At 41.9% G+C, this 144,179-nt stretch overlaps 2 long non-coding RNA genes across 2 annotated transcripts; one reads left to right on the top strand and one right to left on the bottom strand.

Annotated features, from left to right (window-relative positions):
* Positions 1 to 34,529: 34,529 nt before the first annotated feature.
* LOC113944109 lies at positions 34,530 to 103,508 on the top strand. The gene is made up of 3 exons (XR_003526584.1): positions 34,530 to 35,623; positions 82,096 to 82,188; positions 103,487 to 103,508. It is a non-coding gene; the product is annotated as an uncharacterized LOC113944109 (long non-coding RNA).
* Positions 103,509 to 111,454: 7,946 nt separating this feature from the next.
* LOC113944115 lies at positions 111,455 to 120,438 on the bottom strand. The gene is made up of 3 exons (XR_003526586.1): positions 120,331 to 120,438; positions 118,805 to 118,973; positions 111,455 to 111,525 (listed from the first exon to the last, which is right to left on the bottom strand). It is a non-coding gene; the product is annotated as an uncharacterized LOC113944115 (long non-coding RNA).
* Between the last annotated feature and the right edge of the window lie 23,741 nt (positions 120,439 to 144,179).

Here is a 144,179-nt window from a genome sequence, read left to right as displayed (position 1 = left end):
GCCTTTAGTACATGCAGTCTGAGGACATCATTTCTCTAGTGTCACTGGACGAGTATCTTTCTCTAGATTTAAGTACAACAAGGTCTTTAGCTTCATCTATGCCTCTGACATCAAGGCACATTAATCATCTCCTTATAGAAAACACACAGATATGATTTATGCATTTGGTAAAATTTTATCAATTTACAGCAATCAAATTAATTAGCTAAATTAATTCCTGATAATTTATTTACATTGCCTGGGAATATTTCTTCCATGAATAGCTCCGTTAATTGCAATGTTATGTTTCAGAAAAACCCCGAAGTAACATTGTTCAGTTGTAGATCATGTTTAGGCTGTAACCTCAAATCACATTGGCTTTGGCCAATGCTGAAATCTTGGAAACTGTTATCTCACAGGTGATTCACTCCCTAAGGATTTCAGTCAGCTCAGGAGGTCAGTGCTCCCCTTGAAAAGCCAGCCCTACAGCACACTAGGACTGACTCAAGTAGGGACAAGAAAAGTACAGACATAATCCAGCCTGGTAGATGAAAGTTAACCCTTGAAGTCCTACTGGAGCCTCAAGCTTGGCTCCCCATTGGTATTTTTGTGAAGAAATTACTTCATATCTTATTGGCAACAACTTAATAACTTAAGTAAAAATAAATTAGTTTGCTAGTATTTCTTCTACAAGAAGGTTTATGGAATGCCAACTCCCATTGAGTGAAAAAGATGTAATGTCAGTGTGCTGGTCTCAGCTTTATAAAATGTTCCCCCTCTCCTCTTCCTCTCCTCCCTCCTTCTCACTCGCATACTTATTTTCCTCGAGTGCTTCATGGAGGCTTTTATAAATAACTGGACATACTCATTCTAACAAGCATTTTGGCCAGTCAGATTCATTTCTGTGTAACCCCTTGCAGTGCTATTCAATAATGCGAATAATTACCATAGCAACTGCAGCATGTGGTACATATGGTGCCTCTGAGAAACAAAGCATTTTCTTTCTTTCTTTCTTTTCTTCCCCTTAAAAAAAGGAGCCACATACATTAGTTTTTAATACAAAATGATGTCTTACAGTGTTTATTAGAGGGGAAAAAAGGTTTACAAATGAAGAGCCATTTCTCACTCTGCTTAGAAGCTCGGATAATCAATTCTTCATACACTACCGTCCTTTAATCTCTCATTTCCTCACATTATCAATGCCTACCTTTTTGCAAAATGCAGACAATAGATCCTTAGACAACAAAGTACCCTGATTACCTCTTCCTGCGCTCTTACTGGCTGCATGCTCCAACAGACAGACAACACAAAGTGAAGGGTGTTGACTCACGGAAGGACTGGATTAAATTTGAAGAGTTGCAATAGCAGCCCTTCAGTCCTGCCTTGCATCTCTGCTGGAGGCTTCCTCCCCTGTGACAGGAACAGCTGAACTGTAGAAATGAAGCTGTACCCTAAGTGCTGCAGTATCCTGCTCATGTCCTCAACACACTGGTAATATCTTGATACCAACACTGAGCTGTAAAACTGAGCATTGCAGGAGTTTTTTCACATCCAGTTCCACAGACAGCAGCACCACTCAGGAATGGGACCGAGGACCACTTGGAACCAGTAACTGCATCGGTCTTGTGTTTGTGAGTCAAGGTCCTAAAATGTTTTGCCAAGAAGAAGGTGTGGTAGTTTTTGGGCCTGACTGGTTGTCTCTAAAGGTATTATCTTGTTTCATACAGCTAGAATAATATGTGCATGGCATGGAGGTTGAGTTTTATGAGTGTGAAAGAACAGTGCATTCTAGGAGATCAGTTTCTGAAGCCAACAGCTTCAAAAATGAAATTACAATGCAGTCACCCTGTTCCACAAAAGAGCTCTGACGCAGAGAAATTTTTTAGCGTGGAGTAGAAACTGAAGCACAGGAAGGCCAATAGACTGAAGAGGGATAGTGGTCTAGTTGAGTCAGCCTGCAAGTGATGTATCCCTAGCAGGGCTTTTCTCAGCCTGCAAGCAGTGTGATCATGCTGAATTCAGAGGGGCTGAGCAAATACTATCTTGTGTTAGCAGTCACAAACCAACTCATATCCCTCTTACCATCATCCTGTAGCAGGATCGTGCCCAAAACACATCAAGATCTTAACTGAACTCTCCTGGCACAGCAGGCTGGAAGGCTTACTGCCTAAAGCTAGCAGATGACACAGGACTCATTAGGGGACAAGGAAAAAGCTCAAATCCTTAGAACTTCTATACCTGCCTTTGTTTCCAGTTAAACCTTTCCCTCAGTCTCTCTTTGTTGTCACCCTTCCCAAAGAACCAATATCAGAAAAAGGTTTCCTGAATGTGCAGACACTTTCTAGGCTCAAGCTTAGGAGATTGAAAAGATGTGACATGCTTGCCTCCCTGTCTCTGCCCCACCTTTCCCTGCTGACACATCTCCCTCTGAACTGTGCAGAGCCTGGTTCTGCAGGGGGATGAAGGGGTGTGGGAAGCGGTGGGAATGCTGCAAACAAAACGCTTTCCTGGGTGCCCTTCCTATCTGAAAGAATGACTTGTACATGAAGGATCCCCCTTCCTTAGCTGACATTCTCCTGGGACAGTCCCAGACGATTGGAATTTTAGATTCCCTTTGACAACAGCAGCTGTAAGTATCTGTAAATCTGGTATGAAAGAGAGATCAGTTGTCCCTAGCTGTTGCACACATGTTGCACACAGAAATGGCCACCTCAGGTATGTAAATGTGAGCCTGGGTTTGCCTGTTTCCAAGCCTAGTGGAAAGGCTCAAGCAGGTGACCAATAGTGCACATTTGCTCTGCAGTCTTCCACCACAAACCCAGCTGGAGAAAGCACAGCCCTAGAAGTGCTGATCACCAAACAACATTTGGAAGAGAAATAAACATTTATTTTCAAAACTGAAATATTTGTTACCATGTTATCCTTGATGCAATAAGGCTGCAAAAATGACAAACATGAGCTCACCGTTTAATAATGCCTTCAATAAACACAAAACAACCCCTTAGTCTTTTTGTGAATATATTATTTCACCAAAACAAATCTTGGAGTGGGATAACATGACGTCTGAATACAACTTCTTCTCATAATCCCCCCCTCCAGATTTAGAGGAATCTATTTTGAGCTGTTCTGCCATCACCCAGCAGCATTTTTTCAGACAAAAAGCCACTAGAGAGCGCCTCTTCCCCAGCGATGGAGCGAGCACTGTAAACCTGTTTGTGTGAGAGACTATTTTGCTGAGAAGTGGAGAATTCGGTGACATGGGGACGTATTATGCGCCATTCGTTTCCTTGTAATTTAAGTCTCGGTAACAAAAGCATAATGTATAGTCTGGTTTACTGGGTTGATTTACAACACTTTAAGTAAAAAGACGATTTCCTTTTCTTTTCGTGCTGACATCAGCAGATACAAAGTGTGTGTCTCGTAACATGACATTGTTGTAGACAGAGTAATGCAGAAAAAAACCCCAAGAGGTTATGGTAGCTCAGGAGCAGAGAAGCAGGCCCAGAACCACAACACAGTACTTTGCACTCTCATTTGCCACAAGAAAAGCCACCAGCAACACCTCGCCAAAGGAGACTGGTGGGGAAGTGGGGCTCCTACTCTTTGCTGCAGCTCTGTGGTTTGTCACCTTCTCACAGAGGCTGATATCTCTGATCAGGTAGGGGGAGCTTGCCTTACCTTGTGCAAAACACTGTCCTTAGACCACCTTCTTTTTGAAACCCAAATTTTCATTCTGTTGTCTGCACATGGGAGAAAGGAGATAAATCACATCCAAATTAATTGTTCATTTAATAGGACCATGTTACAGCACCATGCTCATACCAGGTATACTCATGAATTCCCTTTACTCCCTCTCCTTTTCCACATGTAAAAAAATTGGATACAAAGACCTCAGTGTGCTGCTGCCTAGATTTAAAAACACCAACTGGCACTTTTCACTCCTCATCTTAATCTAAAAGGCTAGAGAGAACCTATCATTGTAATACATCTTCATACACCTCATTGTTTGCCCTGGAGTCCTTAATCCAAGCCTCTGTAGGTATCTCGTGGATTTGGGTTTGCTGGTTTAAAAACAAGCAAACAAACAACAACAAAATCCCAACAACCAAAACACCAAAACGAAACACAGAAGTAAACCCTCGCTTTCACAGCCAGGACAGCAGCATTCTTTCAGCCTTGATCTGAGTGCTCCATTTCTGCCCAAAGGAGAAAAGTAAAGAGGTATATATGAGGTATTAAGGGAACAAGAAATCTCACAAGAATGAGATTCCCCTGACTTCTGTGCACCTTGTGGTTCAGAGTTGGTGAGAAAAAATGTGACAGGGACACCAAGACTACTGTTTTTCAGAGTATTTCATAGCTGATACAGAGGCATCTCCCTGTGATCTCTTTAAACTTATACTCACCTGCAAAAAAACAATACAAGGCCACAGAGAAGTGGCAGGGACATGAGAGCCTGCTCTGGTCCTTTTAAACTGTCTGTGGGACTTAAAGGAGCTAGAGAGACTACTTTATTTTCATTTGAGAGAGCAGGGGAGAGAAAAAGGTGGATGCAACAATTCATGCTGAAGGAGGCAGCAGAGATAGACAAAATGTCACTGCATCTAACCTAAGATGTCACTGCATCTAGCCTGTAAGCCCTGCAGTTCTGGAGGGAGACATCAGCAAGAGACTAACCTGTTTCTGAGACGTGGCATATGAGAACAACAGTCATGAGAGAGGCTCCACTTTTCTCTGTGACATCCATGGAGCCCTGTGAGGAAGGAGTTGCCATCTGCCAGGTGCTCGCTGCTTTGCAATGAAGGAGGAATGATTGATGCCATGACAATACTGGAAAACTCTAGAAACAGGATGGGTAAAGTGGGGCAATGGCAATACTTACAGTAGGCCAAATGCCAGCCTCTATATTAAGCCTGGAGATTCCCTTGGCCTGTTCAGGTGCTAGCACTTGCCTATTTTTACCTCAGAATTGTCACTTCTGCCTACAGACACAAGGAAGAGCTCCTTTAGGTGCCTTACAGCCATGACTTCATTCTCAAGCAGATTTCTAGATCAAGAGGTGACCTACTCCGTGGGTTTGTGTTCAACAGAATGAGACCTGAAGGAAATGTAAACATTCTGGACAGCAAAGAAATGAAACAATGAACTTATGTCTTCACAAGCAGTGCATCTGACACTCAGCAGAATGCACAGGTGCAAACCCCAACAAGCCCTCAAACCTCTAGAGTGGTTCTTGCCTGAATTTTATGCTCCATGTAGTCCAGAACTGGTCTAAGAGTACCAGGAAGGGAAATACCAGCAAAAGCAATGTACTACCACAGCTCTGCTACCAAGTCCTCTTAGAGATTTATTTCAATAAGAACATCCTACAGGGTAGATATCTCAGCTGGATAAGAGTGACTCCTTCAGAGAGGCTGATGGGAGATAGCACAGAAAGGAGACAACTGTCCAGTGTTTAGGTCTGACACTGCTCCCAGGTGTGTTATGTGAAAGCCAGCTCTAGACTGAGCTCTAGACTGAAGAGTTCCCATTCTGTAGGTTTGGTATTAGAAGGGCCTCTAAAAAAGAAATTCTGTATTTCTGTCCTTATGTACAAAATTAATGGATTAGGCAAAACAAAAAGAAGCAAGTAGTAAAGAGAATAGAATCCTTCACTGAATAGTAGTCATTTGTAAACAGTAGTAGCTCTGATAATGATATCATCTATGTAATGCAGACCACAGGAGGGCATGTTATCTGCTGGACAAACCTGGGCAGTGTGGATGCAGAGGCTTAGGAGAAAACTTGGAGGCTATCAAGACAGTCTGTATAGGAGACAGTCTGCAACAACAATATTACAGGCTGAAATAACCCCTAGGAAAGATATGTTAAGAGGACATGAGTGCAGAAGTCTTCCAGCCCATTGGCTTACTTCAGGTAGTAAAGCAAATGTATAGGCATATCTAAAAATGGTAAATGAGCTTCCCTGCTTCTGTTTTATCAGTTACTTTGATGATTCAGCAGTTGGTTAGTCTGAAAGCATGGTTGGTTAGTCTGAAAGAGTCCCCCTGCACTGAGCACCTGGATCTGACACTTTATTGCCACTACCTCAGCCTGAGGTAGTCATGAGAGAGGCGGAACACATGTAGGAACACATGTTGTAGCAAATACCTGGATTTCAAGTAAGTTTTTTATCTTAAGATGAGTGATCAGGGCCATTACAAAGCAGCTGGGTTGTCTGGTTCATGTTTTGGTCAGCTCATTGGGACCTACCCACAGCATCTTCCCAGCAGGCAGGAACAGCCACACAGCTCAGAGCTCTGTGACTGGACTCAGCCACTCACACCTCCCCTGTGCTGGAGAGAAGCGCAAATCTGCTGTAAGCAGGTGCAAATTTCACTGAAACCAACATTGTGCTCTTGACACTCAGCGTCTCTGGCAACCCCAGTTATGGTCTACTGAAGTTCTTATCCCCATAGTTTTTGTGAGATTGGCTGTCTGTCTACATCAACCATGGGAAAGATTCCAGCTCGAATACCTGCCTGATAGCTAGTGAGAAAACTGGGACTGTGACGGCTTAGCTTAAAAGATTGCAAGCACTGGTTTACAGCTAAGATGTTTACCATGAGCAGACAAATATAGTTTATTGCAATAAACTCTCCAGCTTATTCAGGTAGCTCTTAAAACTTCAATAAATTCTCAGGTACATTTGTTTTCACACTGAAATAAGAAAAAAAAAACCAAGCCTTCTACAACTCCTCTGGGAGCTACTTATGAGATGTCATGCAAGTTACAGACTCCCTGAGCACTGGAGGTAAAGTATGATCTTACCAAACAGACCAGAAAATACATTCTGAAATTCTTTTGAGTTACAATCATGAGAAACCCCTGTAAAAATAAAACTTTTTATCACTCCCAGTGTACATAAATTCTAATGAATTCCCTGCTGAAAAATTTGGTTAAAGGTAGAGGTGGCTTAAGGATATGTTTGCTCTCTCTTAAAATAGCACTATTAAAATACCAGTATACATATATCCTAATGCTTTAGATTAAAAAAAAGAAAAAGTAAAGAAAGGAATACCAGGGTGCACATGAAGTCCCAGAAGTATCCTATACTGTTCTTACAAGCATGTATTTGGCAGCTACAGCCATGCTTTCAATATGTGTTGGCATTACTAAACTCTTACATCCCAGCTAAAATCCAAATCATAACTTGATACCCACTAATGGTATGTGATTATGTTTCCCAGGCTTGATTAGGTGACTTACAGAACTAACATAGACTGACCAAATAAAATATTCTGTATTTCAACATTTGTACGTTATCAGACACACTATTATTTGTACAGCTCAAGTTATGCAATTCAACTCATATCAGTTAGTATCATGCTTCACAGTGGGAAGGAACAGTTAATTCTAACCTTTATAACTGACTCCATCTGAAACCTTGGTGTTTTTTCATGAATTCACTGGAAAATAACTTAAAATAATGAATCAATGTGAGAATTTCACAACTGTTTGTTAATAGGAAAACTCCAGAATTTTTTGAATCAATTCTTTATTAAGAAGGATTCCTTTCTGACTCCATAGAAGCCTTCTAAAACTCAGCAAGGGAAGCTATAGAAGTGTTTGTTAAAGTTGTTAAAGTTACTGGGGCTCCAGGCTTATTTTTGGCTAAGAGAGCTGTTCAGTTTCTGGGTAGAGCAGTTATTGTATGGATTTCCTCACAACCATCAGCTCTACAAAACTGAGCCTGGGATCAGAGAGTCATGCTGGATTCCTTTGGTTCTGTTTAGTGTCCAGGCAAGCAAGAAAAGCTCTACAGCTCCAGTGACAGCCTCAGTAAAGCAAGGGAGATGCATTGCCTTCAGTTTATGAAGTAGGTTTGCACAGGTGCTAAAATGACAATGAACTAGCAAGAATATTTTGCTTCTCACACAGAGGAAGGAATTGGAGGCAATCCTCTTTCCCGGCTGCTCCCATGCTGCAGTGCTAATGGGGCTCTCAAGCAATACAAAATATTTTTGCCAGAAAAGGCAGTGAATGTAAACAATGAACAGATCGTTAGAGCAGGACTACAGCTTTACCCAACCACTTTGGAGAATCAGGTGAATATAAAGTTTCATATGACACCGGATACTTTTCATGCACTTTGTGCTTTTAGAGCTTCTAAATTATACATTTCTATTAACATTACTTTAAAGGGCAATATATTCTCAGTCTTATCAATTCAGAAAAGTTTGCATGGAAATAATTTAAACTCTGCTAGAATAAATAGTTCAAGCTTTCCCTTTTTATTACATTCTAAGAATATCCTCATGTAAGTGACAATTGTAATGCCCCTGTAAGGTGACATTTTTAACATACAAATCTGTAACAGTCTTTGCAATGATTTTAAGGTGGTGTATAATTGAATTATGCACCCTGTGTTTTTTCATCACCTGAAAAAAAATAGGCTGAATGGAGGTGTTCCTTGTTACAGATTTTAAATTTATTTTTTCAATTGTGTTACCTAACACAGGTGTAGTTTTCTAGAAAACTACTGAAGCTATATGGTATAAATTGTGAAGTAAATGAGTAAATAGATAAGAGTAGGTCTTGACCTGAACATAAGAGATCAGAGGCATAAGGAGGAGTGCATGGATGCTCTAGTTTAGCAGAGATATACCTCTCCCTACAGATGGCTTTGGAAAACTTGCAGTATCATTTTAAGAACAATGGATAGTTGCATCTAGGTTTTTGATCTTTGAATATCTTGAAAATCAAAAAATACTTAGATTAACACTTAGGCTAGCTTTGTTTCATCCTGGAAAAGGTAAGAAGGGGAATCAGAGAGGAAAGTTCAGGCTGCCCATAATCCTGAGTGGGAATGGCTGTGAATTTCCTTTTCCTCTCATCAGCCTCTGTTTAGCAGTTCAACTGGACATGATTTCCTACCTGGTGTTGGTACTTGGTGTTTCAGCCCTATTTTCGCCACCATCTTTTCTTTCTCAACACAAACACTGAACTGAGAGAATGACATCAAGTTTCCCAACCAAGTTTTTAGAGAATCTCATGTCTGTTTGTTGTGCATGACAGGGCCGATGAACAATGACCAGAAACCCAGAACTGTTTAGCACTGAAAACTCAAAAGTGTTGCTGAAATTGGTTCATCACTGGTGAACCATATTTCAGACCAGAATTAGACCTCAGCCCTTCCTAATGCTCAGCTTACTTTTTGTTGACTATGCTCTCCATTTTATTTTCTTGGCAGTAGCAGTTGTATCATTTAGATAACATACATAAAACATACTGACACAAAAGCATGGTAAAACTATTTGGTCTTTGTTTTGTTTTCAGAAGGTGTGACTTTATTGTCAGCAGCTTTACAGTAACACTGGAGAAACACTGATGAGTCCTGATAGCACTGGAGTACATACAAGGATAAAGTGTGACTAGTGTTTGACACCATGAAAACCAAGATGTTTCACATAACCCTGAGCCAGTTCATGCAGATCTGAGGCAAAGTAAACAATTTCTGAGCTTAAGCTCACTCTGTTTCCGATTTCTGAGAAATTTCATCAGCTGAATTTTTTTCCCTAATGAAAACACAAAATAATTTGAAAACTACAGCCTCCTCCCTATTTCTTCAGCCTATATGCTGCATTATAACTACTTCAGAGTATTCACAGAGCTAGATCTGTAGCCCAGGAGTTCTGTTTAGCAGGTACTTGTGCTATGTTCCCTTAAACCTTCTACTCTGGGTGCAGGTTCTTCCTCACCTTCCCACAGCTGCAGTCAGAGACATCCTAGGGGTTCTTCTGGCTCCAAGGCACGGGACAACCACGTGAGCATCACCTATTAGTGGGTCAGCAGAAAGGAGAATGACCCACTCACAACTTCCATGTTCTCCTGTGGCTTTCTCTGTGTTGAATGGGGACTCAAAAATGAGATAAATTCTACAGCCACAGCCTAACATGTGGTCCCAGTCAGATCCTGACTGAGGTCCAACTAAGTCCTCCAGCCAGGAGGACTGTGTCAGCATATCAACAGCAAGATTCTATTTTTAAGGGACAGAATAGTTCAACATCATTATTCTTCTTCTTCTCATAAAACAGGAATGGCAATAGCACTTTTTTCCCTTGACTCTTTTGGACCCTGATTCAGAATGCATTTAGACAGATATAGGAAGCTAAACACAAAATGTCCCTAAGTGCTTAGAAAGTGCTCAGACATTTGAGTGCCTCCATGGAGAAGGTTCAGACCTCATTGATAAGAGCTATCTCTCACTCTTGGGTAAAAAATACCTGTCAGAATAACACTACCTTAATGACAAACACGAGATGGAGAAATCTGGGCCTTAGCTTGTATGAGTACACTATTTTCAGTTGCTATCTGGAACCTTTCAGGATCACTTTGAGCACGAAAAAGGAAAAAAAGAAAAATTACTTAGCTGGATGAATTCTGCCCAGTTCGACAGCTAAGTCTGGACTGACTCCATTGATTTGGTGAAGTAATCTTCTCTTTATACCACTTTAATAGAGAAATTTTGGCCTGGAATCATCTCTGAAAATATATACTTTTCCAAGTTAAAAGAACAAAAAATATTTGGGAGGGCAGGGAGTTTAAAAGTAAACAAAACAAAACAAAAAGAGAGGAAAGAAGAGAACATTTAGGGTAAGAGAAAGCGGGAAAAGGATGAAAGAACACAGAGACTTTTGAAAAGACTTGCAATTGGATTAAAATGATGATAAATGGAGGTGCAGCACAGGGGTCAGGCTCCTCTCGATAACAGGATCTGAGTACTCTCAAACAGTTGGTGTCTGTCAGTTATATGGGAGCCCCCTCGGTCTCTTGTGACTCGAGTTTTTCATCGTGTGTTTCTGACAGGATAAAGCAGAGCAGCTAAACAGGATAATTCTCACATTCTGCTGGGTGAGTCATTTCCCTCATGCTTTTGAAAGCCTTGCAGGCAAAGGGGAGCCGTGCTGACAAAGCAGAGGAAGTGCACTTTTTCGGATTTCACAGGGCACCTGGTTCAGATGTGTGGCGGTGACAGAGAACACCTGCAGCACAGTCCGGCGGCAGCCTGGCAAACACGGCCGGCTGCCTCGGATGGGGCCGTGCACAGCGCCTGGGACAGAGGGCTTTGAGCCTTGTTTCTGAGTTAGTTATTTAAGCCTTCTGGGCAGTGGGATGAAATCTTCAGCCAGTGCACTTTTCTCTCTCATTAGACGGCAGGAGGCAATGACTGAATTAATGAAGCTCTCAAATGCAGAAACAATCTCTCCAGTGAAGAGCCCTGTGGTGTGAAAGAGTGTGCGTATAGCTTATTGCTATTTGGCAAGGCTGAGCTCCACTGGAGCGTCACAGCATTAACAGTGTTCCTGAATGCCAGTCTAGCATTGTGGAGGTAAAAGGGCTGCCATTGAGAGCCATCTGAGCGGCTGGTGAGGCTGTGGAACCTGGTGATTAGCAGACTAATTACCCCCTGTGGCTCACAACTAATTAATCAACAATTAAAATAGTAATTTCCAAGAACAGACTCAGATGTATCAGGAGAAAAAGGTTGGGATACTTAGTCTATAGCCACTTTGGGCCAACTTGAATTCAGCTATTCCAGAAGCCAGGAATGATATCTCTGAACTGTTGAGTGTCTTAGAACCTGCTCAGGACCCAGAGCTCTCCAAAACTTCTGTCCAAAAAACACGTTTGGCCAATGACCTCTCACAGCCTCCTCTTTCTTCCCTCCACCGGTCATCCCTCTCACCAGGATGTGCATCCCATTTCCCTGCCACGGGAAATAATGCCAGGCATTAAAGGCAGAAGTTTACAGCCCTCCACTTGGTGTCAAACACGCACCTGGCCCCCGGGCTGATGAACTGACAGCAATTGCAGCAGCTGAGCACTGAGCAGATCAGAGTGCAGATGTGCCCAGTCCAAATTGAACTCCACCAGCCCCTTTATGCAAAGCTGTCCAGCTTCACCTATGCCAAATGAGGGAGAAAACAGAAGGCAAAATAAGGTTTCACTCAAACCATGGCTCAGCTGCACTCACACCATGTCCCCAGAGCTACAGCACCAGGATGGGAGGTCATCTGCGTGGGCTCCAGGGCAGACAGGCTGGGTGAAAGCACCTGCCAGTGTCACATCCCCCAGTGGACCCCACCTACTGGCAGACAGCACACGGCAGGAGGCCCAGCCTTATGTTCCCCACTCGTTTTAATAGCTTTAACTCAGCCCATGACTCGTGCTCCAGCTCTGCACACAGTAGCCAGCCCTGCAGTCCAGGTCATCTCTTCTTCACCGTTTGTTCCCAACACTCCCATCCTTTGTCTAATCCTTGTATCTGCCTCTGCTATTGCTTTAGCAGATCTGTGTAAAAAGGCAGGCCAGCTAAAACACTGTCCTCTCCTGACTCCTGCTTTAAAATGCCCCCTGCTGAAATGCCTGCAGAACATTTGATAACAGCCAGACCATGCACAAGAGGACACTTTTATCTTTTAAGCTAATGAAGGATGTTTCATTGTTTAACCTGCCTCTGTCTGGCCAGAGGCTTCTGCTCAGCCTCACGTATTCCTATGTACAGCTAATCAGGTCTGCAGTGAAAGAACTCTCTTTATTACTTGTGTTCAGCACTTAGCACGACAAAGTCCTGAACACATGCTGAGGCTGCAGTACAGAATAGTAGGATAATTCACCTATTTTTCAGATCAGCTGGACTTAATGAAAATCCCAGGATATTTAGAGAGTTGGCTGAAGATGTCTCTGGGCACTGAGATCCCCAAAAGGAAAGTTGAGGCTTCAGAAAACTGCAAAATATCAAAAAGACTGCCTGTGTCTTAAGGAGGGGGAGGGGAGAAGAAGGGAAAAAGAAACGAAAAAAAAAAAGAGAGGAAAAAAGGAGGACTCAAGAAGAAATAACAGAGCTAAAATCCAATTTCTGGGAAAAAAATGTTGGTACAAATAAACAAATTACTCATATAACTAGAAGGAAACAAGAGATGAGCAATAGCCAACATGGATTTGTCACAAATACACTGTGTCAAACCAGTCTAATTTTTTCTATGTCAGGGGAATATCTTTAGGGGAAAAAGAGAAAACATCACGTATCTTGACTTCAGTAAGGTTTTTGACACTGACATGTTACTTTAAAAAAGAAGATAAGGAAATGTGGGCCAGACAAAAGTACTCTAAGGGTCAGACAGTGCAGACTTAGCTGGAAAATCATTCACTGTCAAGACAAAAAGATGGACCTAGTGAGGTTCCACAGGGTTGATTTAATGTTCTCACTGGGGCTCAGATGATGGATTAGCGAGGACAGCCACCAAATCGACAAACAATGCAGAGATCAAGCGGCAACAATCAACTGTACTTGTACAGAACAAGGTTGGGGAGCAGGCCTGTAAAAAGCATCACAAGCTGAACATGAGTTGACAGCGCTGTAACATTCTTCATAGAGGGAAAAAATAAAAAAAGAAAGGAAAAAAGGGGACAGATCATCCTGTACAAACAAGACCACAATATGCATATCATATGAAATAATGTTTCCAAAGTATAAATAAGGTCTCCACTGGAGCAATACCCATGTAAAAGAGATACAGACCACCTGGGAGACAAAAGCAGGTTGACAAGAAAAGACAGCATAAAGACTACAAAAACTGTTGTTGTTCGGTGTGGTGATGATAACAAGGAGAGGAACTGTGCTAAGTCCTGAAATGCAGAAAGAACAGCTTCAGAGGCAGGAATGAGTTTGCTCTCCCACCAATGATGGGCAGGATGAGTTGTAATAGACTGAAATTACCACAAACAGTAGGTTAATCATTAAAAACTCTTAACAGGAGTGCACCAAAAAACTAGATTTCCTAAGGAGGCTATCAAATGATCATCATTGCAGTGTTTTAAAAATGTTAGACAAAATATCTTCAAAGAACAACATAGGTTAGGGTGTAAATGCCTTAGGGTAGGGAGCTGGACTATATATTCATGCTGAAAAAAAAAAAGTGCCAAATTGGATCAACTTCACCCCAAAGTTCAAAAGCACAAGAATTCTTGTGCTTCCTAATGTGTAATGTAGCTGTGGAGGATTTGGGCCTTGCACAGGTCCTCCTCTTCCTGCACAGTGTAAAATGAAGGCCAACATTACTACACTACCTTCCACTTTATTTCCACAAGAACAAATCCTTGTATTTACAGTCAGTGTTGTGTTAGACAGTAAGACATGAAGGTCAGAATTGTTTCTGGGTTAGAATAACAAAACCACAATTCAGCTGCCTTTTGGATACTTCATTTTAGCCCATGTTTCTCCTGAAAGAGGAGCATGCATACAGCTGTGCACCAAATTGAACTCCTTTTCCCTGCTCCTGCTAACACAGCATCTTATTACATTCCTCTGGTGTAGCAGCAGTTCTAAGGTGCTATTGAAAGGAACAGGACAGACTCTCAACCTGTGATGTATGAGTGTAGCTCTAAGTGTAACTTACATAATCAGTACACTTGTTTCATGCCTAGAGTCAAATCATTGCAAGATGTGGTCTTTTCAGATCTTAAAACTAGGACTAAGCTCAGTTAACACTTGGCTAGGAGACTTTAAAAGAAAATCTAAGGTCTGGGGGAAGTATTTGACAAAGCTTTGAACCAGCTCCTCAGCATGATGCTTGAGGTTACTCTAAAACAAAATGGGCCATATGTCATACGTAACAGCCTAGTGGTTACAAATCTGCAGAAAGAAAAGGAGAGGAGAGGAGAAAGGAGAAAGAAGAAAGGAGAAAAGGAGTGAAAGATGAGGGGAAAAAGAAAAGCAGCTGCTACAAAACAAAAGAAGCTCCTACAAGAAAACATTGGCTATGAAGCACACAAAAGTAAAAGCCCATATTTTTGATTTTGAAAATTAAAATGAAATATTCCAACATTTTCTTTTTCTTTTTCCTGCAGAATTTCTGTTCTCTTAAAAAACCCAATAGTTAACACCTCAGCATTTTGTCCTAAGCAGGAATAAAAGAAGTCCTGAAATGCTGAAGTTTTCCACAGGACAGAAACTCCAAATGTTGCTCATTTCTATTTCCTTTTTTTCTTTTCTCTTCCATCAATTACATAACTCTGTCATTTCACAGACGAGGGGGTCTGTGGAGATGCCTTACGCTGGGAAGGCTGTCAAGAAGTTCCCAGCTGTCTGCTCTGTCACTCTCCCAGGGATTCCTACTCTGACAGCAGGTACTGTTGACCTGCTTGTGAACTAACTCCTGGCAGTGACTTGGGTTTTCCTTAATAGTTTGAGCTACAATTTACAGCAGTTCTCAAGCTGCTTCACAAACAGGCAGAGCAGCAGTGGGGGCAGGAAAGCCCAAGGCAAGGTAAAGATAGACCCTGTGTAGAGTGGGGAAGAGTCTCTCTTCGAACTTAGGTCCCTACTCCAAAACCTTGCCACTGAGCATTGCTACTCCCACTGCAGCAGTCCAGGCCCATCTTGCCTAGGGTGCAAACTTCATTTCCCTGGAGTCAGCATGCTACCTGTCATTTGAAATAGATGCTGTTTCCATGGAGGCTCCTGGCTTCTGAAGGTTGACTTCAGAGCTGGAGGACCAGCAGGTGGGGGAACACACACAGAGCTGCAGTCCTACAGGCTGCCATGGTTTCTGGGGGAGTTTAGGGTTTTTTCAATCAAAAAATATAGAAGGGTTTTCTCACTGGTCTTCTTTTGACTTACTTATATAATCCCATGTGTGTCAGGTCTCCATTGGTACAGAGACCTGGGCTGCCTGCACTTGGTGTGCTATGAAGCCTGCCACACCTTGTGACCAACACTGATACGTTTTTTCTGGGCAATTACAGACATTAAAATGGGGGGAAGAGGAGGGGAAGAAAGTCATACACATTTTCATGCATTAATCTTCTATATCCACTTCCCAGTTGGCTACAGAGAAAAGGAAGAGACTTAGGAGAAGAGACAGCTTAGCAATGAAACTATCAGTTTAATTCATAGGGAATGTCCAGATTTTATCAAGTTGTCACCATAGACCAGTGGACTCCTTCCTTGACCAAAATTGCCTCCATCTGCAGTCCCAGAGGTGACAAACATGGCATGTGCTACATCCCTGCCTCCCTCACATCAGCTGTGTGTAAGGGAGGCACCAGCTTACTGCTGAACCTACCAATGAAGGAGGTGGACAGTCTATTGCTGCAGCAATCTGCATATCTCCAAATGGGACCTCAAAATACGCCCTACACATCATCAGCTAGAGCACCTTTTCTATTTCTGGAAATACACTGGGATTTTTTGCTTTCATAGCCTAGCTTTGCTTAGAAATCTCCCCATCCAACCATTTCCAGGAATCATGTATTTTTGAAATTTATGTATTAGAGAAAAAGAACTTTGGTTTTCTTTAAAAAAAAAAAAAAAGTATCAGAAACAGAATGTGCAGTGCAGAGTTTCTGAAGAAACTGTACTGGGGGAAGATGCTGTGTCATGGGGTCTGAGCTGCCACAGGTCTCACTAAAGCTCCAGGGCTGGAGCCAATAAGCTGAGGGAGAGAAACACTTAATGTCCCTTTGTTTAGAGCTCTCTGACAGTCAGTGCTCAAAGGCTATGAAGGCAGGGAAATCCAAGGGTTCATCAGAGGCCTGAAATAAAAGAGATTAGTGCAGAACAAAAGCAGGCAACCAAAGTACAGCCAAAACTCAAGGACTGCCAGGTGAACTATGATATATCTTGTTCTGGTTTGTGCACCCTTCAGTGGTGGAACATGACTCTCATCTCCATGCCATGTGCCTGTGTCTCACTCATTCCAGTTTAAACTCTGCTCTGTTGGTTTAACAACCAACAGCAGACTGTTTTGCGTACAGGAGCTGGTGTGAACACGCATGGGCACATCTCCTGTTCTCCTGTGGAGCTCTAAGGAGCTAACATCTTCAACGGATGCAGCAGTTGGTTCTGTAAATGTGGATCTTTACAAGCAGAAGACATTCAGCTGAAATTCAGGTTAGTAGAATCACAGAGTCATCTACTTTGGAAAAGACCCTTATGATCTAACCATTAACCTAACACTGCCAACTCTACCACTAAACCATGTCCCTAAATACACACCTTTGAAATCCCTACAGGGACAGCGAGTCCTCCACTTCCCTGGGCAGCCTGTTCCAATGATTGACAACCTTTTTGGTGAAGGAATTTCTTCTAATATCCTATCTAAACCACACCTGGTGAACTTGAGGGTATTTCCTCTTGCTGCTTGTTACTTTGGAGAAAAACCCTTGCTACAACCTCCTTTCAGGTAGGTACAGAGTGTTATAAGGTCTCCTCTGAGCCTCCTTTTCACCAGCAAAAGTTCTCAGTTCCTTCAGCCGCTCTTCATCAGACTTGTGCTGCAGACCCTTCACCAGTTTCACTGCTCTTTGGACACACTCCAGCACACCCATGTCTTTCTTGCAGTGAGAGGCCCAGAACTGAACACTGTACTTAAGGTGTGAGTTGCTGCCTCACCAGTGCCAAGTACAAGGAGATGATCACTTCCCTGATGGGCTGAAATCTTCAGCACCTGCATGGTTGAATTTGGGATTCCAGTTTGAATCTGTCGTTAAATGCATTCAGTCTTTATGACACTCCCACAAACAAAGATCAGAGGTTTTAGTTCTGTCAGAGCCAGACAACTAACACTACAGAAAAGCAAAAGTATCCAACTGCTTTTCAACAGTGAAATACTTCGAAGAGGACAGCTCTGCAATGAGATCACCTTGTGCTGGGGTGAAGATGACCATACTAACAAAACTAGATATTTTCAGGAGCTGGACCAGGCTGACAGTCTGCTTATCCAGTGAAAGAAAGCTTTGTTGCATCTCCTCTTGAGAAACCTGAGTGCTGATAAACATTACAGCAAGAGTGCCATACACATTACCAAACAGACAGGAGCCAATTAAGTATTCGCTGTGGATATGTGGTCATCAGCACTGGAAGGCTTCCCAGAAACACGGTGTTTCCCACAGCCCCTTCATGGATGAGAGGGAGGCTGTCCATCATGTAGTGATCAGCATTTTATTATTGCTGTGCTGATTAGTTGGGATTCAGCCCAAGGAGGAGATGCCCTGGAGTGGTGTGCTCTAATTGATTTAACCAGCACAGCACAAAGCCTGGTGAGTACTTCTTTTTTCATAGAGAGGCAAAGTCTTGCAGGAAAGGTAAAGATGAGCCAATAATCAGTCAGCTTGGGATAGACCCTCGAGCCAGGAGTACAGAAGAAGGAAACACACATTCCTCTGGTGGCAGGGTAAATGTGGTCAAGCTGCAACCAGCTTGGTGAAGTGAGGCAAGAACTCATTATCAGTCAGAACCCTGGACGGTTTTCACTGAGCTGGAAACTTGTAACACTCACATATTCACAAAATTGCTGTAGTGCTGTGTCAGCACAAGAGTGCAGAGAGAAGGCACAGCACTCTGAAAGTGCAGCTTTCAGAGAGAAGGACAAGGATTGAGGACAGGCTGAATAGTCCAGCTGAGAGGAAAGGGCTTGCTCCAAAAGTGAGTTTTCTGGCCATGCATGAAGGTGAGACCAACAGCCTCACTACAAGCATCAGCATCCCATCTGCTCATCCCAACCTCTCAAATAAAGACTCAACTGGAGGGGAAAGGAGATCTTAGAAGGGAAAAACATGTTCATAATAGGCAAGGCACAAAATCAACCAAAATCCCTTCCATGAGATTCCTTCCTTTCCTCAGCAGAGGGGGAGTCCTGGCAGACATCTCCTGACAGTAAGATGGAAAGGTAAGCTAAGAAAAGCCATGCTGGGCTACAGGGCGTTTCAAAGCCTAGTATTGGGACTGAGAGGAGGACTCATCTCTTTCCAAGTGGATCTCAAGTTTTCCAAGAATTAAGTTACATCACATCCCATTTTCACTTTGACAGAAGTTATATATCAAATCAGAATAATTCATCTAAGCCTTGCAGATAATTTCTTCATCAAGATGCTTTATTAAAAAAGCAATTTCAAAAAATCCTGACCTTTTATAGGTCACTTCTCTTTTCCTAACCAATCAGATATCATTGTTCCCTCAGGTCCTAATCAATTATCAGCCCATTTATTTCGCTTGATATGAAGACTGTGCCCAATTAATTCAGAGATGCATTAAAGTGAAAGCTTTTACAATTGAAATGAATGTTTTTTACTTTCTGTCATGTTCTGCTCTGGGAAATTACATTTGAAAAATGTTAAAGGAATTGTCAATAATGCATTGCCGAAAGGTCAGAGTGGTCAGGCATTAATACAAGGGGTGTTTTTATTTCTTTATTATTGGAATGTGTTTCCTTTTTTATCAGGTAAAAGAGAAGATGTGTACAGCTACCACATCTGTGGTAAAGCTGAAGTTTCATTGAAATGAATTGTGATTTGATACCTTCTCATCTACAAGCATTTCCCGTCTCCAGTCTTCTGTCTTAATTAATGAAAACTTAAATAGGCTTTCCATTTGACATGCATCAGGTAGACTGAACCTGATATTAGTTAAACAGCTCATTAGAAAGATTGGTCTAAGTAGAGATCTCTGATTCTACAGCAAAAATCTTCATCCTTTTGAAAATACCTCAGGGAGGTGAGACGGACAGGTTGTATTTTTAAAATGGTATATAATGTACCAGCTGCATCCATGTTCCTGCTTATATATTTCTTTCCTTCAGCTTGGTTTAGTGGGATAAGTTTTGCCTCCCTTCCTGTTGCTGAGAAGTAGTACAGCAAGGTTTTTGGGGTACCCTCTCTGTGTGTATGAAGTATTTGGAAACCTTTGTCCACTCTACCTTTGTAAGAGCCCTGGGTAAAGAGACTCCGCATAATTCCTAGCAGGAATGGTCTCTTGCAGGCACAAGAAACTTATCTTTCCTGCAGCCCTTGAAGGTGGGGGGGAAATTCCCTCTGTTTTATAGAGGTGATGTTTAAACATAGAGGAGCTAAGTCTAGGATCTGCAGAGGGACCTTGGCATCCCTGGTGAACCAGCAGCACTCTACCTGACAGCCAGGTGGCTGCCTAATGAAAAAGAACACACAGCACAATGTGGTCTTTGGCAAAGGACATTTTGCATTTTAGGGAAGATCTGGGAATATTGATGAATGCTGAATACCTCCAGTACTCACATTTCTCTGCAAATCTAGGGCTAGACATGCCCGGCTTCGTGTCAGCTGGGAAAAAAATTACCATCTCCTTAGTATAATTCCAAGGCTTCAATGTCATGGAAACCCTCTCTATGGGCTGCCTTGGGACTTCAGAAAGTGAGGTTGTGCCAACACACCATTTCTCTTTCCTTGTTCTGCTGGGGAGTGTTACAACAGAAATGAGCAGTGAGCAGTTTCCCCGAGCCCTGCGCAGCTCCTTATCTCACTGTCCATGAGCACCCACCTTCCACCTCTCCCAGAGCAGGCATCGAGCTTTACCACTCAATACAGGCTAATCCCACACCAGTCTGTTGCACATTGAATGTGTCTGGAGAGATGGGTTTGGCGGTTGCTCTGGGATTAGGTTGAAATAATTTAGAAGTGCTTTACAGAGCAGAACTGTACTTAATACTCCTGCTGTCGTACTCCCTGCTAGAACAAGTAAGCAAAAGTATGGTTTCAAGTGTGGGAAAGGAAGGGAAAAGCTGGTGGCAGGTTGAATATGTGCCTTCCACCTCAAATGCCAACAGCTGAAAAATGGATTGCTTTAAAATCGTGAGTTTGCACGTGTAAAATGGCTTTGCTGATGCAGGAAAAAGTGTCCTATTCTTCCTCTGGTGTCTCAGTTGGGAATTGCTGCAGGAAGCCTGCCATGTGGAGGAAGAGGGCTAAAACTCAGCTCCCCAGTGTTACCCATTTGTCTTTTACAATGTGGCTGCAATTATGGTGTTTTCATTGTTTCAACAATCTGTACAGCATAAGCCAGAGTTCCCATTGGTTTTAAGAAGTCCCTGGTCAACAAAAACACAGTTTAAAAAATCTGGGTAGGAGGCTAGGAAACATAGGCTTTAAGTTCGTGGGAAAGCTTCTGTTGCTTTCTTCAGTTTCCTGCACTTCAGTGACACCACTCACAACCAAAAATCATCCTCACAATGGGATACAAGTTTCTATGCATAAAATGGAAGCAGTTCAAAATCATGAAAGTTCTTGAGTTTACAACCAGTTTACCATTTCTCACAGAAGATCAGACCTTCCTCTAAGTTTTTTTAATTTCAGCATTCTCCTTTTTCCTTTTCTGTAGCTTTTTAGTGTTTGTGAAAAGAGAAATACACCAACCAATCAACTGTGAAAACACAACTCACACGCAATTACTTCATTTTCTGCTGGAGCTTGCAGAGAGCCTGAAACATCGACTCTGAGATGTGTGATTGGCTCTTCTCATTTCAAATGAAGTTCAAATTTGAACTGTAGTACCTTCCAGTCCATCACTGATAGCTCCTTCACAGCCCTTGGCATGTAAGAATGGGGAAAGAGTGCAGCACTGTGAAGATCTGAATTACGGTTAGGTCCTAAACCACACGAGGCAGCACTGGAGATGCATGATTGGCTTTTGTGAGGAAGAGCTCAACTCTTAAAAGTCTGAAAAATATTGCTTCAAGATACCAAGCATCCTCAGTGCCCACTGAGCTCCAAGTAATTAGGTAATGGAGCTTATTTTCAGTCTTTATGCTGTGCTCTTCTTAAACCTTTAAGCCAAAATACATCATCACTCATTCTGAGCTGCTTCCCGTCCTATGAAGCTGAACCAGCACTTACTACTAAACCTGTCTCTGGTTTCAAATTCATTGCTCGATATCACACCCAAGGAATGGGGCCAGTAGGTTTTTAGGGATTTATTTGCAAGTCCAGATTAGTACAGATTCATTTGCCACAACCATCTGTACTATTTTAAAAGAGTGTACTTATTCCTTTAACTACCTTCATTTGATTTTATTTCTTAAGCATCAAACAAAATAACTGGAACTTTGTGGAAATATGGATTCAATCAGTGATCATTGGCTATTTTTTCCTGCCTCAGTTATGAAAGGAGATGAGGTGTTTAAATAACTAGATTTCACATGTGGAAGGAATAAGTCTGAAGGAAATAGCATAGGATTCCTTCCAAGCTTGAAAAGCTTGAATTACAAATTATTCCAGGACCCAGGAGAGGAGCAGAGCAGAGCAGAAAACAAGATTTCAGAAGATTCTTTGTCAAGTTAGTTTCTCAATCAGACTTGAAAGGCACCTTGAGGACCCAATTTTTTCCTTATGTTACATCCCTCCACTGGTGTAGAAGCTTAAGGGCTCCAGTTGGTACCTTTTTCAATAGCTGTTTATATGATGTGTTGAAGTATTTATCTTGCAATAATGCATGTTAATGTCAATTCTGCAAGAGAAATGAGCAAATAGATGAACTGCTTCCCCCAAAGAGCTTTCTTGTAAGCATGTATCTTGTAGGTACATACTAGTCACATATTACCAACCTACGGACTCAAAGGGAATCTTTAAAAAAATACCCTCATAAGGTTTGATATGTGGGTATTATTAAACTGTTCAGATATCAGATAGGTGGGAATTCACATCCTCCTTTAAACCCTGTCAATAAAGCAGGAGTGGTTATCTCCATCCATTCTCTTACCATGCCAGGTTTCTTGTCCTAAACAGGCAGTTTCTTCAGGCAGGCCAGTAAGACTAAGTGATATGAGTATTTAGGTTACTAGCCCAGGTACTGTAATCAACAGTGTGTCACTGGGTGCTGTTCCTCCTCTGAATGCCCACAAATCTAGAGAGAAATCTCTGCCTAGAAGCTATCTTTAATCTGGCATCAAAACAGGGGAAGACAACTTCCCTTTCTGGTGCAATGCAGTTCCCATGTCAATTGGTGCCAAAGTATTCTGCAGAGAAATAGCACTAAAAGGAAAACCAGCAGCCAAGTTCTTATATCATGTTTTAAATTTAATTTTTTAATTTCTTTTTTAATAATTGACCTGTCAAGATAATTACTGCAGATCATGAGACAATGTCTCTAGCACATTTAGGAAAAATGAAAATGTTTGGAGGGTGATACACATTTTCAAAGGGTTTGCTGCCTGGAGTGGAATACAATTTCACTACCATTGTGGAGACAAGCATCAGGGAAGAGGGGCAGGATGGGCACTTGAGGGTGGGGTGGACACTGTGGTCTTTTGTAATTTTAATTTTTGTTAGGCTTTTGAGAATTAAAAATCCAGTGGCACATGAGCTTGCCCTGTAAAGGCTACTATTGAAATTAATGGGAGTGGATTTTTCTTGGAGACGACTGCAATCCAACAGACTTTCTCAGCGACAGGCTGAGGATAATGCCACGTCTTGCATTATTCAGTGTACAGTTTGCATAGTCTGTAACTACAAAGCCCGGTCCACTTTGTTTGACTTTTATGCTTATGTCCAGTGGGGCTTGTTTACACTCAGCTTCCCCCCCCCTAACTTTTCTCCTCCAAATACTCTCCAGGGACTATGAGCTGGAGCATCTCTGCAGGCTGTTACACAGCACCACGCTGCAAATTCAACCCATTAATATGACAGCACATCTGATCCCAACACTACTGTCCACCACTGCCAGCACTCCTATGGGAGCAGCTGCTTTTAAACAACAGACACCAGTGTCTCATGCTTTGATATTCAAAGGCTTAGTGGACCATGCTCTGTGCACTAGAAAGAGAAATATAAGCTGAATCTGCCAGAGAAGAATTCTGCTGCACAGTTTAGCTTTCTTAGTTATTTTAATGCAGCACTGATCAGATAATAAAATCCTTAATATTGAATATGAGCTTCTGAAGTCACAAATGTCATCAGTTTGAAGTGGAAGCACACACCATCCATTCTGGTATAAAAGAAGCCTAAATCACGGCTCCTTTGAAATCAATATAAAAGCACTTCTTAGACTGAGCAGGCTAGAAAATTGTCATAATTATCACAAAACACAGAATTTCACTTTCCATAAGGAGGAGGCAAGGTTATTTTGGGGTAGGAGGGTATGGAGGATGGGGAATGGGACATGACACACACAGCCAGATGTCTCAGTTGTACACAAGACTCTCACTTTCCATTTTTTAGCACACTTCTAGGTATAGCAATTGATAAGGGAACTGTGAGAAAGCAACCTAAGCATCACTGCTTAAAAGATCTGCCTGAGTCTGCATATAGCCTGAAATGCCAGTTTTGAATTGCTCCTTTCCAATCCGATTTGGACTCCAAACAGAACACTTTAAGTAGCAGTATTACTAAGTACTCCATTGCTCAAAAGCTTTTGAAAAGAAGAGGAAGTCCCTGTGTGAAGATAAAGTACTAGGAGTCGGTGTCCAGTAATGGAGCTGAGAGATAGAGGACCACTTTCATTCTTTTCACAAGTTTAGATTTTAAATACTTGGACAATACACTCCTGGGTCCTGACTAGACCTACAGCTTCGACCTATCCTTCTATATTTTATAGCTGACCTTGCATTTAATAAGAGACAAATCACCCTGTTTTATTTTTTAGTAGTTAAGACTGCTTGACTGATTTACTCTCACAGTATGTCAAGGACTCCAGTATTGGAGAGGTTACAACTGATTCTCCCAGATAACCTGAGGCTACATGGCTAGGCAAGAACAAATAGTAGAGGAATAGGAGTATGACAAAATTGCAGCAGGCCACAGTTTAAAATAAAGGAGAAATATTTCAAAGTTGTTCTTAACCTCGGCTACATAACCCCAAGGATAAGAAAGCCCTCATGGCCAGTGCTGTAAGACCAATCAGATGCAGAAAATAGAGTTTCAGCTATTCTAAGCTGTTTTCATTGCACTTCTTTTAGTTTAACATATCTATCCAAACCCCAGCTACCATACTGTGTAGAACTGGTTTCTGCTGTGGGGCAGGCTCTACTGTTTTATTGCTGCCAGTACCTCAGGGGATCCTCATGTCTGCAACAGAACCTGAATTTCACTGCAGAAGGGAAAGGGAATTGATCTGCTCTGAGTCACAATTACAGATTCAGCTTCAGAGCACTTTGAAAGCCGCCACAAGGCATTCCCAGCAGGAATTAGTGTCCAGCTGGGACCAAGCAACAGTGCTTGTCTGACTTTAGAAGCCATTAAAATATAGAAACACCACTTGACACTGGAAGAAAATGCCTTTTTTCCCCTTCCCTATCTTACCTCTGCTTCTTAAATCATCACTTAGCATTATTTAAAAAGGGCTCCTTAAGAAGCTTCCATTCTGGTTTTTAGAAAGTACTAAATGAGAGATCAAGGCCAAATACGATCAGAAATCAGCTTCAGTGACAAGTGCTGATGTTGAAACAGAGCACTTCACACCTGAAAACTGTTGGCTGCTCAGGCAGAAGGGAAAAGATGAGGCAAGAAGCTGAAGCAGGGGTAAAAAATACATATGTTACTGCATGACTTCAGCTCTGTGTTCAGTTTACCATTCACCATCCACAAGGCTTGAGGTGGGATTAAACAGAAGGGAGTATGAACAGAAGCCCAGTACTGCCTTGTATTTCTCCTGCTTTGGGCTTGTTTCCTTTCCCCAAAGCTCAAAGGCTTCCCTGGCCATTCATTCTGGAAAGAGGTTTTTTGGCCTGCAAGTTTCTAACTGCTCCTTGACTTAGAGTAGACCTGCAGGAATCATTGCTGTCCCAGCAAGGGGCTGTAGCTGCCTAGGTCTGCAGAAGTGCTGGTGCACTAGGGCTGATATAAACAGCAGAGCTTCTCAGCATCCATGTGCTTCACCAAGGCAAGTCCCGTCTGCTCTAAGTGCCCGAGTCACTCTATGCCACCATACCTGAGCTTATCTCCATCTAAGGCCCCATGTACCTCTCTGGATTGGACTATTCCCAAACCCACTGAAGAATACATGAGATGACAGGCATGGCTGAGCCCTTCTACAAGCTCCACTATCTGCCTGTGGTTTAGCACCACAACATCTCTTGGAAAGCAACTGAGCACAGCCCACTGCCTCAGCCACAGACCTGCACTGTGAGAGCTCTCATATGAGCCAACATGTGAAGGAACAGACAAATGAAAAGGCCTGAAATGCTTTGCTTGTAGGGATTAATCAAAGATATCCAGTACCTTTAATGGTGGACATTAGCTCTCCCTGAGGTCACTGCATGAGAAAGAACCAGAGACAGAAGAAAACAGATGTGTCCTTTCTTGAAGTCACCCTGAAGTCTGGAGTAAGGTTGAGAATGTGGATTCTGCCTTTCTACCTGGTTTTCATTGTAAGACTTTCCTCTGGGTATATTGGAAAGAATACATTCCTCACCAAGTAAGCTCAAAGCAGCTGCCTCCAAGTACCTATGTGCAACAGCTTGCAAGAAAGAAGAAAAGCTTCCTGACTTCATGCAAGGCTTTCCAAACCTGACACTAGTTTAAAAACCAACCATCACACAGGAGAACAGGGAGATGTTGTCAACTCCATTATTCACAACTGCAGATAAGCACTGACGACAAAATATTTTCCCAAGTGATATTGTAACCTGGGGCAACATAAGTGTTTCAGTTCCTCCTTTCCACCTGGATACATCCTTCTTGGCATGTTTGCTACTGCATTGTATTGCATGGTAAGAAATTCAGATTCCAAGAGCAGGGATATATCAGTCCCCTGACTCTAAGAAACACATGAGTCAGACAGTTCCTATTTAGTATGCAAGGGAGAAGCATAAACGCCTTTTATGGTTAAACACAAATGATGAAATGCTATCTTTGTTGAGGAGAGAAATCTATAATTTATTTCTCCTATCTCTGCCTTACCATATTTACAGTAAATTTCTACTTTCAGAAGCAGGTACATTCATCTACAGTTTCCTAGTGGTCACAGGAAGATTTTCATTCCCTCCTGGAAAGTATCCAGTCCTTTTTCTCTCTAAGGAAAGGGCAATCCCTCCCTCCCACCTCAGGAAGAGTGGAGTGCTGGAAAGCTGCCATACAAGACTGTCGCATCAGTTTAATTTTTCTGGTAACAGTGAAGAGGGTCAGTACCCAATTCTGCAGACAGTGCCATGCATACTAAAGCTACTGATTTTCCAGCCCTACTCCTTCAACAAAATGATAAAGAGCTGTAGTGCTAGAACTGCCAGTAGCACACTGCAGCCAGAGGGTTGCCAGGGAGCCAAATGTAGCAGGCACACCCCACCTTGCTTGGAAAGAGTCAGGCTTACAGCTTCTGCACTGAACAGGAAAGGGAACACACGAGCCCTGAGACTCTACCACACAGACATACAGTCTGTGTGAGAATACAGCACCTCATTTTATCCCTTCCTGCCCTCCCCTAATTTTTCTTTTTGGCCTACACAGGTGTGTGAAGGATAAGTCCAAAACAAAAAGGTCCTCTTGGGATGGAAGCCGAGGAAGCCATGGTTTATCTTTCCCACCTGTACTTCCCCATCATATCCTCTGTGCAGCAATATTGCCTTCCCCATCTAAGACAGATCAACTGAGCTGTTTGCATAAGAAAGTCCTGAGTCACCTCAGCCAAAACTAGCCAGGTGAGCTAAGACATCCTAAATGACAGGCTTTCACTAATCCTCTTCATTTTGAGTGAAATGTGAGAGGCAGCACTCATAAGAGCAGCTTCACCAGTAGATTACACAGGAAGATATCTTCCACAGAGAGATGGTGACAGGTAGCCAGCCAACTTGTGTGTCAACACTAGTGCAGATAGAAAAGGATGTACCACAGATGGGAAAACCTGGTTTCAGACAGTCTCAGAGCTCATTAAATCACTGAGTCTAGTGGCTAAGCACTTCTAAAGATCTAAAACAAACCAAAGAGAAAGACACAGACACAGGACACCCTTATGTCTTTAAGAGTTGAGGCCTAGAATACATATTTACCTCTTGTCTTAGGCAGAAGGTGCCCATTTCAGTAGCACTGTCATCACAGCATTTTCCCTGTGGTATTCCTGCCCCCGAAACTCTTCCAAATCTGTTTTAATGCTACAGAAAGACTTGTGCATGGTTTTCCTTCCACCAGAATCCTTGTTTACAGCCTGCAGGTATAAGCAGGCCTGCTGAGAACAAGGAGAAAAGAATTACAGTGTGTTTTATGAAACAATATCATGTATGTAGCACTGCGGAGGTAGGCACTTCAGGAATCTGGACAATGTGAACACCAGATCCTTAAACTTACTCCCAAGACTGAGGCAGAGATGTAGGTATGTAAAGCTGTGTTCCTAAAGTAGTAATATTGGATATTATTGGCATGAAAAAGAGCAGAGCAGATTTAAATATCTAGTTGCTCCTCCTCTCAACATTACAGATGCTTAAAAAATACATTATCTCATCAAGCTTGACTGAGCCTGGTCTATTGCTTCATATAAGATTATATCTTTACTACATATTGGAATATCATTGTATACTACACATTGGAATACCATTGTATACTACACATTGGATATTATAATGTAGAGTTCTATATTCTATAGGTCATACTTGTGAAACAAGCCCCAATGGCTGGCAAAGTTTTGGCTGAAAAGTGTTACTAGCTAATGTTGTCAAGGATGATGTCTCCAAACAACATAACTGTGACAAAAGTCTGTAGTGTAATCCTGATATGAGCCCCTCAGGCACCAAACTCAGCTGAAACTTCATAAGAGAAAAAATGAGCAAAAAGAAGGGTGAGGCTTCATGAAAATCTTGTGTTTTATTACAAAGATCCAAACTAACACAACTACAACTCCTTTGTAGTTGAAACTGTCCACAGACTTCTAAAGATATATATACACCTCTAAAACAAGCAACATGCAATCTGGTCCACTAGGGCTGCCAGTCTTACTGCCATTCAGAAGCACTAATGTCCACTAACCTGGTCTACCAGAGTACTGAAGTAATTCCAAAATATTAGCATATCTACTGGAATGTTGAGTTGCTAGAAAGTCCCCTCATCTCCCATGTACCTCTACTTGTAACTTTCTAGAATATCTATATTTCTCAAAGAACTTGTAGGATTTATGAATATGTTTAGGTTGCAGTAACTCCCCTTACATGATCTTAAATGGGAAAGTCAAACTACTCTATATCTCTACTCCAGCCAGCCAACACTAACACTGTTCTCAAATGAGTTAGTTTGAAATGGTAAGAAAGGATTTGAACCTCACGCACATTTTTGTTCTATCACCTAAGGACATTGACAGGTTTAACCTGAATTCCCCCTCCCCCCAAAAAAGGAAAAAACTCCAAATCCCTAGGTATGTTTGAGCCAATCTCAGTGGAAAACATCTGGTCACTTCTTAAAAAAAAAAAAAAAAAGGAAGGGATCATTAATGATAGATGAGAAATAGGAGAGAAAAACAATTATATTTTTGTAACACCACTCTATAAATTAATGGTATGCTTCAGTGTGGAACTCTATTCATTTCTGGTCACACATCCTGGGCAGAAACTGCAGTGACAGTGAAAAGCAAAAGCACACGTGTTCTGCTCTGTTTCCCAACACACCTTCATCTGCTTTCACATATTTTGCTCCTCCATGTCCTTTTGACTCTTCAGCCAGGTCCTTTGTTATGTGAAAGGTCTTTTCTTGACTGGTATTTTCTACTCCTTGAAATTCCCTTCTTAAAATGGAACACCAACTAATAAATTGTTGGTATCTCTATGGACACTGAGCTACTGTGGGATTTTTTTACTTAATAGCTTACATGGTCTTACATTATTAAATAAATTCCCAGTAGGAATGTTTCATGCTAATTAGGGTCACCCATCCTCTTGGATGAACTAGCAGGAACAACTGCTCCACACCCTGTGAAAGTGCTGCTCTAAACCCGTGTCCTTTTGCCATACCCAAAGCAGTTCATGTATGTTTGCTGCAATTCTCCTGTTGTTACTACTTCATTGACTTATTTCTCCAAGATCTCCCCTAGCAGCATAGATGTAGTATCTATTTATTGAGGAAAAAAGCTGTTTGCACAAACCCGTTAGTCCACCTCTAATCACACTGGGGGAGATTTCTATCTACATAGACTGTCACATGCACCTCAGTAAAGTTTTACCTCATCAGTTTACTCAGAGTAATTCCTTTCTTTAAAGTTACAGGACTCCCCTCACACCTTTGTGACCTAAGCTGTCCTTTGGGTATAGTTCATAGCTGGGAATTACAGTATCTTATTGGTTTTTGGCATTGCATCATATTTCAAGCTGTCTATTGAATAATGTGTATGCTATCAAGGTCCTCTTCTCATACTAAGCAGGAGTGTCTAGGGCTGTCAATCTTACTGCCATTCATAAGTATAACATCCACTAAAAATAAATAGAAAAAAAGTGGTGTGACAATGAAAAGCTGTAATGTGAAGACATTGAAGAAAAAGGCTTTTGTCAAATCTGACTAGCATGGAATGTGTCATATAACACTACCCAAACTGTTTGACAAGAACAAATTATCGCAAGATTCCCTATCAAAATAAGCCAAATCCATTAAAATATACAAATAAATCCCAGCTATGAGAGCAGTGTCCTGTATTACAGGAAACAATGTTTATTAGATTACACTATTGAATTAAAAAACAGTAAATGTCCTTATCAATAATTAATCAAGAGCTCCCTATTTTTTCCTAATTGACAAATTATAAAAATCTTTAAGTGAAATTAACTTCAAAACTGATGGTGTAATTCCATAGGGTTACTATCATATTGAATAAAACAGAGATGTAAAAGATGAAAAAAACCTGACACCAACAAAATGTAGATTAACTGCAGAAACAGACAAAAGGCCACAGCAGCAGATCAAAGAGAGAGCAGCTTGGCAACGTATGATGGAGCATTACCATAATGAATTTTGTGAGTAAGCAGTGTCCTTTAAGATAATTCTTTTGATCTCTTAAGAAGGTATTAACTATAATCAAGAAAGGGTTTACTTAGCAAAAAATAAAAAATAAATTAAAGGAGGAATAGACTTATCTAGGATTTAATTTTAACCCATTTCCAGCACCTCCATCATGATGTTTCACAGATTTCTATCAGGCTTACCCCGATTATCTAGGCTGGGCTTCTGAATTCCAGCCAAAAGAACTTCCTGCAGCAATTCCTGACTTGCACACTCTAAGAGCAATTTCCTCCTATTTCCTTTCAGGATTAAGAGTGAAAGTGAGAGATTAGTCAGGTATTTAAATTTAGCTAGATTCCAGCTCAGTTTCCTGGACTAGAAGGAAACCCAGGTCATCAAATATCTGAGTAGAAATCCAGTTCAAGGCTTCCCTGTAACAAATGTGAAGTTGAACCCTCCCAGCCCAAGGACAGATGGAGAGGGTTGAGGGTGCTCTTATGCAGTTAAGGTGGGATGGTAAGGCCAGACAGAAAAATCCCGAAAATCTGGGTTTGCTGTCCCCACTGCTGCTGGCTGCAGTGTAGCCGGGGCAACAACCACTGCTGCCCTTAGGGACTATTCTGCCATCCCAGTTTCTCTCCATCCCACAGTTAAGAGGCATCCTCACACACACACACACACACACACACACACACACACACACACACATTTTGTCTCAGCAAAAGCAGGAGCCATCAGCAGTTAGAGCCGTAGCTTTTCTGGGGACTGCAAACTAGCAACACCGTGGGATTACAGTTGCCATGGGCAACTGGCTGGCTGTGTCTCTTCCTCAACCCAACCTCTTCTGGGCTGTGCTGGGCTCGCAGTGAGCAGACAGAACTGAAGTACCTCCACAGAAAGCCTAAAAGACTGAAGAGAACCTGCCTTGTTCTGTTCAGGTTTTGATCCAAACTAGACTAGCAAGTGTACAGGAATCATGGAGCAGACTGCTGCCCTCCTAGGCATCCAGCTGCCTGCTGGTGCCATCCGCCAGGCCAGGCCACGCACCAGCAGATCAAAAGGAGCTGTAACTGTCATTACAGCTGACATAATGAAGACATGGTGCTAATAATTGTTTGGAGCAGGAGTCTGCTCTTTTGAGAAATTTTCCCGAATGCTGTTAAAGGGGCCCTGCTTGTTTTCAAACGAGCAAGTGAAATCTAAGGCGCTCAGATCTGCTAACAATTATCTTCAGAGCTGCTCTTGCCGCTGCCTTTCCCCACTCTGTCCATCACACGCTGCCTCGGAGCAGGAGGTGCACGGCAGGTTGAGTGCTCTGTGGGGCGGGAAGCCATTACGCCTTATTAACTTTGAGTGACTAAGTCTTTTGTGCAGGAGCTGAATATAATTAAAACACATTTTCATTGCTAAGCTGTTCGAATGAGGATCTGGGCTTGGGCTTCTCTGTTTGCTCTACCTGACTAGTGAGTTTGTGAAAAATAGCAAGGCTGAAGTTAAGAAAAATCTAAAATTATTTCTTGATGAAACGATAATAACAACACCACCAAAAATTAGAAGGCAACATAACAGTGACTACAGGTTATTTAAGCCACACAGATATCTGATGTGAAAGGCAGGTATCTCTCATTTCAGAAAAACAGAGAATTACTCAAAGTGTGGGAACTACTGTTTACACAGGCTCAGGCAAGTCTCTTTCCATACTTAATATGGCTGTTGACTTTGGAAGATTCCATTTTCCAGCCTTGACTTAAGCTACAGAAACTACCAGAGCCATCTTAAATTATTTAAAAGACACTTCAGCAAGCTGGATATCCCTTCCACCCTAGTGGGAATTCCTGCAAGGAACTGATCAGGCTGAAATATGCCAAAAACCAATGTTTGGCATAAGTGAGTAACTGTGGCTGCTGCTGCTACAGTAATTTAAGAAAGGCAGCAGCTGGGAAAGGCTGTTTCTCATGGTAACCCTTTCCATGTGTGTCCTCCACCCAGATGTAAAGTCAAAGACCCTCCTCTCAGAGGAGCAGCTTTGAAGTTCTTAAGTGATATTTAACTCCAACAACATAACCCTTTATCGTTGCTATAAAGCAGCCAGTAAAATAAGACACCACACCCCAAAGACTCTAGGACTTCGAAGAGAATAGTCAATGCAGAGGAAGGAGACACAACCTTGCTTTGCTCAGGAATCCTAAGAATTGTGCAACATTTTAACAGCACTGTTTGATGTCGGAGAATGCAAAGCCACTCAGAGAGATTTTTATCTCCTCAGCTCAAACAACAGTGGTAATAGAGACTCCACCATCTGAGTGTGCCTATGACCTGATTTTTGGCTGCTTCTCTGAGATACTTTTGAATTCATATGCTTTTAATTTCTGAAAGAAAAAGTGTTTGGGAAAGGAAGCGAGCATGAAAAATATATCTGCAGTCTGGGAGCTACAGTTAATAGAAAGGAATTGTCTGTTTCTTATTTATGTATATAAACACACAAAGTGATGATGAAGGACTCTAGATTCTCTGAGAGTTTTTCAGAGTATAATGCAAAAAGCAGCCCCCATAATCTAACATAGAGCTTGTCACATACAGATTGATGCTATTCACCCGTGGAGGTGAAGCAACGGGGTATGTCACATGCTCTTTCCCCACTCCTAACGAGCCATTCCCAGAACCTTGTGGTACTGGCATGAGGAGGAGCTCCAGAGACTCTTCATCCAGCCCTTACATTTACATAAATGAAAAACATTTTGATCACACAATTTAATGGTAGAGTTGCATCTATTTGACACTGTAAGAATTATTTCGTGATAGAGCAGGATCAAGTATCTAATACCTTTGTATTTCTTGAATGAAAGCTGAGGGAGAAAGGGAGCACATTTGTTTGAACAAAATGCCTTATTTTTAGTGGTAGTTCCACTTCCATCCGAATCCTCTTCTGTTATTCTACAAATATTCACACTAGCTACTTTATTCCTTAAAAAAATGCTCAAAATGCTCTAGCATTGCTTATAACTCTATGTATGTGGATATATCATATTCATATGAAATATTTGTGGAGGAATTGTTCAAGCAACAAGCTGAAAAAGGGGCCTGAAAGCTCAGGGGAATGCCATAAACTTGGGCCATCAAACACAAGATAGAGTAAAACAGTCTGCTTTCAAAGCAGAGCAGCAAACAATTAATGAGAAACGTATTGGATGACAACCCTTATCAGCCACTTCTGAAATAATTGCAAGTATGTTTACAAAACTCAGAGCATATTCAATGACAATTTTAAAAGTGAGTATGAAACTCAATTCATTAAATAGGTTAATTATTTCAAATAATTCAACCACTTCCTGTAAATCACAATCTGTAGAAAGCAGCTCTGGCTGAGAAGGCATTTCTGTTCAGCATGGCTTGTCACCATGGCCCTTCTCATGCCTTCTGGTTTATGTAAATTGCGATGGCTCCAGTTCTTTTCTCCATACAGTTACTCATTGCTTTGTGAAGGATATATAATGGTGTTAAAATGGAGTGTTTAAACCCAAAGCAAAGCATCAAACAAAAGCTCCTCCCCATTTTGTCAGTATTGTGAACATATAGGGTTTGTGTGGATCAGCTTTACTCGTGAAGGATCCCCCCAAATAAGAATGCTGTTTGGACCGTACCTGAGTCTGCCACACAGCACGAAGGCCTCTTCCCACTGTATCACCAGCCACCCAGTACCAACAACCTCTTCAGTGGCACATCAGAAGGGCAGTACCCATCTCCTTGGCAGGCACCAGATGCCATTTCCTCAGCAGGCACTGGTAGTCATGTCCTCAGGGGGCACTGGTGGCCATCTCCTCAGCAGGCACTGGCAGTCATGTCCTCAGGGGGCACTGGTCGCCATTTCCTGAGAAGGATATTCCATCCATTTCCTCAGACGGTCACTGTCATTCATTTCTTCAGCAAGGAAGCACCCACCAGCTTTGCAGGCACCTGAGGCCATCTCCTCAGCAGGGCACTGTCGGCCGTTTCCTCAGGGACGAAGCACTCAGACCTCAGCAGGCATTGACAGCTATTTACTCAGTTGGCACTGGCACCTGTCTCCTCTGCATAGCATGGGCTGCTATCTCCTCAGCAAAACGCAGGCACTAATCTCCTCAGGTGGAACCTACTCCTCCTCTCTGTGGTGCCAGGAACTTCCCAAGAGCCCCTCTGTGGATGGGCAGGGGTGCTTACCTGGTGCCCTGCTGGTGATGGGGTACACAGATGCCCAGCTGCAAGTGAACTGTGTGCCTGTGGCCTGCAGCGAGGGATGCAGCATCTTGGGAGAAAGGGTGGCAGGATCAGGCACATGGCAGGCAGTGCAACTGGCACAGCAAAAAGTGGGGAATCGTGATGTTTCCTCACGTCTCTGCTGCCCACAGAGGCTGCAGGATGGCAGCAGGACCACACGCAGGGGCAATCACAGTGGCCATTCCCACATGAGGGGAGCAGATCCCTGGTTTGGAAGGCCCCAAGGAGCAGATGAGGCAGTAGGAAGTAAAGATGAGCAGAGACCAGAGCACTCAGAACCATTGTGTGAGGTATGCCTGTGAGGGTTGATCTTGTGGGCTTGGCCTCGGCCTCAGTGACACTGCTATGGCGTTGAAAGGGAGTGAATGCACTGACTGATTTGAACCCGCTCCCATCCCTGCTCTCTGCATGACAATGATGACACACGACAGGGGTAATCCTAGGATCCATGATGAGTGTGCTGTGAGAGACTTCCACACAACAGCACTTCACACAAAGAGGGAATGCCTGCTGAAAGCCTGCAGCAGAGTGGGAGGCCTGGTACTTGTCCTCCACACCCTCATGCTGTGGGCAGACAGGTGAAACGGGTCAGGTGCTGCTGCTTCCTTGAGTCTTTGGTGGCTGGGATGCATCACTCTGAGGAATCATCAGAGGAATGGAAAAGGATAAATCTGAAGGTGATCAGAGGTCTGCAAGCCATGTTAAGTCTGCTCACCTTGCTTCCTTCTCAGACCTTGGGCTTGTCTTATCTCCTAAGTACAAGAGAAATCACAGACTCAGTGGGTTATCCTAAACACAACAGTGGAAATAGTTTTGGGAAAGGGTCCTTTGGATGCACAGACCTGAGAAAAATGTAGTTCAACATATGCTGAATCACAGACTATTTGCCATTGCTTCTCGCAGTGAATGAGTTTTCAGGATCAGTCCCTGTGTCCCTTGTTACCTCACTGGCCTCTCAGGTACAGACAGCTATAGCACACTTCAAAATTTGTGGATTTTACCAGTTCACGTTCATGCCCAGGAATCTTCATGCACTGAACTTTTTTCCTACAGATTTGGGAAAGAGCATTGTAACAAAAACTATCTGCACTTACCAGACAAACCTGCCTAGGTAAATTAATCAATATATACCCCTACTTATTTGAAAACTCTCTACTGATCGTCTTTGTAACTTGAATGATTTGAACATTGAGAGAGTTAAAGGAATGAAAATCATGGTAAGGATGAAAACTTGAAGCATTTCTATTCATGCCACTTAATTTTTGAGTACTTTTACTTACATTAATATTATTGAAATATAATTAATTTCAATTTATTGTTTAAAAGCTATCACGAGCATCTTACAACAGCCAGCTAAAAGCCAGCATCCAGCAAACTGCTCACTGCCAGTGCTCTTCTTCTGCAGTGCTGTCTTTTGTTAATTCAGGCAACAGAGTTTTGCCTTTTCATAGTCCATGGCAATTTCTCATTGTTTTGCACTAACTTAGGGTGTTGCATACTGAAATGCAGTATTCTTAGGATAATTTAAATGGAAAATATAACTAAAACCACACCTTAAAGCCTCCTGTGCATCTTCAGATTTGTATTGTCTGGCACTCTCTGTCTTCTACATTCCTTTATTCCCCAAATCCAATCCACATCCCTAAATTACTTGACAGCGTGCCCCAAAATATCTAGCAAGACTTACATATAAGGTGGGTGTTTGTGGCATTTATTAGTTAACAAGAAAAAATTTACTGCTAAATTGTTTCTGGTGATATGTATTAGATTGCTGCTACGTGGTATTTGCTGTGTGTTCATATGCCATATAATCTGTGTTCTTTACTACCTGTAAAAGATTAATCATAAAGGCAAGCTGTAACTTCATCACAATCAAGGTAAGAAAACTGCTTTTATGGTTGCCTGGGTTTTATTACCCACAGATTTTATAGTAACTATTAGATCTAAAATATAAAACTTGTTCATGTTCAAAAAGTTTAAATGCAGTCAGGAAAAACTTTGCGACCAGGAGAATACACACAGTAAATGCAAGAGGGAACATTATGGAGTAGACAGGAGTATATTGGCAATATTACTCAACACAGAAGACAGGGCTGAGAGTGTATTTCTCATGACTGACTTTTTCACACCGTGGGTACTGGAAGATAAGTTTTGGGTTTGCGTTTCAGGTTCATTTGTTTAATTCATTATGCAGATATTACCACTGCAGCCGACTATTTCTCAGCAAAGAACTGTACCTTGTCCAAAAGCCTTTCAGACACATTAATTAACCCATTGCTTTGCCAACAGGATCTAATAATTAGTAGACTTCTGGGTAAAGGAACTGAAATCAGAGATGCTGTTAAAAAAAAAATAGTAGAGGAAGGCCTCCTACACTTTTTGTCATATACACAGATATTTAAATAATAGTTTGTCTTATGCTCTTTGCAATATGAATAGTATTAATCCTATTTTTGTTTGAGATGAGATGGATTGGAGGTGAATTTCAGAAATACTGTGCAGAGGGGGGTCTCAGCCAATAACCAAAAGAAGGGAACTGATGAACAATTGTTTTATCATTGTGTTACTAGGCTATTGGCATCAGACAAAATGCACAGTGATGTGGCTTTGTGTTCTTTCTTATGATATAACACAAGGATCTAAAAAAATGTTTGCTTTCTTTAAGGAGTATCCCTACCTCTAACCACAGCCTCTTCATATGTTAAAATTTTAGGTATTTTCATCCCATGAAAATTATATAATTACTGAAGTTACCAAAATCATCACAGTATAAAAGCCACTAGACTGGAAGTTCAACGGTCAGCAAGTGAAGGGCTTTATCCTCAATTTGTTTAAAACTATTTGCCATTTATTTTTTCCATAAAAATGCTGACTTATAGTGCTAAAGATTCAGTACAGATGCAATGATAAACATCCTGCAATACTTTGTACAAAAGTACAGAAACAAGAGCTGCCAGTCCTGATATTCCTGATGTAAAAGGCAGGTTGAAGTTAGCTTATTCTTAAAAATCTATACAACTTTTCTCACTCTCATTGTACAGAAGAACAAAGCACATTTTAAAAATCATGCATATGTCCCTTGTAAACTTGTATTAAATGTCCCTTCTCTGGTTTTTAGGTGTTGGTCATATCTCTTTTAATGTCACCATGCCACTTTTTTTTTTTCCTTCACTAAGCTTTCAAGAAAAATGAGGTAAGAACAGAATCTTTCAAACAGATACAGCATTTTGGAATTTTTCAAGCTGTCTTCCCTAAAAAAAGGAGAACAGTATATAGAGAGAGGAGTGTGTCCAGAAATATCTTTGAAGGTGAATATGGAAAATCACTTTAATAATCCCTCCAATATCTGTCCTTTCTTTGCCTACCAAGTGTTTCTGTATTCAGTTGATTCCACCTCCCCATGATGAGCTGGATGTTCCTATCTCTCCATGGTTATCACTAAGAGATTTGATTCTGGGCAGGTAGACAGAAATGCATCATGGCAGCAGCATCTTCAGACTATGCACGGTACAGGGTTTCTGTGTAAACATCAGTTTTTCCAGATTGCTACTGCCTGAAAGCTTTAGAAGCTATGCTCGCAACTTGTTCCTACTCTAATAAATTTTGTGAATGTTTATGATTGCAACAGCTCTGCTAGGGCAGGCCAGGACCAAGGCCTGACAACTTGAGTAATGCTGAAGTGTTGGTAACTGTTCACCTTAAGGCTGACACCTTCTTACATCCTTGGGCCAGCCCAGAGTGTACACTCATACTGCCTAAAAAATCTTTCTAAGCACTGGAGGTAACTATGCCACTGCTGAAAAATAGGTGCTAAGTAGCCTGCATTAAGACTGTCAAACTGGCAATCCTGCTCCATCTGGATCCTGAATGATTTTCCATCATCATATAACAGTATAAGGTTCATTTGCCATCTGGCTCCTGAATCAACTGCTGTCATACAAGCAGCACCCAGCTGGTCCAGGGTCAAGATTATTTTGTTATTTGGGGTATCTCTATTTTTATTTTGAGTAATTTTCCTTGCTGACTAGTTATCAAAGAGGGCTGCAAGCAATTGTTAGTGGATTACTGGGAAACTTTAGCAAACCCTCTAATGGTACTCACTGGGATCAGTGTTGCAGCAGCAAACAGAAAAGACCTGGATCTGGCATTGTTATAAATTCTAGGCCTGGGGTGTCTGCATGCACTGAGTTCATTGGCTTATTTGGAACTCAGGTACTTCTGCATTTTTCTTACTCCGTTCGTGGCTTTAGGAGTAACAGATACTAAGATGAAAAAAAAAGAACCATCTTTAAATGCATTACATTTGGGACCCAGGTGTTAAAGTTCTGAAACTCATCATTACTTTTAAAAACTTTTGCCTATTTGCTTTATTCTTTTGGCCATCATCAATCCTTTCACAGTCTCAGTTGTTTATACTTTTCCCTGAGCTTTCCTCTGAAATATCTGGTTCAAAAGTGTAATGAAGGCAACTCATTCAATGAAAGAGTCTCCTTGCCCCAAGGAAACTGCGAGGTTGGAGCAGGACTTTGCCGTGAGCGCTCCATGAACAAGCACAAGTGGTAAAACAGGCACTGGTTGTGGAGCTCTCCAGCTACTGGAACACTTAATTTCTCATTTTTCATCCTTATTTCTTTTAAAGCCGTTTGTAATAAAGCTACAGCCTGAAGTGGAAGAACTCACCTTAGCTGTAAAGCTTCATTGCAAGGCAGCAAATTGCACTGTATCATAATATCAACCTTATCTAAGATTCAAGGAATGAATTATACATATTACATTGCCTTAAAAATGAAACCTGGTGAAGTATTACTGTAATTTGAAAATCTAAGTGGATTTGTACAGTGAGATTTAAAATTTAAACCTGTTTAAATATTAAACTGGTTGGGAAAAAATATTTTTGAGAAATGGTATTCAATAGGAAAAGGATCTTCATTCAGAGAAAAGACAGCCCCAAACTAATTCTGTCATAAGAACAAACCATTAAGAAACATATTCACTAAGCAACTTCCATCTAGGAAAGCACATAAAATCACAGTCACCTGAACATGTTATAATGTCCCTTAGTGTGAATTTATGCTGAATTAGGAATTCAAGGGAATGCAAGATATCATCCCTGCAGGATGATAACAGAGATATTTTGGGCAATATGGATTGTGTTAATGTTATTGTATTGATTTATTTTGATCAAGTAAAAGAAAACAATTACTGTTGGTAGCTGATGCATGACTTTTTGTATGTATTTCTAAAAGCACAAGCCATAGTGCTGATCAAATCCCAGGGTCTCGATTGTTGATGTCAGTTCTCAGATGAAGTGGTGTTTTAGCCCACATCCTCCAGAAATCATTACCTCTTGTCATAGCAAAAGAGACACCTCTGTGAAAGCAAAGTGTGTTTCTATCCTTAATCTGCTACTTAGTTGACCAGATCAAGGACCAAACTGGCAGATGATCTTTCATCTTATGAACACAGTCCTGCTGGAGTTTCATTTTACCTCTTCCTCTGTGAGCGTTGTAGGATTTTATAGGCACCATTTTCCTGCTTAATAATTATTGACTGTCATGCTGTTTACATACCAGCATGGTTTGGCTCTGATAAGGGTGGTGGGTAGAATGTTTTAGCTAGCAAAAAGGAGAGATTGGCCCAAACACTGTCTCACAAATGTACTTATATTAGTGAGGTCATCTTGAGATTGATCTGAAATCAGGCATTGGTTTCAATCTCAGCATTACTGAGTATGCTTCATGCACCATGTGTTCTCTAAAAAATATGCAATAAAGCAGGCTGGTGAAGTTAACCAGACAGATGGCTGAAATCCTACATGTGAGATGGATTGGTAAATGGATAGGTAAGGACATGGATGGGTGTTTCAAAAGGCAGAAAAAAGGGTAGCTGATTACAAAGCTAGATAGAAAATGGAAGGTATTATAAAAAGAAATATGGGATAATATAAACAGAGCCCTTAATCCAGTTGACTGTAAATCCCTTTTTCTTAATTGGTTTAGAAACTGTGGGCTGTAATGTGAGACAGAGGGCTCTCAGCTGCTTTTCTTCTTTGCTGACTGGAATCACATTAAGTGGAAACAATAGCAGAGCTGACAGCTCCTTGTCTGTAGGGGCACTTGGAGCTAATCTGCTATTGAGACTAATACAATTATATAGGATTATAGGATTGCCACTGATACACAGATTAGGGAACTCCCAAAGGGAGTTGCATCTTGGGGTATTACAAAGGGAGAAAATATACAAGGGTCCCAATTACCTAGAAGTCAAGGGGGAGAGCCACAAAGATATATTTGGATCTATTTTTCCCAGACTTACATGCATACACAAGAATCTCAACCCAGCAGTAGCAGAACAATGCAGGAGACTTTAATATGTATTGTTTTCACCATGCACACTGCTCCAGTGCTGGCCTGAGCAATCTGAGGTCAAAGAAAAAATGCTGATTTCAAACTGCTGTCTTGCAAGGAAACCACTTCAATGCAGTAATTTGAAATGAAGGTACAACCCAGATCCAGATTTCATACAGCAGCTCGCTGTCCTTGCTTTCCCCCTTCCTGTGCACACACAACATGTTAAGAAACCAGCCCATAAACAGAATGATGTAAAGTCTCCTGTGTGGGTTTTGAGTACCCATAAATACCACAGTTGTGAGCCTGGGCCTTGCATCCTCTTATAGCTTTGTACTCTCAGAAGAGTGAGCACAGAGCTGGGTTGTCACAGCCCTCTCTGAATGTGTGTGCTGTAGGCTTTGAGCTGACATTCTGCTACCAGCTTCTGGGTACCTGATGCCTTTAGTGAGTTACATTCTTAACGGCACCATAAGGTGTGTAAATACAAATGTCTTAAATTTAAAACTTATTAACCAACTCACCACAAGTCACATAAAAAGTCTGCATCAGTGTCGCTATCCCAAGTCTCTAGTTACCAGGCCACATTTCACATAAAACCCCTTAAATTCATACATTTCATATATATTCTTTTTCCCTGGCCAGTTGGCAACAAAATGTAAGCATGCTGTTCCCATTATTCCTATTCCCAACTCCAGGACAAACAGCTGCAATGCTGTTTAACAGCACTTGCTCATTTGACAATGGTAAGTAGAGAACTTCAACAAAGCTTCCCACTTCCTGCTCATAGTTTGATCCAGGCATCTAATAAGAGATTCCCAGCTCCTGAGTTCTAGCATAGGAAGAAAAACAGAAACACGAAAGCAAACTATGATTATCTCATAGCAATGAATTATGGCAAAACTAGGAATAAAATTTTATTGACAGCAAAGCTCAGTACTTGCTGGATCACATGGCTGTAACTCAGATCTGGCCGTTACTAACAGTTGTGAAGGAGAGGACTGGTTTTCTCATTCCAAACTTTAAAATACTTTTCCATGTGTCCAGGATGAAATTATAAGAGAACTAATGTTGCTTGCTTTTTTTTTTTTAATTTATTTATTTATTTTATTTTAGGCAAGTACCATTTTTATAATACTAAAAACACATTCTTTAAGTCTTGACCCGGGGGACCTTTGGTCTTCAATAAGAGCTATGCATGGGCCTAAGCATCCTTGGGAACTCATCCTTCATTTTCTTTTAGCCAAAGCATAAAACCAAGTAGCTTTCAGGGCTTGAACCTTTCAGGTCTTGAACCTGTATCAGGTGGTACCCAAGTGCCAAGACACTTTTAAGATTAAAGGAGCTGGGTGGTAGTTTGGCCTCCAGCTTCATCCATCTCTTTCTTCTTGAGTAGAAGATGAGGTCTGATCTCCCTTGGTGGTGCCTGAGGGTAGGTTTCAAGAAGTGTCTTTCCACTGTCTCGTGTCATCCTTTAGCAGACAAAAGCCAGTTCCTCTCTCTGAACCAAACTGCACACCCTGAGCATTGTGTTATATATGGATCTAGAGCCTGAAGCACTGCCTGAGGGACCAACCTGAATTACTTTCCTAGAGAGACTGTGCTGCCTGCCAGTTTTAGCTGTCATCTGAGAAACATCCAGCTACTGCAAACTGGGGAAAGAGCAGTCAGGGGCTGATTCTGAGAAGCAGTTCATTGACGGAGGAGGAAACAAAACAAATTCCTTTAAGGGAATGTAATTCTAATCATGGTCCCTGTGTAAATAAATCAAAGGCTCTCTACTTCCTGCAGATCTCCCATATTGACAGAAGGTTTGCAACAAGACATAAAGTTGGCCTTTCTGTAGAGATTCTATTATTTATTAGTTGCTTACCTCACTGTTGACTTGATTCAGAAGGAAAATAGCTTCCTCTTGCCAGACTGCTGTAGTTGGACCCAATTAATGGTCCATCCTCTATTTTCTATTTCTTTTTTTCTTTTCATTTTTTCGTATTTTTCCCATACACACTTTAAGAGGACTTTTCCCTCTGACCTGCATTTTTCTGTCTTTACAACAATTTCCAGTCACTAAAATGAACAAGTTCCGGCTAAGGCTAATACAACATTATGAAGCTGGAGAAGTAATGCCCTGACACACTCAGTGCAGATGAAATTTTGGCTCAAACACAGGGCAGGCTGCCTGCACATTCAGAAAAATACTTAGAGGTCCAAAACCTTGCCTATTTTTTGTTCTTAGTACATTATGTGACTCAGTACAAAACAATAGCTCTCCCTATAGATCCAGGTTTGAAAACACAGTATATTCATCAAATTTCTTTTCCTTTTCTTAGCAACCAGGGAGCTATAATTTATTTTTATTTGTAGGAGAGCTCAGGCTCTGAAAGCACTCTCTCTAGGAGATAGGTCATCCAAGCTTATTCAGCAGGCTAAGAGTCTGTACCCCAAAATTAGATCAAGCAGAGATTAGCTTCAATCACTCTTTATTTGTGTTTGGAGTACAGAATTTTAAAAATGGGACTGAGTGAGTGAAAACAGAGAGTATGAGTCTGCCAAATCCCTTGGGCATTTAATCTGACTTAAAGTGAAGAGCTTTGTACAGGAACTATCCAACAGCAAGACCAGGCTCTGTGCTTGTAGGGTCCTGTGTGTGTGTGAGAGATGGACACAGCTTCCCATCTGCCTGGGCACTGGGGACAGAGAGAGGCGCAGGTGCAGCAGGAAATATAAAAGGCAGTTAATGTGCAGTATGAACAGGAGTGCTACATAAAGCACTTTAAAGTGGGACAAGTGACAAAGTGTCTTGGTTTTTATAGGTAAAAAGCATCTTGTTAGGGTCTGAAATGGGTTAGACACTAGAGCTTACCGAGGAATTTTTATGACGGAAAGTGAGGTTTGGAAGGAGGGAACAAGGGGAGACCGAGCAAAAAGCAGCCCTAGGAAACTGAAGTCGGAGAAAACAGACTGCCATGGAGAGAGCTGCCAGTGCAGACTGTCCAAGGAGGGTCATCTAGAAATGAGGCAGTCACTTACATGTGTATGAGAGGCTGTCACAGACCTGTTTACTTATAGCCTCTAACCTGTACTAATGCAGCGCTTAAACAATTCCAAGCAAAGGCGGGACAGCTTTGCTCCTGAAGCCCTACAGCGTGTTAGACCCAGTGACTCTCTCCCAGGGCTGCCATAAGGAGCCTTGCTGTAACCCTCTGGGGTGCCATCAACAAAGCAGAGCCCACAGCAAACCTTGTGCAAGGGTCCATAGCTTTGATTTCCCGTGTTCCCACAGGACCAGAAGCAACAATAAGAGCTGCAGCCAGTAATGGCCTTGAAAACATGAGCAGATGAGACAAGTTTATCTTAGTTAGCAATGCTGTGCTTTCTAAATGGTGTGCAGGGAGCTTGAACGCAGCAACCTTTATAGCACATTCATACATCACCTGCAATATGTAAATCCACATATCCACATATTGGCCTGGGCAGACCTGTGGGATCTACCACAAAGCCAAACACAGCTGCATGTGTAGGAGTTTGTGTGGGATTCAGAAAACAAATGAGCTTGAAGTACTACAGGGCGGATTGGATTATTATATACCTAAGCAAGACACCACAGGTATTATACAGGATACTATGGAGGGCATTTGACTCAATGGCCTTTCTTTCCGATTGCTCTTTTGTACAACTTCTAATTGTGATGCAAGTGAAACATAATTGCTTGTAATAACAGGGAAAGAATCAATAGCACCGTTTGTTCACAGATATAACCTGAGTTTCTCAGGTGTTTAAGTAGCCACTGGTCAGCAAAAATATTTGTTGCAATTTTGGTTTACATATATGTGTGGAGATTGAAAAAGTGAATATGATGAATTATTGTTCAGTCATTACTGAAGAAATACAGCTACAATTCAAGAGTGGGCAAAAATACTACTCTGCTGCCAGATTTATATACACAGCTTTAATCTTGGTTATATATGAGAGGAGCTGAATGTTTATGGTTGTCTAACCAAGGGACTATAAACCTTGAGAATAGAGAAAGACAGAAAAATAATGTAATTCAAATGAGTATGGAGGGTCAATCAGAATTAAGAAAAGAGAAAGGAGAGGAGAGAAACTGATTTAATTGAAGCAGCATTAGGGGGCTAGATACTAAAAATATTATTTCCCCCATGCTTGACTAAAAACTACCTTGTAGACATGAAAGGCTGTTTTTCAAAATCACAAAAGGTATTAACATGTGCATGGAATGACAATGAAAATACACTAGGACCAAGATTTCTAAGAAGCAAATGATAATTCTGGGATGTTTCTACCAGGAGTTGTTCTCCTTAGGACTCACAAAGGGCTCTCTCTTTGAATGACCCTTCAAATGTCTCTGGAAAATGGAAAGCTGAATGTTAGAAACCAGAAACCCCAAACATCATAAATCATGTCTTCAAAACCTTGTTCTGTAACAAGAGAGGAAAACCCATGATTTTCTATATATAACTATCATGGAGTGCTTTGGGATCTCAAACATTGGATATATACTAACACATACTTTTGATCCCCAAACATTTTTCGAAACAATGTATCTGTCAAGAGCACCACCACAGATGAGTGCATTCTGAAATTCAGCAGCTGCATAGAGGTGTTCAGTACCACAACCCAGAAGCTCAGGACAGGAAGTAAAGGCTATTGTAAGCAAATAAAACTGTGAGAATGAAATTCGGGTGGCAGACAATAACATCCCAAATTGTAGCCTGATTAGATCTGTTTCTTAGGACTGACCAAGAGCTCACTGGGATTTTTAATGACCAAAAACATTTCAGGAGTGATCAGGGCATTAATACCACCATCCCATTCCACGTGGCTTTGGCTATTCTATTTAGTTTCCAGCTTTTGTTCCAGAAGACTATGGAAGTAGAGACTCTCACCTGTCACAACAACAGGTGAAGTTCAGGGAGGATGTTCAAGAGTGTCTGAGATACTACTGTGTTCAGGCATTTGAATCCCAGCCCCCATGTCTCATCTAAAAGATACTAAACGTGTATTCATTGACCCGAACCCTGTGAAGAGACAGATAAGAACCATCACACGGTAGACTGGTACTCTGGCAAAAAAGAGCAGACTAGGGAGCAGCAGAACACAGTTTTGCCACAGCCACGAGCATTGGAATAGCCCTCTGTCACAGAACTTTTCAAGCAGTCAAAAATGGAGATGTATCAGTGTGATGAACCCCTGTTCACTTCCTTCATGTTGCTCCAGAGAGAGATGGAGAGGAAGGTTTTCTACCACCTACCTGCCCAAGACCTGGGGCAATGAACATGTGTGGGAATATACAACCAACATTTCCCCTAAGACCAGTTTTTGTTTTAGTGAGATAAGGGAATCAATGTGTTAAAAGCAAAGCATGTTCATATTTTACAGTTGCATGTTTTAAATAATATTAAAAAGATTATTTCAGACCCTTTAGAACATAGAGTGAAAGAATAGTTAGAAACTCCACGCTGTGAACCTAACAGTCTGTAACTGCTTGTTAAACCGTAAAACTTTTCAAGTTAACGTAATGGATTCACGGATAGCAAGGTCTGGGGGGATGAACCATTACACTCATCAACTCCAACCTCCTGCATATGACACAGTCCAGAGCATTTCACCCAGCAATGCCACCTTCAAGCCCAATAATTTATAGCTGAACTGTGCCATCTCTTTCAGAAGGAAGGACATCCAATCTTGATTTAAAGACTCTAGGCGATTAATTTACCACATCCCTTTACCATCTGTTCCAGTGGTTAATTATCTTCAGTTAAATGTGTATCCTATTTGCAGCCTGATCTTTGTCGACTTTAGACTTTTATCTACCTCTCTGTGTGGACATGAGGGCTTGTAATACTTTGATATTTCCCATGCATTAGGACTGAAATGTGATGCCTAGACTGAAAATTTCAGGTTTGGAGTTTTGTTTTGGTTTCTCTCGTTGAAATCTTAACACAAAGACTTTCAAGGCATTGGCACAACACACTATAATATTTCATTTTGGAGCAATTTCAATGACTCAGTGTTAATGGCATATAGTATTCCAGATTTTGAGGAATAAAAATATTATGTGCACTTCATCTGTTTGTTTAAAGTGGTTTTTCCTAATGAAGGCTGTACTGTGCTGAAGTGTGGAAGCACAAGTTTGATCTAGTGGCAAGAATGAGGAGTGCTGAGAGTTTTAATTCTTCTACCCTGATCCCAGTTCTGCCACTGTAATTTGATTTGTGAGCCAAGGAAAATCACCTCATTTGTAGCTGGGGGGTGTTACAAAGTACACAGAGATTTTTAGGAGCTGGGCTGGTTGAACTACACTAAAAAACAGTGTCTGACTCTTTTGAAAACTTAGTAATTTCATTTAGAGTGATTTTAAAGTCCAATCCTTACCCCAAACTTTTGAGTTTTAAGTATATCATACCATTATAAAAAGCATTTTATCTACCAATATGTAAATACATTTTTGTGAGCAATCAGGCACACCATTTTGGACCTGCCATGTGCAAATGCAGAATATAATTTTGGTACTGGCATTGCTTTATTGTTTCTCTTCAGTTATTGTTATTGCCATGTCCCCTTTATAACTTTATTCTGTGTCATGTTTACTTGAATAATCCCACTGTCTATTAAACCCAGAACTCCACCAATTCTCTGGTGTTGCACTTTGGCCTTTTTTTCCTTCAAATGCCTCTAGCTGAATAGTCTAAGTTCCTGGAGGATGACCACTTCAAATTACTGTTTTCTCAGAAGTGCTTTATCTCCATGAAGTGCAACTTCAAGGCCTTAGTCTGTGTTTTTCACAATACAGAGTTCAAACTTTTCCCTCTCTCTATAAACAATTAAATAAGGCTCTTTCAGTTTGCTGATTTTATCATCCGAGCATAAAGAGTTCCTCAAGTACCTGGTATTTTCATTACCTAAATATCTCTTCCCTGTGCCACTAAAGTCTTCTCTTCCTTTCTCCAAAGGGATCTCCAGGATGGACAAGGAAGGACCAGTGCCTGCTTCTGCTGCCAGACAGTGCTGTTCCATCCCTTCTGTTCAGGCAGCAAGTAGCACTGAATTCTGGCAGGGTACGATAGATGGCCAGAAAACCAGAACTTCAGGAGTTAATTCCTTCCTAATCCTCTCTTTCAACAGTCATGGAATGCTCCTAGATCTCCTTCAATCAGGAACTTTAATTAAGAATATCTTTTCTTGAGCCTAATTAAAACCAAAGCCCAATCGGGTAGCTTTAGAGATGATCCTACAGTGACAAGAAAAGCAGCTTCAAACAGCCACAGAATTACTACAGTAGTGTAAATGTGAATGGAGACACTTCAAGGAAGTCCACAAAATTCCTCTTGATTTCAATTATCCTGTTCTTTGAACTGGTGTAACCTCAGGCTTTATTTCGTTGACCTTAACTTTTCTCAAACCAGCTGGCATATTCTGGATAGTAGCTTTATTAGCTGAATCAAGATAAATCACTGGAGACAGTGATCACATGGAGCTACACAGATTACCTCATGGGGAGGCAGTTTTGCTAAGTCATGAAACAAGTAAGAGTTGTGACTGTTTAGAGCTTTTCCTCCCTCTACCTGTGTTTTACTCTTGATAGATAATGTATTCCCAAGATGCATCAGACGTTGTGATCCTCAGCAATATTTGTGCTTACATTGTACAGAAAATAACAAAAGGTGCAAAATGCTGTCTATGTCTCTACAGAAAACACAACATGAAAAAGCACTTCCCTTGAAAGATCTATTTATTCAACTGAAGTTGGCAAGTACTAGCTCAGACACGTTTGAGAGTACTAGAAACCTATGACTAGGGAAGTGCACTGCAAATCTAGCAATGGGTGGCACTACAAAGTATGATTGTCTGCAGCAGGAGTTAGTGGGAAATGAAGCAAGGGCTCAGTCCTGAGTAAGATGGGAGCACTGGCCACCCAGACGATCCAGCTCTCCTGCAGCAGCAGATCTGGCCCATGACACAAAGCAGTGATCTTCTTATCAGAAATAGCTTAAAAACACTGTTGTGTTTCTGTCTTGCATTGGATTTTGCAAGGCACACAAAAGTCAGACCAAGGTATCTGGCTATTGTGCTGCACTGGGAACAACATTTCCTCTGATCCCTATTAAATTTGTGCCTTTTTATTTCATCAAGACCTGAGTTGCATTTAGGCCATGGGACAGAATGAAATTTATTATCTCTTGTCTGTTATCTTCTCTATTACTTTGCAGTTTTCAAATTAAGTCATCCTATTCTTTTTAACTTCATCTGGCATAGACTCTCCCATTCCTTCAGGTCTTTAATAATTTTGTTGGGCTCTATGTCTGCCTTAGTCTCTGCAATGGCCATGTAGAAATGAAGCAACCCAAACTGAATGCAGTAGTTTACTTGGAACTATAACACAGATCAGTGTAACATGTTCATATGTTCTATGTTATTCTTCCCTTTTTCATGCAATCTGACATTTCTAATGTTTCTTTATTTTTTATCAGCTCTGCGTACAGAGATGATGTCTTCATTGACATCCTTTTTTTTACTCCAGAGAGGTTGCAGCAGAGTAAAACCTAATCCCTGCATAGCATACATACATGCTTGTTCTCAGCAGTTCTTTGTAAAGTGCATTGTTTTGCACTTCTCAGTGCTAAATAGTCCAAATTCATATCAGCAAATTACCCTGAAACTTACAGGAGGTCTGTGGTTACTTTCTCCAACTTCTGCTTTTCTTCCCTTCTTGCTCATCCCCCCTTTGCAACATTTGATACCAGGGATTTCACTAATAGGATTCCCACTCCCTCCCTCAGTCCCAGCTCCTAGTCAGGGAATATTATCAAGAGGACAAGAACAATGTGGCCCAATTTGAAGTGTTCCAGAGTTGAGTGACGAAAATAAGCAGAGGGACAACATCCATGGGCATAAGGGAAAAACAAAGGAATTGCAGTTGTTAGGTAAACAGAAGAATGAACTGAAAGGACTCAAAATAACAGATAAAATAGTTTTAAAGGCACAAAAAAGAGTAGGTAAGTATGACAAGCAGTAATGGCGCATCTTGAAGGAAAGGGAAATTAAATCAAGATGTATAATTTTCTAGCATTAGGAATGGTGGAGTAATGGGATGGAATTGAACGCAGAGTCCTGAGAATCTCTACCATTCTTCATAACAGGCAAGGCAGGGAGGGTGGAGCAGACCCTGTTCTGGTTATGAAGTCTCAAGGACTCTTCCCCTCCCCTTTCTGTGCAAGACAGCTCCTTGTATTATGCTCAGCAGTATTTCACCTTGTTCACAGCTGAGGTAGAGTCCAGCCTTTACACAGGGTCTTACACTTGCTGAAGATAAATCAGTGGAAACAAAGAACTACTAATGGAAGAAACAAAACTGGCTCCTAGATGTCTCACAAAATTAGTAGAAAGAGAGCTGTGTATCACAGTGGTAGTCTACGGCTCCAGTAAAGCATGAATTGTCCCAGGGAGGGTTGTTTCTGACTCTTGTTCACCTACTTGGTGACACCACTGGAACTCTTCCTTTCTCTGCCCCCTGCCAACCCCTGTTTGCATGGCAGACTGTCTTGCTGGGTGTCTCTCCAGCACTAACTCTGACATGGATTCTGTGTCAAGTCTGTCTGCTAAGTGTTACCATAACACAACTAATAGACAGGAATAGAAGGTATTAACATTGAGAAATATTTCTGAAAAGAAACAGCAGAATGGTACCTGTGAATACAAGTAGCTTCTTTAAGTATAGAAGTATCTTTAAGTATCTTCTCACTGTGAAGTGGCTCATGCTTTAGAATCAATTTATACGTGTATTTATATCTACAACATACATAAAACATATAAATAAATATGCATAGAAATATATTCATATATGTGAATATAGAATACATATATATTCTATAACAGATAAATAAAAAGGAAAAATAAAGTCAGTGAAGTGACTGGTAATGACTATCATTAGGACTAATGATTCTTAGCTTGGATGCCAGAGACCTACACTGAAACTTAAAGCCCTGGAAGCAGATAAATGCAGACACAACCCTGCTTTTAATCATAATTCAAGACTAGTTCTACCAGAAACTGATTAATATAAGACAGATAGTTTTGCTGTAGACACAGGAGAGCTCTTCCAACTCTGCAGCTAAGCCTGCATTGAGACAGAGCTAAAGGAAGAAAAGATGTTGTTATTTAAAAACATTCAAATACATATTTAACCCCAAAGCTTCCTGGGATCTATTAGTTTTCTGAGCTGTTAGAGGCATGTACACCCTGACTACAGGCCCTCATTCACCCACTGCTCCTCACAGAAAGATGAGAAAAGAGCTGTGATAGAACAAAAATAAAGGTGCTATTTACTATGCAGAGTTTCTCTTCTAATAATTCCTCTTTTACTGTAGAATCCTAACTCAAATCCCACTAATTCCAAGATTCTCTGAGCACTAGTTTCAACATACCCTGATAAATCACAGCAAAACCAGTTCATAGGACTGTGTTTCTGGAGTTAGGGGATTATAACATCTACATGCTGTTTTTCACAAAACTATAACCTGGGGATAAATATGGTAACACAGCACACTTGGTCATCTTGTAAAACACAGTCAAAAAAACAAGATATCACACAGGGGATAACCCATTTAACAATATCAAGCAATTCCTTCAGTGCTGGATTTGATTAACAATAAACAGACAGAGAAATTTCCTGCTGTGCAAAGTCTATCCAAAGGTATAGAGGTTTCAGGCCTTTCTTGACTGACAAATCAAGACTCCTTGAGTATTGTTCTTAGCCCATACACTCTCTTTTGCCATGCCAGTCATTAGGAAGATTGCCTGATATTCACAGTAGTTATTCACAGTAGTGTGCTGACATGGTTCTCGATATATGATGATATACTTGAGAGTACAATTAATCATTTGAATTGTCTGCCTGTGGAATCGCAAGTCATTCAAGTTTTTTCATGCTTAAATCTACACAGATTGCTCTGGAGATCCCAAAGAATTGGCTGCTGTTTACGCATGTACAGACAAAATCCTTTTAAAAAAAGTGAGCCTCTGAATTGGGAACTGCCTTGCCAGACATGAGACTCCCAAGGAGACAGATCGTCTCACATATTGATACAACATCACAATGCAAATATCATATTGCAGTGTCGGGACAACATGCAACAAGTGTTTTGTGGCTCTCTCAAAATCCATTTGATGTGATCCATCCCTCCTCTCATTCCTTCTGTCTGTGCACAGCAAATGTGGTTTGTTTCCTATTTCTTGCTGGATGCTTGGAAAAATAAGAGATGAAGGCTTGAAAAGCATGCTGCATACATTAGCTGCCCTCAAGAGCCACAAATAACCCTATTATTCTTCCAGAATATTTATATTACAGTGATGCCTAGAGGCTCCAGCTAACTGCAGGGCTGTACAAAATCAGGCTGTGTGCCAGTCATGCTATAAATGCATGTTAGCACACAGCCCATCCTCCAATGAGCTTGAGATCCTCACTGCAACCTCTTGTATATACCACAGAATTAAAGAGTATTTTTTTTCCCCTTAAGTGTCCCTGTGAGACAGGGGAGCTCTATATATCTGCAGTGCTCTCACTGCAACCAAACCCCTGGACAGTTCTGGTAGGAAATTAGTGCAACAAAGCTCAAGATGTGATCTTATGAGAAAGAAAGCTGGTATTTATTTCCCAAATCTCCAAGTTGATTTTACCTGCTCATACACACACAGCTTTCATACACTCATACTGTTTATCTTTCTCTAAATACTTATTTTATATAGACATGTATTATTTTGAAGAAGAAGGTTATTTTGATAATCAGCTCCAGGTCATATAGAAAGTGCACATGTGTTTACAATATATGCTAAAATTATGATGTATTTCCAGTGAAGGTGTTGGTAAGAAACAGGGGAGTTTTCAGCTGCAGAAAAGATTATGGGTACATAAGTGGATATTACTTGTACTAGAAAACCCACCTCTTAGAGTCAGTAGTTTGAAGAATGTCTTCAGATGACAGAGATTCAGGAATGCAAAGTGCAGTGTTGCTGAAGAGTTACAACAAAGTCTCCTCTCTTCAGTCAATACACCATCCTTTTATGAGGAAAAACATGTGAACTGAAGAGCAGCTTACATTACATTCCTCACAGGGTACCCTGCCAGGAGTAACAACCTCCCCACATAGTGCAGAGGCTAAAGGTCTTGGGATTAGAGTGAACAAGGTCAATGTTAATTAATGCTTTAACTAATCACAGGTTAAGTGCTTCCAGCCACAGGCAACCTACAACATTGGCTTAATCTGCCATATACTTGGAGCTGGTGTGATTGTAGTAATTTTTTTAAAGTGTATGTATATATCTATTTGTTGCGTATAATAATGAACCCAGTATTAAACTTTCAAGAAGTCAGGAGTGTTTTTCAGGACTAATCTTCAGAGCTGGATACCTTTATTTAATTGATTTACACAGACAAGCACCCAAGTACCCCCAGCTTCTTAACTTTGACTGCAGTCTGGGGCCTGATCAGTGCCTGGATGAGTGCAGGACTACAATGGGCTGGCACTTGGAAGCAGTGGCCACTGTTTTGCTACTGGTTATACAGAAACCTTCATTCATAACTCATGGCTTTTCTCTTCCTGGGCAGTGTGTGGGCCAGAGATATAGCCACAGAGTTCTAGGATGAGACCAACAGACCAAAATCAAAACCAAAACCCCAAAACAAACAGCAAAAAAAGAGGGACTCACAGAAGAACAAGAAAAGTGAAGCACTTTCACCTCCAAGCCATAAACATCTCTTTTGATCTCTGTATCTCCTATTTCTGATCTGACAAGTATTACAAATGCCGAGCCCACACCCCGCTTCCCTCCAGTGATTAATGGGTTACGGTGTTTCTGAAAGCCTAAAGAGCTCTCCCTCTGGGCCACCACATTTGATAAAGAAATGAAGCCTGGCGATTAATAATTCCCCGGGCTGAGTTTTTGTTTAATAACTATTCTGTCAGTGATAGATCTAAAGGGCGAGGGTGTGGATGTGCGTGCATGTGGAGGGAGTAATTTGATTGTGGCCAGGAGATTTGGCAGGCTGGCATTACAAAGCAGCTCTTTAGCAGTGGCTGAAAAACCAGCATGACAAATCACTCCGCTCTCTGCTTCCCCAGCCTACCCCCTCTCAACAGAGCTATCTCATTAGGCTCAAGCCAGCCAATCCAAGCCTATGATTTGGGAAATATTTCCTTCTTGACACTCAAGAGAACAATTCCTTACCCAGGGAAAATTACATTTAAAAATAAATGGAAAAGCATCAATCAGCTAGGAAAATATATTCAGCTTTTTGGATCTCTGGAGAGAAAGTGATTTTCTTTTTTTATTTTATTACATTTAAATAGGACTGAAGGCCACGGTTTGATTTTTTAAAAACTGAGATAACTAAGAAGATAGCACCGTAACACTTGCATATAAACCATTATGTTTTCTTTATACAGAGACAGTATTTTTCATTAAAGCTAAATCTTGAATATTTACAGACCTGTGGAGATGTACTAGAAGATACCTATTAGTAGAGACAGATATGCTATATAGCATGAGAAATTGCAAGGCCTATTCTGGGGTGATTTGAATGTATTTTTTCAAACCAACGAGCCAACTGTGTTTCCAGGTGAGATTTTTAAGAATTCTCAAGCCTCCTTTCAGGATTTAAAAAGAAGATAAAATTAAATAACTTTCCTTTAAAAGCAGTTCTCTTTACTGAACAGCATTTTGTTCATTCTTGCTTCCTTAGTCTAGAAAAATATGAGAGTCAGACAAGCCACTGAAGAGTAATTTCTTCAGGTGTAGTAGCTCCAACTTGACCTGTACAGGACAGTCTTCTTTATAACTCCTCAACCTATGCACTGAGCCAAAAGAAAACAATCACATCAGTGACAGCTTTCCCGGAGCATCCCGAAATCCTTACTGAGTTCAGGGATGGGTGCCATGCCATCCTGTGCACTTGTCTGTCTCAGGTTGTTGATACCTCACAGTTCTGGACATGTGTCCTCTCCCAGCCATAGCTAGTGCTTGTCAGGCCTTTCTACTGCTATGCATCCTGCATCCCCTCTGCCACTGAAGATTATCTCCCTGACAGACAGCTTAAATTACTCCAGCACATTTCACCCAGAGTGAGCTGGATTGGCTTAGGCATCTTAAATAAGTGAGTCTTTAAATATCAGCTGACCTATGACAGATGGAATTGGAAGAGTCATGGAAAAGAGTCTCAGCAGCCAAGGGTGCTCACGCAGAATTATCCAGCAGCAGAATCAGGAACATAACACAGGTTTTCTGGCTCCTACTCCAGCTTCCCTGTCGATGAACCTCACTGCCTTTTCATCTCTCAGAGAAAAATTCATTCAGCCAAACCTCCTAATGAGATTCCCTACGAATGTATCTAAGGAGATATTTTCATATATTAAGAGAGATTATGAATTTTATCCAAGGGGTAAATAACCTAGCAAATTAAATGTGTCATTTCTAGGCCATGAAAGAAGAATTCATTACATCACCTTTTCCTAATGGGACATTATAACTGATCGTGTTTAATTTCTGCAGTCCTGCAAGCTTTACCATGTCCCATAATTCACTGCAAAGTATTGGAATGCAGGCTTTGCCCATATCATTACATGAAGATGAAATGCTAGTGCTGCTCTGAATTACATTCCTATTCATTTTACTAATTTTTTTAGGTATTTGCTTCCCATACATAAATTATTACTACTACATAAAGATTCGCTAAGGCACCTTGCTGACAGTTTTACCTCTGTTTTACTCTGAATTAATAACAAAATGCAAATCAGTAGCATTAGGGCTTTTTTCCTTCTGCTTAATACAATGCTTGGATAACAGAGCATTTAAAGATTTACAATATATATTAAGAGCATTTAAGCACCTGCAGTGTAGATACACATATGATTTTCATCCTCCCCTTTTATACTCACCTTTTCCTTTATTTTGCTGGGTGTCTGCACCTCACACATTTCAAAACAAGGACACTTCATTACATTCTTTCTTCTCTGCCCCTGTCTTTTCAGTTGGTAGCAAAAACTGTCTCACTACTTAAAGAAAAATGACCACTCATCCCATCTGCCACCTCCTACACTGCAGAGTAAAATCTCAATATATCTGGTCACCCAGATAAATCCAAGCAGCATTGTCAAGGCTGAATGTCAGGCCACAGTCACAAAGGCTGCTGCTCTATTAAATTCTTTAGCCAATAAAACACTGGTGTGGCAGCTCTAGTCAATGCCATAATAAGCAATAGTCAGTTGTTTGTGAAGTCAGACAGTTTCTAGGACTGTGCTGGATTTTTACCTAATTTACCCAATTAAAGCTATTGATTGTGCATACAATATCTTTTTTATTGTGACACCACTCAATTATTAGTTTTTATTCAGTAGCAAAGTGACAGACTTCTTTTAAAAAAAAAAAACACTTAATACTTCAAAAAAAATCAAAACAGTTCCGTTAATTATTCCTGCAGATTTTATGTGAAAAGAATTTACAAAATAACATCTTTTCCCCTGTAGCACTTTTGACTTTGTAACAGGAGGACAGTTTTGTGGATATGATGAGCCACGTGAATGAACCGTCATCTCCACCATCATATTTCATCTTCTCCCTGGAACAGCCCAGCCAGCACTCTTAACCATTCTTGCTTTTCCAAGAAAATATTCCTTTCTCCCCTTCTTCTCTGGGGTTCAAGTGGTTTTGTAGTATCTTTAAAAATTATCACCTTTCCCTAGCTCTGTTACTTGGTTTTTTATAAAGATGACACACTGATCCCAGCCTGAAAACTATTGCCAAATTCAGCGTCTTTTTCTGGATGTATTTGGTTTGGATCCATTACCATTCTGAGAGACTGTGCAGCTCTGATCATTCCTAAGCTCTCCTGAAAACAAAACAAAACAAAACAAGCCAGAAATAATAGCTTTCCCTTCTTGCTTAAGGTGCACTAAAACCAGAAGCTATACTACTAGTCCATCACCTTCCAAGTGCACAGCACCCTAGAGGCACCACCTACTTGCTGAGTCCACAGCATTCAAGAAGGAATTTGAGGAAGTTGTCACACACTTCTCCAAAGGCAGCCCATTTAAAAATATTGCTTATTTCTAACAGGACCTGAACATCTGTTCCAGTAACTCAAGAAGGAATATTCCAGCAGGGTCAGGAAGAACATGTCACGTTTCATGCCAGGTACCAGCTGCAGTGCTGGAGCACATGAGCAGCTCTGAGTGCCAGAAGCCAGCACTGGGTGGCAGGCTAGGACAGCACTTAGGAGTGACTCCTAGCCCTGGTGCAACACTTCTCAGCTTCTCCCACTTCTCCTTTCACCTGCAAAAGGCTACAAAAGCTTTTGTTGGGTGATAGAGCACGAGGAGCCCATGCCCCCAGCACTGAGGACTGCCTTGCTCTATGCGGTGTTCCTAAGAAACCAGCCAGAACTCTCCCTCTCCCTGCAGCCAAAGGAGGCTGCAGATATTGGCTCACTCTCTTATCTGTTTAAACCTGAAGTAAAAACATCTTTGAGAGGAAAAAGCGTGACTGGAATTTGTCCAGGCAGCTAATCTCATGGGTATAATTTTAGAATAGAGCAGTCTGGTAGTCATGAACATTAACGAGTATATCTTGCACTGCATCCCAGTGTTATGTAAAAACAACTTGGGAGTCAGTAGCCTTCATCCCCAGAAAAGTAACTACTAAAACCTTCCCCCATCACCACTAGTAAGGGCAGGACTAACTCACAAGGTGATCCCCTGGACACACATCAGCCCTTCTCCATCCCTAGGAAAAGAAATTCATCTCTTGGACATATGGGAGAATGCTTGTCAGACAAAGTCAGCTGATGGGGACAGAGATGTTTCAGTTCTCCACAGCCAAGCTACTGACACTTCTATGCACCTTTGCAATCTCCTTTCCATGTGTTTGGGTGCTGTGTTACAGTCCAGTCACTTCATCTCCTCCTGGGCCTACTGTGATTCACACCAAGTGTCTGCAGACCATTCAAACACCCAGGCCCTGTCTGAATACATAAAATGCTAATCTCATTAGATTTCTCATTTTCAGTGTAATATTGTCACAGTGCTATGCACCACTGCCACAGATTAGCAGGCTTGCCAGAATGGAGCCCCGCTAATGAGTTAATCCAAATAACACTCAAATCCCCAATCAGATTTAAAGCCATCTAGACAGAGGACCCGCCAAGGATGGTCGAGGGGGAGGAGGGAAGAGGGTCAGCCTTGTTTTGACAGAAGCAGTTGTCAATTAAGTGAGAGGGGTATATGGGAGAAGCAGGCATGCATTTTTTTCTTTGGGAGGACAGGACAGTCAAATTTCAAGTTTGACTTGAAGTGCATGGCCAACAACCCAAATGGGCCTGAGAAATAATTTGCAGTAACACATATATCTGTATGGACTGTCAGATTCTGACTTGGGAGAAGGACACTTAGCTATAAAAACCAGGAGCCAGCAAAGCTACAATTACCATCGTCTAATTGACAGTGCTTGGAAGGTCTGAGCAGCTTATAGCTCTGAGTTTGATTCATTCCAGCCAGGAACCTGGAGCTGAGGGGAAGGGATGGTTTTCATGTATTAGTTTCTTGTTCTGCCAGTGACCCAACATGCTGAAGAGACACACAGAGGCTCAAAGGAAAGGCACCAAGGGGCACACACATCTCATTGTTTGCATTTGAAATAGGTTCGTAAAACATAGCTGCACTCTGAAGTATAGAGCTGGCAGGGATCTCTTTTATTTTTCCTCATCCTTTTAAATTAAACTGCTCTTTTAGTGGGGAAATACTGAATTATTGAAGCTGAAAAATGTCATGAGTACATACTGGCTTCGTTAGGTCTCCAGTAAGACATAGTTCCAGCTTAGGTTTAGGAAAATGTGTCCAGAGGCCAAAAAACACCTCAGAACAGGCTGACTAGCAGAATAATGTCTCAAAATGGGGGAAAACAAGAACACAACAGGATCACCGACACCTCCAACCAGAATATAAACACTAGCTCTTCAGGATAGCACTTTCATTTATCCCCAATATTGTCCATAAAATACATCTTGAAAAGCCTCAGCTTTACTTCACAGAGAACAAAACCTTTTTTGCAATGTTGACCTATATCTCTGGACAGAAATATTGTTTCCTGTTCAACAATTTACCGAAAGAGTACCTAAAAACCAGTATATCTTTTCATTGGACCTATTTCCTCCTTGTGGATCAAATCCTGTACATTTTACTCTGGAAAGTGGTCCACTGCCCACAACAGGATCTTTTTGCCAACAGTAGGAAATAAGTCTCACATCCTTTAATGAAAATCTAAGAGCTTAGCACAAGGACCACTTAGTTGCAGAGAAGAGAAGTAAAATGCATTTTATGCTGGCTTGTGTATCACCAACAAATTTGTCTGCAAAGTTTTACTTCTTCAATCTTTCATTTGATGGATGGAGCTAGGAAGAAAAAGGTTTGACTCTCAGATGCAGAATTCAGCTAAGCAAAGCTTCTGAGAGAATCCTGTTTTGACTGGTAAACATAGCCAATTTGTTATGGAAATTCTTCTCTCTAGAAACTTTTATCGAACAAATGTTGTGCTAAGGAAACCTTTCTTCCCAGAAGCCATGCTTCTCAGCACATCCCTATCTGTTGTACTTTAACTACCCTGGCAACTGTCAGAGCATGCAAGGCCCCTGGTCTGAGTCAGAATCCAAAGAGGTCGATGTGAATCTGTTAATGCAGGACTCGATGCAGGACTTAAACTGCATTGTGTGCAGGCAGAATCGCTTGCCAAAGTCTCTTTCCAGCTCTCACTAAGCACACAGATAAGTAGTAAGCAGTGCATCCAACGAAAGAGAGTCCATTTTGGTTTATTGTGTCATAGCTCCATTAAATTGTCTTGATGAAAAAGCATGCCAATGTGCTGTCAATTTTTAAGCATGAAACAAATTTTCCATCCTTTAAGTTCACTAACCATCATTTTGTTCACTAACAAACCGATCCCAGTGTAAAGGGAATGAAACAACCAGCGGTCCCAAACTTTCCAAGTGTAGCTAAGCTGTCAGAAATATGTTTTTGTGTGCACAGATCTGGCCCCTTCCAATGACACTGCCCACAACAATCTTCCTGCTCCATGCTAACAAGGTACTAATAACAATAGTAATCACAGTTTGCCTGCTCAGCTCACCCCAGGAGCATGGCAGCAAACTGATGATCATTTCTCATTGAGAATTACGACACAGGCATATCACCTCACCCCTGGAATAAAACAGCACCTGTCAATCCCGTTAAAACAGCACAGGGAAAAATTAAAGCCTTGCCTTAGCCAATCTGATTCCCTGCTGACTCTAATTATCCAGACGGGAATTTTACAATTGCTTCCTCCACCAACTCCTGCTCTGCAGTCTGCAGACTTTGGCTAGTTCTTTCTTTTGTATCCTACTGCCACTGAGTAGATTGGGTTCCTAATGAGTCTTGACACTAATGGTACAGGGAGACAGCGCAATTACATATCCCTCTCCCATTCAGAGCAAACCTGGCAGGAAATGACCTGAGACCTCACACCCTTCTACCCCCAAGAATCCAGTTATAATGCCTCAGGAGCAGGGCCAGCTGGTGCACACTACCCCCCCAGCAGCCCTCACTGCACTTCCCCTTTCCATTGTGCAGGTGGCTGGAAACAGTTCTTTATGGCCTAATCCATGACCGGTGGGTTGAAGCTAATACAGAAGCCAGAGAAGTCTAAGCACATTTGGAACTGAAGCCCATCAGGAAAGGAAAAAAAAAACTACAAAAACATTATTTCACACATGTGCTGGACAGCTCGAACACACAGTTGTTGTCTATTAGGTGTTTAACAATGTGTGTAACTCAGACTGCTTTAAAGTGGGAAGGGGAGAGACATGTGCTTCTGTGATTTCCATGTTGATTGTAGTCCAGGTGTAAAAGAGACTGGAGCTACCTATTGAACTGTGAGCTAATTACAAGAAGAAACAGATGTTGTCTGCTAATGAGGATGCAGATCCATAAGAAGCGTGTTAGCTGGTGAGGAATAAACATGTCTTCCATTCCTTGAGTGAGCAGCAGCCTACAAAAGATGTCTTATATCTGTGACTCATATTGCCACGTCATCTGAACAAATCACAAATTATAGTACGTTTGCCTCTGTCAAGAACCCTGTGAAATAGGAAAGCACTAGTCCAAATATACAGGTGGGAAGATGAGGCAGAGGACCAAGGACACACACAGGGTCTGATCAAAGCATAAAATAGGCCCAAATCAGCTTGTTTGCACTCTAGTGTTTTAAGTACAAATCTGTTGTGTACCTCATGCTAATAACCCTGAACACAGCATTTCACGTGTTGTTTCATTTCTTCTACTGCTATGATAGTATGATCTACTTCTATTTACCTCACTGCTCCTTTTGTTTCCCCTCAGTGGCCTGTAAGTCTTCTGCCTCACAGCTGTTTATCATGGCATATGGGATGTTTCCCTTATCCCTCAAAGAGCTCATCTGACCTTTGGGGTTCTTCCTCTCCTCTTCACTGCTGGGTAACCAGGCAGTGCTGCAGTTCTCAGCTGCTCATCAACTTATGTCCTGTTACCCTCCACACACATACCCTGGCAGCTTCTCTGTACACCAGGTACTTTTCTCTCCTGGACAGCATGATGGGTGGTACTCTAAAGCTGCCATCAGCATGAGCTCTCTATGTTCAATGCTTATGGATTGTTACAGTTCAAAACCAAGGGAAAACACTGGAGAATTTATCTCCAGTCTAACTCCACTGGTAACTGTTACAGCATGGATCATTTGAAGGATAGTTTCAACCTTTTGCATGCTCCTTTTCCTCCAAAATTTGGTCTAAAACATATGTAATTTTAAGAAAACAATGGCTGATTTTAATACCACTAATTGCTCTTTTCTTTATTGTCACAAGTATTCTGAACCACATTGTATCCTAAAAAGTTTTGAGGAACAAGAAATTATGCAGTGAAAACATCACAGTTATGTAGGTGTTGCTATTCTATAACCCACTACACAAAGCATTCCATACTTGTGATATGTGAAAAAGGAGCAGTAATTTCAAGTAGCTCAGGGAACTCCTAATGGAGTTCTTGCTTTTTATTTTCCTCTCCAGTTGTAAAGTATTATTTACCATAGTATTCAATTAAGAACAAGGGTTTACTATAGCAACCACAGCAGTGAGAGGTACTGTTCATACATAGTCTCTGAAATACAAGTTTTAAGCACCTTCTTAGCAACACTTGTGGATAAACTTGTGGATATGGCATAGGAGACTGCTATGTGGTTTATAAGGAGTGACTTGCACTCTAAGTTAAGTCTGCAGAACCCGTATTGCTTGAGGTCTTCCCCTTTCTCCATGACTCTACCTTCCTAAAATTAGCACACTTGGTACCAGAGAATAACGCCGATAAAAATACAAAGGCATAACCTTTGGACCAGGACTACAAAGGAGGAATTGTCATGTGGCAGCTTTTCTCTCTGCCACTATGTGGCAGCAAAAGTTGCTTGTGATTCACTGCATCAGTATCTTGATAGGCATTCCAGCTGTGACCTTGCTATCTCTCATTCTGGGGACCCTCTCTCATTCAGCATCTGCCAGCTGTCAGTATGGGACTCCAGGGAAAATTACAGAAGATTTCTGGAAAATTACAAGGGGCAGCAGAAGGGAGTATTTCATTTGTTTCTATTTTCTCTGTATAAGGCATTTCAGGTGCCTGCAGTGTGCCAGCTTCCTGACTTTCTTTTGTCTGTGTGTCTCCATTCTTCTGTAGTCTTCCACTTCACTGCTTTAGCTTTTCTCATTCTCTCCATTTCACACATTTCCTCTTCCCATGGTGTCATTTGCCTGCTCAAATCCATTCCGCAAGAAGGAGAGAGCAACAAAGAATCTTCTCCCCTTCTGATGGGGAGCCTGGGTGTTATTTAGACATATCAATGAGTACTGATCATTATCTTCCTCGACAAGTTTTCCTTTCTCAAGCTGCACTCCATTTATGAAGGCACTTTCCAGACCCAGCAAAGCTGCAAATGGATGTGCACTGGGAAAACCCACAATTAACAACTGTGGTTAACCACAAGCAGATAAGACCATTTCAAACATGCCTGTCTTTGTCTAGACTAGATGCTAAGTGGTGGTTGAAGTATACTCACTTCAGATGCTCTGGGTAATTCTGTTTTCACATTCCCACCTGCTTCCCCTACTGGTTGAGAACACCATAACAAATATATTCACGGTTCCTGTGGATTTAATATTCAGGATCCTCATTCTTTCATCGATTGAGGTACCATTGAATTCAAGCTGGCAGTGTTCCACACTGTAAGACAGAAGTGCTGATCACTGCATCCTGATTTCTTATCTGATTGTGGCCTACATTTTTAACTGATGTACTTTGGTACATTTTCCACATCCTTCCTAAAATCCAGCTGCTAGCCGAGTCGGGTAACCACTTCATTGCACAGGGTAGCTATACTGGGGCAGAAGCTGAAGCAGCTATTTTGTGGGTATTGCTTGTAAAATGTGTTGGAGTTGAGAATGCTATATGCATTACTATTCTTTGCAGGAAGCTGCAAACATGTTCATAACTACATTCTACTATGAATTTAGGGAAGAGTGTTAGATTTACATAGAGATCAAACTGCTTTAGGTAGGAGCTCCTGGTTTGTATTGTTACCTAGGATATGGCTGTAGAAAGCGTCTAAGCACAGGTAAGTAAGGACCTGATGAGCTGGAATTGGGTGCTGCTGATTACAGCTGTTATTTCAGGAAGAATTAAGGGATACACAGATGCACCACCACCCCCTCCCCAGGCTCACAGAAAGAAACAGCTCCCAGCACTCGTGCAATTAGACCCGGAGAGAAGGAATCACTCTGGAGTATCAGGCTGCTCATTAATTTCCACTGCCTGGGTTAACACCTATGTTTTAGCTCTCTCACATGTGCCCTGTGAAACTCCCTTTGATAGCCTGCTCGTCTCCTCCTGCTGTAGGACTCAAATAAAGCCCTGATTAGACTGTTTTCAATCTTCTTCAAAAAGCCGTGGTCAATTTTAAGTGAAATGACATTGCAGGAATTGTTTTAATTAAAAGAACCCTATTTTCTCCTTGACCAGAATCATACCCCAGGTAGCAACAACACTGACAAGAAAATCAACAGGTGGCCTGTTTGCCAATTACTTGACCATCACATCTGCTTTATTCAGCACATTTTCAAGAAGAGTTGGTTACATTCACTCAGACTTTTATAGCCCGTTTTATTAATGACTCTTTTAATCCAAAAGCTATAAATTTCACTGAATCCCTTCAGAAAGATGTTAAGAAAAGCTGTACTCTTTGGCAGACCAATGCCAAACAAGTAGTGTAGCCAGGGTCTCATTCATTAAAAATCATGCTATTCAGCTGCAGCACGTCCTTTGGCTTGCTGGAAGGCATAAGGTCCCACATTGCTACATATTTTGAATATTTTGTCCCAATATGGTGTGATTATTGCTAAGTGCGAAATCACTGCCAAAAAAAATTCATGCAGGCTGGATTTAATCTCAGAAAAGGGTGAAGGATGAATATTACAGAAGGCCTTCTACTGCACCATCCTTCAGCTCAAACTATGGCAAGCTGCATGCAGGTTTGGCACCCATGCTATGCTTCATGTTTCTCATATCTCCAAGAAAGATCTCTTCAGCATAAATTCAGAGCTCTGCTTCCTTAGCTGGGAGCCAGTAGGAACTGTGCATTCCCTGTAGACTCTGAAAGAAAATTCCCCAGGCCTAGACCTCCAAACTGACTAAAAGCACTGATTATGAACCTGAAATCCTCCTGTGTTACTGCCCCCAGGCTCTTGATACTCCATTTTTCGGCACTCACACTAGCACCTTAGAGCACCTGTGTGCATTACTGCAGGACCAGCTCCACAGAAAATGTAGTTTTAAGTTGCCTTCCTTTTATATGGAAGAAAAATAAAGTGTTTTCTCAGTGTTCAAAGTACTCCACACAAGCTGTGGAGGCTCTGGATTCAGCTTCATTCCTTGTTTGAGAAGATCAGGCTCTTAGCTCTTCACTGGAACAAATTTAACTATCAGGCTAATTCTAGGAAAATACTTTTGCTGAAACTATAGAACTACCATGAATGATCAGAGGGACAGGGAAATTCCCTGAGAGATAGCAGATGTGGGTTCTAGGTCTTTCACCAAAGACTTTAGACTAAGACTTCCTATTAAGGAGTTGCTGGAAAAAATACAACTGACAGACTTGAAAAGCCTAAGTGGGTGGATGTCTCATTTGGCAGTGCTGAAAGTGGTACTCCAGTTGTAGAAGGGGACACAACTTTAAACATACATCTATCTTCAGCTGGCTTTTGTGAATTGCTCTCTGAGATGCCTGTTTCTCCCTGGACAGTGCAGAAAGAATCTTGGTACCTCAGTCAGGCTTGTGATATTACAAGCTGCAAATGCTTATGTCTTTGGGTCCTAGGTTTTATAGGAGTTGGCAAAGTTTTATGCTATTACGTATTTCAGGGAGCAATTCTTTCACCCACACCCTGGTGGCTTTTGCCTCACATGTCCAGGTTTGGAAGGCAGCTCCTGAAGAAGAGATGCTGCCAGCCAAACTACCAGTGCTTGACATAACTGTGCTTTCAGCAGGGAAAAAAAGATCAGGTTCATAATCATAGCCTAAAGCTGAGGAAGCTGAGAGGTTGTAATGCATGCTCTGACACGAGCCCTCTAGATTATCAGCAGAGGTGAGCGAAGTTACCTCTTCTCTGCCTTGCTGATGACTAGGCCAAAACAGCTCTGCACAGCTGCAAGCAGGAAAGAGATACTTTTGCTGTGACAAGATCAGCTCTGAGACTACCAGGAGAAAGAGAAATAGGAGTAACCACTTGACACAAATTTAGTGGGACAGCCGGTGGTTATCAAGGGCTTGCAAAAAGTGATTTTTCAGCTCAGCAGCTGAACCAGAAAAAAAAGCGTAAATATTTTATTTTATTTGGATTGAACCAAAGCTTTTGTTTTTAAATTCATCATCCTTCCTTTGTGTTGAAAAAATGCCCCATCTGAGACAAAATAGGATATTTTGTTTTCAAGGACTTGTAAGAAAAGGAAAAGAAATGAAGGGTTAGATCCAGAGAGGTGACAGAAGAGGCTGTAACCAGTGTTACAGTCCCTCAGCAATTGTTGGTGAATTTACCTCAGATTTGGGAAGTCATCCCTCAAGAACTAATTAATAAGGGGACAAGGATTATATCCCTTCTCCCTGCTGAGTGTTGCGTACATTGGATTAGAAAGTTGTGATCTTCTGAACCCACAAACATATACAATTGCTTGGAGAGATTCCGAAAGCATCCCACCTCTGAATATCCCACTGCCTGCTAGCCAAGGCACATTTCTATGGAAGGGGGAAATCCTCAGGCTAAGAAGCAATTGATCTGTTTTCTGCCATGAACTAGAGGCTTCCACCATGTACCCCTCTCTCATCCTGTTCTGCTGAAGTTACATAGTAAATTAAACTCTCATCTGCCAGTAATGAGGGAGCTACAGAAAATCCTTCCCTAGAGCAAGAGATGGCCTGCTCAGTATCCCTTCTAGCTCTCTCTTTCTGCAATCCTGTGAACCTGACTGATGAAGAATTCTTGGGTGAAACAAACCCACTATTTACTATTTGCTTGTGTAGCCTAATAAGTTATCTAAGGGTGAATGAAACAGGACAATGGCTAGCAGGGTAAATTACACAAACGGGTTTTCCCTGGGTGCTGAATGTGCTACCATTAGACAGCAAATTGTCTGGAGCCAAAACAGAAGAAGCAAACAAAGGAATTACTGGTTAAAGGGAAATGGCTAAAGCAATATAAAGTTACTTTCTCAAGAAAGTTAAATTTTAAATGTTAACTGGACTGCGGCAGAGTGTATTAGAAACTCCCTGGCTCTGAGAACTATTTTTGTTTTGAAATACTCAGCAGAGCCAAAGTGTTGGTTTTCCATGTTTACTCAGGGGTTATTTCTCCAATAGCAGTTCTCTCTCAGGCACTCACTATCAGTATGGATAGTGATTCTGATCCTTTTTCCTACCACAATGACAGTCTGTGGCATGGCTTTGCCTCCCATTAGACTTCCTGAGGAAAGCCAACACTAATGCCAGCTTTGGAGACAATACTGTCCCACAATGGACAGTAATACGAGGCTGCAAAGCAAACTTTGCTTTCAAACAGCCACAACAAAATAACAAATCCACCCCTTCATTTTCTACACTCTATTTTCCTAATTAGGTGGGTGGGGGAACAAATGTCCACATGCAGAAAGTAGGTGGGCATAGGCTGGATAAATCCCATGCTCCCAATTCTTGGCATGGAACAACACAGCCATTATCCCTTCTAAATGTCAGGGAACTAGCTCCAACTCTATGAGGTGCCAGACACCTGCTCCCACTACTCCCAGCTTTGCCTTCTGCTGTTGCATCTCTCACTCACAGGCCTTGGTGTAATTCCACTCTGTACAAATTGAGCCATAAGTGCCAGGAAAATGGGATTCTGAAAGCATTTCATAGAAAGGCACAGACCAGGGCAGCAACAGACCCATGAGGAGGGACACAGCTGCCACTTCCATGAAGAGGAGCCACTCAGTACCAAGACTGCACATTGATAAAAAGCCAGCAGAGGGTTAAAGCAAGATGCTTTCTTGCAGGCAGATGAAGGGAAACGGATTTAGGGATTTTTTTTCACAACAAAAAGAGGCGGAAGAGCCACAAAAGGCTATTGAAAGAACATAGTGAGCTCTCCTGTCTGACACATCAACACAGAAGCAGTGGCAATGCAACAAGGCTGTCACATTGAAAAAGCAGCTCTTCCAGCCACAGGCTGGGCTGCAGGGCAAATCCTGTGCAGTGAAGTCCTCAGATAGAGGGGAATCTGTCTGCCTTAGTGTCAGGAAGCAGCAAGATGGGCAGAGCCTGCCTCAGGAGGTCATCATTCCTTGCCTATAATCAGGGCTCCCTACATGTTCCAATCTAGCATTTTGAGGTGGTTGCTCATGGATCCACTGCCACGCCAGAGGCCCAGGGAATTTGGCTGAGAAGAAAAAGGAACATGTGCCAGCGTCCAAGATGGTCACTCCTGTAGACAATTGCCAGCATCCCCGTCTGGGTTAGACCTCTATTTACAGAACACATTTTTGCAACTGAAGGTGTATCAGTTCCAGATCCCTTGGCAAATAAGAACACAACGTGCTATTCCTGCTTGTTACGCAAATTTATTGATACGTGCAGAGTTATTTATGTGCTGACTGCTCCACAACACATCACAACTCTTGTAGTAGAACAAGTTCACCACTGCTTAGCTCACGCCTCTGTGAGCAAACCTGCAGGCTGCTGGCCATAGCACTGTAAATCACACAAGCCATTTAGCATCAAACTACAGAGACAGGCAAGAAAATGAGCCAGCACCTTGCTTTCTAGTTCATCACTGGCTTCACTAATTTCATGGAAATAGCAGAGCTGGTCAGTTTTCATGACAGTAGCAATACTGTCACCACGACTTGCAGGTACTTCAAATTACCTGTTTCACAAAAGCCTGATGTATTGCTAACACATATTTAATGCATAGTCCTGGGAAAAGTGGTGCCACCTGAAGACAAAACATGTCTTGCACTTGATGAATTGTGCATCACTCTAGAAAAATGGGACACTTTTCAATGACACAGCCCTTTCTGCCACACCATGCTGCTCTGGAGGCTGTCCTCTAAGGACACAAATAACACACCAAGCAGCATACAAGGCTTCTTGCGCCTACTGAGCAGTTTCTCTGGCAAAGATAAGCATTGCTCTCCCAGTACAAACCATTTGTCAGCTCGGTGCTTCCACGAGTGCCAGATCAGTTCTGCCGGTGAGGGGCCTTCAGAAAAGGTACTAGTTACACCATGTTAGTGCAGAAGAGGAAAGTATTGATTGGCACAGAAACAGAAGAGTAATCCCAGACTACTTTCCACCTCATTTCTAAACTCACATGACTCCCCCATATGTCAACTCGAGTTGCAATATTTCACCTATCCAATTTTCTGTGGATTGGTGAGAATCAACTTGAATGCTCTTATGAAGGAATTTAGTCTTTCCTCCTGAGAATTACAAACATTAATCAAACCCTACACTGCAGGATAATATTTTTTAATTGATATTGCATAGCACCTAGCAACTCCCAACTAAGTTACAGAAGTTTGAACAATATTCATATAAGGCAAAGATATCATCCTTCAGGAGACAAGAGGCAAACAGATGGAGAGGAAGCATGAGAAATTGGGAAATTATGTAGATTTGAGTCACATTCTGAGTCTTATTAAAGAACAAGTCACTTTATAGTGGAGGGTTTCTGTTACTGTAGGGTTGGGGGGTTTTTAAGGAAAATCATTACCGGAACTGCAAGATCTGTGGCAAGAACATATTTTTCTTACCAAATTTCTTATTTTCTAACCTCATATAGTGCTTCAAAATATATTGCTTTGGGAAAGTATCCTTCAATACAAGCAGATACCTCTGGAAATCACTATTGAGAAAATTAACATCTAGCATACAAAATTACACAACAAGTAGCTATATATGGAAAGAAGGAGAAATACTTGCCTAACCGGATATCAATAGGTCAAATTTTGATCCCAGATAACCAGTCTGCAATAAGTCTGTTTACATGAGCCCTTACTTGGTGTCAGTGGGTCAAAGAAACTGAGAATCTGCCAGCCAAACACACAGTACACGTAAAATATAGTGGTTTCCCTGAGACAAGCCTCATTGTTGGGAGCTATGTGGATCTCCACTTCTGGAGTAATAACTTCAGCCAGCAAAATCCACAGGATCTGTTTATCTTGGAATCAGAAAGTGCCAGCTGTCTACTTTACCCAGTATGAATAAATGCAGATTTACTGTTTCAAAAAGACTTATAAAGAATCATGGTTTTCTGAAGCCAGAGACAACCTTTTTAATCTCCACAGGCAATCTCCAGACCTATTTTCCTTTTACATTACCTGTAGATTAAAACCTGAAGACTGTGTATGAAGATCACTAAAGATCATCCTCCAGAGAAAGAGAGAAAGTCAGATTCTATTGGGGCTACCAAAAAGGTTAGGTTTGCATCATGTGCCAGCTTGGAGAAGGGCCCAATTTCAGCTTATATAGGAAGCATTAGCATGGCCAATTGTGCTGTAAACATCAGAAATAACACCTGGTCCTTCCTGAGTGTGTTGCACAACATCTAGCTTGAGAGAAGGAAAGAAGGGGGAAGTCAAGACAAAGGAGAAGGAAGAGGCAGAGTCTCTTTCTACTAACGGAAAAGAAAGGGAATGACTACCTTCAATCTCAGGACAGAAGTAAGATGGAGATGAGAGTGTCTAAGTTCCATTAATGTTGGCTACATCTCACCTGTGAAAACCAGGTGAGAAGTAGCACCTACTGTTGCTACTGCAAGAGAAAAATAAATATCTGACAGGAGGGAGAGGTAAAAGAAGTATAACCTAGATGGCTTTTTCCTCACTTAAATGCAACCCAATGTTAAAAAATCTCAGCCCGCCCTCATTGTCCCTGACACAGAGGGCCAGCAAAGCAACGAGAAACCCTGACCCTATGCCAGGTTAAGAACAAAAGCGCATTTGGATTTAATTACCCCTGTTGGAAAACAACCTTAGATTTGAATACAAAGCCAGAAAAGCAGTGAACTTTTTTCCCTAAATAATTTAAAATTAAATAATTTAAATCTTCCCATGTGAGATTTCAGCTCAAAAGACCCACCCATTTGAGAAGGCACAAATGTGATAAAATACTGTGACTGGGATAGAAATCTCAAGAGTATCTCAGACCACTGCAGAACTTAACAACCTAACCATCAGGTCTCACACATGAAAAACAGGATCAACTTCTAAATCCTAATAGGCACTTCTCTCACCCACTGTTTTACCTGTCTACAGTGGTTGACTAAGCAGTAGTGCGGCTTCTTTCCTCACTCTGGGACCATCCAGGTCCTTTGGTTCTCCACACTACTGTATCCACCATGTACAGCTGCCGTGGAGAAAAGGCAGTTGATCTGCCTGCAAGGACGTGGCCCAGCAGCTGCTCAACATGACAGCCCATGACAACATGACCTGGGAGTACACACCAGCATGCCAGGTGCTCCTTCACATCCCAAAACTTGTTGTCTCACGCTGAAAGTCTGGAAATATAGACTGGCTTGGCCTGAATCCCAAGAATAGCTGAAAACACAGGTTCACGTTTAAACCAGCCCAAATACCTTGATGTCACTATAAAGGTGTGCCACTCAGACATCTCTGAAGGAACAATACTTGGATGGACTCAGACTAACCTTACTATTTCACAAATCTCTTCTCTGCACCCTAGAAACACTCTGTCAGTGTTTAGAGATGCTATTTTTTCACCTGTGTACTTTAAACTACTTTCACTGCTGCAAAGGCATTGTCTCTCTTCATTAGCAGGTTTTTGCTCTATCGTATGCATTTTAATAATTTACTCAACCAGCGTGTATTCACTCATTTCCCTTTCAACTGGCAGTGCAACCATGCGAGTGCAATTCAGTGGATGAAGCAGCTATGAAAAATTGTTTAACTGTGACCTTAAGCAGCCTAGTTATGGTGGAAATTCTCCCCCATTAATCAGTTGCACTTTGTCTGCAGTGTTGACTTTGTACTTTTTATGGAGCCTTTCATTGCAGAAAAACTGGTGGATAGCTCAAAAATGTAAAAATTACATTCATATTTCAGAGCCCAAAAAAAAAAAAAAACAGAAGGAGAAAATATCTTGACAAAATTCTTATGCAGATTAAAGATGCTGGAACATGTACTTTCAGAAATGTGGTGTGGCATTTTCCTGTGTTATTTGAGAAAGTGTGTAATCACCCAGTTGTTGGGCTTATCATACAAGAAGTTGCCAGCAAATAACTGTTATCTCTCAACTGTGAGATCTCTGTCCCTGGCTGACATTGCTGATTAAAGGGTTCCCGTGGTGAGTGAGTGTGCAAAGGCAACCATTTTAGCTGGCGGGATATTGTTCCCCATTCATATTACTTTCAAAAAAGGATGGTGTTTACACAAAGGGCAAACAGCATCATAGCTGGAAAGGAAGAATCAACCATGAGTCTAGAGAAAAACAAGTGACAATTGATCACTGATGCAGGATTGTTGACGACATGTTACACTAAGGCTGGCAGGCTGCATTTAGCTTGATAGGTATGATGTTCTTACTTATGCAGCTGCCTGCCAGAAGCTGTAGGATCACCTGATTAGAAAAAGGCAGTTCCAGAAGCTCTTCTGTCCTGAATAATGCTTCATTTGTAAATCCTGGCATTTTCTGAAAGTACTGGTCAGAGGGATACATGCAGCAGAGTAAGTGTCTTACCTCCTGAACAGCACTCTGAGGGTAGCCAAGATGTGCAGGAACACAGAACACCCAGATTTCTACCAGGAAACATTGAACAGTTAGACAGTTAGACACTGGGGGCAAAAACTGTCTTTGGAACTGGTGTTTATGCAGCACCCAGTGCTGTTGTTTTAACAGTGAATGGTTTAATAGAAAGAGACAACTCCGAAGTCAATAACAAACACAGTTGGGGCTCATAATCTAAACAGCCCTATCTGACCTTTTCCTTAGCTGTCAGGGAAGAATATACTCTTGTTATACAGGCAAACCCCAGAAATAACTTACAGCAATTGTACAGGGGAGGCAGAGCACACAAAATGAAAGGGTTAGCACGTTCTTTCCTGAAAAAGGGTGTTACTCCCTCCATAACTGATACCAAAGCAGCTTTGGGCACAGTGCATCCCAATGAGAGAGCATGTGGCCTAATTTGGCACTTCTTCCACCAGCAGGAGCCTCTTCTGCAGGCTATTCACAATCCAACTGGGGCTGGCATCCTTGCCCGGTTGAAGCTGACATGCTGTGCCACATTATGAATGGGAACAGGACCATCCTAACAGATTAGCATGAAAGCAGGCTTGCCAGAATACCAGTATGTGGATAATATTTAAGTGTTAAAGGGGGGATCTCTGTCCAAAAATGATGAAATGACAGTCTGTCTTCAGCTTGCCCAGCTGCAGTTAGGAAATCTGTCACACGGTATCACAGCTGAGCTCGGCACACCCCAAAGCCATTTCTGCAGCCCAGAGTCAAAGAAGAAACTCTGTTTCAGGAATCAAGTTCTCTAGAGGGTATGAGAGGGTCCCCAGAAAAAAAATGGGAGAGTCTCAGATGACTGGTTGTTTTTCTTGCTGGAGCACCTGGTTTGGCGGGGAAGCCAAGTTAAGAATTGTTTCGTCTGTTTCCTCCAGGGTAATTTTTGTGCCTGTGAGCTTCATGGTAAATTTTGGAGTGAGAAACGAAGGTTAGGGTCAGAGTGTGATGAAGTCTATGCAGATATGAGAAGCCTCTCCCCACTTCTTTACTGCCTTGGGAGATAAAAGCAATACTCTGTGTGGGGCCTGTGCACTAGCTCCCGTTTGCTCTTTGGAGAAGTACTCTGCCCAAGGTAGCTGGCACACCGCTGAGTCTCAGCAAGCAATTCAGGCTGGGTACCCTCAAAGCTTGCAGAATACGAACTGAATTTTTGGAAGAGTTTTGTTGCACATAACCAGGAACTATGGCGTATAAGGCAAGGGAGAGTCATCCTTGCAGGATTAACAGGTCACTTGACATCCTGCTTTACCTCTCAAAATCCAGGGTTTTCCCATCTGTAGTTGGAAACGTGACCTACCATTTAGGCTGACAGGTGATTTACACAAAAAGTATACTTCAGCACCCTTCACAAGCTATTAATGTCACCTCCAAATACTCTTTTCAGGAAGTTTTCATAATAAAACAGGGGGAAAAACAACTAGATTTGCACAAACCAAAAAGTGTTTGACATTTTCAAAGGTGTGGGTTGAAACAAAAATATTTTTGATCCCAGATAAGATCCTAAGGAAATAATTACCGGGCCTTAGAGAAAACGTAAATCAAAACTGCCAAAACTGTGTCAGTAGATTTCATTACAGTTTACTTACATAAGCTGAGAATGCAAACAAGCAGAGTTCTGGGCAAGTTTATATTCCTGCATCTCCTTTTAGATCCGTCTGTTTACATTTTACAGTATTTTAGGAGTGACACAAAGGTGGCAAGTTGCTGAATTCTAAATGTCCTTCAGTAACTGGAACATTGCATTCCCATGCCTCTTGATGAGTCACATTACTTATTTGTCACATATGTTGTTCACACAAGGCAATGTATTCAATGAAGGAATGAATCCAGGCAGCTAGCCATGGACAGATGAATGGAAGTGACCAAAAGCAGGTTGGAGCAGAACACGAGGAAGGGAGAAAGGACTATTATATCTGTGCAGTCTCCAAATCCCTGTAATATCAAACACAAAGGCTTTAGAGAGTGAAAACAGCACTTCCCAGTGCAGAAACATGAAGGTTAAGCAGCAGCCTGCCCACAAACCTGGGTTGGGACCATGCTCCTTTCTTGACGTACGACCCTTTCTGACTGTGCTTTCGCCCTTGACCTGAGGACAGAGGAAAAAGAGCAGCTAGAATTTGGGTAGGCTGCTTAGCAGAGATGTGAAGAGCCTATGGATCCTTCACTGGGGCCACCTGGGAACCCATTTTGGAAGGAATGAGAAAACTGAATGCATTGCCAGCATTATGTTGAGCTGTTGTTCCCTGGAGTCCAAGTCTTCAGCTGGACTGTGAAATCAGAGGACTTGGAATTGAAACAAAGATAATCACAATTACAAAAGATGTTTTTTACCATATCACCTCTTTTCACCATTGTCTCCATAGGGCATGTGGACACCACAACAGGTCGTTTCCGGGTTCATTATTCTAGCACAATATTTTTTGTCAGCAGTTTTTGAAGGGAAAAGTAGTATTCTGCTATGATAGCCAACAATTAGACCTGGTTATCTCAAACAGTATATCCAAACCCTTCATACCTCATAGCTAAGACACGAGTCTATTGCCTTTGTAATGGATTAGCACTGTGGCAGCTTCTTCCATCCCTGGATACCAGTCTTAGTGATTGCCCCAGCCACTGAGATCCAAATCCTGGCCTTGGTTTCAGAAACTTAAACGCCGCAGCCCTAACACACACAAGTAATCTAGACAAGAATCAGTTGACTTACCAGGCAATGTATAAAGTAAAGAAACCCTGATCTTTGTTCCTATACCTAAATGGCTGTGAACTCAGATGAAGTTTGGAGTGATCAAACTCACTGAAGCTCTTCTCACCATTTTTGCTCTGTGACTATAAAGAAAACAATCAATATGGGCACTTTTCTGTCAAAGAAAGGCTTCAAGAGCCCTGAATACTTTCCCTTGAAATAGATGGGTCCACTCAAGCTCTTCGGCATGACTCCCACTGCTTGGCCAGGGGTGCATTTCTTGCACGACATCACTTCATGCCACTCATCACACTGTGATCTTCAGTATTCTGATCTATTCCTTATTCCAAACTCAGAGAGGTAAGCCTTTCCCACACCAAAGCATCAGGAAGATCTTGAGGATTGCCTCAGTTCTGTATCCTTCTTTCAGGCATGGCTGAGTGCCTGACTGCCCTGGGAATAGGTTCTGTGCCATTTGCTAGAAGGGAATATTGTTTCCTCTCTAAGGAGGCAACTTCTGGCTGTGCAGGTTCATTGCAACTACAGCTGTTATACATGGTGTGGAGAGGTGCATCTTGTGGTAGCCATGTGAGTGAATGGGGTTTTAAATAAGTGGAATTTAATATTTAAATAAGGGGAAATTAATATTTCATTGTTTGAGCCATGCTGCTTTCAAATCTGTCCTCTGAGAAACTGAGATCACTGCAGCCTGGAGAACAGGCAGGACTCAAGGGAATGACAATTCTCAATTCTAGACTAATAAACTTTGGTCTGACCTAGAGCAGCCATGAATCCTAAATGATCCCTCTTACTTCACTCATGTTAAGATAACCACTGTGGTTTTTCAGACTCTGACATTATCCATGACCTCTTTTCCTGAAAGGACAGTTGAATAGAAAATTTGTGTCCAAATCCTTCCTATTAATTCAAAATACAACAAAAAGATATAGGCTCTTGTACTCTGGAGAAGATGACCAGTCTTAATACATTCTACTTTATCCACAGACCTTTCAGCTTGAAAGCAAAAGTCCTCCTCATCTTTCCTTTGCTGGTGTAATCTCAGCATCTCTCTCAGAAAACTGATGAAATCAAAATGTAACCCGGGATCTCCAGCAAAACTTGAGCATGTTCATTTAAAGGCCTCCTTCTTCCAAATAAAGTAATGATTCAGTGTCACACAAAAAAGTTCTCTTGTCCCTCAGCTCCCACCAAGAATTGTAGAAGTTGATTCTACCTAGAAGGAATTAACTGGTTTATAGCATTAACCAGTTAACCCCACAGCACTCCACTGAAGTCAGGAGGCTGAGCTGGGTAGGGGAAATTGGATGGACAGTTTGAAGAAATTTACAGTGAAGGTTGGATTTGTGCAGGAACATTGGCACCTAGCACACGATTATGTTCAACAGATTCTGAAAAGCTGGTCCTAAATTTCAAATTGGGTTTGAACCCCCAGTAAGACACATATCTGGCATGTTTTGTCCCCTGGCTGCAGGACGGGCAGAACCAGCTTTCAGTTCCTAAGGCTTCCAAAGGCAGTTCTTCTCTCCAGACCCAGTAACCTCCTACAGAGAGCTCAGACTGTTCCTCCATTGCTTACACGCTCTCTTTTGTGATTCACACAAACCACTCTATTGCTTGCATTGTCATTACAGTGCACTGCAAACTCGAAATCAAAACTCTGTCTCCAGTATTCCCACATATGCCATGATTACTTGCCCATCAGGGGAATCCTGATATTCTTATCTACCTCCACAAAGGATTATGTGTCACTTCAAACCCTCTAGCCACCTGGAATACGGAAATTCCATTTACGTAAATTCACGACCCAGGTTGTTTCTCTGCTCTTGCTGGGGTGGGTGTTCGTGGGTGTTCACATCAGCCCTTTACCCTTGCATGGTGCTTTAGAGTTACAAGCAGCAAACACAAAGCTCAAGAAAAGGAAACATATCCTTTGGTCTGATGCAGAATGACAGGCAGAAGAAATCTAAGAGATTGTTATATAATCGGGGGGGGGTTGTTTAGAGAGAGAGTGAGCTACTCTGAAAAAAACTTAGCACACAAATCAATAGTTAGTTCTTCCTCTCTTCAATACAGTCTTTCACAAAAGTGCTCTTACCCAGGAGTCAAGCTCTGGAAAACCACTGGTACCTTAGGGAGCTTCTTAGCTGTTCCAGTAGAGAATGGATTATTTAAGGATTTCGGCCTTGGATTAAACTCCTTGGGAAGCTTCAAATGTTGCCTTTCCACATCAAACAGCATCCAAATCAGTTGTTGGCATAAACAACAGACAAGCTGCCTTTTCTCCTTGCCAGAAGAATTAGGTCCAATGGGACTTAGCGACCAAAATTTTTTATACCATGGCTTCGAGCTCAAGACTTCCCACCAACCAGCCACCCAATTTTTGTGGGTTCCAGCCATGGAATGACTGCTAAGAGACAAAATCTCAGACTTAGGGAGGGGAGGGCATGGGTCCAGCTTCACTCTGAGACATGGTAGAAAGTTCTCAGAAATATGCAGGAATTCATTTTGTCTAAACCTGAGATGTATTTGACCCTTATTGAATTTTAATGCAACTGGCAGAACTCTTAGATTACAGCCTTCTTCTTCTCATTTAGTTCACAGTTCAAAAACTAATATTACTCATCTATTAGCATTTCACAATGAATTATTTGTTTAGTAGCAAAGGAAAGTGATTAAAATATACAACGTGGTGCAAATCACCTTCTCATCCTCTGCACTGCTGTATAATTCATGCTGAAGGAAAAATGAGATTACAGCTCAGGGACTGTCTCCAGAATGAGTTATATTTGCCCCATTTCCCATTCCTGTTATAATCTTTGTCAAGACAGTAGAATGATATGTCCCATTTGCTGTCCCCTTCACAGTATTTGTCACACTACTGCAATAATATAGTTGCTGGATACCCATATACACATCATGAATTATTTGTTGATGTAAGGAAAGTGTTCTTGCATTCTCTTTGAGTAATCTGTCCTTCCCTTTAAATCCAGAAGCAGGTACAGATCAACATTATTCCTTTTTACTGCTTTTAGGATGAGACTTGCTACACTCATCCTTTTGTTAAGAAGTGGTAAAAGAGGAGGGGTTGAGCAGCACAGTGGCAGACACAGTGTATCACTTTGCTAATTGCAAGGAGAGATTCAGGTGTTGGCAGAGATCAAGCCTACTAATATAATATCACCAGTCCTAAAGGGCAAATAATTGCAACAGATAAATCACTATTCAATAAACACACCATTAGAACAGTCATCTACCCCTGAGCAAACAGCTTTGAGAAAACTTATCTTCTTATGCAAGCATTTGTGCAGGACTGATACTCATCAACTAACAGCATTTATTTAACTAATGTCAAAAATGGATATGCTCTGGTTGCTGCTAAGTAAGTGCAAATAATGGAAGAAAAGGAAAAAAATGAAAGCATGAAAAGTGGACACGGTGCTTCAAAATTAACAGGAAAAGGATGGAAAAAACATTAGGCTGTTTAGCTTGCACTACTAGAATAGCCTCACATGGCAGGATACTTGAAAAAGGGGTCAAGTAATTACCCTGAGCAAGCAATCCCGTTATTTCAGAGGTTCAGTTCAAAGACTTACCTGCCACTTCTTGGTTGGAAACTGTGCAAGAGCAGGTTCACTCCTGTGATTTCAATGTGCCCTGAGTCTGACTGCACTGGAAATTAGGTGGGTTTGAACACTGGGTCATAGTTGGGAAATGCAGCTCCAGGCCCAGACTCCTGAAGGAACTGCTCCCTCTGGGGTGGGACTCACCAGAGCTCTGAGCCAAGGAACCCTGCAGCTGGAGTTCGAGCTGCTCTAACACCTCTGCCTCCCCTGGGGCCCAGGATGAACACATACAAACTTCTGAAAACAAGGGAGCAGAGGCTGTGGGTAAGCAGAATGGGATCAAAACCAGGACATACAGAGTTAAGAGGGATCCCAGTCCTGCAATCCCAGAGCTGCTGGGGCAGCTTAGCAGCGAGCAGATGACTGTGGGCAGGTACACATCATGAGCATTCCTGGCTGTCTCTGCTTCATCTGCCAGCAGTAATCTGCGTTTGCAGTGTGAGCTGCAGCTGTGCAGGGAGATGGGTTTGCTTCGCTCTGGTACACTGAGAGCAGTTGTGTTCTGGCAGGACTGCTGCTGGTGCCAGCCACACTGGAGAAGACCCAAAGAAGTGTACCAGAGGAGGGAAGGAAAGAAGGCCAGCTGAATCAGACTGGCAGCAGAAGAAAACCTTCACTTTCAGCACTCTGCCTGAGGCATGAAGACACCAAGGGAACTAGACAGTTTGTGATCTGTGCTATGTTACAGGAATAAAAGAACAACCTTTGTGTTCCAGCCCAGAAGTCCTTCCAGTGCAGTTTGCTGTCAGACCTAGCTTTGGCAGGGCTGGGAGCAGGGACCCAGATCATACCGGAGCTAGCAGGGGCACAGACCATGCAGCAGAGCAACCACACAGAAGGAGCACAAGAATATGCTGCCCCCTCAACAGCTGGGAAAAATGAAGTGGCCAGCCCATCATGACACATGAGGAGGAGGGATGTACAAGCAGAAAGCCTGGTCAAAAGCAGCAGCAAGCCCACTGAGAAAAGGCAATTTCTCTATGACCACCAATTTGACAAATCTGCTTATGAAAAGGGTGAAGGAAGGGAATTTACCTCTGATAAATCCAGATTAGTAAAAGCATTTGTTCCTCCCAAGTCAAAGAGCCAGGGGATACACAGCAATACATATTTCTGCAAACAAGTAATTAGTATCTCATAACAGCTAAAAATTAACAGTGGAAACTTCCCCCTCCACAGAGAGAGACAGGGATGGTCAACAGCATGGTAGCCAGGGTAGCCCCAGGAGCAGAATGGCTTGCAGACCTGATTTGACCTGAAGGGCTTCACCTCTGCTAAAAATGACACAGAGGCCATTTTAGTTCTGCCCTAAGCTGGATGTCCATGAGCCAGCTATGCACTCACTGCATCTTTCTTTGGGAGGTTTGCAAGCTTAAGAATCCTAAATGAGAAAGAAATCAAAACAAGGAGACTGTCATTCATGCCACTTACACAGAAAATGAACTTTTCTCACCACACAAACAGAAGCAGCAATATGGCAGTCAGGTTTGTATTTAGAAAGAAAACAGTAGCAAGAATGCTCTCATTTTTTTCAGAGATTATACATTCTTCAATGACGCTTTTTGTATTGCTGTTTGAAATATGTATTTCCAAATGCGATACATTGTGCATGAGTTTAAGAAAAAAACAACAGAATAGTTACAATTCTGATGGTGAACAGATGCCTGGAGAGAATAGGAACAGAGAAAGCAGACGGATACTAATTCAACCTCCTAATACCACCCTCCTGGCACCCAGCTTTTTTCAGCTCAAGAGACATCTTCCCTATCCCAACATTTTTCTTCCCTAAGCTCTAAGGTTTTCAGTTAGTCTGTTCAGTTGAGAGCAAGATTATAGTCAGCTGTCAATGATTTTCAGCAACAGTCCAGAAGGATTTCTTATTTTAGACTAAGATGGGGTACTTCACATTGGTTAAACTTGCAATAAATCAAACACCAAACCTCAAAAAATAACCAAAAGCCACCAGTCAGGCTTACCAGAGGCAAAAGACTAGCTTAGTTTTTGCACACGTCAGTCAGACAACAAAGTAGGACAAGGAAATCAATGACCAGAGATTCCCCAGTGAGAGCCAGTTTTGCATTTGCTGCTATTCACAAAAGGTGTGTAGGTTGAAGTCACTTTCATATACCTTGAAAGCAAGACAGTTTTATATATATTATTCAGATCTTTATTCTTCCTTAAATGGTTCATTCACCTTAATAATGTATTTCCCCTTGTTAACTACAGCAGTTGTGTTTATGCAAAACCAGAAGAAGGTATGAATTTGCAGGAGCCATCATGGGGTTTCACAATGTACTGCACAAGGAAAGCAGGCAGTTGCATAATTATTCCAGCATGACATGTTCATGCATAAAATTAGGCCTTCTCTCCAAGCACTGTCTGTCAATAAGCCCTGTAAGTCTATAGGAGAGCTGTTCATAACACATTCAATTTTACCCATCAGTATGATGTCCAATTACGTGGGAAAGGGTGAAAGACTTTATGCCACATCTAAACATGACAGACATAACCTTTAAGTACTGGCAAATGCCAAGATGTTGCTGGCGGTAGGCATTCTGAACATGTTTGTGTTTTTCTTTGTACATGATTTCCCCCCTTTTTTTGATAAATGCAAATTGTTAAATATTTTAAACCCCTGCATTATCACATCTCACAAGAAGCAAGTTAGGAAAGCGGAAGAAAGTTTTAAACACCCTAACATACCCTCATGCATTTAGCACAATGTGGGGTTTGTTCCTTCCATGGGTACAAAAGCGGCCTTTCCCTACCCCTGGTTTTAGCACAAAAGTACTGAGCTGGAAGTTCAACACTAAGTCCAATCACTGGAATGCTACACAAAACTAAAAAAAAAAGCTAAATAATTTTGTTGTATTGTTCTGTGTAGAACACATCAAAAGCCTCTGTTCTACCTCCAAATGGTAAAGCTGATCTGTACCTCACAAATCTTTCCAAAGAGGCCAGCATGTCTTCCTTCTTAAAATACCTCCCAGCAGGGAGCACAACAGCAGGTCTAGTTTATCTTAATTACGTCTCTTTATCTCCATAGGAAGAAGAGATTACTGGCAGTAGGTTGCTGGCTAGAACAGAAGAAGCCAAAGAGCACAAGCCATTTCTATTTCTCCACTTCTCCCTGTCTCAGGTAACTGCAATGGGAAAACCTCATGGAGGGAGTGGAGACCAGGAGAATGATATTTCTCTTGTTTCAGGTTATGCATTGTAACTGAAAGTGTGTGGTCAGCGTCATAGTGGGAGTAGAAGAAAGAAAGAGTTCCTTTGTGGAGGATGTGCTTTGTCCTTGCTTACCATGTAGGGAAACAACAAAGAGAAAGTTGGCTGCAGCCACCAAGGCAGCGGGCTCTAGCAAAGACAAAACTTGAGAAACACAGCCTCTGCATCAACCAAAACAAAAGAGAAGGATACTTACAGTGCTGAGTGCCCGCAGGACAAAAAGTGACTGTCAGAATTTTCATTTGATCGGGTGCTGTGGACATGGTAGTTCTTTTTGCATCAGGGAAGTTACCTTTCTGACAGTTACTGACTCTGCTGTGTCTCTTTTAGCTGCCTTAGGGAGTAGGCTTACGGGTTTTGTGTTCCAGGGAAGGTGCTGTGGTGTTTGATTTGAAGCCAATGGCCTATTGGAAATTGTAGTTTGGTTGCTTTGTGGCTATTTTGGTTGCCCCTTTTTTAGTGTCCTGGCTGAGTGTTTAACTAACATGCCCTCAATTTTGTTTCTTTGTTATTAGAGAAATCCCATTCTGTTTTTCAGCACAGCATCATAAACTGCCTTAGGAGTCTGATGTGCCGCCCAGAGAAGTTGATGGGAACTAGAACAAGATTCTCCTGTGCTTCCTAGGGCCTAATTAGTGAAGTAAAAATAAGATTGTAACATAAATCTGAGTTACCATTCTCTTATATGCTTTGCTCAGCTGTGGTGATCTTTCCAAAACTGCTTTTCTTATAAGTTTTCATGGTCCTGAGGAACAATCTTTTTTGCTTCATTTACATCCTGGTCAGAACTAATAACTTACCAGAAAATAATTTCCAGAAAAGTTAATGGAAATATTTAGTGTGTAAGACTCAGCAGAAACACCTTGCAGAGGTAAAACAGACAATTAGAAGTCTTCCAGTTCACAACAAAAACTTAGCTCTCACTGACCTTATATCTGCTCCACATGCGGAATAAACATAAACACTTAAAATCAAGGCCTTACTGGCCTAATCTAGATTATTATTATGACTCTTCCTCTGTTGAATACTATGTATAAGAAATTCAAACACAGTTCAGTTGTCTTTTGCTGCCTATTTCCTGTGATGGGTAGCTACTGATGGTGAATAATATTTCCTTGCCATTAGGAGCTGGATTATGACGCACAGCTCATTCCATCAGATGAGTTTTGAGGATTTGCAGGTGGCAATTTGCAGGTCTCCGTTGTACAATGGACTTCTTGCCTTCACTCTAACTGTTGCATAAAGGCACAGTCAGCAGACTGGGCCACCACTAAAAAGGTGGAAGGAAGCTCTGGCCCTAAGATTCCCCAATTTAAAGGCAAAACATAGGTTGACCATAAAGCTAAATAAATGCTGATGAGTAGCCTCTCCTTTATCCTCATGTAGCGAAGGGTGGATTTACAGGCCTGAAGTCAGCAGGAAATCCTTTCAAGCAGCTTGGTAAAATTTAGCCAAGAATCCTTTTCCAGCAGATCTTTGGCAGACTGTGTGCACCCTTCTGGTTTCCTTCTTGATGAGGATCGTGCTATCCACATACTGAAGGACAAGAAAAATAAGACACTAGTAATAATAACATATTAATTTCAAAAGCTGGCAAGTTTTCTTCCTCCAAATTAGGAAGCACCCTTGAGCCAGCTGGACAGTGTGAGTACTGGCTATCAATGTTCTTTTCCAAAACAGAAGTCATTTGATAACTTCTTTCATGTATAAATCTTTGTCTCTTTGAAACATGATCTGTATCTTCCTGCTGTCTATAAAGAAGCTGTACCCCAGAAAGACCCCAGTTCTGACTGGGGCCTTTGGGACAATACAGTTGATAAATTCAAGTGATGATCATGATGACTGCTTTATTAAGCTGTAACACTCCAACTGTTGGCATGTAGCCAACAAGTGAAATGGTTGCCTGTTTCACTGTTCTGGGAATCCCACAACAGTCTGACAAATCTGAATTTTATTGCGAGGCCTGTGTTTGAAGTTCCAGCCATACAGGCCTCCAGGACTAGTGGCCCAGTGTCTGAGCATGGCTTTTATGTCAGAAAGCATGGGGAGGTTTCGTAGCAAGAACAGTATGAGAGCTTCTGAACAGGAAAATATCCATACCCAAAATACTTATCCACCTGCAGTTTACCAGTGAAGGCCCAAACAAATTACTGACTTGCTGATCTTTTCTCCTGTGAAAAATGTACAGTCATGGTGGAAGAGTAAGATTCAAGTGTGCATGGTACTTTCTTCTGAAGAAATGGAATAGGGGTAGCATATGTACATCTCATTCAGCAAGCTTCAGCTGTTGTGGTGGTGAGTGGTAGAAAACGGAAGACTCCATTTTGTGCTATACTTGTGTAACTCTTCATTCTGTAAAAGACAAACATGCATCACTCATGCTCGTGTTTCATGCTCAAGACTGTTAAACAGCAGTTTATGTTGTGCCATATTTCTTTTTGTTCCTGACAGTCCTTTGTTATTGTAGATATCAAAACAAGGTTGTTATAATTTTCACTATGCTCAGAGCTGGAGAAATCCAGCTAGGCATCAAGAATCATTTTCTAAATCTACCCTCCTGCAAATGGGGAGGTGGGGTAAAAAAAAGCACAAAACCATGGGAAAAACTATCCATATTGTGCAGTTCCTCCTTTCCTCTCCCACTCGGGGCCTATTTTCTTTCGTAACCAGCTCAATGGCATTTTCAGACAGCTGAATGCTTTCATTTTTTCTAGCTAGATTTTTCTAAGCAATCAGAATTCTGCTGCAGCATTAAATTAAAAAAAAAAAATAAATAGAATGAGCATTTCAACTACAAGCAGTCTTTGCTCTTTCACTGCAGCATGGCTCCCATCCAAAGCCAATTATGCAAAACAACAGCACCTCGGCACCACTACCACAGCCATCTAAAGGGAAGAATTACACCTACTCAAAGCTGAAAACATTTTCAAGAAATTTAATTATTTTCTTACTTTCTCGCCTCAAGCGTGCTTTTTACCTTACTTCACTCTAAAACGCCTTGGGTGTTATTCATCTAGAACATATGGAGCACTATATAAATCCAAGTTGTTGCTAATTTTACTTAAAAGTCAGGTTTTATTTTCTGTTTTTACTTCTGCCTGTTTATACTCCTTGAAACATCTTCTGCATTGCCCCAGATGTCGCTTCTCACAGTGCTTCAGCCTTTGTACATGTTAATCTTGCTTCCTCAGTACTTGCAATTTTTTTGCCTCATACAGTGATGGAGAGAAATGCAATGTCAAAAACTAATTGTCAAAGAAAATAGCAAAATTATTTAAGTTCATGCCTTTAAATTCAGTATCAATTAAGTTTAATGGTCAAAATCTTTTCATTGATTTATGAAACTGTGCAGATCATGATTTCTAAAGGAAGAAGTGACTCTGAGACAGCTCTATCTAATAGAGAGATTTCTCTTTATTTTAGAGTCTTCTGCCTTAACTTTTACATACTACAGAAATAATTTGCAGCTTTTTGTTCTCATATTAGGCTTTCAATGATCTTGGTCAAGAACTCCAAGAATACTGATAACAGCTGCTGGCAAAGAATGTTCCCTGTGCTGCAGTGGGCTGTAAGACAGAATAATCGAAGCATGATTTACTCTCAGATATGGCACCAGTGGACTCTCCAGAATATCTATCAGAGTTATATTCTGGAGGCACAGTGAGTTGTCAAATATTCGCCTAAGTTGTGCTGGTCTTCTAGCAGGTATTCATTTAACAGCTGGGATGCCCAGCAGGCTGTACTCATTTCCAAAATGAGAAAGTGTTCTTCATAAGGAAGAAATCTTAATTTAGAGTATAATGTTTCACATGTAAACCACACAAATATTTGCATAAATATTGATACTGTTTCATGTGTGCACTCATACTCCCTAAATGAAAAATGGTTGAAATGAAAGGGCTGAGTGATTTCTTCACTCTCAAGCAAGCTCATACAGTGTTTTGTATCTTCCATCTCTTGGTTTGTAGTGTGAAAATGCTACATATGAGGCTAAGAGGAAATAATGATTTTCTTCTTTATGTATCCCTGGGTCCTCTTTCAGCTTGAACACTCTGGGTGTGGACTTCACCTGGCTCCAGGTTCTCTCAGGTAGTTGGCTCCCCAGAAACCATGAACACTGCTTGCTCCTGGTCAAACACAGCAAAGCTATTACCTTACTTTTTTGGGACAGTGGCTATAAATCATTCCTTTTCAATTAAGTTTTCACTCCTTTATGTACAGTTCTTTGCTAGCATGAACTGAGAACTGTGAATGAAAGTAGTAATTTGAAAGAATTCTCTTTGACTTGGGCAAACAACCAACTTTGACCAGACAACCCCTAAAATATACAAGGCACTGAAGTGAAGGGGGAATGGGGAGACAAGAATAGGAAGAAGAGAGTGGAACTATACATAGGATGAGGGCAACGGTAAGCAGAAGAATAGATCTTGGCCCTGCGGCACAAATTTTCTCTTGGAAAGCAAATGATTAATACGGTATAGAGCCAGCCATCAGCCTGAATTGTTCTTGACATCATGGAAAAGAACAAAATAATAGACAAATGCAAATTTTGAAAGAAGCAAATACGTACTACATCCTACAGCATGTATGTTTCTATTAATTGAGCTTGCAGTATGCAGATCTGAGTGGGAAGAGGCAAAAAATCTGGAATTTAGGTCTTGGTCCTCTTCGGAAGCTTCCACTCATTTAACCACCACACATACTGACCTTGTATCTCTGCAGCTTGTCTCAGTACTTGGACTTGCTCCTGCTGCTGAAAGCAATGGTAAGACCATCATTGTGCTCAAAAGCACTGAAATTGTAAATAGTCTCTCTGGAATCACTCAGCATGGATATCAACAGAGCTGTGTTGATGCCTTCTTACAGTAAAGTCCAAATTTTTCACATCAGAATTCTAGCAAAGACCTATGGAAAAGAACAGAGCCACAGCTCCTGCCATTCAGTAGTACTGTGCTAAGAGAACAACAAGCAGTTCATTGTCAGTAAATGTATTGTGTTTGCATGGCAAGATTTTGGAAACAGGGAACTGCAGGGTGGTTTCTCTGAGAAGCTGCTGGAAGCTTTCCCTGTGTCCAACAGCGTCAATACCAGACAGCTCCAAGGTGAACTTGTCACTGTCCAAGCCAGGTCCATCAGCAACAGTGGTAATGCCTCTGGGTTAACATATTTAAGAAGGGGGAAGAAAGCCCGCAGCTGCATTTGCAGTCAGATAGAGGAGTGAGAACATGCGAGAGAAACAACTCAGCAGGCACCAAGGTGAGAGAAAGAGAAGGGGGAGAAGGCACTTCAGGCACCAGAGCAGATATTCCCCTGCAGCTCACGGTGAAGACCGTGGTGAAGCAGCCATACTCTGCAGCCCACAGAGATCCATGGTGAAGCAAATATCCACCTGCAGCCCATGGAGGACCCCACACCAGAGCAGGTGGGTGCTAAAAAGAGGCTGTGACCCAGTGGGAAGCCCAGAGTGAAGCAGGTTTGCTGGTAGGACCTGTTGCCCTGTGGAGAGAGAATCCTATGCTGGAGTAGTCTGCTCCTGAAGGACTGCACCCTGTAGCCCCCTCTCCCCCTGTGCCAGTCAGGCAGAGAAGGCAGAGAATTTGTCAGTAAAGTTGAGCCAGGGAGAAGGAAGGAGTGGGAGGAAAGGTGTTTTAAAATTTGGTTTTATTTTCTCATTATCTTACATTGATTTGATCAGTAACAAATTTAACTAATTTCCCCAAGTCGATTCTTTTCTGCCTATGACTGTAACAGGTGAATAATCTCTCCTTGTCCTTATCTCCCTGTCCTATCCATGTCCTTTCACTGTATTTTCTCTCTTCTGTCCCGCTGAGGAGGTGAGTGAGAGAGCAGCTTTGGTGGGCACCCGCCATCTAGTCAGGGTCAACCCATAACAGTTAATAGTAAAAAAGAGGTTCCACGAGGAACTTCAGAAAGCTCAGCAAGGTCCTGCTTCAATATATTATTATGCTCAGCAGTACATGTTGCTGCACGTAATATGTTGTTTACTCTCTGTCCCTGATCAAAGATCTGCTGTGTGCAGTGCTGGTAAGACACTGGAGAGCTCTGTCAAGGAAAAGAGCAGTTCCTTGGCTTAAAAACCTATAAGAGACCTTAAGAAAGGCTTGTTGGTTCTGCACAAATACAGCAACATTAAATTATAACCCAAGCTTTTTACCAAGCTCACTCAAGTACAGCAAATACCAGCTGGAGGGTAAGGAGGGATTTGCTTTCCAAACAGCTAGGAGAAGCATTTATTTCAGTAAATTAAACAAATATCAGCCTGTTTATGACAGTAAAAGTCAGTTGGACATCATGAACTGTGGCTTGTACTGTGAGCTGTTCAGGACCTGGCATCCCAGGAGGAACTGAAAGGAGTGCAGCAAAGCTACAGAAAGATGCAGATGTATGGACTATGGGTCAACAGGATTGAGACATCACACCATGAAGATGTAGGGCACGTTTCTACCACTATTGCTGATGATGCTATACCGTTCATCCGTGGCCTCCTGAGAGACCCATCTGCCTGCAGAAGAAATGCGACATGAGCTGTGCTTCTGTCTGGGAAAAAAAAAAATCTCTATTCCACCTTTACTTGAGACTGTTGAAATGATTTGGGACACCAGGAAAGAATTGTCCCTGGAACTTGGAGAAATAAGGAGAGGAAGAAAGGAGGAGGATGCATTTAGAGCAGAAAGATTTTTTGCATCATCTCTGCAACATGCTTTTCAAAGACCCAGGAAGGGCCACCCACAGCCTGGCCAGAAGTGAGCAGGTGTTATTCCTGATATAGAATCACAGAATGGTTTGGGTTGGAAGAGACCTTAAAGGTCATCTAGTTCCAATGTCCAATGCTTCACTAGACCAGGTTCCTCAGAGCTCCATCCAGCCTGGCCTTGAACACTTCCAGGGATGGAGCATCCACAACTTCTGTGGGCAACCTGTTCCAGTTCCTCACCACTCCCACAATAAAGAATTTTTTCCTAATATCTAATCTAAACAATACTCTCTTTTAGTTTGAATCCATTCTCCCTTGTCCTGTCACTACATGCTGTAGTAAAAAGTCCCTCTCCAGCTTGGACTTCAGCTCCAGTGGCACCTAAATTCCCAGAAAGACAGCTTTTCTTCCCTGCACTATACTTAGTCCTGCTTATCAAGGACTGCCCAATGCCTGACCAAAGGGACAGAAACTGTCCCAGTTTGTTCCCCTTGTGTAGGAGTACCAAGTGCACTTGTATCATCCTAAGAGCATGCACACCATGCTTTCATAACCCTGCAGCACTATGTATGTGGCTAACACATGCCACTCATGTCACTTGTTCCTTACTGTCCAGGTGATGGCTGCAGATGGTCTGAAATCTCTCTGCCATGTAACTTCACAGGGTCCCAGTTGCCTATAATGCGAGAAAAGGGAACCCCATCACACTGAATGACCAGGAGGATTTCCAACAACAATTTCCATCAGCTAGTTATTCTTAATGTGGCCTGAGTTTTGGCACTTTGTTGCCAGCCACTCATGCACTGAATATTCTGTCAACCTGTAGGGAGTCTGTGACTCTCTTCACTGTGAGCAATCCAAGAGGCAATAGGGCATTCTGTTCCAAAGAATGAGTGGGAAGGCTCCCTTTGATTTGTCATCTCCAGCTGATTTCAGGGGAGTTGGATTTTCACTCCCTCCCCAACTCTTTTGCCCTGTATTTTTACATTCTCTGCTTTTACTAATACATAATTTTTAAGGCCTTTTTTCATTATTTTTTTTAAGCATATCTATCCTTCCTGGTAATGCAGACAGCCTTGAAAATGCAAATCAAAACACACATAGCACCAGGAACAAGATAAACTTTCTGATTAAAGGATCGTTGCTCTAGGCTTCTATTCTTCAGTGAATAGAGACCTTAAAGAAACCTTACCTGAGGTTTGCAGGAAATCTCTGGTGAGGCTGGCATTTTAGTACTGCTCTTGGATCTCAGCCTGGTATTTTTTTCTGAGGGCTGTCATTTTGCTGGTAACACGAATGCCTTTGTAGTTGAGAGAGAGAAATGTGAGTGAGCTGGACTATGTTAATGCCAGTACACACACAGCCAGACTTAGTTAAAAAAATAAAAGAAATTGAACTTACCTAACAATAACTGAGAAAATCTGATTTCTTATTTGTTCCAATGCTGAGAGGCATTCCCTTTGTCTCAATCTACTTCTCAGCAGGAGTCCCACACTGATGAAGTATCATCAAATTGTCATCTCCCACTGAGAGAGACACCCGCACTGCTCGCTGATTGGAGAGATAGAAACAGTGACAGGTGTTTGTAAAAACTGTGGGGTTTTAAAATTAAAGGAAAAAAATATTTTTCCCCTTGTGGCATATATTTCCAAAATATGAGAACTCCTGAAGAACATTAAAATTATGTTGTGAGAGACTGAAGAAGACAAATGAGACTTGTTAGTGCAGCAAGGAACTGGGTGACAAAAGTTCGAGAAAGTCAGCCTCAGTGGTGCAAAGGACTTCATTCCAGGTCAGCTCAAGTCTTGATAATTCTGTGGCAGAGTAAGACAAGTCTGTTGTTTGGGTTCATCTCACAATGGCTGTTCAATCAAAGGAGTTGGTGGGATTCTGAATGAGGGTATCTACGCTAACATTGGTTAGGATAAAAATACAAAATTTATACAGGACTCGTAGCATCACTTATTATTAAAACTGAACAGATCTCTTCACAGTGAAACAATATTTCATTAGTTTTCTTAGCCATCTCAGAGACAGCAATTGAATTTCTCATAGAAATTGCTCAGCAGTGATCTCCTCAGCTAAATGGGGATAATGCCAAGCCCTCCTTTTACACAAATGAAAACAAATGTGTTAATTTGTGTGAGGTCCACAGCTGCTAAAGTCAGGAATGTGACAAGAATGTCCATGATAAGATGAGTAATCCTACCTTCAGCATGAAGTGAATAGTGTTCAGTAAATAACCTGGGACCATACAGACAGAAGGAGAAAGGAAAATATTGAGCAGCTTCTTGCATGGTGGATTTAGTCTGTCCTCTGCATTGTGAGACACAGACCCTCTGGGGAGAAATAATACATGCTTATGCAATTAGATAATGCATGCACACAGGAGGGTTAATTAGGGTTGCACAGTTCTGACATCTCATATCTGTGTGGTTTTGAATCTGTGTTCTGCTGTTTTTCAAGGGATTGTTTTTAACTTTCGTGTTTGTTTACCAGAATGTAAACAGTATTTGTGTTCTAACACCAACCAGCCATTTGCTTCCTCCTCTTGTCTAACTGCCCCCTCTGTCCAGGATCCCTCTTAGAGCTTAGATCAAAATTAGCTCCCTATTACCTCAGCTTATACGAGGATGAACAACAATAGTTAAGTATTTTCTGTCTCATTCTACCACTCTCCTGAAAAACAACTATAAAGCCGAGCAGCCACAAAAAACCCACAAAATCAAGTTTGACCTTTTATGCAGGGGTACACTCAAAACAGGACTGGTGTGAGAAGGCAATTGAGTGGGAAGGGATTGGTTTGTGTAGGCATGGATAGTATTCATGGCAGGCCACAGGGTAGCTCTTTCATGCAGAACACAACTGCGAGGTCCCATATACGTTGGACAGACACATGCTGATTGAACAAAGATGTCTGATTCCTTCTATGCTCAAAATAATTTGTGTTGTTTCTCATGTAAGGACCAGACATTTCCTTTGAATCCCTGGGGTAAAGGAGCTTTTCACAGGCTATGAAAAGCATCCGTCTGGCAACTCCACAGAATGGTTGGTTGGTGCCTCTGCTGAGCTGAGGGGCAACTGCAGTAGCCAGGGACTTGGTACTCCACCTGTCACTAGGAGGCAGGTAAAGCATTTTAAGTGGGTATCTTCTGGGCACTCTCCTATTACTTCTCTGCTTTTATCCCATTCAACCCTCTTCTGAGCACACCTGACATCTTTATCATGAAGCTGAATAGTCACACCATGGTTAAGCTTCCCAAGACAGCTTTTGGTAGTAAATTTAGGCCAGAGGTTTTCATATCTCTCTACAGTAACTTTTCTCTCATGATTCTTCTCATTTCATAGGCAAACCCTCTTGGAAAGTTCTGCAGAAGTTGAGAGGGAGAGTCTGTAGAAGTACAGCAGTGCTCTGTTCTGGAATTGAAATAGAGTGCTGTCTTCTGCAAGCTTTTTGACCCATTCTGCCAGATTATATTATCTGACAAAGATGTTAATTGTATTCTGTTCTATAGGATTTTCAAAATGTAGGAAAGGTTATCATTTTCTCTAAAATTCTACACAGCTTTACCACAGAAATCAACATCACAGACTATAAAATGCAGTCACCACATGAAGTATTTCCATGTCTCTTTTGTTAGGTGTCTTTTTTATTTTTTGTATGAATTATTTATTACTCATTAATATTGGGGGAAGTGAATTGTGCTCCTGAACATGACCAAGTGAATGACAGAGACAATGTGACAATAATTACAGGAGTGTGCAAGTTCTCTAAGTGCCTGTAAAAATGATTTAGTTGGCTGTAGGGGAAAAATGGGTTTGTTTAATGTCTTGTTTTTCAGGAAGCTCAAGTGCCCTGGTGATGAGTGCTATATAAATACCATAACACATTATGTAAGCTTCATCTGATACACTGATAGAGTAATACACAAACAAGGACAGTAGTATTTGACATTTTGACTTCTACTCTTAGATCTTCAAGAATTTGGTGGGCTGAGATAATCATGACATCTCTATGTGAGGAGCTGAGCATAGAGTAGCAAAGCTGCCCATCTACTGCTCAGTAAATACACTGTGAAATGAGGAAGAGATCTCAAGGCACCACATTCTTGCTCCAGAGCTCCAGGGTGTGCTCTCCCTGCAGGGTGTTTGAGCACCTTCCCCTAGGTAGGATGTTACAATTTACTTTGCTTTTAATGTTCTCAAAGGGTTTTGATCTGTCTTGGGTACTACTAAAATACTTAGACCTCACAGATTCTCATGCATCAGGGATACAGTACATTCAGCACACCCATAATAATTACATCTTGACCTTTTCTGGCAGGTAACCCCAGCAGGCTAACATCAGTGAATTTAGTAGAGGACTCTCTCCTTTTAAGATAACAGTGTCTTCATTTTCCATCCATAAATGGTTTTACATTTTTGGCCCTATCTTTGTATGGCTGTTAGTCTAATTAGTTGCTAAAATAAGTCATTCTTACAAATGCAGGAGTAAAACAATAGAGCAGAAAGTAGGTGCACTTGGAGAGCTGTCACTGAAGAGAGGATGTGGCTGATTATCTGAGTGACACGAACAGACAAAAGGGTTATGGGGGGTTGTTTTCCATAGACAAAGAGCAAATGTCTTTGCACTCTGAATAGCTCTCATTTTAGATTAAAGGAAGCAGAGACAGAGGATGAAGGGGAGTTTGAATCAAGTAGGTGGAGCTATGAAGCAATTACAGTTGACTTTCTGTGGGGTTTATGGAGGCTTCTTCCCGTTCTGCCAATGTCATGATCAGCTCTCCATTACAAGGCACCAACAGATACCAGGAGAGAGTTACTGGTGCCATTGGCAGCAACAGGAAGTGGAAAAACAAAGAGAAAGCTGTGTGTGTAAGTGCATGTGTGTGCACAGATGATTTGCTCTGTGACAGTGACTACAATGGACTTCGCTCAGAAGGAGCACTCCCTAAAGAGTGGCTTCAGGATCACTTTAAGCCTTAATGGAACAGTATGAATAAAAACACTCAAACAACAGGCACACATTTACATATTTAGCATGTACCGTTAAAGGCAGGAACAGCCAGGGTCAGCAGTGGGAATGGGGAGAAGGGAGACTGGAAGATTTAGTTAGAGATGCCTAAACCTTCTAAGCAGTCACAGACAAAAAAACCCCTGCTCTATGTTCCCCTACAGCCCTGTGCTCTTGTCTGTACAGGCACTGTCCAATCTCGAAATACTTTTAAGGTGTCTCATGTGCAGATTCAGTGAAGAAATTGCTGGTGTGGCCTCAATAATTTTGTGCCACAATGTGAGAACACTATTCACACCCATGGTAATGATGTTCCACTTCATTGGACTGCACCAGTTCCTGCTGTACACAATACTGTAGGTTTGCCACTGAGGGCAGAGGAAATTAATGCCTCAACTCACCATTAATATGAGGTTCTGACTTCTTTAGCTAAAAACAAAACCAAGCTGGAGTCACATACTTCCTGGCAGGGTTTATTTAGAGATCCAACATCTTTTAGCTCTGAAAGCAGTAGTCACACAATTTTCTTTTTCTCTACGTAAACAAAATATTTCTATTGAGCAACTTGAAATATGAAGTCAGGATCTACTTGGTACATACTTAAATTTAATCATGTAAGGAACCATTTTCCTTTGCAGGGTTGGAAATAAAGAACTATATGTCTCCCTTTTGCCTTCACCCCTGAACTGAGTCTGTTGTGTTTCTAATTCCAGATGGAAGTACAGAAAAGACAAAGCACAGAAAATTTCACACAAAATCCATTTTTCCGTAACTCAGGGTTTTTTCTGACCAGTGGCACTTACAAGTATTTCTTTCAGGACTTTATCCAACCTGCAAGCTGTAGTGAAAGTCAATTTTTCCCAGCACTTAAAACCTAACAATAAGACTTTTTTAGAAGTCATGAGATCACTGTTAAAAATGCAGATGTTTAACAGTAATGTACTCTTAAGGTTCTTTTTTTAGGTTTATAATTTTGAAGTTCTGTTGGATGACAGATTTTCAGACTTTTCTTACCCCTTCAAAAGGAAAAGAAAACCTTTTTTTAAGAGAAAACTAAGATTCCCACAGACCCAGAGTTTGGAGTTTAAAGAAAACAATCACCAAATATGGCAAGAAACCATAAGCTGGAGATGTTGAAATGCTATTATTGTTATTATCTGCTCTCATCCTGTCTCTCCCAACAGGCTTCACACCAAACAGAGAACAGAGAAAAAGCTCTCCTCTAAGACAGGATAAAAAAACTGGTTACATTTTAAGAAGTGCCAGGCACCCACAGCTCTGCTATCAGTGGGAAATGCAGGTGCTCTGAGAATATGATCTGGTTGTCAGCTTTTTTCTGCTATTGACTTGCCTTTTTGTTCACTCTTCAGGCAGGACACAGTCCCATTGCTGTTCTGTGTAATAACAGAGACTTGAGTCTGTTCTCTGCCAGCTTTATCTACGGGCTTAGACAGGGTCATTCAGCTCCTGGGCGAGACATAAACTAAGTGCTCTGTGTTTATGGTCTGAAAGAGGGGTCTGGCTTCAACATCTTTTTACTTTCCCCGGTTTATTTCCCACAGAAACCGGAGTGTGGGAGGATGTCTTGCCCCATCATGAAGACAGGATCAACCTGAATTCCTTCCAGTTTTCTGTGATGATTTTATTGCAAACAGCAGTATGTGTGATGAGGTTTGGGTTCAGTGGTGGAGTGTCAGACTGCGCAGTCAGTTGCCCAGGCAGGTGTCCAAAGTGTGCCCCTCAAAAGGCTTTTTTGTCACTCAGAGCAAGACTGTGCCACAGTCTGACTGAAGCTGCCTCATCTCTGGCTGTGGCAGAGCCAATGGTACTAGTTCTGACTGACTAGTCTAAAAGCTTTCTTTCATTGCCAAATGCTGAGTAAGGATTCCTGCTAGTGTGTGATGGAAAAAGAGTGACTTTGAGTGATCTAATAGAAGGCAATGGTACCAACCCACAAAAATATACCTCTAGTGGAGTATAAAGAGAGGCTTGAAGAAAGCTAAAATGGGAAGATCATAGATTAAGCAATAGGAATCCCAATGATCAGTGGCAGATGTGCACCTACTTCCATGCTAGGAAGGGGGATGGAGAGACCATATCTTGTCCTCTGCTAGACCTGCCCTATTAATGTATCCTCAGTAGACCCACAGCTTGCAAACACTTGTAAACTAGCAAAAGCTTAAAAGAAATGCAGATTTCTCTCCTTGCTGGTCTTACACTGAGTGCAACTAAGGAGAAAGAACTGAAAGTAAGGCTTGTATGAGTGTATGTACCCACAGTCTAGATGAGTTCTTGCTATTTGATTTTTTTCCCCTGTCACTTCACTCTGCTTGTTAAAGGCACCAATTGTATAATTTTGTGCCACAATGTGAGAACACTATTCACACCCATGGTAATGATGTTCCATTTCATTGGGCTGCACAGCTTTTAATTTCAAGTTAATACAGTATCGAGGTTTTATGTCCAACATTCTAAATGCCACAGCATGTTGATGAAAAGAAATTACATTGATGAAACAGTTAGGCAGTGATTAATATGATCCATAACTCAGAGTGATGTAACAGCCCCAGCTCTCTATCCTACAGAAAATGATGCCCAATTACTTGCTATTGATCAGATATTGCATTGCACCAAATGGGACCTCAGCATCAATTCATTTCATCATATTGAATTTCAGCCAGTATCAATGGATATTTGGCACGTGTTTTGCTGAAACATTTGTCTGTGTAATGATCAGAGCTGATGAACAGGTTGGCAGATTTTGTTTGTGAAAGAGGCGGGGAGGGGATAGGGAAGAAAAGAAAAGAAATGTGCTAATCCTGCTTGTGAATTTGTGCTCATACCTGGCACTGACAGGGCAGGAATGCCTCCGTGCATGTGCACATTTGTTTCACACAAGTGGCTGCATGTCCCTTTCAGACATGTTAACATTCTGTACTGCTCACTGCTTATTTTTTATTGATAATCAAGTGAATAATTAAAGCCCAGCAGCTACGTAAAACCCACATAAATCATCTTCAATATGCGAGTAATGCACCTCTGCTCAGGCATAGCTCCCATTATGAATAATGGCCTAGAAAGCCATGATTCATACTCGTGTGGATCACTTCCTCACTCTGCAGTTGCCTGTGGGAGATGTGGGTGCCAAAAGTCAGGGAAATGTGGTGGAGGTACACAGAGTGGTCTTGAGATGTCTCTTCAGCCCAGTTTCCCATAATATTATCATCCATGTTTCTTCTTTGCTGTTGATGTATTATTTTCCCAGCTGACGTGCCATTATCTCTGAGCTTCCCCTCCCCTTATTCTAATTTTTGGTTGTTATTATTCCTGCCATTGTTAGTTCACTTATAACATTTGTTCCACTCTCTTTTGAAAGAAAATCCTCACACAGAAGTGCCCATCACCATTAACCTCTCTGGCTAAGATCACCAGTCGTGTGCCTGCCACATGGAGTACTGCTAGGCCAAATGTAACAACATCTGCCACGCATTCAACAACTTCCTTTTGGATTCCTCACACTCTATTTTCACTTCCAGCTCTGAGCAGGAGTGAGATATGTTCTTCTGTCTCTCAGATGCCAGAGTGCTGGGAATGTGCCATCCTTCCACTACAAACTGGGTGAGTTTTAGAGACAGGCAAATTAAGCCAAGCACTTGAATAGAAGTGGAGATGAGCTGTCCACAGCTTGTTTTTGTTGACCCTCAAGGCACCTTCTGCCATAGAACTTCTTTCCAGATCCTTGAAAAATACTGTGGCTGCAAATTACCAATTATGGAGCTGTAGCTCTGCAAATGTTTACATATCTGCTCAATTTTATGTGTTTGAATGTCCCTGGGGCTGCGTGAGGGTGTAAAATTAAGCACACACGGAAGTTTTTATATGCTCCAGCTTTCCACCTTACAGAGCAGATGGCATCTCTGTAAGCTTTGTGAAACATTATATTTAGAAACAATTCCATTTGTTATTCAAATTATTTGTTTACTGGGCACAAACAGCATAGTTGGTATGTTTCAGATGTTGAGAAATGGCCTTCTTTTCCAAAAAAGCTTGTGACCTCAGTGGAGACTGACTACAGGTACCTGAGCAGGACAGCCTACCTGAGCTTCTTTCTTGAGCATCTGAATGGGTTTACCTGAAGGCATCATTTATTTTCAAGATACTTCCCTCAGTTCCACAATAAACTACACTAGTGCATGTAGCAAGTTTAGAATGTATCCTGATGCATAGGCATTCCTTGTGCTTTAAGTGTCTTAGGACAGATCAGTTGAATCATGTTACTCAAAACTGAGATCAAATATATAGAGAAAAAATGTCTGAGATCACAAAAAAGTAGGTAAAATAAATGAAAGAAAATTTGAATTTCTTTTCATTCCATGAACACTTACATTTTTCTTAATCAATTCTAGTGTACAGCAATAGTTAATTGCTGAGTAGAATAATAATCAAAGCTGTCCACTCAGTATTGAACTTCTAAAAGCCAAAGTATTTTCCATCTTTACCCTTTTTTAGAATATTCTTTCCAAATGCAATTTCAAGGCTATGATCAAATTATAACTGAGCAAGTGTCTGGAGGGAGAAATATTCTTCTGCAATAATTCAGTGAATAAAGGATTCAAGGGACAATTCCCCTGGCAATACTTGTTTTGCTGTGGACAGTATTCTCCAACTGATCCTTGATCTTGGATTACATCACTCAGAGACAGTTTTTCAGAAGATTAATCCTCACCATTTCCCCAAAATCGGACTCTGTGCAGTGTTTCAGAATAGGTACACAGAAAACTGAGCAATGTCGAATCAGGGACACTTCTGATCTTGTAAATTTATATACTTACTTAATTAAAAGCATCCCCCTCTTTTGAATCAAATATCAAATACAGGATTAAGTTCCGCAATTATTCATAACTTGATACTTGAACATTCTGTTCTCCAGACTGAACAACCTGGAGAAGAGGTTACTTAAAGGAGGTCTTTGAAAATAAGGGAGAATGACTTTTTACAAGGGTAGATAGTGATAGGACAGGGGGGATCAGTTCTAAACTGAAAGAGGAGAGATTTAAACTGGATGTTAGGAAGACATTCTTTACTGTGAGGGTGGTGAGGCACTGGAACAGGTTGCCCAGAGAAGCTGTGTTTGAGACCAGGCTGGATGGGGCACTGAGCAAACTTACCTAGTGGGTAGTATCCCTGTCCTTCACTATAGGGTTGGAACCAGATGATATTTAGGGTCCCTTCCAAACCAAGTCATTCGATGGTTCTGTGATTCTGTGATTCATCTTTCTGCATTGGACTGCTAAGAACCTTAACACCTCAAAATGCTTTCTACCACTTTCTCTTTGAAGAGTTTCTATCTGTGATGTGAGATAGTCAAAAAGAAGAGGAAAGTCTGATTTTTTTTTGGCAATAGTTTTATTGGGCTTATTACCACTTTTAATTTTTTTTATATTAGGAAAGTGGTTTTTTTTAAATCTCAGTAAACAGGTAAAAGAATGAAGGGAAATAAATACAGTTACTGATTACTCTTATTAGACTTCCAAAAATTGAATGCAAAACCTTTAAAAGTCAATAATGCTGATGAAAATCCTCCTGCAAATCTCTGAAACAAACATCAAACAAATTAATCTAGAGTTTATAACATCTTTCCCCTTTTCCACCTCTAGGTTCAGTTTCATGAGTGATTGTTTAAATGGGCAAACATACAGAACACACTGGAAGCTGCCCAGGCACTGCATGCAGTAAGGTTGAAGCTGCATCTTTGCTTGGTTAAAGTGGTGTTCACCTCTCACCTGAGAAGCTGCCATAGGTGATGGTCTAACAGACTCTGCAGTTTATGGCCAGGACTGGTCCCAGAGCTTCCACCTGCTTAAGAGGGAGGACTGCAGCCCAAGGGAAACATAACATGATACTGCCAATAATGAGAAAGAACAGATCCACTCCCCTCCCAGAATTTTACATGTCTTTAAAGTTAGAAATTAACATTTAAAATCTTAATTCTGGCATACTGTTAGAGAATCACAGCAGTGCAGAAGGACTGAGGTTGGGAGGCATCTCTGGAGATCTCCCAGTCCCACCTCCTCCTAATGGCTGGGTCAGCTGGAGCACACTGCTCCAGGCCATCCCCAGTCAGCATTTTGAGTACCTGTAAGGATGCAGACTCTACAGCCTCTCTGGGTAGCTTCTGCCAGTGCTTAGTATTTTTTCTGGTTTAAATGAAATTTCTTGTATTTCATTTTGTGCCCACTACCTCCTGTTCTGCCACTGGGAACAGCTGGGAAGAGTCAGAATCCATATTCCTTAACCCTTGACACTCTCTGCAGTTTATACACGCCGGTAAGGTGTCCCTCGGCCTTCTCTTCTCTAGGCTAAATAATCCCACCATATGACAGATGCTCTGATTCCTCTGCCATCTCTTTATCCCTGGACTCCATTATGCCTATGTACTGCCTCTGTACTGGGGAGCCTAGAACTGGGAACAACTGTGGTGTCACCAGTGCTGAGGAGAAGGGAAGGGTCACTTCCCTTGATCTGCTAGAGATCTTCCTGATGTTAATCAGCCTTTCATTTTCAAACTAAATCTATTTGGTTCTTATTTTCAAGGTTTCTTCCATAACTGTGAAGACTAAATGGGGGGAAAAAACAAAGCAAGCAAGAAAAAAAACCAAACACAAAAGCCCACAGCAGAAAGAGAAAACAGAGAATGTCAGACAAGCTCTTCAGAGCCCAAAGCCAGGGGTCTAAGAAGAAATGTCACACTGACACAAGAGAACTTAGAGATCTGCCACTGCAGATGTTGTCGTTCAGTCATCCTGGCTTTGATTGCACCGTTTCCTCTATGAAAAAGCATCAGGCTTTGAGGCACAGCTGGCACCAGCTCTGCCAGTTCCTGGTTTCTCTCTGCACTCCAAACTTCCCTTAGCCCACAAGAAGTGCAGGGTCATTTATTTATCCTTGGGTGTGTGAGCCTGTGGCACTTGCTCTAGGCTGGCCTAAGAGAATCTGAGAGAAGGGTTTGGCCTTAAGCTGTAAGTGGAAACCTGTATGTGCGTGTGTGTGTGTGATGGAGATATTGAAGGGAGTATGGATGCTGCAATCCCTTAATATAGGGAACTAAGCAAATAAGGAACTGACACTGGAAGAGCAGAATGGGGGACAACAGAGGAAACAAAATTATTTAGCTAACATATGATCTATTGCAGCAAGAAACTTCACCATCTCAACAGGCTTTCCAATATTTATAAAAATGCAATAATAGGCTTAAGCAAAAAAAGGCATGAGGGTAGGCATCATGTGATGTCTGTGATAAGAGAAATGAGTAATTGAGTTGGAGTGGAGGTGAAGGCTCTCCCTGCACATACAGTGCTATTACATTCTTTTCCACTTGGATACCCTCTCCAAGCACACTAATCCATGGATCTGGAGAAGGATAATCTACTGACATCCAATTTTCTGGGATATTTTTTTTTCCTGGATAAGCCAATTTGTTGACTGAGAGGTGTGGGTGTTAACTCTTTGCTGGCTAAATGGACCTCAAGGATTAAAGATGAGTTTGTTCACAAGCACTGAGCAAGCTTGTCTTTCCACCTGTCTTCCTGATGATAGGAATAAGTTTTCCAACTAAAGGTTAGATCACTGCTGGAGTTAACATACAGGTAAAGGAACAAGTACAGGCTCTCAAAATTAGCTGAAGCAAAGAGAGAGGAATAAGCTAAAATGTTTTGGCTGTGATCTGTGTTCAGATCTATTCCCTGGAGGTCAAACCAGAATTGTGGGCAAAGCCCAGTTCTAACGTAGATATTCCTTGCTCTTACCAGATGAATGCATTTCTTTTTCCAACCACAAATGCCTTGAAGCTAGGATAAAAAAGGCCATTGTCCTTTGCTAGTGATCACTCCTCCTGGTGCTGACAAAGTTACATTGTTCTCCCCGGGAGGAGGAGGAGGAAGGCTGGGGATCAGGGTGTGGCCAGCACAGCCTCACAGGGAGCTTTGCGGGGTGTTTGCATCCAGCCACTACTTTGCAAGCCATAGTGGATATTTTGCAGCTGGTATCATAGTGGAGAGAGGTTGGATGATGATAGCTGGTGTATTAGTTCTATACTCTGCCTCCTTAAAATTGGCACTGGAAAACAATTTTGTAATTTTAAAATGGCTTGAAGTATTTAGTGGAGGGATGTGTGTGGTGGTGTTTCCTGTGCAAGCAGGGGCTTGGGTCAGTGACTTGGTTCTTTCATTCCCTAACCAGCATTTGGCAAATCTTCCTTCTCAAGTAGTCCCACCAGACTGGTAGTTCCCACTGCCATCTGGAAAGGACATGCAGATGTAGCCTGAGAAGAAGGGTGGGCTCTCCTTCTGCAAAGGCAGTTACAGGCAAACAGCATATCCTTGGCACGCAGAAAAGCAGCCCAAGAAGCACTCCAGCCCCTGCTCAGGCCTGATGAAGGTCAGTGTGGAAGTCTGTTGAGTGCTGTGCATGGCAACACTTTGCATTATCTCCCTCAGAAACCTCATGCCTTGTGTTGAGGATGAGCGTGTGTAGATAAGGATTCTCCCACAGTATATCTCAGCAGGAAGAAAAGCATGTCTAAAGGGAGAAAAGAAAGAAAAGCACAGTGATAGGACAAGGGAAGATGTGCTGGAGGCTTTTGTTACAGGTACTAAGGGACTGATTTTGGCACTGGCTGGTCTGCTGACCTCCAGACTCTGGATATCCTCAGCCACACTGGTCCACAGTTTGATCCAGCTGCAGGCATGATGAATAACCATCATGGATGACCAGGTATGACTATCCCCATGAGGGAAAGGGAGTGTCTATGGAGAGGACTTCTCCTTTGACTTCTATCTCTAGCACTGGTGGGTTAATTTTGTGTAGAGTGACAGTCTCCAAGAGCATACTTACTCACTAAAATCTCTTGTAACAAGTTTCTTTCCAAAAGAAAGTAGCATTGCACACCTCCTGTTTTGTTAATGGCTGACTGGGTGTTCCACTTGTAAGTTGACCCCAGTAACCAGATAAAAGGGAATATCAGATGGGAATTAACAGAATTAATGAATCCCACTTCCTCTCACTGCAGCCAGGCAGAACAATTCCAGTGATGACTTGCGAAATGGTCATTATTTTAATATGTAGAAGAAGGACATTTATTAGCATTGCCAAAGGGCCTGTATCCCACCCTCATGGGGTTGTACTTTCCCTTCCATTTCAGAGTGACTCCAATCCCAGTATGGACAGCCAAAACAGGACAAACTGCACTCCAGTTTCCTACAGACACATCTCCTGGCTTTCTGTGCAGATGTTGGGCCAGCTCTTTTCTGTTCCTGCTTGGCTCACAGTCTCTGTCCCATCTCTCACCAGACCTGTAACTCCCTCCAGCCATAACTGGGCCAAACTATGTTTTCTCTGGCTCTCGGATTGGGACTTTGTGATGGATCACTCTTTAGCCCTGAGGATTCCACCCATTTCAGTTCACACCTCTTCCTGCTTCAGGTCTCTAGCCCAGAGGAATGGTTATCTCCCTCCTGAAGGTATTCTGTCTTGGAGGCCAATCAGTTTGCATGGAGTGCAGGTAAGTCACAAAGCATGCAAGCACTGATGCTTCACCCAGCATTTGGGGTCATTAGGAGTCAAAAGAAGGAGCAAATGGGGGAAAGGGGCAAGTCATGTTTGTGAAGTCTTCCTTTTCAATGAGATGTGGCCCCAGCCCTTTGCTGCGTGGCTGCTTTCTCCTTCCCACAGTGTGAAAAGGTGGCAGGTTGAAATTTCAGTGCTAAGTCCATCCCATGAGGATGCTGTGCTAACTCTTGCTGGGGTAGTGGCTTGTAATTCTTGCCTACATGAAGCTCCTGGTTCTGCTTATTTTAAATTAAATGCCTTGTTTCCCAGCATGTTTACATGATGGCTTCGTGTCCCACACAGCTTACTGCTCATTCCCCACTGCCAGCCCTGCACAGGAGACACACACACATCGGTTTGCTTAATGTAAAATCCTAGCTGGAGAAATTACTGTCGGATCAGGCAGATGGACACAAGAAAGCATTTGCTGCTCTTCATTTGGTCTTCTGTCTATCTGTGTGCCACCCTGCCTGGCTCAGGAAGGCAGATGCAGCTGCTGATGAGAAGAATGAGACAGATTTTCTTTATTATTCTATCAGGACAGGAGACAGTGAAGCACTTGACATGAGAGAGTGTCCCTTGAGGTGGCTGAGGCCTGGCTGGGCTGTCAAAGTTGTACTTTCCATGAGGAAAAGAGCTGAGCAGAAAGAGGGTTAGTGGCTGTTGTAGCAGTCGATGAAGTAAAAGCCTTAGCCTGCTGTTTCCTTCCTCACTATTTCCATACTCATTTGTTAAGGTAGATGGCAACATGTCAATTTGCATCTATTACAGGATTTCTTTTATTCTAAGCATGGCCATGTCCAGCAGCATCTGGAAAGGCAAGGTGGCACTAGTTGCAATTCTCTATCTTTACGTAACAGAGTTTTCAGGAACAGGAGCTGGGGTCAGGAACCCGACACCAGATGTGTCCGCTGCAAAAAATCAGTACTGAAGTCAAAGGAGCTGTGCATGATTTGCTCTGCTTATCTGAGATCATAATATGGATATTCGTTATAAATAAAAAAAAAAAGTCCAGCTCTTTCTGCTAAACCAGACAGCTGGTCAAAATTGCACAAACATGTTGCAATCAAAACACATCTCAATAGCTGTGATTTTTTGCCTGTGGCCATGCCTGGATGTCACCTCTAAGGGGCAGTGTGTGTGTGTGCATTGCGCAGCTGGGATCAGCTGGGCAGGGAGAACCGCCTGCCGACATCATTCCACAGGGGCAAGTTGTTTTTCTGGCTGAGAAACAAGACATAATATATAGAGTTGCTTTAAGGATAAGAATAGCAAACGTGCTGCATAAATAATGTAAAGCAAGAAGAAAGTCCAGCATTGTTTAGAATATTTTATGAGGAATTTATTGCTGTTAATTGCAAGGGAGAGATTGATCACTGAGGAATCTAGTTCATTACTTAACAAAACCTGGATAAATGGTGTGTCATTTCTCTGTTCTGCTTAGCATTCTCCTTTGAAACCTCTCTGTTTATGGAAAAAAAATCCAAACATTTCAAACCAGATACAAAGTGATGCCCCAGGACCCCCCTTCCATTCTCACATAAATACATTATGAAATAAAGACAGGCAGGATATAATGCTCTCTCTCCTTCCTTTTCCTGCTCACTGACATTCTGAAATTCCCGTTGAACCTCAGCACGAAAACTAGGGGCCAGAAATGAAGGAAGGAAGGAATCCACTGCGCTGTGCCCCATATTTCCTGCTCTGAGGGCCTGCCATGGTTGCATGCAGCAAAGAATTGGGATGCTGAGTGCTCCAAGCAGGTTGCAACACTACTGTCAGCTCCTTTATCGAGGGGCCCAGCCAGCTATTGATCCAGCACTAGGAGTCACCTCCATACGACTGTGCCCAGGGCCTGATTCTCACCAGCAGAACAGTTTTGATAACAAGGGTGTCTGCATGAGGTCCTTTAAAAGGTCTTTGCTGTTAATTTGTTATAGAAAGAAGCAAGGGGAGGTGAAAAGCCAGCACATTATGCTAATTTTTTATCCCTTTTTTCTACTTTGATTTTGGATGCAGTCTCCAGCCTTTGAATAGATGCCTGTAATGAGCCGGCTCTAAAGAAAAATACTGCGAGAATTAAAATAAGACAGGACTAACTTGGACATGCACTGGGGTGTTGATTATATCCAACCCATTGCAGCCACCGTCTGCTGCCTGTGTAATATTCATTTTCCAATTATCAGCACCAGACAAGTAAACTAAAAGGGCACTGGGTCTAACCTTCCTTTTTTCATGCTGAAGTTGAGAAGGTTAGTCAGCTGAGAACTGCTGAATCCAGTTTCAGCAGCCACAGAAACAAGTGAGAGGGTTCCATCACCCAGCAAACCATCCCCAAGCCACTCCAACAATACTGTGATGACACTGGGCAGAACCAAGCTGGATGGATACAGAAGCACAGTGATATGCTTAGTCTCCAATCCCCACAGCTGCAGAGATATCAGCCCTACAGTCCCACACAGGGCCACACATGCCCCTGGGTGAGAATTGCATGACCTGATCTTGTAACAGTAAGGTAATTTTCAAATTAATCTTTTACTAACTGTGTTTAAAAAAAAAAAAATTATCTCTAATTGGTATTTTATTTCTAATTAAATGGTTTGGTTTTCAGTTACCAGCACGACATTTTTATTTTTGAATCTCCATTTTATTTTGATTTAGTTTACACAATCAGTAAAACTCTTGAATCCAAATTTTCATTCAACCCAAAGCAAACTTACTTTCACTCTTCAGTTTAGCAATGTTTTGTATATAATGTCAGCCTAGAAGTATTTTCACCCCATTTTTTTCCTCTGGAACTGCTAATTCATTGAAGTATAACTGTAGTTTCAGTGGACCCTTCCCTTCTGCACCTTCCAATCACCAAGCACAGATAATGCTTTGCAGAGTTCAGGTTTTGTTAGATCACCAAGACAGACCCTTTCCTGGACATCTCTTAGTACCAGGGGCTCCCAGCACCATGCAGGGCACTACATAACAAAAAGAACTGTGATTTCTTTTTAAATGGCATTGGATCATTCTTCTTCAGGTTTGTCAGTGCTCAGCGATAAAATTCATTGGCAACTGCTTGTGTAAACATTTGAGAGATGACTGCCTATTTGTGTGGATAATAATATGTGAGGCTTAGTTATGGGTAATTTTTTGAGGTTTTAGCTTTCTTGTCTTTTCATTCTTTCTTTTTTGAATTTCTATAAGGCTTTAATGAAAATCAGGCCTAATTAAGTCTGGGAAATTTTTTTTTGTCTGTGCTTTGATTATTGCAAAGAAAACTCAAGGATTGTAATGGAGAACAGCCTGTTAAGAAGAAATCAAAGTATTTGGGTAGTTTTTCTAAATATTCACCTGTCTCATTCTGAAAAATATTCCTACAAACACAAGGGAAATCTCTGGGTCTGAGCAGCAACACATGGGTGTTATTGCAGCCACGCTGACTGCAACAGAAAGAATTACTTTGATTGACCTTCTTTGGGCCTTGAATAGTTTCTGAAACAGCCAGAGAAAAAGCTGCCCCTCAGAAGCCACAAAATATCACCTGCTGGATCACTTCAAACTTTATGTCTAGGATGAGGTGGGGAGCTGGTCCCTCCCTGAGTGGGAAGGGGCAACGTTTACCTGCCTTGTCCTGACTTGCCCTACCTGCCGTAGGCGTTCCCTGCCACGGTTGAGTCCCTGGTAGTGGGGTGACCTCTCCTTGGTGAGCTACTTTGTCTCTGCTGAGGAGTGGTCCTCCATGCACCCCAGGATCCTCTAATAGCTTGTTCATTTTCATACCTGTCCCTCTCCACTGACTGTACAGAGAGACTCCAAAACCAGCAGCCCTGTAAGTCAGGCACACTATGAATCTATCACAGATTTTTTGGGCATAGATGCAGTATTAGGCAGGTAAGTTTGTTTTCAGCCTCACAGTTGTTTGAATACAGCTCCAGCTGCCTTGTGATAGAACTGCTACACTGACATATTATTGTATTTTTTAAAAATGGGTTTAGTCAAACAGTTACAAATAATTTGAATTTTGGAAACCAAAATCCTTTCTTTTTTTTCCTGTGGGCTCAGTGCTGGAGAAAACAGGTGATTCATGATATAAGTTATGCTCTTCATTTGTTGAGTACTGCAAAGATTAGGTTAAGCTGCTTGTGCACAGTGCATATGACTGAGCCAAAACACTGCCCTGGAAAATCTGGTCCCTTCTGCTGTAGTGACAGCACACAGCTCCTTGCTTTGGGAGCCCTAATGGTGCTGAGGGTCAGGCCAGGCACCAGTGCTCAGCTATGGGTCAGCATTTCTGCCTCTGTATTTGCACATCTTTGTGTGTCCCTTGGGCCCATCTATCTTAGGTCCAGCAGGATGGCCCATCTGTGTCCTCGTGCATTTGCAGACAGTGACACAGAGCTGTGATATTCCCTTCCTCCACCTCCTCTCACTGCTGAAATTGAGAGAATTGTAACAGAGTGGTTTCCAGCAGAGAACAGGAATCAAGAGCAAGGGATTGAACCTTCACATGTATTCATGACCACGCACACTTTTATGGACCCAATAGTACTGTCAAGCATTTCATGGGGCTTTCTATCAAGGACACTGTATAACAATAAGTTGTATTGTACTGCACTTTCAGTGAATATATGAGGTAATTGGTGTGCAGTTCCCTAGACTAATACTGGAAGACGGGCACCTGTAGACAGAGAAAATGAAGTTTAAAAATCTCTTTGCTGACTGTTCCCCCAGCTGGGAGAGCAAAGCACAGCCAGTAACAGTTGCAGATCAGTTGTTCTTAACCCTCTCCAGGCCTGGGTCACATCCCTCCGCTGCTGCCCTGCCTTGCTAGGACGGAGCTGGGGACTGGTCTGATTTAACAGTGGAGGGAGGGGTGTATGCTTACACCCCCTGCCCCTTTCTAAGGGTCCAAAGAGGCTTGCCCCTTTCCACAGTGCCAAGCTGAGATGTAAGCCTTGGGTCACCAGGTGACCAGCACATAGAAGGCCCAGTGAATAAGGAGAAGCCCCTGCCAGCCTGAATCATAGTCCAGGCTGCTGTGAAGGAGCGGCTGCTCCCAGGCACAAAGAACCCCCAGTAGCTCTCAAGGGCTGTGTAACTCATTCTGTCGTGGCTGGTCGTGGAGCACCTGGGGGACCAGAAAGAGCCAAGCCTGCACCTCTCCCCTGGGCAGTTCCCCCAGGCCACCATGGGTAATACAGGAGATGTGGGCCTGCAGGCAGAGAGCCGCCCCGTACTTTCTGTGTAGTTGCATTCAAACAAGATATTTATCTTGGGAGCCATAAATGATATCTCTTCCCATTCAAGGCCTGATCTGTTAATCTGTTGTCCAGCTACAGTCAGTTGGACCATTTAGTTTAACTCTTCTGGGCATGGTGTAAGTCATCCTCAAAACCAGCACTTGGCACAGTGCATGACCAGGAATCCTCCTGCTGCTAAAGTGCTGGTATACCCTGCTGAGCTCAGCTGGGAGGAACACAGTATATTTTTTTTTTCTTGTTCTTTCTTACTCTTTGAGCCATTACAGAGCCATTTCACTGACATGTGGATTCCCAGATGTCCAGAATGTGATTAGGTTGAGTCATCCTTTCACATAGATTTCTTTATTAGTAGTATTTCTAACATTTACCCACTTAACCATGAACAATGATATTTATGGGGAGCATGTCCATCCATACATAAATATTGCTGGTAAGATGCCCAGGGACAACCACTTGCTAGACAGCAGGACTTTAAAAATGTAGGCAGTGTATTTAAGCCCACCCATAGTGATTTATCGCCTGACTTAATTTCCACAGTAGGAGATCATGCTGGCAGTTCTACCATGCTCACAGTGGCCAAAGACCAGCTTACAGTGTTAGTAGCACTGTGTACCATGGTAAAACTGTGCTCAAGGCAATCTATCACCCATTGCTTCCGGGGCTAGTTATGGATTCAGATCACCTACCCATGTGTGAGAATGTGAACTTGCACATCACTGGAGACTCTGGAGCTTTATTTGCACCACACTGTGTATGCAGGCCAGTCAGAGAGTGTCATCCTCTCACCAAGTGACAGAACAGGTGCAAAGCACAAGGAAAGATTACTTGAAAAGTAAGGGGAGACCTGCAACTCACAGAGATTTGTCCCTCATAATACAACAATGAAAAATGCAGCAGCGGGATTTTCAAAGCAGCATCCTGAGAAAAAATGAAAGGGTTCTGTGGACATTCCCCATCAGATGTAGCAATTCATGGCAGAGCAAGAACAGACAGCACATTACAAACTCTCTGAAGGCAAGGGCAGTGTTTGTAGTCTGTGTTTGTGTAGCACCTTGCAAAACAGTGAGCCAGGGTATGACCTCATTTCCTGGGTGCTACTCTAAAGCAAAGGCTACTAATAGGTTAAGTAAAATCCATAAACAGAAGCAAGTATGCTGGTCAGTCTGCCTCTCTGTGAAAAGGTTGTATAGTTACCCGTTAGCAATATAGCAACTGTGGTGTGATAAGAAAAAACAGATACACAATATTTGGCATCAAATCCTTTTCTTAAGATGGCTGCAGTATTACAATCTAAACTTCTTTCTGTATCCTGTTGACTATTATACTCTTCCATGTTATTGTTTAACCATGTCTGAAGACAAATGTTTTATATTAATTCTGATTTTCCTTAATTTCTTATTTCATGCCACTGAGCAAATTAATCCACTGAATCAAGGGCAATTCTTTCTGTTGGGTAGCTCTCCTTGCTCATTATTCATTTCTGAAGGAGTGAAAATCCTTTATGTAACTTCACGTTTCTCTTGCTTACAGTACTCTCGGTAAATACGAGGAGCTGTTTTTCTTCAGACATTTGCAACTGGGTTGGGAGCTGGCTGGAAATTGCCAGTGTAGTAGAGATACATTGGTTTAGCCCAAATCCAGAAAGGATCTAAAGTCCATTCGGCAGGGAAGTTTACTCTGGGATTGCTTTGGGCATGGGGGGGCAAGTCACACACATGCTCCTAATGTATGCCCAGGAGCTGCACTCTGTCTCTCTCAAGAGAATATAACCAAATTCAAAATCTTTTGCTGGGCAGAATGTCCTGAGCAGAGTTGCAGTATTCAGCAAGGACTGTCTGGTTGCCAGGGAATCTAGAAGTCCAATTAGAGCAAAATTGAATCTTTTTTAACCTCAATATTTCGGAAAAGAATAATCTGCAACACCTGCAGATTGCAAAACTTTGCAAAATATTCATATGGATTACCATTAGGTATTACAATATCTAATATAATATGAACTATTTTTATGTATATGTTTTTATATATGTATATTATTTTTATATAGTGCACCTTTTGGGGTCCCAGTGTAAGTCACGTTCCCAGCATATTTCCGGTGTATTCTCTGGCTTCTTCCAGCACCCACATTCAAGAGGCAGACCTAGCACTGCCTCAGGTGCCGAGGTTGCAGAGTGGATGTGGCCCTGCAGAAGCAATGGATTACAGGCAGAGGCCAGAAGTTTGGCTAGTCCTTATCCCACAAAGCACACTAATGCATAGCAGATGATGGCACAGGGAAGAAAGGATTTCGTGCCACCGTACAACTGATTTGCAGAGTGCTCAGAGGCTGTGGGTTGCTTGTGGATGCTGCAACCACACACACATCTATGCACACCACTTCTGAAGAAACTTGTGTGATGTGGAGGCTCTTGGTCCAGTGGCTGATAGAAGGTCCCTTCCTGAGAGGGCAGTGAGTGACAGAGGGAATTAAGCTCCATCACTTCTCCTGGAGGTAGAAAAACTTTTGAAGAGCTAATTCCTTATCTTTTTATTTGTTTTAGCAAGATAGGGTTGTGTATTCATCCTTGTAGACTGATCTTGCTCATTCCAAATTGTTCATTCAACAGGAAAGTAACTATCTCTTTGAGCTATACGTTTCTCCCCCACTTCCTTGGCAGGAGATACCTGTAAAAGAAGAAGATAAATAATGTGTCAAACATGATCTGGACAGGATTCAGCTGAGCATTTTCTGACTTCCCCTGCCTGTCCTGCAGCTGTTGTGCCCCTGGTAACTTCAATTGCTGTACACAGACTTGGCCTGGCTGCAGTTTCATTCAGCTGGATCTGTGCTTCCAAATATTTTTCTGATGTAACAATCTGGCTTGGCCAGGGCTTCAAACCTCTCCCTGTGTGAACTGGGAAAAATGTATAGTAACTATTTCTGCATTCTGCTATGAACAGACATTTAATACCTGTAAGTAAAAGATTTCAGTCAGGGTGCTGGGTCAGCAAACTGCCTCTGTGGGTGCCAGAGTCTTGTGTGTCAGGTTCATATGTATGTCATAACATACTTCCAGGGCTTGGGTTGTGCAGGAAGGGAGACCTTATGTTCTAACAGCATTTATCAAAATTTTATATGATAACTACCAGAGCTCCTCTATGAATTTGCCCTGAAAATACCTTTATGAAAGAAAATGACATTCAAACAGAACTGAAAGGTGTATGCTTCTGCAGAAATGTCCCGTTATATCATATGAAGTATACGAACAAGTCCCAACAGTCTTCATTCTAAAATTGTGATGCCCCACACAAAACCTCTTGTTCTCTAGCTTGCCCTGGGCTGAGATCGTGCTTGTACAGCAGCAGAGCCACAGCAGGATCAGGAAGGAAAGTGGTGGCAGAACACCATGAGGCTTGGAATAAAGCCGTGGAGCCAAAGGGGTGGAGTAGAAGGGAATGGTAGATATTTAAACCACAAATGCCAAAGACGTATTTTAGAATGCAAATACTCAGGGGTTGATTTTTTGCCAAAAACTTGAAACTTCTCTGAAAAAAATAAAAGGGAAGGCTCTTAAAAGCTTCTACAGGAAAAAGATTAATTTCAGTCATCACTAATGACTATATTAAATGATGAATATGTTCTGTTAACCTAATTACTGTATAGAAAATGGATTGCACATTGGTATGTTCACCTCAAACATAAAATATTAAAAATCATCTGCATTTTCTAAACTCCTAGGGATTTTCTACTAATAGACAGTATGGGAGTGTGGTAGAAGATTTGAGACTTCAGCTTGGACCTCTGACTAAGTCTGGTGATCTGTGATTTTCCAAAGCTGTTTACTCACTGTTCTTAACCAGTAATATTTGGTGACTCCTTCCCTGTCATTTCACACAAGAAATCTCCTCTCCATAAATCCACTGACTGAAGATTTGAGGTCAGTTTTTAAGAATGGCACGAGAGATGTGGTTTCTCCATCAGCTCCACAAGAACAATAAATAATGTTTGGTGCATAAATTTGCAGGGCTCCAGTTAACATGCTCCCCTCAGCTATTCATTGAATTTCATGGGCTAAAATATTCTACTTTCAGTGTAAGCAGGTAACATCATTCCTATCTGCTGAAGATCATGCATACAGAGAAAGCATAGATGTGATGTAAAGCATGCATGTGATGTAAAACACTAGCAGGGAGCAGAGAGGTTCCCAGAAATTTAGAAATGTCCATTTCAATGAGGGAGCTAAGCAGGACAGTTACAAATTGTGTCATGAATGGCAGACAAACATTTAAAGGGAAGACAAGGTAGCTTTTATGTTTGGTTGTTCAGGGGCTTTTTAAGATTTTTTTTAAGATTTGAAGTAAAATCTGTTTGTCTCTAGCTGACAGCTGTGAGGGAGAGAGTTTTTTTTTCTTTAATTCATGTTATTAAATTAAAAGCTTAATTTTTGAAGAAGCATTTGTTATGAAATCATTTGTACTTGGAGAATTTTTCATTTCTTAAGAACAAAACACAGTCCTTGCCACAAATGGATTATAGACTGATTACGATACATCAAAAAAGGGAAATAGATTGATTCATAGCTGTTTGCATGCTTGTGCTTACAAACCACATCCTGCATGTGCATTTGCTGTTAGTATGATTTATAATAATATGCTGATAGTATTAACTGTATGCAAAAGCTTTGCAACACAGGGACCTGACTGAAACAGTTTAGAGAACAGTCAGGGACTGATTGAAGAGTGGATGCGGTGCCCTGGGATGTGCTGTGACTGACAAGGGCATTTTTCCACGTGTTTCCCTTAAACGGTAATTTTGGAGATTTCTTTTTAAATGGGGATTCTTTGATCTTATTATTTGCTTGCACTGCTCTGGAGGCAGCTCATTGCTTTGGGGGAATTGTTGCTTTGGAGTCATGATTTAGAAAGCTGGAGATTTAAGAGCAGAGAAGGAGGCAAGGTTGAAAGCTTAGAGGCAAATGCGAAAGAAGTTACAACTGAGGTGAAAGTGTGTGGCACTGCTGGTAAACTTTGCAGATTAAATAAACATCTCTGGCATGGTAAGTGATGCTAATAAGGACAGAGCATTCCTTAGGCAAGATCTGGACTGCTTGGTAAGCTGGATTCTTTTAGAAAGCTGGTGTCTACAAAGAGCCGCTGGGAAGGTCACATACACACAAACCAAGAATGCAGGATGCATTTTCAGTTTCAGACTGAGAACCAGAAAGTAGAAATTCTGGAAAGGATGTAGGGGCTATTTTGGATGAACAAATGAATGTGAATTCCCAGTGTGAAGCTGGTCCTACAAGGACTGATGCAATCCTTGGGCAAGTAAACAAGTATATTTAGTAAGGCTAGGGAGGGCTAATGCTCAGACATCCAGAAGGGATGTAGAAAACTGGAAAGGCACTACAAGAAAACCTGAAAGAAATTCTGCCTTGCAACTATTTTCTAACCTATCAATGGAAGGTTAAGAAGTAATTTGACTGATATGTGCAAGCATCAATATCATGAGAAAATTTATTAATCTGGTCTTCGTATATGGAAAAGAAACTGCAGCAGAGAGGAAAGCATACAAAGTACCGGGAAAAACAGATAACCTTATACCTGCTCTTCTGCAGGAAAAACAGATTACCTTATACCTGCTCTTCTGCAGGAACTGTTTGTCCCCTCTGTGCAAGTGTGTGTTTGCACCTCTTATCACGGCAGACAGACTCCCCTAATAAATAATCTCACCGTGACTGTAGTTTGCTGTAGGTAAGAGCATGAAGAGGGGTGATTACCTCAGGGAAGCTGACCTGCAGTAATTTTTTCTCTTGATGTTCAAATGTTAAAGTCCACAGGGAGGTCTGAGGGCTGTCACCTGAGGCTGGTCACATTTGGATGAAAGATACAATGCATTTATTTTTAACAGGGAGGCTTAAATATTTAGGTCAAGCTATCCAGGGATGTAGACCGTCCTCCATTAGTTGAAGTCTTTTAATCAAGTCCAGGTACCATTGTAAAAGGCACACTAATTGTTCAAACAGCGTTATAGGTTCAACATGGAAACTCCTGGACAAAATTCTGTGGCCTGTTAGGTTAAATGGTCATGGTGAACCTTTTCTGGCCTTTCACTCTATTGATCTGTGAAAAAATGAGCAGAGAATTGACAGGTAACCAGGAGCTACACAGTTCAGATTGAGGATAGCAGGGACAAGATTATTAAATTTGGTGGAAAGGGTAAAAGAAAGTTACAGAGAAACCTGCCAAAAAAATAGGCAGAGAGCTGGACTTGGCTGAAGTTACTCTGGGCTCAATGAAGCACTGGTGGGACAATCTGGGACATTCCAAGAGAACAGGGAGGTATAAGAGATGCAAGTGGCAGAGATTGTGCAATGGAGTGACAGGCAGCTCTTGAAAGAGGAAAATAAGCCCATACTGGTGGAAATGTCACTGCTGATTTAGGGGTTAGGGTAGGAAATCATTTGCCTGTTCTGACAGAGGAGAGAGCAGAGCATAATTTGGGCAGAAAGGTGACAGCCTTGGGGGAGAGGGTGCAGAGACAGAAAGTCTGGACACTGTGGAGAAGTGAGACAGACATTAGAGAGGAGTTTGAAGGATACTTGTTTTGGAGAGATACAGAAGTCAGCAGAGCATGATGAGCCTTCATTCATAGAGCACATGTTTGACTTTAATGGCAGGATTACCTGATGGCATTACATCCATGCTACCAAGGTAAAAACTAGGCCCGTCACATAAAAAAAAAGCAGTGCATTCCATTTTAACCACTCCATGACCAAAAATAAATTGTACAGTCATCCGATTCCAGACTACCAGACTGATGGCTGAATAGTTAGAACTCAGCAAGTTAGGTAATTCATCACTGAATATAAATGAGACTTATAAGATCAATGACATTTAGTGACATTAATTAACTGATTAAATTAAACCTGATATTTTAATCAGAATTTGTTTATGAAAAGCTCTGGATAAAAATGAAATTCAGTTTAACCTAGTTACTTTTAAAATTCCAGTTACCATAACAACTTCTTGTGATATCAATTAAAGGTGGTCTTTGCTTTACATTATTTTTAGAATGAGTTACCATAACAACAGAACGCTGGTTCATTTGCAAAGAGTTAAAATGCATTGTTGTTCTTTGAGAAACAATCAAAATACAAGTGGGATGCCAGGAATTAATATCCCAGAATGGTTGCACAAACATCATTTTTCAGATACCTCACGTGTAGCATGAGAGACTGATGGATCTTCTCCAGTGTGACAGGCTCAAGATGTTCCTTGGTTGCTCAAATCAGAAAGAGATTATTTATCAATTGGAGAAGAGTGGGGCTGTCAGGCACCAGAGGTATTATGAGCTGTCAGATCTGCAAGGAAAAACGATGCAATAGCAAATAAATTCACCTGGCCCTCACACGTTTCTGGAGGGCAAGAGAGTGTCTCTCAGAGCTGAGACAGTGCCTTCTTCCCACAGATCCTTAGTGGGAAGAGAAAAAAGTGACAGATCATTTCAAGGACTTTGTCTCAACCGTGTGGGGACACCTTGGAGGTCAGTGCCAGCATCCTTTTATTCTACCTCGGGCTATTCTTCTCCTCTGACTGGTTTTCCCTTATGCAAGGGCAACACCTTTTGACAGAGAGCAACCTTGGTATGAACTGCCTACACAGCGGACTGGATGAAGTTATTCTCTTGGCCCAGTCCCACAAGAACCTCCATGGTGCAGAAGTGTGGATAAGATTACAAGTCAGATGTGTTGCATAGTCAAAATGTAGAAAGGGTGCCACAAACATGCACACACGTTTGTGTATGTTCACCATAAAATTAGGTAAGAGTTTACACTTGTATCACTATGATCCCAAGCCTGATTTTAACATTATTGCTCTAACTTACCTCCAAAGTGAAGGTAACTAACAGCTACAGACCTCTACAGGGTCTGTACAGATGGAGCTCTTCTCTTTTTGCAGAGGTGGATCTTAGAGATCCCATGTACTTGTGTGCAGAGAAAGGGGAGGTCTTTAGAAACTTCAAGGCCCTTGAACCTACAAAAAAAACACCTTGAAGCAGCCCATGAGGCACTGGAGTAAGGTGCTTCTTACAGCCAGGATCCCACCTGCAGTCCAGATCTAGTCTAGAAAAGATAAGTAAGGTGGGCGTCTGATTCTGTGCTTGCTGCCCTGCTGGGCATTGCTATTCATGAGAGGACACTGCAAAATGAATGCAGTCCCTCTTATTTGGCTGTGGCTTCCAGTGGATCTGTGGGATAAGAGATATTCTAGGCTGTTATCAAACTGGAGAAGGAAGTGGGATATCTGAAAGCACAAACTACTTCCCCCCACTTGCACACTTCCCCCCCAGCTTGCGCATTGACTGCAGAGAAAAAGGAGATTCATACTGGATTTCTGGGTTTGCCTTTTAATGGCAAGACAAAAAACAGCCATAGCCATTTTGCATTGTTCTGCAGTGACCTTTTGCCCAGGCAAAGACATGTAGATGAGAGCCTGAAAGTAGGAGAGGCAGCCCTGCATTCCTGGTTTGATTGTGGTTCTCTTACTTAATGAGTTTTGAAGAGGAAGAGGAGGAGTGGTACACAGGGGAATTTGCATGTCCTCTTGTGTCTGAGGCTTATTTAATTAAAAGACACTAAAAATGTCAGCTCCTGCAAGTTGCAATCTGGATCCTCTTCTGCTCCTCCTATCTCCCTTCCTTCTTCTTCCTTCTTTCAAAGCAAATAAATAAGTCATGTGGAGGAGGCAGGGTGTCAAAGGACAAGACTGCTGCAAAATGCCAGCTTGTACTGATTTTTGTTGGGCTAACATAAATTGTGACAGGGCTCAAGGAAGCATCTGTCTCTTCTCAATAGCAGCTCCAAAATCATAGTGTATTTGTCTCTTGCAGTGGTCCACTAGATTTGATTTGGGGGCAGCTTCTCTCCTGGAAGGGGTGGCTTGAAAGCACAGTCTCTTCTAGTGGTAGCCACTTTGTGGCCAACCCCAGCTGCTCCTCATGGCTGCTCTGGTAGTCCACCTCCTTTGATCCGCTGATGGGTGTCTTCTATGAATGCTCCTTGCCCGTTTAGGCCAAAATGGGCTGGCTGCCTTTGTGAAGGCTTTAACATGCATTACACTGGGAACAACTCATTTTCCCAATGTAGACAAAGGTATGCTCACACAGGAAGCTCATCTCGCTGAGCTTTGTGTGCTTCTCAGCAGCAGCAGGGAGAGGGACATGAAGATGTAGGACTGAGGTGGAGCCAACCTGTTGCAGAGGAACAAGGCAGCATGAACTTGCCCAGCAGGGTTGCCTCTAACTTCCTGCAGCAATCTGAGTTTATAGAAAGGCAGAAGAAAGCTTTATATCCACCTCCCATTCCTTGAGATCATCTTGTGTTAGGCTTCCTATGCAGCTGGGCCACACTGATCCTGTGACTACATGGAATTTTATTACTTGAAGAGAAATTGAAGGAAAGTATCATCTCAGGTGTTGTTTACCAGCTTGCTGTCCTTCACTCAGCAAGCCTGGGTTCTGGGTAGTTGGTGTTATGGGGTAGAAGTGCTGTGAGAAAGGCTAAGGGAAGGGTGTAAATGTCAGAAGTGACTGCCTCATGTCCCTGCACTCATACAACAGACTTGGTACAGACCTATAATCCAGAGCCTTTTTGTCTGAATACACTGTTCCTGCTTGAATGGCAACCATCCTACCTGGAACTTATCAAGGTTTGCATATGCTGAAGCTGGTGCACTCTTTTCCTCAGGGTAGCATGCCATGGTTCAGAGCTAGCTGGCTGGGGAGCCCACCTGCAAGTAGGGGTACTCCCCAATGGACTGAGCATGCAGCCTCTACGAGTCCTTCCCCAGCCTCTGGGCAGAGTCAGATGCTCAGAGATCCTGGCTCCCTGAAGCTGAAGTAAATGTGGCAATGGTGACAAACACAAAAATAATTGTGCTGTACAGACAAGAGCTGAAGTACCTGTTACAGCAGTGAGAGCAACAGTGCTCGTCGTGTCAATTTGTGTGAATCCAGTCTGCATAGGGTCTTGCAATGTGCTAACCTTCATAGCTCCTGAGTACCTTCCCTTTTGCATCCTCTCATCAGCTCCTAGGAAAGCTTGCTGTATGAAGAGTGGATTGTTTTACTACTGCAAAAAGGAAAAGCATAAGAAGATGGAAATAAATGTATTGACAAGTGAGACGAATAAATGTTCCTCTTGCCTGCACTATATAGAGGTGTTTGACATACCAAATTATGACATAACTGTAGGAGTAATGGTTGCAGCTGTTGCCTTTGTAAAATGATCTGCAATACCACATGCTAATAAGTAAGACAACATGTCTAAGTCATTTTATACGGTACCAGAAGACTAATCCCATGCCATGCATGCGTAGTGCCAAATGTGGTCATATCACAGCAGTAGGATCAGTCCTGGAATAATCACATCCTTAGGAAAAAATCCTCTGTGTAATACAATGAAATCCCACTTAAACAAGGCAACCTTGTGAATCCATTAGAGCAGAATCCCCAGAGTACTGCTACCGTAGCTTGCTCCTAGGAAAAAGTGGAATGCTCGTGTAAAAATGAAGACAGGAGCAGAATATTTACTCAGGTGAAAATAGGCTTCTTTTGGGAATTCTTATGGGGAGAGAGACAGAAGAGCTGCAGTTGCCATATGGAGGATATCAAAACCTAAAAACCTCTGTATGCAACCAACCTGTCAAACCAGTTCTACACCCCTAATCCATACAGAACTCCCCTTGTCTTCTGGAGGAATATTATTTGATCTAAGGTGGGGGATCATCCCCCTAATCTGAAGAAGTTCAAGCCCTTGCTGCATTTTACAATTCATACATTCATCCTGTATAGGAACAGGATGCCACAAAGTCCTGAGTCAGTTCTGCAAATCCCATCATTTAGACCCACAAATTCTGGATTATGTTTTCCCTATGCACTTGCTATTAGCTCTAAATACCACCTTTGAAAAAAAATGCTTTTGGCAACTTGCTTCTAAGTATCAACACACATATAAATCTAGGAAATACATGAGAGCTGCCTATTTACTGGATAATGAAACCAGCCTTGCTAATTCACCTGTGCAACACAGACAGATGTGATTTCCCTAATACCTGGGGTTTAATATTTGCAGCATGTTAGGGCACTAAGCTTCCAAATCACAGCAGCTTTTTGTATATCCAAGCAGAACATTGTCCAAGTGTATCTATTCCTTGCTTTTCTTTCACAAAAAGGTATTTATTATATCTATTTGCTGTCACAAAGCATAGGAAGAAGTTAAAAAATAAATAAATAAGCATGTTGGTCAGACATCGTCAGGGTCTCTAAAAGAGCTGCTGAACTATCCACTTCCAAGAAAAGCTGGGGGATTTGAATAGATTGAAGCCAGACTATTCATGGGACTCCTTTTCTCAGCAGGGGGAAAACATGACCTTGAATATTTTCCTAGGCACAGACAAGCATACATCCACCAATACTTGGAAACTCACCCTCCTGCTGCCAGTCTATTGCTTCCCTGTTGGTGGTTTGCAGTTCAGCCTTGGGGCAGTAGCATTGGAAGAGGGAACTGCCATGAAAAGAATGCTGTGCTCTTCTCCCATTCCTTTCCAGTTTCAGACTGGCCAATGAACTGTGTGCTGTTGTGGAGGGTACACAGTTAGGGAGTTTTGAAACACCCTGGGCTCAGCACGTGCACTGACAGTCCCATCTTTTGGTTCCCTTCTGATGCTCTTAAGTCCTGGCTGCTCACCATATAAACCATAAAGATCTGAGCAGATCTTTAATGCAGGAACCTTAGTAGGTCTGGACATTTTTCTGCCTTGAGAAGTACAACTTCTGTATCCATCATCTGCCTGCAGGGATTTCATGGCAAATTCATCCCAATTCAGCGAACAGTTAAAGGACAAACACAATTTCTCTCTTTTTTCCCCCAGTATATTTACTGATCTCAAGAAGTTGCTATCCTGTCCTAGTAGGGGTGCACAAAACATGAAGGCAGGTGAGGCAGGTTTCCAAGGAAAACAGCAAATGTGTTCCCACAGAGCTTCAGCACATGCCGTTTCCAGACAGGGTTTGGTAACATGTTGTAAAGTAACGGGTGATTTAGAACAAAAGGTTTAGGAAAGGTTCTCTACGTAGGCAGAGAGGACATATTTACCCAGTGAGTCGCACAAATTCTTTTTGCCCAAGTAGCTCCTGAATCATCTATACAGCTGTGTATAGAGTATGGTGGAAATTTCAGGCTTCTTGGTAGTCTTGCTGGAGAGGTGACAGTGCTATCCCAGAAATTCCCCTAAACAGATGGCATCTGCAGACCACAAGTCCTACAAATGCATTGGAAGGATGTTAATCAGTTTTGCACGCAGTAAATAAGAATGTGTTCAGGATGGAACATTTTGAGGCTTAGTCACTGAAAAACAGCTTGAAGTTATTTATTGGAGAAGATTTTTGTTTGGGGGCCAGGACAATGGCTGAGAAAGATCAGATCACTTTCAAAAGCGAATAAATCTACCCACGTGCATTTTTTTCTTCCTATCCCTCTTTCCCTCATTACTCATTTTTCTGTCACTTTGTCTGTTGTCTTGACTTACTATAGCTTTTCCCAAAGCAAATTTTCTAAGAGAATGTCAGCTAATTAATTATTGTTTCAACATCATTTTTATCCCAGACCTTTGACCTCTTGGCAGCTCTGCAAAGCATTCTGATGTATTTCGTATTTGCTTAATAAATATTTATTTCAACCAATAAATTGAGAAACAAGACAAAGAATGCATTGTTTTTAAAAAAGAAAGAAGACAGTAGAGGCAAGTTGGAGAAAAGCCACAGGCCAAATTCACTAAACACAGATCAGTGCACTAGGTCACATGAAAAAATGGAATGGTAGGCTCTGTACCTGGTATAGAGTAGAAAGAAACATGTCCAATTATATTACTTTATTATTTTTTAGAATTGACTCTACTTTATTGGCTTTTATTTGTCAATTCCACATGTGAGTGTGCATACTCTCTCTGGAGTGGCATCATTTCTCTTTACCCTGGTGAGGAGGGGATCACTCCTTGCTGAGGGTGATGTGCCAGCGCAGCACTGCAAGTTAGTGGTAACTGCCATTCACCAAGTGATGCATTTGGCACTTTCCTTTGGAGGCCTGATCAGCACCCTTCTGCCTGCTTGCCTTTCTGCCTGCCCTCAAGTCCTGGACAGAGAGTGTAAACTCCTGTCACAGAGCTCTTCTCTTGCAGGACCTGGGGGGAAATCAGCTCTCTGCAGTCGTGGTAACATCAGTGTCAGAAAGAGGGGAAGGATCCAGCTACAGGCCTCCTCAGGACTATATTTTGATGTCTGAGATAAAGTGATGGTTTTATGCCTTTGACCCAGCTTGATGAGAGAGGAGACACTTCTCAAAAGACTCCAGTGGTCTGGATAAGGCATTGTAAGCTAGGAAGTAGGAGGTATCAAGTGAGGACATTGATATGCAACCCTGAAGGTAAAGTTCCCAGTTTCCACATGAAACCAAATGCACTACCTGGGCTGCATTTTACCTAAATTAAGGGCTTGGTGCCACTCCAGCTCTCCTCCAGCTGCTTATCCCATACCCATACTCATGCCTGCCAAGTAGGTGTCTGGCCTTGCTCTTTCAGAGAAATCATCCCAGATAAGTCTGGTTGTTTCTTCAGATAGTATTTTTATTCAGATTAGTTAATTTGACTAGACCAATCAATTTGACTTGATCTGATTTCTGAAGTTCTTCACCAGTCTGCTGAGGTTGGGACTGTCAGACTTCCCTTGTTGTCAGAGGTCCTGGGTTCCTGTGCCTTTGAAGTGCATCCCACACTCCTGTGGCAAGTGGCAGATATCTTGTGCCTTTATTTCTTTGCTGGAAACTGTGGGGAGGGGGGACAGCATGAGAAGACAAAGCAAGGTTTCACAAGCTGTGGTCACTGGTCAGACGGTATGGAGAGAACAGTCCCTCAGCCAAAACAGGGCCCTGAGCCAAGCTTTCTGGATCTTTTTTGTCAGCTCTCCTACACATTTCCTGGAGGATTTTGAAGGAATCATTTAAGCTAAATTGGGCATTTGCATCCAAAAGAACAGCTAAATTAACTTGATTTTCAGAGGTGCTGAAAGCTTACAGCTTCTGTTTGAAAAAGAAAGGTTATGAGTGTTTTTACAGGGCAGGAAGTGCCTGCCCTTAGAGCTCTGGTTTCTTCATACTATCTTCATCTTTCTTTGCCATTGCTTTCCAAATCTGTAGACTAAGGAGAGCAATAGCTAATCGAAGGGCTCAGAGAGTTAATTCAGTAATGTTTGCAAAGAGCTCTGAGATCTCAGATGGAAGGCACTATATAAATGCAAAGTATTATTTTATGATGATCAGTTAGTAGCATTTCATCATTTCAAATGGTACCAATTATACACAATGTACATTGATATATACACTCTATTTTCATAAAGTGCTGTTGCATTTGATTCAAACTTATTTGCAGTCTGATAACTACACATGTATTAATAATACCAGGAAGGAGAAAGTTTTGCATAGTCTATAATTTGTAAAATTATTTTCCAAACATTATTTTGTATACACTGAATGTCAGATTCACTGGCCTGTGTGCAGGACCCTTGTATTGTGCTGGTGACACAAATGTGTTTACCAGTGAGGATGGCTCTGGACAGATTCAGTCTGTGAATGGTGATACGTGAGATCTTCTCATGTACTTTTAAATAGACTAATTCTTACTTAAAGAAGTAACTAAAGATTGCTGTAAGAAAGTCTCAATGGATACTCCAAATTAAGACCATGCACCTAATCTGCTGTCTATTTTCAGTATACAATAGCATGATTTATTCATATTCAATAAAAATATCTAGGAATGCCCCCCTCCTCCCCCTGTATAAAAAAATTAATTTTGTTCCTATAGCTTTGACAGTCCTTTCTTTTTCAGACTGTGCATATGACATCACTAAAAAAAGCTATCAAATTATACAGCTAAACTCAGATGTAGTGTGCAACTTTGTGTGTCCAACATTCATTTCTCTGGTAAAACACTGGAAGGCAAGCCATGAGTTTTCTTTCATTCCCTCACCTCTGTCTCTAGGAGTTGCATCTGTATTCCCCCATTGTATTCTCAGCCTTTGCAATTGTTTTAGAAGACTTGTGATATTTTGTTCTCTTTCTTTCTGTCCCTCAGCTGGCACACTGCAGAGAAAACACCCACAGGCATCGTAGCTGTTGAACAGCTTGGGAACTTGTGCCAGTGTGTCCCAGTGACTTCTGAACGGACACAGGTAGGCCTCATTAACCTACATTTAACCACGTAGACACAGAGACACACCTGGTGAGATCTCTGCTGTGCTCACAGCCTTTAATACATGAGGACAGAGGTGAGCCAACCCTACACATCACCTGTCAAAATTTTGATGTGGTCAAGAACCACTATACCTACTCCCTGTCCTTAAAGAGCAGGGAGATGCTCAGGATGGGGTCCAAGGAAGGGGACAACTCCCACTACTTCTTCATGTACCTCTTGATTATTTGGTGGCTCAGCAATGACTGCTGGACAGTTTCTTCCTTCCTAGACCAGGGCTTTAGCTGACCCAGCGCATCGTGGTCTCCCTGCAGGTGGGAGCTGCCCCGGAATTCCCTGGACACTACATTTAGCTGCGGAACCCCAGTGCAGCCCCTCTGCCTGTTGGGTGCTGATGGCACTGTGCACCAGGGGCCTGGACAGCAACTGTGTTGGAGGAGGGAGGTGAAGTGCCTGGAGAGGGTTCCAGTGTTCTGTGAAGACACTCCCAGGCTTTGCAATGAGGCAACATCACTTGCTAGTGCAGGAGGCAGTGAGAAGATGATGTTCGTATATCTCTGCTGGAAGTCTTTGACTCCGTGTTCTTAAAGACACAGACAGCAAGCATAGAGGGCACTGGCACCCTGCTGACTTGAATTTGCAGTTCGCTTGAGCTCAGTTTCAAAAAAGCCTTTCTTTTGAGTACATAACATACCAACTCCCCCAGTGCCTCACATGCAACTTAAGAAAAAACATTCACAGCTCTATCCTCTCACAGTGGTTCAGGCAGTTCCAGGCTTCACAAAATATCTGGGAATACAGGAAGAAATTATATTTTCCAGTGAATGTAATTTCATCAGGTTCTTTCTGCATCTTAGAGCTGTGCTGTTTCTGAGTCTGATCTATTTGAGGACAGTTGCATAATTTAAGTTATTGATGGAAGTGTCTGTAGGATAAAGGGTTTCGGTTTTCCTGTTTTTTTCTCAGCCATATTTCACTCCCTCACTTTGAGCCTGTGCCAGCACATTGGGTTTAAATATTTGATGGCAAGAAAATTGTTTTATTTAGCTTATAGTTGAACATAAGACTTTTCTAGCAACAGAACTACAAAAATCATCTTAGCACAAGATCTAGAGGAGAAGGGGGTTGTGTGCAATTGCACAACATGACAAGAGGTTCAGATCACAGAAATGAAGGCTGGCTATTGACACAGCGATGGGGAAGGGAAATTCAAGGCATAAACCAAGAGCAAATTGCAGTGTGGCAGACACAGGCTGTGCATGAGAAATGAGTGGGCTGTGTGTTGAAATGGACACCTCTGAAGACCTGACAAATTTGTGATTTCACATTTAGGACTAAATCTGCCATAGTTTCTAGGAATGACACGGGGTGCTTACAGCTTTTTCTAAGTGGGACGCCCTGACTTGCTTCAGGCTGAGGTGCTGGGGGTGCTCCTGGCTCTCAGATGCCCATGAAAAAGTGGTGTGGTTTTCCAAAGGTCTGAGTGGCCTCAGTGTTATTTGCAGATCCTCAGCATCTTTGGATTCCTTGTCATGGAAAAAAGAGTACCCAGCTCAGGTGTGAAATCATTTCACTACCCATGTGCACAGATATTTTTTTTTATGCCAGGTTTTATTTTATTGTTATAGACGTACTGCATTTCTAAACACCATAAACCAACATCTTCTGAACAAAAGTGTTTCAGAATGAGGAGGAAACAGTGTGAAAATTTCATTTTTCAGCCCTTCCCCTCTGCTGACCTAAGATATATATAACATATATAACTCAGGGATAGATAACAGGTGTATAACCATAGTTTAGATTTTAATGAGTACATTTCCACATGGAAAAGTTTGCCAAGCTGAACACTTTTCTCCTCAAGAAAGGCCCAGTGTAGAAAAGTGGGATAACACACAAAATAATGGTGTTTGCTTATTACACACTTTAATCAAGCCACTCCTATTATTTGCTTCCAATCTTTTAACGAAGCTACTGTGTGTAGAGATTTAGCAGTAGGCACCTGATGCATTTCAAAATAGAGATCTTTTAGCTGGGCAGAGCTCAGAAGCAGAGGCCTTTCACACTGAGTTAAGACAATAATTCCCAGTGGGAAGAACTCATATTTTGCTCCCAAGAGCAAGAACTCATCTTTTTTCTCTACCTGGCACTGGCCATAAAAGGATGTAGCCATGCAGGTCAGCTGCAAACAGCTGAGGCAGTTCAAGATGCAAGTACATTCCAGCTGCTTGTTGCTGCCCTTCATCTGGAGGTCAGTAAGCAGGGAGCAGAGAGCTGGAGGCTGGGCAGAAGGACATCATCTCCTGATCCACTTCCATATTTAAGCTGTTAACAATCAGTGTGTCTAAATTCCCCCCACCCCCACAACAGTAATTTTGGCAGCACAGTTATAACAATTGTATATAATAACTACTCAAGATAAAGAAAAACTTGACTGGCTTGAGCTGAAGAAAACTCTTATTTACATGTGAGAAATTGAATGTGAAACACAGAATGCCATGTGAGCAAGCTGGGTTGCCAGGGTCAGTGGTGTGGCCTTGTACAGCAAGCTTTGGTTCCTCAACAGAAGTGTGCAGAATCTTTAGCAGCCATGGAGTTGACCTTACTAGAAATTTTCACCTCTGTTCAGGTGAAATCTTGGCCTTCCAGGCTTAACTACTGAGTGAACAAGAATCAGAGGGAACAATTCCGTTATTTGTTCAAAGAAACTATAAGACTTAGAAGTGTAACTAATCATGGCAAGACCTTGATCGAAATTAGAATGCACACAGACAGTTTTCCAGGCTTTTAATGCTTTTCTTCTTTAATTGGACTTACTGTGGTTTTCAGCTTATTTGAATAAAGCTTCAGATGTGTTTGGATTTATTCTAGTTTGAATGATACTGTAAGATATTCCTAGGATTCAGTGAGGACTGTGGGATTCTTATAGGTATTTTAAGCTGACTTTTAATGGGAAAGGTGACATGGATTGTCACACAAATGGAAATTGCCATGACTACCAATAGTGCTAATCCAATGCCTTGACTGACTAATCCTGACCACATTGTGCTCAATAAAGAACTAAGCAAAGATTTCTGCAGGTTGGTCGGTTCTCCAGCTATACCAGCAGCTATCTAACCCGATACAGCTTGAGGAATTTGCATGGATAATGGGCATGGATTGAACAGCATCCCAGAAAGCTACTTTTATAAATAATGCCTTTTGAAGATCACTAACAGAGTGCAGTGTAGGGCTAGCTCATCTGAGCTGTGGGATGAAATGGAGATCTTACGCTTCACTCTTTCACAGCACAGGGACAAGATCAACATACCAATTACTGCAGGAGATATTGCATCAACTCTCAAGTTAATGGAATTAACAAGTCCCTGGAGCCAGCTGATTTTGCTGCTTCATTAGTGGACCTTTTGTTCAGACTGTTCTCCCATAGCTCCATAAGATCCTGAACTCAGGATCTAGCAGCCTAGCAGCACCTTAGCACGGAGATTTTGGAATGGGTGCAGGTCTGGCCTGTAATGCAAACATCTGAAAGGCTTTGCAGCTGCTCTGGCAGGTTATCTAGGTAGATCCTGTATAGTGCTCTGCATATGCAAGTGCAGAGAAGAAAATGATGAGCAGGACAGGGAATTCAGCAAGCAGCAGTGAAACCATTGCTCTGCAGAGACCAAGCAGCTTGTCCTTAGCAGCAGGAGAAGAGCAAGGCCAAAGCTGGGTCTGCATGACTCAGAAGTTCATTTGCATTCTGCCAATCCACTTCAAAGCTGTTGTCTTTTTAGGGAGAAAGTCCCTGCAACTGTATTCCCTTGGATTCCAGGTTGTGAATGAAGGTCAGAACAAGCCCTACGTGCTCCCCTGAGGATTTCAGGAAGGCTCTCACAGAAGCATTTGGTTGCCTTAGCTCTTCACGAAGGGCTTAATTTCACAAGGACCTTGAGACTTCTTTAGTTTCAGCTCCTGGAGTTGTGCCTACTGCTGAGTGCTGGCTCTGCTCAGAGATGGCCTCTGCTCTCCCTACATTCTCTGAAATTGTGCAGTTCTCATTTCCACCTTTCACTTTAAAACACAGTACTATTGTGCAGACTGAAAATCACAGAATAGAATCATAGACTCATTCTATGAGAGTGGCACCATCTTCAGGGGCTCCCTAAATCTGTCAAAATTTGAAGGGAAAATGAAATCCATAGGTTTTCTTCCCACTCCTTGTTCCTAGTGTAGCCTTTCACCTGCTCCCTTCCTTCTTAACCCCAAGGCTACTAGTACCCTTATGCTGAGAGTGCCCAAGTGTCACTGTAACACACACACACTCTATCACATCTAAAGTGTGGGGATTCCCATGTGCTGATGGATGACTCCTTATTGACACATCAAGGTTCTTTTTCCCAGCAGAGGACCTGTTCTCTTTGTGATTCCTAAAATATTGAAAAAAATAATTTTAAAAATTGTCTGTTCTCTGTTTCTTAAACCGAGTCACATATGCTAATCCCAAAGCTATCTTTAACCTACACCAGCTTCCTCCATTCTGATGCATCTCCTTTGGCCACTGTCATGGTGATCACAGAAACTGATCTGGCTCTGAACAAAGCTGATTTGGGTTATTGCCATGTAGATGTGCCCTTAGAAGATATTCTCATCTTTTTTTGTACACGTCCAGCATTTCCATGCAGAGAGATAATAGTATATTTAAATTATGAGTTAGTTTCTTTTTTTTTCCGTAACACAAGGACAATGAAAATAGGCAGGCAGGAATAGTGGGCCAGTGGACCCAACTACTGAACTACTATCTGAGCTACTGAAATAGCACTCAAGAGGTAAGTGCTGGGCACCTGTCCAGGTGTGGAGCTGACACAGGCTGCCCCTCAGTTCAACACATTTCTCGATAGCACTTTCATTTCTCTATCTCCTTTTTTTGCTAGCCTGAGGAGAGTCATCTCTGTGTTCAACTCCTGTCAGAAAAGATGAGCTACACTGCTGATTATTCGCTGCTGGGAAAGTCATTCTAGTGAACTGTAAGAGAAATCATCTGCCCAGGAGTGCTGTCGACTGCAGAAACACACAGATCTAAAACAAAGACGCACACACACACAGCTTGACCAAACCCGCTGGTTTGGGATTACAGGTGATTTCAAAGGGGTACAGGGGTGAAGATTGCAGTACCCATGAACTATAAATTGGAACTTGGTGCCTAATCCTATTATTTTTTGTAAAAATCTCAGCCAGCATCCCGGAGTTCTGTACTTTATGCCACCAATATACTTCTCTTTTGATGCATAAAATACTTGAACACAACTGTCAAGAGTATTCCTCTTACCTACCTCCTGAGCAACTCCCTGGAATTCAATCCATCCCCAGGCCAGGTTGTGTGAGAGATGGAGTAGACAGTCAATGAAGACCTCTCTGTTCATGCATCTGGATTTCAGTCAGTCTAATATGCAAGCTTGTTTGATGGAAATGTGATGTTCGGTCATGCCTGTGAAATGCCACTTGTTGTGGAGGAATAACTGGCTCATTGAAAGGAACTTGGATGACACTTTAATCAGGTGGCGGGAGGGTTTGCCCAATGGTGCTGAATAGTGTTCTCAGCTCAGAACAGGGCCTGCATCATCTGTTCTGAGCATAAGATAAGAGAGCTCTTTTAAAGCCAGGGAGGGAAATGGGATAGTACGAAAGCAGTTAACCCATGAGGCCAGAACAGATGGAGATCCATCCTGGCACATGAACAAAGTTTGTGGTGGCTGAGGGAGGCAGCCAGCCACAACCTGAAGGTGATATCTAGCGTTCCCAGCATCACTGTGAAGCACTAATACTATAGGAAGTCCCACTTTAAAGCAATTGTCCTTCCTCTTCGTGAAGATTCTCTTTGTGGTGCATTGGAGTCAACGAGGACTTGGTTTTGATGTCTGAGTTTTTTGTATGCTGTTCCTGAAACTGTGGCTCAGACTTGGTTTCCAAAGTGAGAGCTAGATTTTTCTGAGTACTCATCTCTTTGGAAAATCAGGTCCATCTTGTGTGAGCAGGTGGTTCCTTTTATTTGTCGCAAAACTAAAAAGAAGTCTTGATGGAAAACAAGTTTTATATCTTCTCTTTCATACAGACAACATGCAGAACTGCCCTTGGGGCTTTGAATATATTTACATCCTTTCACAATTAACCCTAATGGGGCATATGTGGCCTTTTTTTTTCTTCTCTGAGTAGATACACTCAAATCTGCAAAACATCCAGTGTTTAAATAGATCTCATTATATCAGCTACACCAAATCTCTCCTCTTTATATACAGAGGATTAGACTTCTTTTCACTGTCATGCAACATTAAAATAGGAAGGCATACACAAGGCTGACATGGATTTGACAAAAAATTAATGATTTGTACATCACTTTAATGCTTTAAATCTGCAATTCATGTATGCTAATTAGGTCATAATGGGGCTGTTTGAGAACAGAACTGTCATCATGCTGCTCTGGCTGCTTCTGGGAGCAGAGATACAGCCCTGCCTTCCCCTGGTTGGCTCCTGGAATCTGTGCTGTAACCTGGCAGATCTATGACACCATTTTTTTCTTACACAATTGTTTCCTGGATGTGGTGCTCTAATCTATCAGAGTTATGATGGCATATCTCAAATAGCGAGCTCCTGGATCCTGCAATACATCCTGGTGGGAACAGCATCCAGGCACTAAATCTCAGTGATTGATTCCCTGATTTTAAACTGTCACACTCTATCTCGTAGGGCAGCTGTCAGCTTCCCAGATGCATGAAGTTGTATTTATGCAGTGTGCTATGAAAAAAAATATATATGATGATTTTGTTTACAGATAAGTAAGGTTGTAAAACTTAGGAAAAACAAAAGGGGATTCAAAAACATGTCTATATTTTATTTTTCATCTGAAAAGCCTGGCATATCTCTCTATTGCAGGAGAACAAAACTGCTCCCTTGTTCAGAGATCTCTTTAGTTTTGCACCAGTGGTGCAAAGACAAAAGCTGTCACAACAGAGGGAGAGAAAGCCAGAAAGCACCTTCACAAATGGGACAATGGTAAGCATCAGAACTAGCAAAATGTAGTGTTGCAGAGCACCATGCTGTGTGATAATATGATCTCCTGTCTTTGCTGGCAGCTGTTCTTTACAGGTTCTACCAAAGCCCAAAGTTGCTTTACAGTTTGAACAAGGGTACCTTGTACGGGGACTCCACAAAGCATGAAGTAAAAGAGAAGAAAGTTATGCCTTGTGAGAGTTTCTTCAGGGAGATTGTTATAGGTGTCATGGGGCTGATTCAGGCTACCTGAGGACAGCTTGATCTTTCAGTCAGCTCCAGATCATAAAGGAGTATTTTCAGGAGACATAACACATTCTTTGCCCTAGAAAACTGGAAGAAAGGTTAACTATAGATGAATGCTGAAAGGAATGATTCTGCAAGGAATGATGTATTTAAAAGATCTGGAAAGAAACAGGTCTACCTAGCAACTAGATTCTTCTACTTGTGAGATCTCTCTGTCTGACTTCTCTTTAGGCACATTGCCTTCAGTCTTGTTCTCTCTTGTTTCTTCTCCGTCTCTACACAAATACACGCTGACATCCATTCACTCATATTTATAGTCAGAACTGTGCTGGTGGTGAGTGTGCAACTTCTAAAGCCAGCTAAACCCAGCCCAACAGGGTATTTACCAGTCAAGTCTTTCCTTGGCCTAAGGTGTTGTACCTTGTAAATGTGGGGTGTTTTCACCACTTTAGCAGTAATAACACTGTTACTTATCCATTTGTTAACAGTCATTTTTACGGAATGTTGTTATAGAAGTCCATTTTCTTTTGCACTTCACATGGCCATATATAGAAGCAGTAGCTTCCTTATAGCATGTCCATTCCCTTGTAGAAAAGTACATTCAAAGCATATCCTCAAGGCAAAGCAGCCCCATTCATAATCTCACTTCTCATGTAGAGTCAACAATCAGAATCAAAATACGGAAGGTCTACTAGGTGTCATGGCTTACCTACTCTGTAGACAAAATGCCAGGCTACAATCTTGGTGATATGAGAAGTGCTGATGTGACAAATATTGGAGCAGTGGCCCATTTTGACCACTCTGCAATACTTTTGTGCAAAGTGCTAATGTAGGCAGCATGGACTACAGAATAGCTGTAAGTTTTGTACTGTGGCTCAGAGTCCCAACAGAGATTAAAGCTCCCCTGTGGTTGGTGCTGCATACTCATCGTAAGAGACGATCCCCCTCCCAAGCTTGCAGTCAAACAGACAAGACAGATGAAAGATGGGAAGTAGAAGAAGCACACAGAAGTGAAGTCATTTGCCTGAGGTCACGCAGCAGGTCAGTGACGGAGCCAAGAATAAGAAGCCTTGCTACTTCTTGCCAGCATGATGTCCATTGCCTAAAGCTATGTACAGAATTTCTCTAAGGCTGAAATGCTCAGTGCTCTGGACAGCTGCTGCCAGCAGCCGAGTGCAGCAGTGCCATGGAACAATGGCTATTACTTCCTGCAAGGGAGTACCGTGCACAGCCTTTGCAGGCCTTGAGCACAGGGCACTGCAGTGTTAGTTTTTGCAGCTGCCCTGGCACTGGCTCTTCACTGATCTGGCATCCCTGAGGGGCAGGCACAACCTGATGCAGGACACAGTCTGTGTGCACTAGAGATGTTCTTCAAGTAATCACTATTAACCAGTATTTGCCAACAATAAAACGTGATGAGCTCCCTCCTTCCGCCTTATCTAGGATAGCTGTGTTTTATTGATTGACAGAAAGTCTTTCTTGTGTTCTGTTTCATTGCATCTTATTCATGATGCAAGGGGTATCTTTCCTTTGCACAGGGAGTCCAGAGATCACATGTGAACTTGAAATACGTTTGTGTAAAGCCATGTTTTAAAGGCTTATAGTTAAGATGCTCTGCCACTCCTAAACCGGGTCAAAAGTGGCTTCCATGTTGGAGTAACATAAATAAAGCCAAATACCTCTCTAGTTTCACAAGTATAATTCAGCACAACACTAGGCAAGATAGAGCCAACCTTGCTAATTACTTCTCCAGGTTTTGCTGACTTTTCTGAATGAAGTCTCCTCCTGACAGGACAAGCAACTGGAGCCATGCCAAGGGAAGCAACAGGGAATCCAGACAGAAAGCATTTGTCATAAGCATGGTTCAGGTTTCCTTTGACTAGTATGCTGAGGGTTTATGCATATTATGATTGATTTAAGCCCTGGACCTCCTGTCCTTGCTTAGAAGTTGCGTGTCACGTGATACACCAGACCAGTGCAGGAGTACATAATGACTACGGGGAATACAAGGTGTAAAGTGAGAGCAGGTAACAACATTAAGGTGTGAGGGTCTGAGTTTGATAACAGTCCTAATCTGAGAAAATGGGGTAAATGTAATCTTTAATATGTTTTGTTTGCTTTAGCAGAAATTGTCTCCTGATTTCCTGGACACAGTAAACTTGTCAGCAAGCACATTAATCCCAGAATGATTTTTACAGCAGTTCTTGTGCCACTCATCATTACACATGTAAAAATACTGAGAAATATAATCCTCACCTTTCCAGTGAAAGAGTGCAGCTCTTTCTGCAGGGACTTGGTGGTACCATGCAGCACAGGAAATCCATTGCTAAAGAGGCAGGGTGTGAAAATACCAGCCCAGTTTTATTTCAGTTGTCCTCAGCATCATCACTCACATCCTCAGAGTCACCAGTGTCACATTCCTTGTGGCAAAGGCTGAACTCAGCTTTTTGCAAAATTACCCTGGTGCCTGGTATCCAACTGGAGACACCTTGGGTCTGAGTCCCAGGGTTGTCAAACACCCACAGTCACAGGAGCTGTCCCACAGCAAACACTGACCACTTCGTGTTAGGAGTGAACCTGACACCCACACTGAGTGGCACTTCATCTGAGCTCCTGAACATTCTGTAGCCCAATTCCAGCTCTTTTAAAAATGCCTTCACCCGCTCAAGGAAGCCAAAGGCCTTTTAAAATATGTCTGACTGTTTTCTCCTTCAATTTAGCTGCCTCTCATTTCTGCACCTCTGTCAAGCAGCCTCCTCCATATGCATGTTGCCTGTCATCTTACTCAGAAAATGCAACTATAAAGCATAATTAGTAATAATGATGTGAGAGATTGAGTTTCTTATTTGTATTAATTGCTGATTAATGCCTTAAATGTCTCTAGCACTTAGAAGGATTTTAAATTAGAAGTATTCCTTTCTGTAGTGTCTTCTCGGAGGGGGGCTCTTACTGACTGGCACTGACTAACCCAGAGTGTGCCATGGGTTGTTTATATGTTCAGGTCTGTTACCACTAAACAAAGAAAACACTGATGGAGCTTGCTTAAGGGGGGAGAATTATTTCACAGCTAGTGCTGCACGTGAGCTGTGTGTTTGGATTTCAAATAAAAAACATTGCTGTGGAGTTGGAGGGGCCTTGTGTGAGCCCCCATTGCCAATCCTACAGGTAGAGGAGGAACTCAGCTCCTGTAATATCTGTGTGTATGTGTGAGTAAGGAAGCCAATGCCCTCTTGTCTGTAAAGGAACTTCTGTAAACCAGTCTCTGGGGCTACCAGGGAGCAGCACTTGGCTCGGCTTGAGCAGCTTGAGGATGGGGCAGCTCTCTTATATGCAGTGTTGATGGTACTGTTTAGGCGTTTGACTTTGTCATGTGTGTCCATTTATCATCTTTGAAACGTGTCCCCAGATTCTCAGCCCTGTCCAGCTAAGAAGTCCAGCCAGTGAGGCAGAAATGGTCACAGAGACCCACACAAGAATGCCCTTGTCCTCAAAACCTGATCCATACTTATGAATTAGATATGTAGAATAAGGATTCTGGCTGGGAGAGTAAGTTTCTTATTACACTACAGCAGTTCACAATAGGTATGGCAGAAGGGAATATGTGTTACCAGACCACCAGACCAGGACTGTGTGACACTGCTGGATCAAGAAATGAAATGGTGAGGTGGAGGCTGGTGCTATCTTCCACATGTTCCAGAGCTTCTTGTCAGAGCCCTGCATCCTGACTGGAAGAGGAACTTCAATAGCAGTTCTCCACTGAGGTCAGGAAAAAAAGTTTAAAATTTCCTCCCATGAGACTTGGGTCCTTGAATGAGACTGCATTTGCTCCCGTGGGGACCGTGCAGGAAGGAGCAATCTCTCACTTTTTGCCCTTATCTGAGGTGGGAGGCTTGCAGGGATGTAGAGGTAGTTGTAGGCATCCATTATCCTGATAGCTTTATGTTATCTTCATGAATGGAGTTGTGGATTGCTGGGAGTGACCTTCCCCAGGTTTACACCTAGGTATTTCTGCAGGTGAACGTTTCCCAGTTTGGGGAGAGGACAGCATGTTGTACAAGAGGACTGCTCTTGTGCACCCTCTCTGGTAACTCTGAGAGGAGGAGCAGAAGGGGTGAGTTGCACTGCAAGGACCCGAAGTGTAATGAAGGTGGGCATCACCCACCTGCCTGGGGGATGTCCTAACAGTGTGCTCTCGTTGGCAAGGAGGGGGCTTATGAGCTTTCATACAAAAGATACTGCACTGCCCCGGCGGCCATAGAGGTCTGGCAGTGGGCTGCCCGAGGTGGGTGTGTGTTAAACAGCAGGCTGAGTCCCTACTCTGTGCTCTTAGAGACGCAGTGTGCCCCTTTCCCTCTTGCTGTTACAATTCTCACATGGACTAAAATGACACATTTTCCAACCCATTTAACTTTTTACTTCACAGATTTTTTTAAAATAGTAACTTTTTTTCAAGCTCACAGATTTTAAGTTCAATAGATAAATCTTCCTGTTTTTAAAAGGCTTTTGATCTCTGTAAATGTGACAAATGGATCAGAAACCATAGGCATTTAAGAGGTGTCTCAGATCCATGCTGGGTCATTTCTGGTCTTTCTCACAGCCCTGGGACACTGGCTGTACCCTGCTTCCTCCAGGAGCATGGGCCTGAGATCAGCACTAAACCCTGCACCAGAAATGGTGCAGCCCCACTCCTCTGCATGGTCAGAGTACTTCAGCCTCTCTGGGAGGGCTCTTGTCCTTGTCACAACCTGCGGCCCTGGGGCTGTGCAGCACAGCCTTCCACAGAGCTGGTCATGTTTCTGCACTGAAGTTGAGTTTGTCAAAGTGAGGCACTGGTCCATAGGTGCTCGACAGTCTGCAGGGGATTCAAATGCCCTTCAGCATGCACAGAATTATGAGGGAAGTAGTATTGTTTGGGGTCCTTCGTCACATGTTTGTCTTGTCACTTCACAGATGGGGTGAAATACATATTTGTGATGAAAATAGGCATAAAAAGGCCATTTTATAAGTGCATTTTGAGCTATTATGTTGACTGTAATCTGAACTCTGTCCTCCTCCGTGACAACTCAGGAATGGAATAATTTCCAGCATTCTCTTAAAAGATCCTGGGTATCATACAAACAGTCTGATATAAGCTGATTTCAACTAGGAGCTATTAGAGAACACTGGAGAGCCACTCAACAATGCCACAGTCCACACTTTGGTTGTGCAGGGTTGCCATCATCATTGTAATGAAAGCAGGAAATTGTACACCAGCACTGGAAAATAAAGGAAGAAGGAAGGATGATAATTTTCAGGGCATTTAACAACAGATTTGTGACCTATTTTTTTCAAACAATGGCTGATAGATAGGGGCTTGTTTTTCTTTTTCATTGCATCAGTTTAGGAATTACTTTCTTTTCATAGAGCATATGCATGTGCAGGAGTGTTTTATAGAAGCAATAACCAAGATTTTTCATAGGCTCCTTTTTTTTAGTCTCTCCTTTTGCATGGTAAATAGAATTCAAATTCGGCAATGTTCAAAATACAGACATGACTATGCAATGTTGACTTCATCAGTATTCAGCATTTTCATTGGTAAGCCCAGTGCAGCCTGCCCACAAGTTTAGTGTGGCTATTACAGAGGAAGAGGAGAGGAAATGCCAGCCAGTCCAAACACAGAATATTGAAAAGGTCAACATAGTAGAGCAAGCTGCTATGATTCATAGAGACTTTAAGAGTCTAATATTTCATCTCATGACAAAGATTGTAATGAGAACTGAAAATGGCACAACATTAATTCATCTTTGTGACAAACACCATAATAAGAATGGAAGTGTACAAGCTTCAAATATTCGTGTTACTGATCTGTGGTCCTTGTTCTGTAACAGGACACAAACCCCAACTGCTCACTTAGAAATAGAAATCTAAAATCAACAACTTCTACAGCTACTCTGAATAGCCTATTACATGTTCTGATGCTAAGCAAGCAGAGAGCAGCACAAGGCTGCCAAAATCAACCAAATTTGCTGTGTGCTGCCCAAGCACACGTGGCTCACTAGCACACAGCCTGGCTGCCATGGCATGACCATGCTGAACTGTGTACGTGCTGTATGTTTGCACAGTTGTATAGCAAACATGCTGTTTGCACAAGCTTATGTCCACAATGTTGGAAACTCCCTGTAAACACTGCGAGTTGGCTGGGGGGCAAAAATGATAGGCTGGCTAGTAGCAAGAAGTCCCTTATTTTCTGCCTCTGACTAGTCCTTATATAAATGAAGAGGGGGAAGGAATGTGTGCGTAGAAAGTGCCTTCACTTATTACATTTTTAGTTGACGTTTTCCATGTTATCTTCAGGGTCATGGCAACATAAGCAGAACATGCATGGCAAGTCTAATTTTATATTCTGTTGGTTTGCTTCAAATAAAGAAAAAGAAAAAAAAGAAACTGAGAGCAAGAAAAAGAAAATGGCATATGGACTGTGGTATCTGTTCTTGGAAATGCTCAGATTCATTACATAAACGGACATGTATCTTGAGTGCTGTGATACCAGAGACTGTAATATCATACTTCATTTTCTGAGCACTGGGCACAACCTCTTGCTTCAGCTCCCCAGGCTGCTGTAGCATGGTGAGACTTTTGTCCTTGTGGAGTGTTACTGTAGGTCCCCCTCCACCCTACCCCAGGGTTTCCAGGTGACCCATCACATTCCAGGTACTTCAGTCTATAGCTAACGACATTGATCCACTCCCTCGAAGAGATTTAATTATTATGTGCCAAGCATCCTGGAAAGCTTTGGCTGATAAAAAACAAAGAAAAGAACTAGTGCTTTACAGAGGTCTGGCTCAAAACATGGCTTGACTAGTGGGACCCAGCCCTGAGCAGCACATAAAATGTTGCTAGAGCGGGGTAGTTTTTCTACCTGAGAGCAGGAATCCACGATGGCTGGATCACATTAACCTGAGAGATCACATTATTTAGAGAGATTCTTGATCACCCTTTCCATTCCTTTCCACTCCATGCTTGCAGTTGCAGAATTTCCTTCAGGCAATGGAAGCAATTTACTTGCTTAAGTAACATTAGGAAAGTATTTAACGTATATTTAACAGTGTCACAGTGCAATTTAGCAGCTGGAAACAAGGAGCAAATGAATACCATGTGACACACCAGCTCGTAATGGGCCATCCACAAGTGCTCCGTGGAGCATAGTTTAAGAATCAGTGCCTTATTCTGTGTTTTAAAGAGATCCATACTAATCAAATCCCCTGTCTCTCTCGCACACGCGTACACAGACACACCGAGGTGCGTGTTTGGCACTGCAGACGCCCCAGCCAGAAGATGTGTTAGCCACTAATGAAATGGAGCTCTGGGAAGGACTGCGGCAGCTGGTTAAAAGCACACAGTCACGCTACACAGCAAGCTGGAGTGGGAAGTGAAGAGAAATATTGTATCAGGTTGTAACTACAAGAAGAATTTAGATAACCAAAAGGAATTTAGAAAAGCAGAATGTGATCACCCACACTGAAATTTAATTAACCCTCCAGAGCTTCCACCCCCTTACAAAAGGTGTCATAGGATTGCCAGCAAAGGCGAGCAGTTACTATTCTTGTGCTTAGCAATTCACAAACATGCAAGATGATATAATTTATATCCTGAAGATTTAACAGTTTAAAGCCCCCAATTAGAGTGTCAGGAAGGAAAGTGTAGACACAACTGGGGAAAGGTGGGACGGGAGGAGGGAAGAGTATGTTAACTGATGGTTTTGGCCTCAGTGAGCCTATCTGCAGTGCTTAAGGTGCAAACATGTGTGTATATTTTCAGGATCAGAGCTTTCTTGAAAACAAGCTTGAAACAGATGAGTTAAAATGGGAAGGAAAGGGATGGTCAGGGAATGGTGGAGAACAAGCCAGGACAAATGTCAAAACATTTGGAGCTGTAAACTTGACCCTGACTGAATTTGGTTTTAAGGATCTCTTTGACTTCTTTGCAGGCCAAGTTTCACCACTGGTACTTTTGTGAGTAATTTTAAACTTCTGTGACATTTTAAACTGATTATTTTGCAATTGGTTTCCAAGCATCTCTTTTCATGTTAGAATGTCACATTAATTCATTCTTAATTGATCCATGCGCTTCCAATTTTCTAAATCCAAACAAGTCTAAAACTTGAGTAGTCAAGATAGTATCTCACAGTATCTTAGTGTCTTACCAAAGATATAGTTTCTGTAAGGATAGTTTATGCAAACAGAAAGTACCTTACCAAATACATAATTCCTGTAGTTTAAATTCCCTTGCAGATATCAGAAGAGTTTGTTTTTATAAACATATATATATACATACATACATATATATATATATATATATATATAAGGTGTCTTGAAAGAAAAGCGTGTTCCCCAAATTTTAGTATTTTTCCAAAGAAAGATATTTCAACTATGGTTATTTAAACTGCATTGATCCCGGAAGATGTAAAGATGACTAGACGTCATGGTGGCTTGACTTCTGCAAGTAATAACTGCTTGCCAAAATATAGCTGGAAGGACTGCTATTTAACAGTTGTTAGATGCTGTGGTCTTCTGTTGTCTCCTCTGAACAATGTGAAATATGTCCATACTGACTAAAAATATTCACATTGAATGGCATACATAAAAATCATAATTTATATTCTCATTCAAAATTAACTTTTAGTGGAAAATGCCTATCAATCTTACTTACAGAAAAGAAAGATTTTTTTTCTATAGTTTTATAATTGTAACAATATGCAGATATGTTTTACTTCTCATTCTAGGGAACTAGGGCTTAGAATGTAGAGGGTGTTTTGAATTTTCAGAGTCAGAAAGGATAAGCTCATGGCTTATTTTGTGTCAGTAATGAACAGAAAAATTGCCTCCCATACTTCCATTTGGCACTTATTTTGTATTTTCTGCAATTAAAGTGGGGTTATAGTCAAAGTGAGTCTAAAAATGACACATTTATCCTCTCGCAGTGACTCCTGTATCAAATTCCCTCTGATTATATATCAAGAGATGATTTCTCTAGCTGTCAGCACTGCAAATTCATCCTGGGATCTCAGACTGCAAGCTGCATTCTTTATGCTTATTACAACATCATTCGTAACAAAGACCCACGAATGTGCTTGTGATTGACTCTGCAAGATGTGAAGTACAATCCAGCTCATTCCACCATGGCACAGCTGGGGGCACAGCAGCACAGGGAAATGGTCTGACACAGCTGTGAGCCAACATGCCTACCCCTGCTATTCAGACGAAATCCCTGCTGAACAAACTGTCATGGCTCGTGTGCAGTCCCACCTTGGAAAACACAGAGATACCCAGGCTTTAGTTTCATTTCAGCTCTGTTTTGTCTTTAAGAAGAATGAAGAGTTCTCAGTGTATGTTTTGCCAGTTTTCATATTGCTAAGTACATGCCCAACTTTTCATTTTTATTTTTTTTTTCAGTTAGACCAATCTCCTCTTGTCCAGCTTTACCCACAAAAACAAAGCTGCAGCCATAGGTGCTGGAGGCACAGTCATGGAGCAGGCAGTAGCATGGTATGTTACAGAAGCCCAGAATTTACAAGCGAAGGAAAAGGTGCCTTCCCTTTGCTAGCAAGATTTATGTTCCCAGAGATGTATCTTGTTCTTAGTTGTCTTTGTTCTTTACGCTTTCATTTTCCAGTATCATCGGTACCACAGGGACTCTGGTACATCTGCTTCTGGAGGGCAAGATGGTTATTCCCCAAGTCATTTGCCCCACCCAGAGATTACTGCCTGTGAGGCAAGTTTAGCAGCATGAAGTGTTCCACAGGCTGCCACTGCTCTCTTAAGCCTCTTACCTTGAATCGCCAGCAAAAGGAGACTTTTTTCTCCGCTGCCAGTCAGGTGGAATTGCTGAAGACACAGTGTCTGTTTCCCAAATCTGCTACAAGGAAAGGGAACACCTTGTATCAAAGACTGGGGGGTCATTGATATCCTTACAGGCTCCTGCCACTGCTTAGGGAACTCTGCCCACAGGCAAATGAGTTGGAGCCCTGGGATGCAGGAGGAAGGGCACTTACATGGCTTCTCCCACCTTCCAGACCACAGCAAAGTGAACTCAAACTGGCATGATAAGAGACCAGCAATTGTATTGTCAGGCATATTTATCACCAGCTCCAGGTGTGGGAGTCATTTAGCTTTACATTTTATGTAGCAATTTAGTGTGCTGCCACCTCACCAGCCTGCTGAGACACCTTCTCACTAATTATGCTCATTCATTAAGTGCACACTGCCATGAACATCTCCTTTGTACAAGAGCACGGGTAGCACAAACTTAGCTGGCAAGTGAAATACAAAAATGGTTATTGTTGCAGTAATGCTGGCACAGGAGAGAGATGTTAACTTGCATACAGACTCAATAATAAATGAAATGTTTGACAGAGAAAAATGAATTGGCGATGTTCCTCCATCTTTCTGAAAAACTGACAGTGTATCCTACAGCCATGGGGTCCACATACTGACAGTTACAAAGAGGTTTTGTGAACAAACTAATATAGACTTTGTCAGCCTGCCATTAATTCCAAAGTTCCTTTTCTGGGCAGTTTGTAAAATCTAATCAATGGGGCATTTTTCAAAAATCTATGAAAATTGTGTGGTTGTAATTGTACCTTCTTAAAACAATAACAGGGAATCTGGCAAGTGAAGGTGAAAACTACACAATGTACCTTTCTTCCTGGCTCTGCTGGAATGTGTCCTGCAAGTATAAGCTTTTCCCACTACGCAATAGTCTCACGCAAAATCTTCAATGATATAACACTGCTTGGAAGAATTGGGAACTTCAGATCCATTTTCCCTTCTTTCTTCCCACAATATATATGGTGTTAATATAAAGTCAACATCATGGCTTTCCCTTTGCTTTCTCCCTACATTGTTTAACTGTTTATTTACATATTTTTCATTTTATCTCAAATTGTATGACTGGCTCTACACATCTGAAGATGGGCTAGTTCCAGCCTCCCCATTCTTGAACTGCCTCTTGAACTTTCTCTGATTACATCATTATATATAATGATACATTATTAGTGCCATCAAAGCATGCAGAGTCGGTCACAGTTCTTACATTCTAAATCTGACAGAAGCAAAAAAGAGGGCAATAGTTTAAATAAAGGGGGAAGTGCAGATGACATTGAGGAGGAAATTGATTGCAGAAAGCTTTATGAAATGAGCACTTAGATGAAAGAGGGTTCCGAAGGAAAGAAAAGAGCCTGTTGGACTAGAAGTTGGGGCTGTTCCAAAATGAGGCCCCTACTAAAGACAGCATTTCTGTTCAGAGTAGTGTTTAAGCATGAAGTCAGACATTTGGTGGGCTGGGACACACAGACCTTTAGGAAGACATGTATGTAAAGACACAATGAGAAGGAAGAATCAATAGGCATGTAAGAAGAGGAAAGCAAGGAGGCCTCATAGTTTGTATTCAACAGAGTTGAAGTCAGCAAAGTAATAAAATGGGGGGGGGAAGTTAAGGTTGTCATGTCAGAGGTTCAGGAGAAACTGGCTATTTGAATGAGAAGGCTTGCAGGGAGATTGTCTTCCACTAAATAAATCAGTATGCTGATGAGAAAGGGAGAAATGAGCTTCTGAGTGCATGAACTTCTCTTTGAGGCTTTAGTGACATTGTTTGGAGACCTGGTCAAAAAGAAAAACAAATACACACCTTTTCCACTCTCACAGGTTTTGAACTCTTTACTTCCTTAAATAAATGGCTTACCGCTTGTATTACAGTTGTAAAGCATGGACTTGAACATGAGGATTTTATACTCCAGAGGAATGCTGAAGCTCTGTTTAGAAAGAGGAGAGTGATAGCAGCAGACATGTCTTCATCCACAAACACCGCAATGGGTTTAGGAGATCTTACAAACCCAAAGCTCTCATTTGATTTTTGTTATTTCTGCTTAACTGAACTGGGGCTTTCCAGCTATCCTTGTTGTGTTGTATGGCTACACAAACAGGAGGAGTGAAACTGCTAGAAAACACAAGGCTGACTATTAGGAGCAAGAGAGCAGTGTGGGTAGGAATAAAGGGACAGAGAACAGAGATCACCTGATGGGCTTACAGCTAATTTAAGATAAAGGAGACAATCTGCTTTTGATGCCTTTACCATAGCTTGTAGTTTGACAGTGGAATTTCAATACACAACACCTGCCTTACTAGCACTGTTATATTTTTATCTGTCTTCTGAGTGCTGTATAATGTAAGGATTATTCAAATTTTTAAAAATAAGGATGATACAGAAGTATAGTGTAGGCCACGCACTAGGCACAGGACTCTCTTGGTGGTAAAGGCCTCCACATCCTCTACATGAAACAGATGGTTTCTGTTTCAAAGGGTCTGTAGATAAAAGAAGTAGGAAAAATACCTCTGAGTATAGTCTTTCCTGTCCAGGAAAAACAAACAAACAAACAAACAAAAAACAGCCTTAAAAACTTCCAACAACCTTTCATTTAAGGCACATATATTGATTGACACACGCATGTGTGTGGTTCCTATGCTATGTCTGTTCTCCACTGGCTCAAGATGCAGTTATTTGACTGAGCACCCTTAAATTCAATATGATAAATTGTTTTATTTGAACGTTCCTCTGAATAGATGTAAATAAGGGGTAGTCTCATCACACAAAACTCAGCCCCTCTTGTGGAGCTGGCTTTGGCACACAGCTGAGGAATGGCACCTTCACCCGTGCTTGCCAAACCGCAGGCACGGCTGGTTGGTGCTTCTGGCCCTGCCCACGCTGAAGGATCCCAATTTAGCCAAGCTGTGCAA

The sequence above is a fragment of the Corapipo altera genome, unplaced genomic scaffold (genome assembly GCF_003945725.1).
Source record: "Corapipo altera isolate COAL_440 unplaced genomic scaffold, ASM394572v1 45, whole genome shotgun sequence".
NCBI classification, from domain to species: Eukaryota; Metazoa; Chordata; class Aves; order Passeriformes; family Pipridae; genus Corapipo; species Corapipo altera.
Note: the sequence above shows the minus strand (reverse complement) of the source record. Positions and strands in the feature narration are given on the sequence as shown.